Consider the following 144,179-nt stretch of genomic DNA (forward strand, 5'->3'; position numbering starts at 1 on the left):
CTTTGGGCATTCACACTCAACATGGGTTCATTATAAGAGTCTAGTCATCAGCGTGTTCCCAAGAGCATGCGTAATAAGAGCAGAGTAGACCGCCTATTGTTCATTGGTTGTAGCACTCAGTCACACAGGCTGACATGCCTTATGGATTAGTGTTCATCACCAGTGTAAATACTTCATTATTTTGGTTAAGTCCTAATGATGTATATCCTCCTTTAGTAATGGAGGGCGATATAACCTTTCAATGTGGCACCAGGTCCCCAAATCAGCAGAATGATATTAAGAATGGAAACATTCTCAGCTGTTCCAGGCCACATTGTGTGTAAGGATTGTGGGTTGGTGGTATGCTGAAACAGTTTGCCACCTGTCAGTTCATGGTCCAATGAAACTAGATATTGTTACAAAATCTCACATTCTTCGGCTTGAAGATCCTGACCATGAAAACAAGGAAATTTCCATGAAGACAGATTTAAGTATCTGTGGATACTGGAGGCAGAAGAAAGTAAATTATCGGCTAGTTAGCCTGACTTCAGTGATTGGGAAGACGTTGGAGTCAATTGTTAAGGTTGAGTTTTCTGGCTACTTGGAGGCATATGACAAAATAGGCCAAAGTCAGCATGATTTCCTTTAGGGGAAATCTTGCCTGACAAACATGTTGGAATTCTTTGAGGAAATAACAGGCAGGATAGACAAAGGAGAGTCAGTGGATGTTATTTACCATAGATGTCGGATTATAAGCCGCTACTTTTTTCCCACATTTTGAACAGCTTTGAACACTGCGGCCTTTACTACGGTGCGGCTAATGCATGATTTTTTTTCATGCCGCCAAAAACATTTTGCCTCGTAACAGTAGACCAATAAAATTGATGAGTAGTTCACAGAGGTCCAATGAAATTGTACGATAAATCAAGCGCACTTTCACAATTAAATTATTGTAAATCAGTCATTTGTACTCACCCTCATCAACATGGAAAACACTCGAAGAAAAGCATTGTGCTGCCTTTATGGCAGTTATTTAGTTTATAATATTTTCGCTTAGTAATTCATTTGTTAGTATTTTCTAGTTGAATAAAGTATCTATCTATCTATTTGTTTTCTGTACATCCCGGGATACTATGACATCACATCCGGTTTCGCCGCGTCTTGTGGGAAATACCGGTTTGCGATAAACGGGAAGGTGGGGGGGAGCACATTACCCGAGCGAAAACGCTGCTTTTAAGTTAAAGGCGATCAATAACTTTTCCTGGTAGGCTGCAGTATATATATTTTTTACCAGTCGTTAGGAGATATTGGAATGTTGTTCAGTAAAAAAGTATACGCAACGTAATTTGTGTGTTACCGATACGTATGTATATTTAAAAGTAGCCGCGTTACAGGCACGGTTCGAAAAAAAGCATTTGCAATATGTATTTGTTTATGTTACCATATGGATTTAATTAAAAGTTAAAAAATCCTCACGTGTAATATCTTTCTGTGTAAATATCTCATATTACAACGTGGGACACCTGTGGCCGAAAATCCGGTGCGGCCTAAAATCCGGTGCGGCTTGTACAAGTACAAAATTGATTTTCTTTCTAAAATTAGAGCCAGCGGCTTTTAATCAGGTGCGCTCTGTAGTGCGAAATCTACGGTACTTGATTTTCAGAAGGTCTGTGACAAAGTGCTGCATATGAGGCTACGTACAAGATAAGAGCCTATGGTATCACAGCAAAGCTACTAGCGTGGACAGAAGATTGGCTGATTAGCACTAGGCAAAGAGTCAGAATAGAGGAGTGCAAATTCTAGTTGGCTGCCGGTAATGTGGTGTTCTGCAGGAGTTGGTATTGGGACTGTTTCTTTTCCTGTTATATACTAGTGATTTGGATGGCTTTGTAGCAAAGAGTTGAAGAAACAGGGAGTCTGCCAAAGGACTTGGACAGATTCGGAGAATGGGAAAAGTGGCAGGTGGAATATAATGTCGGGAAGTATTTGGTTATGCACTTTGGTAGAAGGAATAAAAGCTTAGACTATTTTTTAAACGGGAGAAAATTCAAAAATCAGAGGTACAAAGGGAGTCCTTGTGCAGGATTCTCTAAAGGTTAACTTGCAGGTTGAATCGGTGGAAAGGAAGGCAAATGCATTGTTAGTACCTATTTTGAGAGGACGAAAGGTCTCGGCCCGAAACAGCAACAGCGCTTCTCCCTATTGATGCTGCCTGACCTGCTGCGTTCTACCAGCATTTTGTGTGTGTTGCTTGTGAAAACAAGGATGTGATTCTGAGGATTTATAAGGCACTGGTCAGACCATACTTAGAGTATTGTGAGCAGCTTTGGGCCCTTTATCTAAGAAAAGATGTGCTGACATTGGAGAGGATCCAGAGGAGGTTCACGAGAATGATTCCAGGAATGAAAGGATTAACTTACGAGGGGTGATTCATAAGTTTGTGGCTTTAGGTAGAAGGAGTCAATTTTAGAAAACCTAGCATATTTATTTTTCAGCATAGTCCCCTCCTACATTTACACACTTAGTCCAGCAGTTGTGGAGCATACAGATCTTGGACCTCCAGAAAGTGTCCTCAGCAGGGGTGGTTGATAAGTTTGTGGCCTAAGGTAGAAGGAGATGAGTTATACAGCTCTCGTTACATGAACATGCAGATCAACTCTTTGAGTGATTATGCAGAAATTTTGAAGTTAATAACCCATTTCCTTCTACCTTAGGCCACAAACTTATCAATCACACCTTGTATAACTGTTTGACGGCTCCGGACCTGTACTCACCGGAATTTAGAAGAATGAGAGAGGGATCTCACCGAAACCTATCAAATATTGAAAGGCCCTGACAGAGTGGATGCAGGGAGGATGTTTCCTATAGTGGGCAAGTCTAGGACCAGAGGGCACAGCCTCAGAATAGAGGAACAGCCATTTAGATGACAAATGAAAAGGATTTTCTGTAGCTAGAGAATAGCGAATCTGAATAATACATTTCTACTGATGGCTGTGGAGGCCTAGTCATTGAGTATATTCAAAGCAGAGGTTGATAGGTTCTTCGGTAGTCAGGGCATCAAAGGCTACTGGAAGAAGGCAGAAGAATGAGGTTGAGAGGAATAATACATCAGCCATGATGGAATGGCCGAGCACACGTGATGGGCAGAGTAGCCTAAATTTTCTCTTGTGTCTTAAAGTCTTATGGAGAACAAAATCACCTTCAGTCTTTTGTTGAAGGCCTCCACCTGTTGAATCATTGGTTAATATCGTTCAAAGTCACTCGTTAATCGATAGCATAGATTAATAAATGGTGGGTTTTCAAATAATTTTGTTTACTCTGAGCCCTGGTTTTCTGAATGGAACATTAATTTGAAAATTCCGCATGTTTTCAGCAGGAGAGCCAATGGGCTAGCAGCGCCCATGGTGATCATTGAAATTCAGCCAGACATTTCTGGCAATTCCCATCTCACCATGCATCCCTCACAAGCTGAGCTTGCCAGCCGATTCCTCAGTGATTTCATGGTGCTTAACAGATTTTCAGTAAGATTTGGCCCAAAATATTATAATAAGGTTATTAATTTAAGAAATTGTATGAAATAATTTCTCCTATTTATTAACATTTTATACAACAAATCAGAGTTCTGGATCTCTGTTAATCAGAGGGTATTTTTGAACTTAAATGTTTTTAATGTTTAGACCATGTGTGCATATAGCAAGGACAGATGGTTCATATATTTGTCTGCAATAATTCGGGGATTGAACAATGCTGCAGTCCACTCCAAAGTCAAACATTTATTAAAGCCTCAGTATGTGCAGAAAACAAAGTGTTGAAGTAAGAAATAACACATGCAAACGTTCTTATCCCCAAAAGCACTACTTGTTATGACCTCACTAAGTTTTAAGCAGCCAGTTAAGCTTTAACCCGTGAGGAAGATAACAGTTTAAAGTGACACCAGTCATCGCCTCATACGTGTATGCAGTGCTCCTTTCCTGTTGCCTAACGCACAGCACAGATAGGATCTTTTAACCACTGAGGCCAAACTCAAGCAGAACAAACAGGAGCACTCCAAGCAAAAAGAAATATATCAGTTCCAACCGTGAGGGGAAGTAATGCAGCCAGCTTATTGATGGTCAGGGCTGGGAGCTCACTGTATTCATTTCAATGCACCATTCTAAAAGGGTTTAAATGTCCACTCCAACTTACAAGTCATGGGGAAATTCTGTGCTGTGTAAGACTCTACCTCAGTTTCAAAACCATGGATAATATTGAGCCCAAGATATCAGACTTCTGTTGCTATGAGCTGGATTATCCGGCTCATTGATTCCACATTTTAGTAGTTCACTAGCACTTCCGTTGCCCGGATCTTTGTCCACCTTCTCAGCTGCTTTTGGGCTCTTTGCCTTCCTTTACAGAACATCCTATTCCAGAACTTTGGAGACCGAGAATCACACATCATGGACGCAGAGCGGAACCTCCAGCTCACTGGGTCTCTGCCAATCAAACAGCCATTTATGCTAATCACAGTCTTTTATTCTCCACTCATTCCCATCAACTTCCTTCAGATTCTATCTCTCATTTACACACCAGGGGCAATTTACCTGCCAAAATGCAAATCATTAGGATGTCATAGGAAACCAGAGCATCTAGAGGAAATTCACACTGTCACAGGGAACTCCACGCAGACAACACTGGAGGTCACGATTTAAACCTTGCATTCTGTGCTGTAAGTATTTATGTTTGCAATTGAGACACTGCTTTCTTGACATGTATGCTTGCTTTAATGAAGGTGCTGCTGTTCCAATAAAAGCTAAGACACAAGTTCCCTTTGAGAGGACATGGACTCTTACCATCCGTTTCTTTAACATTTTCAAACTCTTAATATTCTACCAACATAACCAGCAGCTCCTCCTATCATAACAGATCAATTCTGAATCTAAGTTATCATCAGTTTTCAGAAGTACAGGTCACAAGTAAGGGGAAAGATGGTTGAGTTAAAAAGAAATCTAGTTTGGCCCAACTATCCTGAAGATGGAAGACAATAATTCCACAACCCAAGAGATCAAAAACAATGTGATCACTTTTGTGTGTGTGTGTGTGTGTGTGTGTGTGTGTGTGTGTGTGTGTGTGTGTGTGTGTGTGTGTGTGTGTGTGTGTGTGTGTGTGTGTGTGTGTGTGTGTGTGTGTGTGTGTGCGTGCGCGCGCGCGCATGTGTGTACAAAGCTAAATGACGCAGCTCAACGGGACCAGCAACTCTGTGAGGAAGGAAAACTAACATGATCAGAATTTCTTCATGCAGTGCTGTTCAACCCTGTTAAGCATTTTCCTTAATGTCTCTGTAGTGTTGATATCTGGAAACTTGTCTAAAATCTGGCATGCTCTAACTGAGAGATTCATGCACTTCCACTGCTAAATATCCGTGAGCTTTCTGCTAAACTCTTTAAGTGAATAATATTAAAACCCAGTGTGCAGTCTGGGGAAAGAGGTCAGAAAGGACAAGAGACAGACAAAACACACGCAGTAGAAAGGAAAGACTTGGCTTTATGAAGCACTTCCATGATCGCAAGGTATTTGTGTAGGCTAGTAATTATTTTAGTGTGGATGCAGCAGAAATGTAGGACCATTTAGCATTCAACAACATCCCAGAAGCATCAATATGGTGGGTTGTCAGTCTTAGTCAGAAGTTTAATGATCAATATTCTCTTTTTCATTATAAAGCTACTGGATCTTACAAACCTAACTGAACATACATTTCATTCAGAACAAGGTACCTGTGGCTTAAAACATAACAAGTTAGCTGCTGTATAAACCAGCCCTATAGTACTGGTCTACCTCAACTCAAACTCTGTCTACAACTTCCTCTTTTAGGGACTTGGGTGTCAGTACCTACGTAAGAGGATGGATATAAACTTGTAGAATTTGTTAAGGTTATAGAACATAGAATAGTACAGCACATTACAGGCCCTTCGGCCCACAATGTTGTGCCGACCCTCAAACCCTGCCTCCCATATAACCCCCCACCTTAAATTCCTCCGTATACCTGTCTAGTAGTCTCTTAAACTTCACTAGTGTATCTGCCTCCACCACTGACTCAGGCAGTGCATGCCACGCACCAACCACTCTCTGAGTGAAAAACCTTCCTCTAATATCCCCCTTGAAATTCCCTCCCCTTACCTTAAAGCCATGTCCTCTTGTACTGAGCAGTGGTGCCCCGGGGAAGAGGCACTGGCTGTCCACTCTGTCTATTCCTCTTAACATCTTGTACACCTCTATCATGTCTCCTCTCATCCTCCTTCTCTCCAAAGAGTAAAGCCCTAGCTCCCTTAATCTCTGATCATAATCCATACTCTCTAAACCAGGCAGCATCCTGGTAAATCTCCTCTGTACCCTTTCCAATGCTTCCACGTCCTTCCTATAGTGAGACGACCAGAACTGGACACAGTACTCCAAGTGTGGCCTAACTAGAGTGTTTTGGAGCTGCATCATTACATTGCGTCTCTTAAACTCTATCACTCGACTTATGAAAGCTAACACCCCATAAACTTTCTTAACTACCCTATCTACCTGTGAGGCAACTTTCAGGGATCTGTGGACATGTTCCCCCAGATCCCTTTGCTCCTCCACACTACCAAGTTATTGGGAGATGTCAGCCATCAAATTCTGCGGTCCTTATACACACCATGATGGTCTTAGGCCAATGAAAGTTCCTTGCAAAACAATATACACTGGTCACAAACAAGAGAAAATCTGCAGATGCTGGAAATCTGGGCAACACACACAAAATGCTGGAGGAACTCAGCAGGCCAGGCAGCATGTATGGAAGAAAAGTCGACGTTTTGGGCCGAAACCCTTTGATAGGACAGTTGAATACACACTGGTACTTTTATCCCTTCACTGTTTCATTGTTTGAGTAGAGCCAGCCCTTGATTGGTAGAGTTTCGAAGGACAGCAGGTGACCTCATTGAGACATACAAATACTCATAGGGTTTAATAGGGCAAATGGAGGAAGGATATTTCCCCAGGTTAAGAAACTAGCATTAGGAGACACAGCTTCAAAATAAGGAGTAGCCATCAAGGACTGACATGAAGAGAAATTGCTTCACTCAGAAGGTGATGGATCTTTGAGATTCTCTACCCAGTGGCTGCCGAGGCTTGATCACGTATTCTGTTCCAAACAGAGATGGGTATGTTTCTGGAAATTAGAAAAATGGGGTTTGACCATAAAAAAACTGGTTGAGGTAGATCAGTCATGATCTTGTTGAATGGCAAAGCAGACGTGAAGACTCAAATGATCCGCTTCTCCTATTTCATATGTTCTTTTACTAGGATTTATTCTAGTCTCTCACTATGAAAATTACAATCCCTGTCAAAGTTTAACCTGGTCTGAAAACTCCAAAGCACAGGAATGCAAGAGTAAACTGGGAGTAGTAGACTTAGCCAATTCCATCACAGTATAGCTCTCTCCAATTTTGACCACCTCTACAAGAGGCAATGTCTCAGGAAGGCAATAAATTTCATCAAGGAGCCTTACCATCTGGGCCATGCCCTCTTTCTGATGCTGCCATCAGGCAGGAGGTACAGGAGCCTGAAGATCCACACCTCAACAGCTTCTTCTCCACTGCCATCAAGTTCTTGAACTGACCTGATACACCTTGACACTACGATGGACTGTGTTTCCATTTCTCTTTCTCAATTTACACTTTATTAGTTATGTATAATCCACATTAATTTAAGTTTATGTTAATCATGCTATGTTTATCATGTTTGTGCTGCTATTGCAAGAAGATAATTTTCATGCCCTTCATATCCTGGGTATGTATGCCTATAACCATAAACTTGAACCTGAAAATAAACACTAAAATAATATTACATGCAGAGCCCTCTGGCCCCAGATTACATTGTACCCATGTAACATTCAAAAGCCAGCTGGAAGTGGTTCTAATACAACTAAAACGGTAATGGCTTCGCTGTAAGCAGGAAGACCAAACTGAATCAAGCATTTGAAATTTTGCACAAGAAGATAATTAGACTGCAGGACAACTGGGGACCCTTCACTGCTGCAGGCTCCCTCCACTTTCACTGCCATTGTCATGTGTCATTATCTTCTGCCAGCTCCACTGTTGAGGTCATAGTTGGATGGCTCTTTGCCTGATACTTCCTCCTTGAACTTACCTCCATAGGTGACCCTACCAGGAACCTAGTTCAGGATGGCATCACTCTCAGGGCCACAGGAACTCACAAGCCCCTCCACCATGACACGGTGATAATCCTCGGAAGGACAATGTTACTAGTGTAGTATCAGAGATCCAGGGATAAATTTCCAACTCCCACTACAGGGGAATTTAAACTTCAAGCCATTAAATAAAAGATAAATTAAAAGCTAGTAGCAGTATGGTGACCACAAAACCACCAGGTTGTTGTAAAATGCAATGCCTGATTCAGGTTGTTGACTCTTTTTGCCATCAAAAGAATCATTACCACTTCAGTAATTCCAAGACCCTCTGACAGGCAACCTTTTGAGCGTTAAATGGGTACACTACAATCTAGGACATTGGAAGATTCTCCACTCTCAATCCTGATGTAGGGTCTCAACCTGAAAGGTCGACATTTCCTTTTCCCCCACAGATGCTACTGAAACTGCTAAGTTCCACCAGCCGATTCTTTATTGTAAAACCCATGGCTTTCATTATCAGGTCCTTAGGGGACACAACTGACTAAGAGTGCTTGAATTTCCTTCTCTCCATTTTACCTCAACTTTTCTGAGACATATGTGAATGTCCTCTGTAATACAAGTGTTAGCCTTATGAAGCTTTCGAAAGCCACGTTGGGGAATGCACTATGCAATCTGGCAAATTACCATACCAATCAGCATGTTCAATGTATAGACCTGAAGACCTAATGTGAGACAGAGAGATTGGGAAACACAAATTAAACATATTCGGTGACCTGATCTGGCCCTTATGTGACTCCAGACTGAAGCTACACCTCATGCAGTACAATTCCCAACTGTAGTTGACTCTAAATACCCTCCTCAGTTTGAGGGGAAAGTATGATGTTGTCCTTGTTAGAACTGCCCACATATTGTACTTCAATGACTAAAGAGAGACCTAATTCTGTAGAACGTATTACCCTTCACACACACATATACATGTATATATATATGTATATATATATATATATATATATATATATATATATATATATATATAAATATATATATTCCTTTTTGTTTCTACATGACAATCTGTAATTTTCTACCAGAGCTTTAACTGGCTGATTTATGGGTCTTTGGTCAGAACACTACTCCAGACACATCCAAGCAGTGCAGAATTTTTTACAGAGAATTTCACTTTGGAAGCTGCCAAAGTCAGTTTCCAGCTGAAGTCTCAATTACTGGGATAGAAACTGTCTGGGATGTGACTTTGAGTCCATAAAACATTTAGAGTGCTTGGAGAACTTTACAAACCAAGAGTGCTTGAACTTTCCTAGTCTTTATTTCATCTGAATAAATGCAAGAGATATGAACTTAAACTATGTTTTGTAACAAGAAGTGCTTTTTTTTTTGCTTATCCTTTTTTTGTTGCTAGTTTGGGCAACTTTGAATAGGCAGCTTGCAGATAAGGATCAGAATCAGAATCAGGTTTATTATCACCGGCATGTGACGTGAAATTTGTTAACTTAGCAGCAGCAGTTCAATGCAATAATACCTAATCTAGCAGAGAGAGAAAAAAATAAATAAAATAAAGCATAATAATAAATAAACAAATAAATCAATTATGTATATTGAATAGATTTTAAAGAAACATGCAAAAACAGAAATACTGTATATTTTTTTAAAAAGTGAGATAGTATCAAAAGCTTCAATTGTCCATTTAGGAATCACTGAACTGAACTGGAATATGCCTTTTGATTTTGTGTTTTACATTCTGTGATTTTTGGTCATGTTTTTTATTGCCAGTTTTTTTTTGTTGCGCCTGATCACGGGGGGTGGCAGGGTTGATTTTTTTTTGAAAGGCTCCATGTTTCGTCTTGCTTCCTGGCTGTCTATGGGAAGACAAATCTCAGGGTTGTATGCTGCCTACAGACTTTGATAATAAATGGACTTTGAATCCTTGAATCATTGAATACTTAAAAGACCCTCTACCAATGAGTTTGGAATTGTACTGCGTGAGGTGGCAACTTGCTCTACATATCAGAGCTCCTCATTCATAGACCAGGAGACAAAACACAATGTACAGACCTGGCGAAACAATGTAGAAAATTAGGTGAGAAAATCAAACAGAGAGACAGAGATCTGGAAACCTGAGGTGCATTACCAGTTAGAATTAAAACTTAATCTCTCCTAAATCCAAGCCGAGGCAAACTGATGACAAAAAAAGTTAAAGATCGAACTAATCACACAGAGCCTTGTATGCAGGATATTTGCATGTATACCTATGCAGAATTTTCTAATCATTACTTGAGACAGTTGTCCATATTTCTAATGCAAGATCTCAGGAGGAAGGACACCTTGACCAGGTGGGCTCAGGAATACACCACAGGTTCTCCCCAGGTTACAGACTCCTCCATTGTGTACAGCCCTTACGTACTAACAAGCGCTTGGGAAATGAGTGGGTTGAATTTGTCAGCTGCTGCAGGCTACAGGCATCATCCGCCACCAAGGAACTCAGTTCATAGCTCTGGTGCAAAGATCAGATCACAGTACCTGTGCTGGTTTTATATGGCATAAATGAAACAATCCATTTCTTGATGCCATACAGAACACACCAGAGTTTTCCTGCAATGACACCACCATTACATGTTGCAGAGAAACCTGAGTGTTTGAGTTAAGTGCTGTGGTTTAACTCCATGTTGCCCTTAGTTGTCCTACTTTTTCAGTTAAGTATATTTTCTAGTGGCTGCAGTTCTAGCTTATCAACTCTTCAAGTTACAACGAGTTCTCAGGAAGAGAACTCCATCACAACCATGGTAGAATCTATACCTGTTGTACTGAAAAAGTCAGGTTCCATTGTTACACACAAATTGCAGGTTTGCCTGCTTCCATGGAAATGAATAAACTGTTGATGTTTTGGGCCGAGACACTTCTTCGGTTCCACTGTGGCATTCAGGAGGGAACTGGATAAATAGGGGGCAAGGAAAACTTGCAAGGTGGTCGAGAAGGGTTTGGGAGTTTAGAGCTGGTGGGTTGGTACAGAGACAATAGGCTGAATGTCCTCCTCCTCTCTGATAACAATTTTATGATTTCAGGACATGCACAGGATAGTCAAGCAAGGGTCTTCTCCCCATACTAATCACTCAAAAAACATGTAATGTGAGGTTATAAATGCAAGCGCACTCAAGTACACTCAAGGGCACATGTGGTTACCGCCCACCCATGTCTCCAGCTGTGAGAATGACCACCACCCAGGGTTCTAGCTGGGAGAGTAACTGCTCACACAGCTCTGCCATCCTCTGGGGCTTCAGCCCACCAGGAGATGAATGAACAGTGGCTTAAGCCCAGGAATAATATTCTGTGTGGGAACAGGACCTGGGGAATGGCACTCGCTGGGAAAGACAAACCTGACAAACCACTCTCCGATAATTAGCAGTTTAGCGTAGATCGAATCAACACCCTGTCTGGTCTAGCTCCTATGAACTTCCTGACAAACAGCTTGGGTGTTGCCATTGAGAAGAACACAGAGCAAGTAGTTGCCCTGTAATACTAAAGATAGGAGTGTCTCTACAGTCAGGGTCCACTTGTCCAGATTTGAGGCTGTTGTAATGATCAACCAGAAACATTGACTCTGGTTCTCTTCCCACAGATGCTACCTGATCTGCTGAGTATTGCCAGCATTTTCCATTTTTATTCTGAACTCAACAGCCTGGATTTCAAACAGATTTCATGGAAACTTTACAAATGATTTGCTGATCTTGAAAATCTGAACATTAAAACTCAACTTAATCCATTAGCACTCATGTCAAACAATATTAAAGCATTTATTTATACTTAAGAGCATTGAGGTTTTCAATACGTTTTTATGTAGCAAAGTAAATACTGGAATTGGTGTCATGCTCTTTTGCCTGTGAAGCAGAAAAAAAATCTTCTGGAAAGTGAATCAAACAAGGAAGGAAATTGTAAGGCAATAGCTTATTTGTTTTTAGAGCTTGAAGTCTTGCATATTGTTAACAAATGGCAGTGTAGACAAGATGTCAGCAGTGTTATTTATTTTTACTTTTATTAACATTTTGTTTCTTCCTTAGCAATTATTTATTCATTTCCTTCCCCACTGTGATAGCCCATTATTGCCTCTGTGGGAAATGGGTCTATATTCACAAGCTGCCACTGATTGATGCCATGTTTAAAATATAAACATTCCAGCCACACCACACCAACCTCCATTACAGCATCTTATTTTACCAGTAAACTACAGTATTCTTTATTCCACATATGCTAGGCAACTATAATTTATTTCAATGATGTACCCTGCATTCCAATGAATTACTTTTAAATTATTCATTGACATTACATGTCTCATTCTGTAACTTCTGTTCTATTAGTTAGAAAAAGTAGACGGGTTTCCATCATTCATTAAGAGTTAATCTTTTCAGCAGGCATAAAGGAAGAAGGATTCCATGCCCAGCCATTAAAATGTTTATTGCTAACATCACACAGTGCAATGTAATAGCTGTGGGAGACAGGTAGCAGTAATGGTGCAGCCTGCAACATGTCAGTCTTCTCACATGAGCCATTGTGAGCTGGATACAGGGAGAAACCATGGTCAGTGTACAGTCACGCTCATCGTCAGCAAGACTAAGGATCTGATTGTGGACTTCAGGAAGGAGAAGTCAAGAGACCAGTCCTCATTAAGTGGTCAGTGGTGGAAGGGGTGAGCAGCTTCAAGTTCCTGGGTGTCAATATCTTGAAAAGTCTATCCTGAGCCTAACACATCGATACAATGAAGGAAAAGGCACACTGGCATTTATGCTTCAGTAGGAATTTGGAGAGGTTGGGTATGCCATCAAAGACTCTTGCAAACTCCTACAGATGCACAGCAGAGAACTTTCTGACTAGTTACACCACAGCCTAACATGTATGGAATCACAACACGCTGCAGAAAGTTATAGACTTGGCCAGTTTCATCAGGGACAAAAACCTTCCTGCATTGACAAGATCTTGAAAAGGCAGTGCCTCAAGAAGGTAACATCCATCATTAAAGATCCTCACCATCAGAGCATGGTGTTATTGCCAACATTGATAGTGTGTTACTGCCATCAATGTTCAGGAGCATCAAGACTCGGGCAGTGTTTCAAAAGCATCTTCTTCTGCTCCACCACCAGATTCCTGAATGGTCCATGAACCCATGAACACTGCATTATTCACATTTTGCACTAATTATTTCTGCAACTTATTGTAAATTCTAGGTTTTGCGCTGCGCTCTTGCACTGTACAACAGATTTTACGACACGAGGCTCTCCATTGGTCAGGGTCAAACATGGATGTTGCATCCAGGCTGTCTACGTTAACAGTATGCCGGGCAGCATGAGATGGAGAGCAAGCTGATGCCCTTGCAGCAGGCTCCTCCTCTCCATGCAGCGGCTGAATTCAAAGGAACGGCAGAGACCGGTACGGTTTGGCACCAGTAGAGTGGCACTCAGTGTAGGGCTGCCTTAGGGACTGCAGCTCTGGATTTTTCCTCGGGGTTTACTCCTGAAGCTTCCCCATGAGTGAGTATAGCCACAAGGCAGCGAAGGTTTGTGATCAGTTTTCCTTCCCCTAGATGAGCGGCCGGCCACGGCTGATGGGCCCCATCTGCCCAGACACTTGTCAGTGATAATTAACCTGATTCTGATTCGGAGATTACTGTTGCATGTTCCATACCGTGGTCTGCAGCATCATACACAGTACAATTCAAACCACATGCGCATCATCACAGGCTAAAGCAACTTGAAGAATTGCTTGTGGAAGTGGAATTTTAAGCTTTTTATGGATGCCTCCAGATACATGCAAACCATTACAGTCTTATTTGTGAAATAGAAATATCTGTAATGAAGGAACAAATTTTGGAAGATTGCATTTCAAACTGTTAAGATAGTCAAAAAGTGCTGAGAAGAATCTATATGTAAATCCCACCACAATGATGTCAGCTTGCTGCAAATCAGAGCGGTTGGGTTTTCTATCTTGCAATTTGCAGAGTACAACATATATCCCAGTTGTCAGGGAGCTCATAGATTAAATGCCTCGTCTTTTTTATACATTTTCCAGTAATTCATTCCTTCTTCCAAAGATAAGTATCTGTTCAGGATGATTAATAAATTTGGCAAGTCTTTGTCACTAATCTTTGAAGTGTATCTAATACATTATTAGCTAAATTCAATTATGTGATAAATTTAAGGGCAAAAATTAATGCTACCAAATAAAAGATATTAGTAATGTATCAGATGTATTAGTAAAGTGTAGATATAAAAGACTGCACATGCTGAAATCTGGAGCAAAAAAGAACAAACTGCTGGAGGAACTCAGCAGGTAGCACTACTCTTGGGTCTTTAATATTTCAATAGTATACGTATATTTTTTCATTAAGTATCATTTAAATAATTAATTTTGGGTTACATGTAAAAATACATTCATTGCATACGTCATCACACTACAATGCAATAGGTGTGCGCCTTGCTCAATGTAAAGATGAAGTTACACCTGCCTTCCTGGACTCCTGTGACTTTCTTTGAATTACTTTAATGTGGGGCCTTGAAACAAATGTTCAACAATTTCTTTCTTTGCAGAGATGCTGGAGAGTTCTTCCAACAGTTTGTTTATCACTACTGATGAGTACCTGTTCTCAGCCAAGTAAAAACATTATGTGAAAAAGCAAAGTATTACAGATATTGTAAATGTGAAATGAAAGCATAAAAAGCATGATGGTGTTGAAAATACTCAGTGAGTCAGGCGGCATATATAGAAAGAGAAAAAGTTTTCGGTCAATGACCTGCAGGAATTGGAAAAAGTTAGGTACAAAAGCACTGCGGTAGAAAGAGTAAGGAGGGGAGGATAGAGGATGACATGAGAATTTAAATGACAAATGGGTGATGGCACAAGCAAAGCGGATGGTAATGAAACATGGAAAAAACTAAAACATGGGCTTTGGAAAGGGTGTAAAGGAGGTAAATAAAAGTTATGAACCTGTTTTTGAGTCTGACACACAGAAATCTGCTCAAGCTGATGTGCTGAACTTAGAATTGACATGGGAACAGTGCCAGGGGACTAAATTTGTAGAGATGAGAATGGAAATGCAGCAGATAATTAAAATACAGGTGGCCAGTAGTTCACGGTCTCACTTGCAGAATGAACAGGGGTAGTGTGCAAGCGGCTCATCAAATCTGCATTTGGTTCCGGTAGAGGAACAGCAAATGCAGGGCACTATTCTGCACTGAGAGGCTGTGGTTCGGATAATGGGAAAGGAGGATTGAGAGGAGCACTCCTCACCCACCTACTTTCCACCTCACCTGGTTTCACCTATCACCTGCCAGCTTGTACTTTCTCCTCTCCCACCCCCACCCCCCCAACCTTCTTATTCTGGCTTCTTCCCCCTTCCTTTCCAGTCCTGATGAAGGCTCCTGGACTGAAACATCAACTGTTTAATTCTCCCCGTTGATGCTGTCTGACCTGCTGGTATCTCCAGCACCTTGTGTACGTTACACTGAAAAGGACAGATATTTCGTCACCTGTTCTTGCATAAGCAATTATAGTTCATCCACATATCATCATTAATAACTTTACCTATTGCCAAGTTATTTACATAATGTAAATGATGATTAATGACTATTTAGTTTAATGCCTAACATTGTGAATACAATCAATTGTTCATGGAAATAAATAATTTAACAATATGCCCATAGATTAGGCTCATAATGTAAGGGATATGTCTCAGAGTAACTTTATGAAGTGGGTATAATAGGAAAATTAGGTGGGACAGGCCAAAGGTTTGGTCGAGTGAACATCTGCTCGTAATTCTAGTAGAACAATTGACAACTGTTTGTAATGTAAGAAAATGTTCCGGGCCATTTACAACCTTCAATTATGTCAGCCCACTCAAGATACATCCTTCGCTGTTCTGTTACCAATCAGCACATTTCCACAATTGAATTTTCTCCCTGACTTCACATTAGTGGTGACAGAGACAGTCCACTATCTAATTAATGAGGAATTGTGTGATACATTTCCTTAATGTTTGTTCAATACTGTGCCCCTTTTCAATTCTTCACATCCTGCACTGGTTCAGCTCTGCAGAAGGTGAAATACAGTAGCTGAAACCATAGATAACAAACAGGTTGCAACATAGAAACAGTGTGAAGATTGTCACATATTGAGAAGTGGCATTAATGAAACCTTTATTGGAAGTGAGTTCGAGGAAAGATGAAGTTTTATATGAGGTGGAGGATAGGTTTCATGGCTTAACCATTATGAGAACCAAGTGGGTGTAAAAGACTGTGTAAAGTAAGAAAGATAAAAAAATACAAGTTAAACTCAGCAAAAGATCATATGGGCCAGCTGATGTATGCTGGTCTAAAATTCAAACAGAAAATGTTGTAAATACAGGCAACCTTGTGTTGTGGTTGTTTGGGCAACAAAAATTCCCCTTACAGAATTCACAAATCATTACCCAAAATTTTGAGATAAAGAATAAAATTTGCCTTTATCGAACTGAAGTGGGAAACAGAAATAAACAAATAAACACAAATGTGAAAGAAACAATACATTATGTCAGGTTTATTCTCAATCCCTCAATACTGGAGACAATAATATTTGGATATAATGCACTGTGACTTGGTCACAGCCAAGTCCCTCCGTTATCACACCTTCTTCAGTCTGAGAACATGTGAATAGACATCTCAGAGTGCAGCACTGCCACTTCTTTCATCTGTGAGGCATTTTCTCTGATGTACTGCATTATGGGGGGCTGTTGTAACCATTGAACAGCTCCTTCGAGTAATCCCACAGCCTGTACCCCACTTCCACAAAGTCACTGCAATTTAACCCATTATTCCTTCCCCCAGCTCCCAAGCTGGTGTCCATGGACCCCTTGCTTAACGGTATTGGTCTATGGCATAAAAAAGGTTGGGAACCCCTGTTCTTTCTCCCATGAACCTCAATCATTGAATCCCATCCTCTTCTCTGATATCCCAACTTCCCGAACCCTTTACTAATCTATGAGACTTCTCCATCTCCCGAGTCAAATGTTGGCCCCAAATTTAAATAATGACAGTGGCTTATTTTATCAGCAATAAAATGGCATCATGTGAGGAAAGTGAATCCCGTAAGCATGCATCTCAATTTATAAAATAGGTATCAACGGGAAAAGGGGTCTCGCATCACAGAAAATCACAATATTGATGGTTTTTCAAGTTAGCAGCCTGAACAGCTCAGCATTCAACACCACCATCCCATCAGTAATAAAAAAGTAATAAGCTTGAAAACCTGGGTCTCTGGACTTGCTGTTTGCAAAGCAGGAATGACATCTCCTCACTGACAATCAGCATTGCGGCATTTGAAGGATGTGTGCTTAGCCCACTGCTCTACTCTCTCTATATTCAAGACTGCGTGGACAAATGCACAGCACCAGTGCAATCAATAACTTCATTAATGACGCAACTGTTGTCAGCAGAATCTCAGAAGGTGGTGTATAGGAGTGAGATCGATCGGCTGATTGAGTGGTGTCACAACAACAACCGCACACTCAACATCAGTAACACCAGGGAATTGATGATGAACTTTAGGAAGGGGAAGGCAGGGGAACACTCAGCAGTAATTATCAATGGGCCAGCAGTGGAAAGGGTGGGCAATTTCAAGCTCCTGGGTGTCAACATCTCTGAGGTATATCCTGGGCCCAATATTTTAATGCAATCATGAAGAGGGCATGACAGCCGCTATACTTCGTTAGGTGTTTGAGAAGGTTTTGTGTGTCACCAAAGATTTCTGGAGATGTGCCGTGGAGAGCATCACCATCGGGTATGGAAGGGCCATGCAAAGGACAGTAAAGATGGTTGTAGACTCGGCAAGTCCCATCACTGCCAGCACTGGCGCAAAAAGTGAGCCAAAGAATAGTGACGTGGTGTTTATGAGCACAAGCAAACTTGCAGATGCTGGAGATCCACAGCAATACACACAAAGATTCTGCAGATGTCAGGCAGCATGGTAACGTAGTGGTTAGTACAATGCTCTACAGTACAGCGATTTGGGTTCAATTCACGCTGCTGCCTGTATGGAGTTTGTGTGTTCTCCCTGTGACCGCGTGGGTTACCTTTGGGTGCTCCGGTTTCCTCCCACAGTCTATAGACATACCAGTTGGTAGGTTAATTTGTCATTCTAAGTTGTCCCGTGATTAGGCTAGGATTAAATTGGGGGATTGCTGGGCAGCACAGCTCGAAGGACCGGAAAAGCCTATTCCGCACCATATCTCAATAAGTAAATAAATACCTATCCAAATTTGATGCCCAACAGAAACTTTTCGCCATATTACATTTGCTTCATGGTTGCATGCAAACCACAATCCTCACCACATCAAAGATCACACCAATGTCAAACACGATGCACCATTGCACTGACACTTTTCTCAGTCTTTTTTCAGATTGAATTCCTCAGTTCTGAAGACTGAAGTCACCAAGGTGAGTGTGCAAGGCTGGAGGGTGTTTGGTGCCATTTACCAGCCTCTTGCTCTCTGCTGCCAGAGGAAGATGGCTGCCTGTGACAGTCTCTCTCTCTCTTGCTTTCTCTTGCTCACTGCTCTTGAAGGAAGGTCTGTGCATTCAAGTGGTCACTCTCTCTCTTTCTCTCTCTCTCTCTCCCTTGATGCCATTGGAAGACAGTGCTGGAGTTCTTGGGCAAGGTTTAATTGTCACAATTTGTGGATTGGACTCTGAAGTTTTTGGTTATAAAGTGTTTCTGATTTCTGGATGCTCCTTTTTTGGTTGCTATTTTGGGCAACTTGGACTCGGGTCAGCCTGAGGATAACAAACACTAAGCAAATATGCTCCTGGGCTCTTTCAATTTTGTGCTTTATTTTCTGAGTTTTTTGATCGTTTTGTTGTTGCCAGTTGCACGATTTGGTGTGGGGTGGGGAGAGGTTGATGATTTCCTTTGAATGGGTTCCATGGTTTCCTTTGTTTTTTTGGGTTCCTTTGTTTCATAGCTGTCTGTGAGGAAGGCAAATCTCAGGGTTGTATACTGCATATATATTTTGATAATAAATGTACTTTGAATCATTGAATCGTTGTATCTCACTTCCAACAATCTTTCTGCAAGGGTGGGGCTAAACTAATGAGAAACTACTTAACATCAAGTTAGTACAGTCCAAAACCAAAGGTCAATGTTAATGCAAGCACAGAGGTGAGCTCCAATGTGTTGATAACACTTATATTAGTGTGCTCTGGAGGCCAAGCTTAAAGCCATCATCTCGTTCACTGAATCATGTGTGAGGATGGACCTTAAACTCAACATCCTCAAGGCAAAGCACCTTCAGCAACTTGCTCCTGTTGTACTATGCCAGCATCCGACGATAAAGTTTCCTGGTGAGATCCTGGACCATTTCTTATATCCCAGAAGCCACCTCTCAGAGAAGACAGACATTGATGATGAAAGTCCACCATCAACTTCAATGCACCAGTACAGCCTTTGGTTGAAAGAAAAAAATGGTTGTTTGAATATATTATTGAAGACATAAAGCCTGGTACAAAACAGATGGTCTTTAGAGCTGTAATGATCTCTGCCCTCTTCAATGCTTCTGGGACATGGATTACCTACAACAAATACTTCAAGGCATTAGAAATATAATACCAACGTCATCCACAAAACTCTCCAAATCCTCTGGAAAGCTAAACGAACCAATGACTCCCAGTATTCAGCCCTGGCTACAACTAGATAGCTCCACTGTGATGTTTATGTTGTTTGTGTGCCTGATGTCAGGTTATTGAAATGTAACACTCTATTCAGGGCGCATCCCAGAGAGAGATTATGAGACATACAGAGGAAAAGATTTGATGATGCACTCAAATCATCTTTGAACAGTTCCTGATCCCTGGGAATCTCTGGCCTAAGATCAATCAATGTGGAGCATTTGGAATGGTTTTGAGAACCTCAAGTCTATCCATTGGGAATCTACAGAGGCACAATTCACATGGTGCAAATGGAAGGAGTTCACCACTTCAGAAGCTACCCACACTCCACAATCACACCCTGAGGAAGAGTCTATGATTCCTACATTGGTCTCCTCAGTTACCCCAAAGCCCAAAAAACCAGAGTGGAAACAAATCATTGAACCCAATGGAAAGCCTAGGAAGAAGAACTATAATAATGGAAATAGTCCCAACTTTTGAAGCACTAGATTATATCAGATATCTGTTGTAAAATATACAAAGTGGCATAAATGTAATAGCACAACTCACATTCAGTAGGTGTAGCTAAACATTATCCATTGAGGAAAGATGAGATGGCAAACATTAGCACCACATTTGCCTGTAATTATACTTTGTGATTGCACAACCATGCTTGCAATAACCTCTTTGTGCACATTCCTGAAGTAAAGTGAGCTGGCAGCCTTTAAACAGGACCTGTGCTTTATTTTAGGATAGCTCTGAAACATGAGCCGATGAGTGTTTTACACGTTTTGCTGACCACTTGAGATGCGGAAACCCATGCAGGCTGATTTTACTGCACTTGATCCAATAACCCAATAGCTATATATGTGTGCAATGGAGATGTTTGTTTTTAAGGTTGAGCACACATGTGGATTCAAAACCCTGCAGGCATACAAACCACAGGCATTGGGTTTTATAAAAAAATCTCATGGTACTGCAATAGTTCCACAAACCCCAGAGTGACCAAGGCCAAACTACATATGGCAAATACTATGATATGTCTCTTCACAGTTTGATTTATGTTGGAATGGAGGAGAAGAACTAATGACGAAAACTGATGGCCGGGGTCACTGCTTTTCAAATATTTCTCACAGTCACTTTATCTGTCAAAAGTATTGAAGTGTATTCTCACTAAACACAATGGATTGTGGTGTACAAGTAGCACCAAATGTAAGCCCATGGTGTACTTCTTATATAGTATTTATAGATATATATAGTAGTTATGTTTTTATAGTTATATTACAGTAGTTATATTCAAGATTGTTTAATGTCATTTCCAGTGCATTAGGGTAAAGGAGAAAGAAATAATTGTTACCCTGGAACCGATACAGCACAAAAAGAGACACAATAAGATAAGGAACCCAATAAAAAAACATAATAAATATAAATATTATAGCTTGCAGTATATACATAGTTTGATTGTATGTCCATAAAGTAATGCTAGGGACAGGAGCGTCTGTACGTAGGGTGACTGACAGGAAATGATCAAGCAGTGGTAGTGCAAGTTGTGGAGGGCACCGTTAGTGAATGACAGTGTTGATCAGTCTTACTGCTTGGGGAAAGTAACTATTTTGATTCTGGTGATCCTGGTGTGGATGCTACATAGCCTTCTCCCTGCTGGGAGTAAGACAAACAGTCCATGAGCAGGGGAGGTGGAATGCTTCATGATGTTACTGACCATTTGCTGGAACCTTTCTGTCACATATGTCCTTAATGGGGATATATTAATTTAGAAGGGTTTTTATATGTATATAGTGTTGGCACGTGGCCAAGTGGTTAAGGCGTTCGTCTAGTGATCTGAAGGTCGCTAGTTCGAGCCTTAGCTGAGGCTGCGTGTGTGTCCTTGAGCAAGGCACTTAACAACACATTGCTCTGCGATGACACCGGTCCCAAGCTGTATGGGTCCTAATGCCCTTCCTTTGGACAACATCAGTGGCGTGGAGAGGGGAGACTTGCAGCTTGGGTAACTGCCAGTCTTCCTTAAAAAAAAAACCCTGCCCAGGCTTGCGCCCTGGAAACTTTCCAAGGCGCAAATCCATGGTCTATCGAGACTAACGGAGGCCTACACTACACACATATGTATATTCAGTAGTAGATAACTGAAAAGATATTACCCTACAACAAATTAAATAAAGTAGGGATGTAGAATCAGGTGGTGTGTAACATCATGATGGGGGAGTTGGAGGACCCCATTGTGGTTCCTGGTGACCACATCTGCAGCAAGTGTTGGCTGCTCAAGGAACTCAGGCTCAAAGTTGATGACCTGGAATCTGAGCTTCAAACTCTGCAATGCATCAGGGGAGGTATGAGTTAACTGGACATTGATTTTCAGGAGGCAGTCACACCCATTAAGTATTTCAAATTCAGTCTGTGGCCAAGAGGGCGTGACTGTGAGTGGGGCGGGTAGGGGGAGGAGCCTCAGCTTGTCCAACGTGTCTGAAATTCTTCCTTCCGCTGAGGTTGAGAGTGCAGGCTGTAGGAAGGATAAGCAACAGAACCCTGATATTGTAGTTCAGGGAGCCTTTCAAGGGTCGGGAGAGAAGGGAAAGGTAATTGTAATTGAGGATAGTGTGGCCAGGTGAATAGACAGAATTCTCTGTCTCAACAATTGAGGGTCCCGAAGGCTGTGTTGCTTGCCTGCTGCCTGGTTTGGGGACACATCAACTGACTTGCAGAGGAATTGGAGTGGGAGGGGAAAGATCCAGCTATCATGGTCGATGTAGATACCAATGACATAGGAAGATCAAGGAGACGGGTTCTGCTGAGAGAATTTCAGCAGCTGGGGTCTAAATTAAAACACAGAATCAATAAGGTATTAATCACTGGATTGTTAGCTGAGTCACATGTAAATTGGCATGGAAAAGATCAGAGACCAATATGTGTGGCTCAAAGATTATTGTGTGGGTGAGGTAAGTTTGAATTTGTTGGATATTGGCATGGTATTGGGGAAGGAGGGAGCTGTTCCAATGGGATGGGCTCCACATGAACCATGCTGGGATCAGGGTCCTGGCATATCGCATAACTAGGGTTGTGGATAGGGCTTTAACCCTTACATACGGTTCATATTCTATACCTTCACAGTATGGTCCAGGTCAATTTTGACCCGGTCCAAGAATCCCCTCATAACAAGTGTCTATACCAAATTTTGAACAACAGATCTATTTTGAATGTATAAATAGCCCATCTGACATTAATAAATTGGTGATTAATCCTTAATTAATGTTTCAGAGATCTAAAATCCATTTCAATAGATACAGGTCAAATTTGACCGGGAAGAGTCTCAATGTACAAAAATTTGTAGCACCTGTACAAAAGTATAACATTTTAAAATATTTTCATTTTTGCACATTTTGGAAAAGTCATCAAATTTCGGCTAAAAGATGGCATTAAGAGTGTTTTTACTGCTGTCAAATATCTGGGTCAAATTTCACCCGAATGGTATGTAAGGGTTAAACTTAATATTGGGGGGGGGGGTGGGGACAACATCTTGGAAAAGTATGGAAAGGGAAGGGAAGGAGAGTGCAAGAGAGGTTATTGATGTCTCCAGAATAAAAAATAAGGTAAAAACTTTAGAAAGGGTTAAGAATTTAACTTCAGGAAACTGGAGACAAAATTGAACAGAAGGCTGTTAAATGTATTCTTGGAATTGTTACATTTGAATGCATGGGATATATAAAATAAAGTAAATGATCATATAGTGTGGTTAGAAATTGGCAGGTATGGCATTGTGAGTATCACTGAGTCACGGTTGAAAGAAGATCACAGGAATTGTCCAATACAGATCGCATCAAAAGGACAGGCAGGAAGGCAGATGGGATGGGGTGGTTCTGTCAGTAAAAAATGAAACCAAATCCTTAGAAAGTTAAGAAATTGCAGGGGTAACAAAAAGCTTGATGGGGTTTATGTAAAGGCCTCTGAACAGTAGCCAGAATGTGGGCTATGAAGTACAAAATGCATGTAGAAAGGGCAATGTTCCGATGGTCGTGGGAGATTTCAATATGCAGGTAGATTGAGAAAATTAGGTTGGTACTAGATCCCAACAGAAAGAATTCCTATGAGGTAGCTTTTCAGAGCAGCTGATGATCAAGCCCACCATGGAAAAGGCAGTTCTGGTTTAGGCATTATGTAATGAACCTGATTTGATTATGAAGCTTAAGGTAAAGGAACCCTTCAAAACCAGTGAATGTAATATGACCGAATTTACCCTGCATTTTGAGAAGAAGAATCTAAGATTGTAAGTATCTGTGAAGTAAAGGGAATTACAGAAGCAAGAGAGAGGAGCTGGCTGAAGTTGGCTGGAAGCGGGCACGAGCAGGGAAGAAGGTAAAGCAACTATACCTGGAGTTTCTCAGTAATTTGGAAGATGCAGGATCAGTTTATCCCAAAGAAGAAGAATTCTAGAGGGAGGATGAACCACTATGGCTGACAAGGGAAGTCAAAAACAGAATAAAGACAAAAGAGAGGGAATACAATATAGCATAAACTTAATGGGAAGCTAGAGGATAGGGAAACTTTGAAAAGCCAACAGAAGGCAACTGAGAAAGCAATAAGGAGAGAAAAGATTAAATATCATGGTAATCTAGCCAATAATATAAAAGATGATACTGAAAGATTATTCAGATATATAAAGAGTAAAAGAGAGTCAAGAATGGACAATGGACTGCTCAAAAATGATGCTGGAGAGTTGATAAGGGGAGACAAAAAATGCCAGATGAAATTAATAGCTATTTTGCGTCAGTCTTCACTGGAAAATACCAGCAGGATGTCAAAAATTCTTGAGTATCAGGAGGTAAAAGTGAGTGTAGTTGCTATTACTGAGCAGAAGGTGCTTCAGAAGCTGAAAGGTCTAAAAGTGGATAAGTCACCTGGACCAGATGGACTGCACCCCAGGATTCTGAAAGAGGTAGCTGAAGAAATTGTAGAGGTATTTGTAATTATCTTTCAAGAATCACTAGATTCTGGGATTTTTCCAGAGCACTAAAAAATTGCAGAAGTCATTCCACTCTATAAGAAGGGAGGGAGGGGAAAGTAGGCAAAAATCATAGTCCTGTGAGCCTGGCTGTAGAGGTTAGCAAGATGTTAGAATCCACTATTAAGGATAAGACTTTGCAGGTACTTGGAGGCAATTGATAAAACGGGCCAAAGACAGTGTGGTTTCCTTAAACTGTGGGAATTTTTGAGGAAATAACAGACAGGATAGACAAAGGAAAGTCAGTGGATATTTTTCACTTGGATTTTCAAAAGGCCTTTGACAAAGTGCTAAACTTGAAGCTGCTGAACAAGATAAGCGCCCAGGGTATTACAGGAAAGATACTAACATGGAACCAAGATTGACTGACTGGCAGAAGACAAAAAGTTGGAATAAAAGGGGTCATTTCTGGTTGGAGGCTGGTAACTAGTGGTGCTCCACAGGGGTCGGTATTGGATCTACTACTTTTCATGTTGTGTCAGTGATTTAAATGGCAGAATTAATGGTTCTGTGGCCGCATTTTTGGGCAATACAAAGATAGGAAGAAGAGCAGGTAGCTTGAAGTAAAGACTTGGATAAATTAGGAGAATGAACAAGGAAGTGGAAGATGGAAAATAGTGTAGGGAAGTGCACTTTGGTAAAAGGAATAATGGCATATACTTCTTTTTAAACAGGGAGCAAATTCAGAAATCGCTGGTGCAAAGGGCCTTGGGAGTCTCAGTGTAAGATTTCGTTAAGGTTAACTTGTAGGTTGAGTTGGTGGTAAGGAAGACAAATGCAATTGTAGCATTCATTTCGAGAGAAATAGATTACAAAAACAACAATGTAATATTAAGGCTTTATAATGCATTGGAAGACTGCATATGGAGTATTGTGAGCAATTTTGGGCCACATATCTAGAAAGGATGTGCTGGCATTGGAGAGGGCCCAGAGGACGTTCACAAAAATAATCCAAGGAATTAAAGCGTTAATGTACGCAAAGCATTTCATGGCTCTAGGCCTGTAGTTGTTGGAGTTTAGAAAAATGATAGGGGATTTCATTAAAACCTATCAAATATTAAAAGGCCTAGATGGAGTGGACGTGGAGATAATGTTTCCTATTATGGAGGAAGTCTAGGACCAGAGGACACAGCTTCAGAATAGAAGGAAATCCCTTTAGAACAGAGATGAGGAGGATTTTTTTTTGTCAGAGGATGGAGAATCTGTGGAATTCATTGCCACAAATGGCTGCGGAGGCCAAATAATTGGGTATAATTAAAGTGGAGATTGATGGATTCTTGTTTAATAAGGGTGTCAAAGATTACTGTGAGAAGGCAGGAGAATGGGTTGAGAGGAAATATAAATCAGCCATGATGGAATGGCAGAGCAGACTCTTGGGGCTGATGACCAAGTCCCTTTTTTATGCCTTATGGTATTTACTGTTGTGATTTCATTTGTACTTTCTGAGGATAATTAATCTCTCTGGACTGTGAATGACAGAGATAAAGTTTCTCATATATGAGTCTGACTTCCAGCCATAAATCAAATTAAGTCTGGAGAGTCAGTTCTAAAATTGTCTCTTCCTAACATGGATGAAACAACTTCTGAAACATCCACTGTCAAAAGTAACCTTCCAGCACAATGTATTGATCAACAATGTTTTATAAGCAACATTTCTCAGCATTCAAAATGATCACCTGAGGGTATGCAAAAGGGGTTTAAAAGAGAATTTAATACTTTGATGATTTGTGATGAAGCCTGGTGTAAATTCTCTGTGGTGCTTTAAATATCATGCCACTTATGACATCAATGAAAATTGAAAATTGTGAGTGATATACAGTACTGCCTTAATTGTAATATTTAATTTTCACTGATTGATTCACTACCATTCTCCTCTACTTCTCTCAATGAAAGGAGAGACTCAACCGATAACTGCCTTTGCAAAGTCACAAGGGAGACTGCAGAGGGGCTGCAGATGCTGAAAATCTGGAGGAACTCAATAGGTCAGGCAGCATCTATGAAGGAAAATGAACAGTCGGTGTTTCTGGCTGAGATCCTTCATCATGATTGGAAACAAAGAATACAGAAAACAGTAGAAATAAAACCCTACTCTTATTCTGGCTTCTGCCCTTCCCATCCAGTCATGAATGGACTCAGTCTAAAACATCAACTGTTTATTTTCCATTATAAATGCTCCGTGAACCATTGAATTTCTGCAGAATTTTGTGTGCATTGATAAAAGCCTTTATACCTTTATTTATTATTAAGATCCCTTCCTTCTTTTCTTTTTTCTCTATGTCTTCTAAAGTTATTTTTTATAATAATTAATTCCTACTTTGGTTATTTTGTAAACCCCATTTTAATAATGGCTAATCAGACTGTACTCATATTTTTTTGTATTTGTACATTAATTAATCTTGTTACAAACCCTTGTGTGCACTGAAATAAAGTGACTTTAATTTTGTATCTTTACTATTTTCCCCTATTCTAACTTTAATTGGAGATACACTCATAGCTTTGCACACTCTGTCCCATCCTGACATGTTATTATATATTATTATACAATTTACTACACTGCATAGCTGCCTTCTTTTTCCTCAAATTTCCTAAACTTCCCTCTCTCAGAACTCTCCCCTCTATTTAGTTTAAAGCATTGCTTACAGACCGAGTTACTCAATTAACGTCTTCAGCCTGGTTATTGAATGAAGTGTCTTACATGTCTGATTCATTCCCTGCTGAGACACCTGTTTCTCCTTCACAACCTGGTGTACAGGCTGGGATGGAGCTTACAGTACACAGGCTTGCAAGAGGCTGCAAAGGATTGTAGAGTCAGCCAGCTCAATCACCACCATCATCACCATCAAGGATATCTTCAAGAGGCGGTATCTCAGGAAGGCAGCATCCATCATTAAAGACCTTCACTATCTGGTACAAGCTTTCTTCTCATTACCACCAGCAGGGACGAGGGACAGGAGTTTCTGAATCCATATTCAATAACTTAGAAACAGTTTTTTTACCTTCCACCATCAGATAACTGAATGGTCCATGATAGTCAGCCTGTCATGGCTGATTCCTAATAGTCAGCCAGCCTTCCATCCAATTTTATGCATCCAAATCACTTTGAAAGTTATTGCTGCCCCATGTTTTCAGACAACAACTTTTTAAAAATACCCTCCTTATCTCCTTTCAAGTTCTTTTTCCAATTATTCTAAATCCTTTGACTATAGGAGATTCTCCTATACAAATTTCCTATGACTTTTCAAACCCTGATTTAAATCTCTCCTAAATTTTTTCTACAGATATGGTCAGAAGAACAAAGTCAAAGTTGTGTTGTCATCTGCACAAATATATATATACACACGCATAGGGTTCTAGCTTACTTGCAGCGCATCACAGGCACGAAGCATCATATAAGCAGCATTCACAAGAGAAACATACCCAATTTTTACAAGAAAGCACATTAGAACAGAAGAAAACAATGTCTATTTTAGTGCAAAATGGTCATAATGTTGCTAAACTGTAGCAATTAGGGTTTTGCCAGTTGGTTCAAGAACTAAATGGTTGAAGGGAAGTAACTGTTCTTAAATCTGGTGATGAGGGACTTTGAGCTTTTGTACCTCCTGCCAAATGGTAAGAGGAGAAAATACCTAGTGAGTTCAGTAAGAATTGTCTTGATCCAATCACTCAACCAATAGCTTAAACTTAAATGATTGGAGAATTATAAATGCTATATATCAGGTATGCTATCTTACTCTGACTCCCCATCTTTTGCCAGTCCTGATGAAGGGTCAACTGTGCTTTTTTGTCATAGACGCTGCCTGGCCTGCTGAGTTCCTCCAGAATTTTGTTTGTGTTGCTTTGAAAAAAAATTACGTTTTATTTGGACATACAGCATGGAAAAGGGCTCTTCAAGCACACTGAGCTGTACTGCACAGCAACCCACCTGTTTAGTACTAGCCTAATCACGGGACAAAACCAGAGCACTGGGAGGAAACTCACGCAGTTCATGAGGAGAACATACAGACTCCTCACAGGTGGCAACAGATTGAACACCAAACTCCAGAATGCACCAAGCTGTAATAGCGTTGAGTTAACCATAACACTACCATGGTGCCCAATTGCTGTGAGAGGTAGATTTGTGATGGAAGGTAGGTTGGTATTAAAATGGAACTTGCATTTTCAGCAAGGATGAGTCTCTTTAAGGCAATGGAAACACAAGTTGGTGGAGAAGACCTCTAAAATTCCAAAAGATGGCAAGATAATAGTGGTTCCTCCTAGATTTAGGTTTTCCTAATAAAAGCTGTTATACACCTTACCATTTAAAGATTAAAGAGATGGGCTTTTTTGTCACAGTTGTTAGAATCAACTGTTTTAAATACTTTTATAAGGTATTAGATGAATTAATATAAGACTAAAATCATAGTTTAATCATAATTTTAACTTCTTTAACAAATTTGTGTATTTTTCAGAGTATGTGATGGTTCATCCCCACTTATTGGCATAAAGTGGTATAGCAGTTACATAACAGTTGATCACATTTCTCATTTTTCATTGGCTAAGTGTTAGGATTTTACCCGTATGATGTAGTTGTGCAACCATTGATAGGTCTATTCTTATTTAAGAAATTTCTCTTAACTCGATTATAAAGGTGATGGATTTTTCCAGGGCACAATCTTTATTCTTTTCTTCGCCCTTTTCATATTTGCTTTTCACTGAATCTCTGCTTTGCTTCCCAATTCTTCACTTAGTTTGTTTAGTATTTGTATGTGTTTAAATTTTAAAATAAATTACCATTAAGATTTCAAACTCCTCGCCATTCCAGAAGAACCCTAAGTGTCAGAAAAATAACAGAGATCCAACATGGTACATTGAAATATCAAAACTTTGAGTGAAATGCATGCATTACCATAATTCCTGCAAAAAACCTAACTGTACATCTTTGGAATGCGGGAGAAAACCAGAGCACCCAGAGGAAGCTCACGCAGTCATGGGGAGAACGTACATACTCCTTACAGACAGGAACGGGAATCATACCTCGATTATTGATTGCTGGCACCGTGAAGCGATTGTGCTAACTGCTACATTACCATGCTGCTTTGTAGTCGCATTGGAATTAAAGGAGATTTTCTCACCATTAGAAGAAGAGGAAGGATCTCTTGTGTCTGGTGTTGATGGTGCATTTCTTCTGACTGTAGCTTCTTCATGAAAGCGCAATCGATGCCCTAAAGCACAGAGGGTAGGAAGACTGGCAAGTTGGCATCTGAGCAAAGGACATTAAATTTTTGTAATTTTATACCACCCTTTCACTGCATCCCTTCTACAAACACTATCAAACTAAGCAGTGAGGCAAATAAAGAGTACAGGATATTTTATTATATTAAGTCATTATTTAGAGATAATGGAAGGAGCAGGCCCTTCCAGCCCAATGAGCCCAACAACAACCCTAGCCTAATCACAGGAAAATTTACAATGACTATTTAACCTACTAACTGGTATATCTTTGGACAGTTGGAGGAAACCAGGACACCTGGAAGAAACCCAAGCACACACACGAAGGATGTACAAACTTTCTTACAAAGGACGCTGGAATTGAATTCCAAACTTCAATGCCAAGAGCTGTAATAACATTGCACTAACTGGTTACGCTACCATGTCCCCTGTGGTAATACCGTGCCATTGATGTTAGACTGTAATAAATTTGCTTGGGTTTGCTTGGGAGCTCTGATGAGAAGATTTAAGATATTTTAATGAGTTGTGAAGGGTTGTGCAAAGTATTTGGTGCAGTTGATACCTTTGTAACTAAGAGCAGAATGTTCAAGGGTTGGCACCATTTTTCCAATATAAGGTAAATATGGATAGCATAAGGAATAGAAACTTTGGATCCAAAAAAATATCCTGCAATGCCACCTAGGGAATACACAGAAATATCCTATCAGAGGTAGACGTAGTGCACATATGCAAACTAGAATCAGTGACTCACAAGCCTTTTGGTCTATCAAGTCCAGGCCAACCACGGTGTTCAACCAACTAGGCCCAATTTCATGTTTTGGACCCAAATCCAGCTAAACCTTACTTGTACTGATCCAAGTGCTTCTTAAACGATATCTTGCCTGCCTCAACCATTTCATCTGTAGCTCATTCCATATACTCACCACCCTCTGTGTATAGAAGTTGACCCTCAGCTCCCTGTTAAATCTCTCCCCTCTCACCCTGAATCTATGTACCACAAATTTAGACTCCCCTGCCCCGGGGAAAAGACTGTTACTGTATCTATGGTCCCATAATTGTAAATATTTCTATAAGTTCACCACTTATTTTCCTCCACACCCAGCAATAAACATATAGCCTGGCCAACCTCTTCCTCTAACTCAGGCCCTCTAGTTTTTGGAACATCCCTACAAATCCTTTCTGCACTCTTTCTAGTTTAACTATGTCTTTCCTATAACCTGGTGACCAAATCTGTGCACAGTTCTGTAATGCATCCTCTCCAATGACTATTACAACTACAACATAATGTCCCAATTTCTATAATCAAGGCCCTGACTGACGTATGTCAGAGTTCTGAATGCCTTTTTCACCATCATGTCTATCTGTGACACCACTTTCAATGCATTTACACTCCTATGTCCCTCTGTTCCATTGTACCCCGTAGCGCCCTCTACTGTTCATAGTGTAAGTCCTACACTGGCTTGGCTTTCCAAAGTGCATTGCCTCACACTTCCCTCTATTGAAATCCATTTGGTATTCCTTGGCTCACTTCCTTGTCTGATTGCGATATATTAGTAATCTACAATAACCTTCTTCACCATCAATGACAGCTTCTAGTTCAAGTCATCTGTAAATTTACCGATCAAATCTTGTGCACTTGCATCCAAATCATTTATATAAATAATTAATAACAAGGGCCTCACCTTCGGCCCCTGTGGCACCCTACCAGTCATTGGCCTCCATTCTAAGAAACAACCTTCAACTACCAGCCTGTGTCTCCTATCTCCAAGCCAATCTTGAATCCACCTAATTAGCTTTCCCTGCATGCCCTGGGCTCTAACCTTCCAGACCAGCCTACCATGTGGCACTTAGTCAAAGGCCTTGCTAAAGTCCACATAGACAATATCAGCTCCTCTGCTCTCATCTACCTTTTCGATTTAGTTTTCAAAAAACTCTAAATGTTTCGTCAAGCACCACTTCCGTTGCAGAAGCTGTGCTGACTTCTGCTAATCAGACTGTCTATCCAAATGCTGGCTGGTCCTATCTCTCAGAATTCCTCCCAGATATCCCCCCCCCCCCCCCCACTAATGATGTCAGGGATTTATTCATTCCAACCTCCTAAACCCAATCAATGTATGCTTGCTTTTTCTTGATGAGATCGCCGTATCTCTCAGCAGCCGAGGTTCTCTAAACCTGCTGGGTTTATCCTTCATCATAACAGGAACATACTGCTCCCAGAATCTTGCTATTTCAGTCTTAAAAGCCTCCCACTTGCTATTTATTCCTTTCTCTTCTAACAGGCTCGCCCAATCAGTCTCTGCTAGAACCAGCCTAATCCCCTCAAAGTTAACTACGCTGCAGTTCAGGATTCCGACCTGTGTACCTGTCCTTTCATTCTTCATCACTAGGTAGATAGATACTTCATTGATCCCAAAGAAAATTACAGTGTTGCAGTAGCATTACAAGCACACAGATATACAAATATTAGAAGCGTGTTGGGGAGGAAGCATTAAGAAGAGGGACGCCTCACGTCTTAATAAGCTGGTAAGGAAGGCGGGCTCTGTCGTGGGCAAAGTACTGGAGAGTTTAACATCGGTAGCTGAGCGAAGGGCGCTGAGTAGGCTACGGTCAATTATGGAAAACTCTGAACATCCTCTACATAGCACCATACAGAGACAGAGAAGCAGTTTCAGCGACAGGTTACTATCGATGCAATGCTCCTCAGACAGGATGAAGAGGTCAATACTCCCCAATGCCATTAGGCTTTACAATTCAACCGCCAGGACTTAAGAACTTTTTAAAAGCTATTATTAATGCTTTTTGAGATAGTGATTTAGATGCATATCATATTTTTTTACTGAGTTAAGTATTGTATGTAATTAGTTTTGCTACAACAAGTGTATGGGACATTGGAAAAAAAGTTGAATTTCCCCATGGGGATGAATAAAGTATCTATCTATCTATCTATCTAAAAGCTAATAAAATTATGACTTCAAGATCCATAATGCTCATTGAATGCCACTTCAGATACTTGTCCTATCTCATTCCCTAAGAGAAGGTTCAGTATTGCACATCCCAAGTAGGACATTCTGTATATTGACTCAGTGTGAGAGTTGCCTATATATGAGGGCCCCCATATGTGTTGTGATGACAGTGAACATTTCTGGTGACAGGTTTAATCGTGTATGTGCAGTGAGCTTCTTGTCTCCAATACTCAGGACGTTGCAAGCTTGCTGTTCTATGGTGGAGAGATTTTGGTGTACCAGAGGCAGACAATGGCATCAAGAGCCAATATTGTGGCCCACACACACACCAAATACTGAAGGAACAAAGCAGGTCAGGCAGCATCTACGTAGAGAAATAACCAGTCAAGGTTTCGGGCCAAGACCTTTCATCAGGACTGGAAAGCAAGTGAAGGACTTTGACCAGAAACACCCACAGTTTATTACCCTCCATAGATGCTGCCTGACCAGCTGAGTGCCTCCAGCACATTGTGTGCATTATTCAGATTTCCAACATTTTCAGAGTCTCTTGTGTCTCATTATATGGCCCATAGTGGAAGTGAATTTTTGTTAAGACGTCACTTCAGGTGTGAAGAAGACTATTTTGCTTTTAAGTCTGTGTCAACACTGTGGTCATTAAAAAGTTAATGGATGAAACATTAAAACCAGAGGAAGTTTGGAGCACAGATGCTAATCAGTTCCTTGAGTTGCTGATATGACAATAAGGGGAGCGTCAGAATCAGTTTTAATATCAGTAGCTATGTCTTGAAAGTTGTTGTTTTGCTTATTGTGTGTGTATATATATATATATAATTTGTTTATATATATATATATATATATATAAAATAGGTAGTATGAAAAGAGAGGGAAAAATCTGTATACATTGAGGTGGTGTTCATGAACACTAGAGAACTTGCAGATACTGGAAGAACTCAGGCATCATCTATGGAAATAAATAAACAGTCGATGTTTCTTACAGAGACCCTTCCTCAGGACTGGAAAGGAAGGGGGAGGAAGCCTCATTCCTTGAAGAAGGAGGTCATTTCTGATGTCCTGGAATGGCATTTTTACAGGAGAGACAGTGGGAAGAAGTTTAGGATCATTAGACCATAAGACATAGAAACAGAATTAGGCCATTCAGCCCATCGAGTCTGCTCTGCCATTCCATCATGACTGATCCTGGATCCCACTCAACCCCATACACCTGCCTTCTCCCCATATCCCTTGATGCCCTGACCGATCACGAAACGATCAATTTCCACCTTAAGTATATGCACGGACTTGGCCCCCATCACAGTCTGTGGTAGAGCATTCCACAGATTCGCTACTCTCTGGCTGAAAAATTCCTCATTACCTCTGTTCTAAAGGGTCGACACTCAATTTTGAGGCTGTGCCCTCTAGTTCTAGATACCAAAAGGAACATCCCCTCTAAATCCACCCTATCTAGTCTGTTCAACATTCAATAGGTTTCAATAAGATCCCCCCCCACATTCTTCTAAATTTTCGTGAGTACAAGCCCAAAGCTGCCAAATGCTCCTCACATGTTAACCCCTTCATTCCCAGAATCATCCTCATGAACCTCCTCCGGATTCTCTCCAATGATAACACATCCTTTCTGAGATATGGGGCCCAAAACTGGTAATCATATTCTAAGTGTAGCCTGACTAGTACCTTATAAAGCTTCACCATTATTCCTTGCTTTTATATTCTATTCCCCTTGAAATAAATGCCAACATTCCATTTCCCTTCCTTACCACAGACTCAACCTGTAAATAAACCTTCTGGGAGTCTTGAATTAGGACTTTTAAGTCCTTCTGCACTTCTGATGTTTGGACCTTCTCCCCGTTTATATAATAGTCCGCACTACTGTTCCTTTTACCAAAATGCATTATCATACATTTCCCAACACTATTCCATCTGACACTTTTTTGCCCATTCTTCCAATTTGTTTAACTCCTGCTGCAATCACATTGCTTCCTCAGCACCATCTATTCCTCCACCTATCTTTGTATCATCCGCAGACTTTACCACAAAGCTATCAATTCCATTATCTAAATCATTGACAAACAATGTGAGAAGCTTCGGTCCCAATACTGACTCCTGAAGAACACCACTAGTCACTGGCAGCCAACTAGAAAAAGCCCCTTTTATTCCTACTCACTGTCTCCATGCCAGTATCTTTCCTGTAATGCCATAGGAGTTTATCTTGTTAAGCACCCTTATGTGTGGCACCTTATCAAATGCCTTCTGACATCCACAACCTCTCCTTTGTCCACCCTGCTTGTTACTTCCTCAAAGGACTCTAGCAGATTTGTCAGGCAAGATTTCCCTTCACAGAAACCATGCTGACTTTCATTTTTTTATCATTAGTTTCCAAGTACCTCAAAACTTCATCCTTAATAATAGATTCCAACAATTTCCCAACCACTGAGTTTAGGTTAGCTGGCCTATAATTTCCTTTCTATTGCCTTCCTCCCTTCTTAAAGAGTGCAGTGACTTTTGCAATTTCCCGCCCTCTGGGACCATGCCAGAATCAAGTGATTCTTGAAAGATCATGATCAATGCATCCATTATCTCTTCAGCAACCTCTCTCAGGACTCTTAGATATAGTGCATCTGACCCAGGTGACTTATCCACCTTAAGACCTTTGAGTTTGCCTAGCACTTTTTCCCTTGTAGTAGCAATAGCACTCACTCCTGCTCCCTGACACTCACAGACCACTGGCACACTACTAGTGTCTTCCACAGTCAAGACAGATGCAAAGTACCCATTAAGTTCATCTGCCATTTCTTTGTCTCTCATTACTTCCTCAACAGCATCATTTTCCAGTGGTCCAATATCAACTCTCACCTCCCATTTGCTCATAATGTTACTGAAAAAACTTCTGGTATCCTGCTTTATATTATTGGCTGGTCTGTCCTCATATTTCATCTTTTCCCTGCTTATAGCTTTTTTAGTTGCCTTTTGTTGGATTTTAAAAGCTTCCTAATCATCCAACGTCACACTCACTTTTGCTACATTATATGCCCTTTCCTTGGCTATTATGCAGACCTTAACTTCCTTTGCCAGCCATGGTTGCCTAGCCCTGTCATTTGAGAACTTCTTTCTCTGTGGGACATATCTATCCTCCACCTTGTGAACTATTCCTAGAAACTTCAGCCATCTCTGCTCTGCCGTTATCCCTGCTAATCCACCTGGACAAGCTCCACTCTCATGCCTCTGTAATCCCCTTTATTCCATTGTGATACAGATAGCCAAGATAGCCATGAGAATTGGTGGGTTTATAAAAAATATCAGCGGACAATTGTCCCGAGCGATGGAGATAGAGAGATTGAGAAAGCAAAGAGAGGCGTCAGAAAGGATCAATTGTATTTAAAGGCAAGGTGGAAGTTGAAGGCAAAGTTGATGACATTGATGAGCTCAACATGGGTGTATGAAGCAGCACTCGTGTAGTCATCAATTTAAAACAAAAAAGAGTAAGGGAGTACTGCAAGTGAAGGCTTGGAGCATGAACAGTTCCACATCACAAATGAAAAGGCAGGCATAGCTGTGCCCCATGTCAGTGTCCGTGAGATTGGAGAAAGTGGGAGGAAGTGAAAGAGAAATTGTTGACAGTGAAGATCAGTTCCAGCATAGGGAGGTGGGTCGTGATGGTAGGGAACTTGTTGGTTCTATTGTGAAGGAAGAAGTGGAGAGCTTTACAGCCTTCTTGATCGGGTTAGAAGTGTATAGAAACTGGACATCCATGGTGAGAATGAAGCTATCAGGGCCAGAGCTTTGAAAGTCAGTGAGGAAGTCAGGAGCATGTGAAGTGTGGCGGTTATCGGTGTGAAGGGACTAAATGAAGGGGGATAAAATGAAGTCAAGTTGTGCGGATATGAATTCAGTGGGGCAAGAGCAGGTAGAAAGAAACGGCCTACCCGGGCAGTTAGGTTTATGCAACTTGTGTAGAAGTAGAAATGAGCAGTGTGGGGTAAGGGAACAATGAGGATGATGGATGTGGATGCGAGATTTTCAGAGCTGATTTTGTTGGTGATAGTGTCAGAGGCAATCTCCTGCTGGTCCTGAGTGGAGTCCTTCTCAAGGGGTAAGTAAGAGGAGGTGTCTGAGAGTTGCTGCCTGGTCTCAGCCAGGTAGGGGTTCAGTCCACCACACTGCAACAGCACCCCCTTTGTCTGCGGGTTTGAGGCAGAGGAGTTTGAGGTAGGTAATACTGCTGCCTCACAGCTCCTGTGAGCTGAACTTGATCCTGAACTCGGTTACCGCCTGTATGCGGTTTGCACGTTCTACTTGTGACCCCGTGTATTTCCCTCATTTGCTTCAATTTCTTCCTAGATATCAAATACCGATGGTTGAACTGCTTTCTGGATATTAACCCTGGCCTAGGTGAATGGCAAGAGGATCAGCAGGGAGTTAGCAGACACATGAGAGAAGGCTGGTTACAGGGAAATGACATTGATGGGATTTGCTCTGCGATTCAACATTCGCACCACTCTATAAAGCTCTGGAGTAGTGCACACAGTTCTGCTCGCTCCACTGTGGGAAGGGTGCTGAGGCCAGGGAGGGGGAGCAGAAGAGATTTACCAGGATGCTGCCTGGTCTAGAGGGCACGAGCTATCATGAGAGACTGGACAAATTTGGGTTGTTTTCACTGGAGCGTTTGGAGTCTGAGTGGAGATCCGACAGAAGTTTATAAGAGTTTGAGATGCACAGATAGAGTAGACAGGGAGTGTCTTTTTCCCAGGGTAGAAACAGAGGGCATGCATTGAAGGTGAAAAGGGATAGGTTCAAAGGGGATGTGAGGGGTAAGTTTTTTTACTCAAAGTAGTGGATGCCTGATATGGTGATAGAGGCAAATACATTATGGGCTGTTAAGAGACATTTAGATAGGCACATAAGTATGAGGAGGATGGAGGGATAAGGACGTTGTGTAGGTAGGAAAGATCAGTTTTTAGAGGGTTTTTGAATTACTTTTTAGCTGGTTTGGCACAATATTATGGGCCAAAGACCCCTTTCCTGCAATGTACTGTTCTATGCTGTTCTAACTCAGTTCACTGAATGGCCGCCTTCTGTGGTGCAAAGAAATACATGATTTTAGATCAAAGAATAATAGAGAGACGTAGTACAGAAGCACGCCTTGACCATCAAATACTCACTTACACTGATCTCATTGTATCTCCCCACAGATTCTACCATTCACCTATAAGCTGGAGTTAATTTACATTTGACCCACCAACCAGCACAGCTTAGGACTGTGAGAGGAAACGGTGGCATGTAGAGGAAACTCACGCCGTCACAGGGAGAATGAGCAAACTCCACTTAGACAGCCCCAGGTCACTGGCCTTGCACAACTGCATCTCTACTATTCCGCTCCTGGACATGAATTCCTTTTCGCTATGAGTCAGGAAAGGAGCTCCTGATTGTCACAGTCCACTAGTGGCTCGATCAATGACTCCACCCATGTTGAGGAGAATCTACAGCTAACTTTGTGAAGTGTAACATGAAAATAAACATCCCATTAGAAACAGAGCAAAGAACTTGGGGAGGTTGACCGTTATGAAATCATATTCAATACAATTTTAGACATCTGTAAAAGACCATAGGGAAATTTAACTCTAAAACAGAAAGGTATGACAACGTAAAACTCAAAGACGGAAAGAAGCCAGGAAAGAGGTACAAACCAAGTGTATTTTTGCTTTTTTTTGCCATAATTTTCCTTTATTTTAATCAGGGCAAAGTAATACATATTGTTCACCAGTTTAAAGCAATTTCGCACCAATTGTGTTTTTGACTCCTTGCAATAATTGTCCTTTATTTTAGTCAGGGTAAATCAGTGCCTACCTCTTCACCAGTTGAATGTAATTCCACAAAGTAAAACTTGTTTCAATTGAGAAATCTAAAGGATAGGAAGACTTTGTACTTGCATGAAAATCAATAGCAAAATCTTTCTGCGGAGATTTATTAGTTTGATGAGGCTTTCGCCGTGGTTTCCAAATGAAAGAGCTGCAAGGATTCAGTCCATTATTGTCCCTGGGAGGCAGAGCTTGGAGCCACCTACATCCCAGTAATTCATTACTGCAAACTTTACACACAAATTTGTTGAGCTCAGCCCCCAGATTTGCTGGCAATCCAAAGAGTGGAAACGTCACTAAGTGGTTTCCTGAGGGGGCCAGGTTGTATCATTTACATAACTACCATGCATTGTATTGGGGGGAAGGGGAGTATAGAATAAGATCAGCAAGAGAGGTTCCTTCCAGTGCAACAGTGTCACCACCAGAAACAGTGTGCACATGTTTGTGTGAGTGAAAGGAAGAGAGAGAGGGAGACAAAGAAAGAGAAGCTGAAGTCTGTCCAGCTGGAAGCACTTAAACTGTGCTTGCCCTGTGAAGTGTTTTATAGAAGAGAAAGATGTTACACAGCGTGTGGATAAGTCTGCTGGCACTTGTAGAGCTTGCTGTTAGCGGGAAAACCGAAATTTACCGGTAAGTATTTTGTTAACAGCAAATAAAGTTTAAAAAAAATTATTTTAAATTCAAAACATTGGATCCTTCATTCCAATCTGAAAGATTGCACCTAAATAGAAGTAAAATATTAAACCTGAATGTTGTTCTTTCACTGGATGGTTATAACTGGAGAAAGTTTGAAACTATATTAGCATCAGGATTGGCACAACTTTCTGGCTGAGTAGCTGTACAGTGCTGTGCTGTTCGACGTTCTGTAATCTATCTAAATGAGGAACTACAGTGAAATCCTGGCCAATATTGATGGGGTTTCATTCATCTCAATAAGTGATGATTTAATTGTCCAATAAAATAAAAGTTGCCTATCTTGTAAGGTAATGTGACATTAATACTAAATTATGTGTGTGTTTGCATTGAACAAATAGTCAAAATTGTAAACAGAGTGCAGATGAGATTCTACTTTAGGCATGGATCAGAAACTGCTCAGAAATGCATTTGAAATTACTTCAGTTCAGTTAAGCTTCTGGTTTCCAGTGAGATTAATTTCATAATCACCAACATTAAATCTTCCATAAACCAGTGCAATCAGACAGTGTGATAGAATATAATTATTTTCCACTTTTAATTTTTTTTAATGAAACTATTCCCTTTAATGCATTTTGGTTTGGTAAAGTCTGCGCAATTTTATTAATTCACTTGTTTGTCAGAGCCATACTTTGGTAAAAGTGCCCTGTGTTTTGCACAGTAAAGTTATGGAGTCATACAGCATAGCAATAGGCCATTTGGCCCACATTGTTCATACCAGCCACTGTGCATATCAGTGTGTTGCTATGCATTTGCAATGCAAGTGTTTGTCTAGATTAGTAGTTCCCAATTTTTCTGAGGTTACCACCCCTTTGGCTCCCAGACCAAACCCATTCACCCTTTCCAGTCATTACATAATAGCTATAAAGAATTTTGATTTATTATGCACAGTGAAAGAAAACAGGAACTGCAAATTCAAAGCAGCGACAAATAATTGCAAAAATTATTCAAGTCTATTTAAAGCTACAAAAAATTATTTCATTAATTACAATAAATATAATTTTCATCAACAATTTTAGAGTGTATATTAGATGTCCAACTAATTTTTGCTTCGTTGCTTTTTCACCTTTCAGTGAGATGATGGGATGGTGCAGTGATCATCATCTGGCTGAATGTCACTCAGAAACAGTGCCAGATCCCTACGTTCAGTAATTTGTTGTCTGTTTCATCACTTTGAAAGGATTGGGTGACAGCACTGAAGCTGCTCTCCACTAAATATGATGTCAGAAAGTCAGTAAACACCTTGACCTTTCTCCACAGCGCAGGATAGTGTTCAGAGATTTATTTCTGCAACTAAAAGTGTTGAAATTTCTTTTCAAACCTCAGTTTCAGCTCAAAGTCATTGTGTAGTGAGATCAGTTCTTCCTCCATCCCTCCAGTTAATTCCTCATTAGAAGTGTTCAGAACTGGATTTGTTACCCAATTTGGAAATTAGTTCGATAGAAGATCTTGTCACCTCTCTGACAGGTCTTTATGCATCTCACCCTTTTGACCTACACCTGAAGATTACCATTGAGTACTCTTTCTTTCTCTGGTGACTCAGGGAGGCTCGGAAAATGGAAATGGTCGTCATGGCCAATGTTGCACTTAAATAGGGCTAACATGGACAGAATTGACTTTGATAAGATTCACATCATGCCCTTGCAATTGAAGATTGATTTAATTGAACTTTCTGAGTAATTCTGACAAATTTGCACTGTCATACATAATATTCTTGAGTTGATTACTGAATTTGAGTCTTCAAAGAATTTTATTACAGTTTCAAAGATCACATGAAAGCTTCTCAAGTAATTTCCTTTGAGAGCCATCTGACTTCTGTGTGCAACAGCAAGCGTTCAAACTGTTCATCATTCTTAAAACAAAGCTCTTGAAATAGTCAAGAGCTGTGAGCATGGGACTTAATTTTATTTACTGCTGTGATAACAATATTTGATGATTTGTGCAGCCGATCATTTAGGTTTTTTTGTGACAAGATGTCATCTGTGAATTACACAGTGAACTGTAATTATGTTAAGTGCAGTTTTTTCAAGTAAGTGGTGGTGTTCTGTCATTGATGGTGCCCCATCTGTTGCACAACCAAGAATGTTGGTCAGCGGAATGTCCATCTCTGAAAAATTGTTCGACAACCCAAAATATTGACTCTTCCTTCATATCTTTTTCGAGACCCCTTGCAAATAACGATTTTTGAACCATGTGTTCATCTTTTATGAAGCAACCATAACCAAGAAGCAAAGATTCATTGCCTGGCAAAATTAACTCATCCAACTGCAGAGCAAATTCTATTCTCCTAAATATGTTGCACAATATGTCTTCCAAATTCTCAGACATTTCATCTATTGATCTTTGAACAAACTTGTCATTGACCAGAAAAAACATACTCATAACCTCCTTTACTGCTGACTGAATCAGTTCTTCTCCAATTATACAGGGCTTTCCAGATTTAGCAATGAGCTTCTGCTTCTGAAAGTTTTCATGAACTGACTGAAAAAAAGCCAAGTTCTTGTTTGCTTTATGAGAGTGTATTCTCTTCAATTGTTCAAGGAGTTTGGATGATTTCATTGACTCATTTGAAAAAGAACTTTTCCACACAACAGACACATTGTCTGCTGTTGGTCACTTGGTGCTAGTATAAATCCATATTTCTGATACTCCACACGATACCGTTTACATTTTGTTTTTGTTTCATCTGCTTCTGCCATTTTCATCATGGATTAACAACCCTGGTCAATCACCTGTTGTTGAAATCCAACCTCATGCATTGTGACCAATAAAGGGAAAGTTATGACATCATAGTAACTCTGGGAAAACCTAATTCTCTACCTGAAAGTAAAGTGGAGCAGCAATATCTCAGTTGTGCTGTGGGCTAGAGAAATGTGGTCAAGATCGTTCAAAATGGCAAATTCTGAATTTTACCACATTGAATGCCATCCCTAATTCACAGGAATAGCATCACTGCGTGGTTAGAGTATGAATATCTTACTAGATAACACTGTATTACAGCAGTGAACAGCAATAATGCATGGTCTAGGCCTGGAAATAACATGATTTCTTCAATCCAGAGTTCTCATGATATCCACGTGCAAAAGTGTCACATTGCTTTTCAACAATTATAACTCACTTTGAGCAAGGTCTAAAAAAAGGACTGAGATGATCACATGATCATTGTATTCAGTTATGAAGCAATGAGGATCAAATGCTTATAAGATGTATTTCATTTCTTAAGTTATACCTGTAATTCCACAACTGTACCACCTTGCTACCGAGAGCAACCTACCACTGCCCCCTTTATTTTTATCACCCCCTTAGAAACTCTCACCACCCCTGGGGGGTGATATCGCCACTTTGGGAGCCACTTGGTTTCTTCTCTAGTGCAATTGATATAAATTTGCCTCACTTACATTGAATTATTTACTAGTCTCATTCACATATTCTGGACAATTTTTTCATAAATTAGATCATTCTTCAATGAATAGGGTTCTGAAATGTTTCTACAGAGAGCACCAGTTGAATTGGGAGAGGCTACTTGAACCACTGCTGTTCTGTCCAAAATGCACCTGTCAGGACAAGCAATAATTCAGGCTAATAGATCTTGAACCAGAGTAAAGATAAAAATCACAGTAATCGTCATCTAAGTGAGTTTAGATATGACTACTGATATTCTGAGTTCCCTGATCTTTTGTACTCAATCCCCAAATAACTTTACTGAAATATGTCATGAGACTGTGTCTCATAAAGTCATGGTCCCTTCTGGCAATCCCCCACCTTGCTACTTACCTCAGGAATTGGGCCTCAATCCCCTCGTTTAGTTTCCAATCATTCCCAGGTTCCACTAACTATTCACACCTGCTTTCCATCAGAAAATGCAGGATAAAGACCCTGTGATCGCAACAAGGAGCTACCAGTTTGTTGGTTGACTCCGGTGTGAGTAACCTCATTTCATGGTTCTCAGGAATGCCAGTTTTAAGTCTAGCATCACTCCTGGATACTGATTCCATGCTCGCTATGTCAATAATGTCTCCCGACTCTGCCTCCACGCCTGTGTTCTGCATTTGGGTTCGTCCACTGCCACGCTCGTGTAACACATAAATTCTGGTTGAGAAGGTTGTGCTATCACAAGTGGCTAAAAAGATTGGATCCTTGCCATTTAAAAGAATGTGAGTTTATCTTGCTGATGCAAATATCCTAAGGCAAACATTACACCATAACTGATTCCACACGTGGGAAGTCTCAAATGAGGGGACATGGTTGAAAGTTAAGGGTGTGGTCCTTTAAAAATGAGATACAATGGAACTTCTTCTCACAAAGATTGATGTATCTGTAGAATGCTCTGTGCCAAAAGGTTTGTCAGGGCTAGATCACAGGGGGTATTTAAAGCAAAAAAAAAAGGAGGTAAATTTTTTGAAGAATTGTGGAATTGGCACAGAAGAGGAACTGTACCCAGCATAGATCAGCTATGGTCAGATTAAATAGCAGGTTAGGCTTGAATGGCCAGAAAAGCTAATTCTGGTATTACTACTTGTGTTCTTGTGTGAATTTGAGCACTGAATCATCAGACACTATTGGAAACTCTGCTTCAAAATATATTACCACTGACTTAAGTCAAGTTGGCTTTCTCTACCAGAAGATGAAGTATTAAAAAAGATTCCATGCAGCTCTGAATTCAAATATTTGAGAGGCGAACAAAATATGTGGATTATTTTGTGAAAGTCAGGATTTATCAGATAGTCTCTACCCTGTCTTCCTGACATGGAATGCAGCTGTGCCAACCGCCCTCTTGATAGGTTAGTGTCAATTTTCAATATTTTCATAGCATACAAACAGAGGTCCATAAAGGAAATGGTACCTTTCGGAAACAGTTGAAAGGGAAATTGTGGTGTACTTTCAATCAATGGAATGGAAAAACAAACAAGTTTCAGATAAGAATCACATAGGCTTTCCTGTTTTAAAAGAGCGAAATAGCATATTATTACAACTTAATCATGATAAGTCAGGAACAACTTGCTCAGTGAAAGTTATCTAGATATTTGAATTAAGCTATATAAATATAACAACGTTCTTAAACACAATTTGATAAAATGTAATCAGGCAAGCAGAGGCATAAGTTGTTTCGATTCAGGTGTGAAGAGAAGCCTTAAAAGTCAGAAGTTTTTAAAGGTGTGAAGAGGGCTCTCACGTTCAGAGTGCACATGGGCTTCATTAGCTATAGGGAGCCAGGAACAGCAAGGGGAAAGTCTTCTGCAAGGGCGTATTCAATCCAGCTGCCAAGACCAACTACTCAATGTTTCCTCACCTAGCACTTGACCAAATTAACAGGCAGAATGAAAGCCCCTCTGTCAAAGGAGGGGTTAGGACACAAGATTGTAGCAGGCAGAGCACACCAACCCTTGTGACAAAGAGCAACACTGTGATTCACAGAGGAGAGGCCATAGGGTTCTTAAATGGGTCATTGTCACCACATATGCCAGTGTTACTAAACTTGATTCTGGTAGCTTAACAAGTGCTTTTGGTGGAGTAATTGTGGAGGAAAGAGAGGAGGGGGATTTGCATTTTTGATGAAAGGGAATGTTACAGCAGTAGTTCGGGATAAAATTAGTGAAGGACTGTCTAGTGAGGCTTTATGGGTGTTTCTGAGAAATAAGAAGGATGACATAGCTGGACATATTTAAAGCCCTCTAACAGTCAATGAGAATTAGAGGAGCAAATACGCTGGGAGACTGTAGAGAGTTGCAAGAATAATGGGTTAGGGATTTTAACTTCCCTAACACAGACTGAAACTGTCATATTGTCAGGAGCCTTGATAGAGTGGAATTTGTTAAGTGTGTTCAGGAATGTTTCCTTGGGCAATATATAGAAGTCTGATTAGGCAGAGAGCAAAGCTCAACCTGCTCTTGGATAATTAGGTAGTACAAGTGACTGAGGCGGCAGTGGGAGAGCGCTTTGGGACCAGTGACTATAGCTCTATTAGTTTTACAATCATTGTAGAAAGAGACAGACCAGATCCACAGGTTGAAGTTCTAAAGTGGGACAAAGTGAGTTTTAACAGTATGAGACAGGAGCATGCAAGGTTGATTGAAATATGTTGTTTGTGGGCAAAGGGCCCATATATAAGTCAGAAGCTTTTAAAGGTGAGCTGGTGAGAGCTCAAAGTTTGCATGTTCCTGTTAGAGTGAAGGGCAAGGCTGGTAGGAGCAAGGAACTACAGATGACAAGGGATACTGAGGGCTTGACCAGGGAAAAGAAGGGAGCATGGATCAGGTACAGGAATTAAGTGAATCCCTAGAGAAGTATAGAGGATGCAGATTTGCACTCAAAAAGGAAATCAGGAAGGCAAAAATGAGGATGAGATAACTTTGGCAGAGAAGATTAAAAAAAAATCTAAACAGATGTGAAAGAAGCATCTCCAACATCTTATGACTGTGGCTAAATTCACCTTTAAACTGCTGTGGCCATGCAAGTTGCCAGAACAGATGAAATGCTAGGAGGTTACAACATAATTTGACCTCAGCAGGCATGTATATTTCAAGTTCAAAGTTTAGAGTAAATTTATTATCTAAGTACATATATGTCACCATAAATATCCTTGAGATTCATTTTCTTGTGGGTATACTCAATAAATCCATAATAGAGTTATAGAAAGACAGCACCAACAAGGCAGACAACCAGTGTGCAAAAGACAACAAATTGTGCAAATGCAAAAAGAAAGATTATAATAACAATAAAGCAATTAATAATAAGCAGTAAATATCAAGAACATGAGATAAAGAGTAGTGGAATGTGAGTCCATAGATTGTGGGAACTGTTCAGTTATGGAGCAAGTGAACTCAAGTGAAGTTATCTACTCTGCTTCAGGATGAGGGGTAATAACTGTTCCTGAACCTGGCGTTGTGTGTCCTGAGGTTCTCACACATTCATGATGGCAGCAGTGAGAAGAGAGCATGGCCTGGGTGGTGGGGTTCCTTGATGAGGGATGCAGCTTTCCTACAACAATGACTGTGTAGATGTGCTCAATGGTAGGGAGGACTTTACCTGTGATGGACTTGACCATATCCATTACTTTTTGTAGGATTTGCTGTTCAAGAGCATTGGTGTTTCCATACCAGGCTGTGATGCAGCCAGTCAATATGCTCTTCACCACACATCCATAGAAGTTTGTCAAAGTTTTAGATGTTATGCCGATCCCTTGCAAATTCCTAAGGAAGAAGAGGCACTGCCATGCTTTCTTCATAATTGCGCTTACATGCTGGGCCCAGGACAAATCCACTGAAATGATAACATGAATTTATCCATCTGATGCCAACTACCTTTTGGTGTTCTAGATAAATTACTAGCAGGAGATTCGCAGCTTGAAGGGGCCGAAGCCAGTTTCGCAATTTTAATCATTAACTTGCTTTGTCAACAACTTTTTCAGGAAGTCAGGTTATAACTGAGATCCTCAGTTATATCATAACCCCTGAGCTCCCTAACCCAAAGAACAAACTCTAATTCCTTCTTGAATATATTTAACTATTTGGCTAATTTAATGATTTTAGAAAATGAATAAAATAAAATTTAGGAATATTTGTCAGCTGATGCATGAAAATTTAAAACAATTAGAGGTTTATGGAAAGTTGCTTTTATTGGGTAGTATCATTATTTCTTCTGGTGAAATGACAGGAATTTCAGATAGTTCTATCAGATCAGAAAATGAGAAGATCTATTTCTGGGGGCGGGGGGGGGGGGGGCGGTTAGTAGAGCTGTTTGTTTTGAATCCTTATTGGGTCCTGAGAATAATGTCTTTTAAATTAATGGGTATAGGTGAGGGAGGTGGAATGAAATGCAGGAATGAGTCACAAGTCCTCTGTGAGACAAGCTTATGACGTTCATGTGAACTGAAGGTGGGGAATATACATTATATATTAAGATTATTATAATTTATAGTTTTTATATTATTATAGATTGCAATGTACTGCTGCCATAAAACAACAAATTTTGCAGCATGTGCCAGTGATATATATCACTGGCATGCGCCAATAATTAAATGTATCATAAATGTCATTAAATTAAATAAGTAGTGAAAAAGAGAGCAAAATGAAAAAAAAAGGCAAGGTAGTGTACATGGGCTCATTGTCCATTCAGGTATCTGATTGTGGAGGAAAAGAAGCTTCCCCTCCCTTAACCATATTTCTGTATTGGGTATAATATCCCAGTCCCACATAGTTACCCATGCCTTGAGAACATCTGCCTTACCTGCTAGATCTGCTGTATGTATCCTTGCTATTCAGTCACTTCTGGAAGTCCTTCATTTTTTGAGTTCATTTAGGAGTTAGAGAAATTGATTTTAAAGCCTGATTTTGTTGCCCGTTTCTAGGTGCCTTTGCGAAGGTTGTGTTGAGTCACCTGTGAACAAATACAGTGCCTTCAGTCACCATGTTCCAGGTTTCTGACCCACTGCTGATGAAGGAGCAGTGTTATATTTCCACGTCATAATGGCCTGTGATAGAGGGGAATTTAGCGGATCCCTTATCATTAGTTGCCAATGTACTTCTGGCTAATAGAGTTGGAGGCTTGGAGAACATTTGTTACATGACAGAAATGAACTGATGCTCTTTGTTAACACAATGATGACTCAGGCCAGTAATTATAAACAAACGAGTTGTGCAAGTTACAGTCACCAGGGTTTTATGCTGGTGGTATCACAAAAGATTATTTCTCAAACTGACCTCCAACTCCATATCCAACCTGCTCAAATCCCACTGAAGGTTAAAATATTGAACTTGAGTCCTGAAACAAATTTCAAATCCCAGTGACATATTCTTAACTTGGCTACTGACCAAAATACTGATTCCAGATGTGTTGGAATTCCACCCATTTCTAAGCTGGACTTTAATTGAAGGCAACTGCACTGGTTGTATTGTTCTTATGTCCCCAGATGATTAAACAGAAAAGGCCTGAGCTACTAGGACTGTGTAGTTATGAAATGAGTAATCCAGAATTATCCAAGGTTGGCTATAGTGCAGGCATCACTGTGGAAGAAAAGTGCTGGAAACTCCAATCACATCAAGTGGATGAGTTGAAGAGGATAGATGCATTTACAGTGTATCAGAGAGATAAGGGCAATCTGTGTCCATATGTACTGCATCAAAAGGCTCTTAAGTATTCCCCTTGTCAAGACAAGTGACATAGGTAATATAGGTAGAGCTATTAGCAGAATTTTCTTTATTAAAAGCAGTAACTCTCAAATCAAGATAGTGGTCTGCATAAAGAAGTATCAGAAGTCACAACACCTGGTGCATTCATATTTCCTAGGAACCCTATAAAAAACCATTATGCCCACCAAGTTAGTACCATCTCCTGAAGCAATTCCATCAATCCATTCCCCCCACTTGATTCCCCTACTCACCTGTCTGTTAGCATCCTTCCTCTGCCAGACCCTTCCACTCACTTCAGCCAATCCCAGAACACCCTGGGAAAACACAATTGGTCGTAGGATGCGCAAACTCCACACAGACTGCAAGTGAAGTCAGAATCAGCAGAGCTTAGAAGTTTCTTGTAAAAATTGGGTATAATTTATGTTTAATTTATGCTTTTCTTATGAATGCTGCTGATGTGAAGCTATGTACCTGTGATGCTGCTGCAAGTGAATTTTTCATTGTACATGATATAAACTTGACTTTGACTTTGACAGTACTATCTGCTGCCAACATTCAATTATCTCAAGATTTATTTACATATCTAAACACTACACTTTTCCCTGTAAACACCGTCCTTTTCTGCTTACCTCCTGTCCAGTTTGAAGTCACTAAGCCATTTCTTCTGATTATCCCTTGCTGAATCATCTCAAAGGCTGTCAAGTTCACCGTGGTATTTTACAATCTGGCTTGATGCGCTCGGGCTACACTGTATTTGCTTGTAACCGGGAAGTCCATGTCTGCTATGATCCCCTGCATTGGATCTTAGGAACTTGTGAGTTGGGTCCAATTTGCAAACCAGTCAACACATTCTGTGCCTGAATCAGACTATTCCCCTAGTTGGAGACACAGAGAGTGCAGATGATGGAACCTGTAGCAACAAACAAGATGCCGGATGAATTCAGTGGGTCAGGCAGCATCTCTGAGAGGATGGACGGTCAACATTTCAGTTCAAGACACTTGAGCCCGCATCCAGTAATTAAACAATTGAGAACAATTAAATAAGCCTTGTGTTTCTCCATTGGATTGTACCTGCCATCTTGCCATACTGCATCACCTGTCTAAGACTTTTCCTTGTCTTGTTTGTGGGCTCCTGTAGTGGCTCACTGATTGTCCTGAAGCTTTGGTGAATTACCTCTCATGCTGTTCAAACAGTTTCTTGATCATATCATCCAGAGGAAGCTTTCCGTTCAGCTGATGCACTGGAGCACCACTCCTTCAAGCTTACCGACTGCTTGCCTTCAGGATTTCTGCACATTTTCATTGTACAGAGATAGCAACGTCACCATCCAAGTATTGTCTCTAAATCACTCTGTTCACTATGTCTTCCATGGGCCCCAGCCACACCTCTTCCTCTGGTACATTCTTCTTCTCATCAATGTTCTGTACCCTCCTCTCAGAACCTCAACAAGACTATTCACTCTAAAAACATTTCAGCTTCTTCCATGCTTGAGTGGCTGAACACTGTCAATATGTTCACTGCGTCCAGAAGAAATAGAAGCAGGTGTCTGGTCATCTGATCTCTTGTGTTTGACCCACCATTCAGTGATATATAGCTTGATGCACCAACCCCTTTTCTCTTCATTCCCTTAAAATCTATCAATGTCCATCGTGAAGAGAAGTAGTGACTGAGTCTCCACAGGCCTGATGGTGGTGTATTCTCTGCACGAGGAAACTCCTTCTTACTGAAGTCCTGAATCACCAGCCCCTTAATCAGAGACTGGCAGGTGATCTCAATGAAACATATAAAATTCTAGCGGGATTCAATAGAATGCATTTGGGAATGATACTTCCCCTGGTGTCTGGAACCAAGGGCACAATTTATTTAATCCCGCTAGAATTTTGTATGTTTCAATGAGATCGCCAGCCTGCCTCATCAACTATAAACTATAAACATTTCTGTTGTCCATCCAATATACTTAATTCACACAGAGGTTGGTGGATATATGGAACGAGCTGTCAGAGGAAGTGGTAGAGGCAGGTACAATTGCAAAATTTAAAAGACATTCAGACTGGTCGATGGATAGGAAAGGTTTGGATGGATATGGGCCAAGTGCAGGCAAGCATCTAGGTCAGGTGGACACCTTTGTTACCATGGAGAAGTTGGACCAAAAGGGCCATTTCCATGCTGAATGACATTATGACTTGAATATCTATCACCAGACTCACCGAGAGGGAAGGTTAGAAGTACTATAGATTGGTTCAATAATTGTTTGAATATTAGACAAGGGCTCATGAATGAGGTTATTTATCTTACTGATGTTTGGAGGTTCAACTGCATGATGATGCTGGTTGGGGAAGTGTCAGGTGAATCTCTCTGCTGCTTCATTGTCATTATGGAGTAGACTTCAATATTTCATTCTGTCCTTAGTTTAGAAGACCTAATCCTTTTTCAACGCTCAAATTCTGGGAAATTCAACGAACCTGAAAATCCTTGCTGGTTTGGATTCCAAATCCATCTCGTCTTGTCCGCAGGAACATACCTAAACAGGAGCAGGAGTAGGCCACTCAGTCCCTCAAGCTGTCCTCACCACTCATCAAGCCTTATCATTTTTACTGTACCAGTTACCTGATCCTTCAAACACCTCAAATAATCCAATTCCAAAAGATTTATGACCCTGAGATAAGAAATTTCTACACACCTCAAGTTTAAATGACTATCCACTAACAATGTAGCAATTCTTAAGGAAATATTTCAACATCAATCCTGATTTGTCCCACATGTATCAGTCCGCACACCAGCCAAGGGTCTAGAGAATCTAATGATCTACTTGGATGTTTTTCGAAATTATTTTTAGCATCTGTACTTGCATGTCACCAACCCAGGTAGAAAGACGCTCCTCCTTCCCTTCCAGTCATTCCTCTGACTGAGCAGTGCCATTCTCCTGAACAGCCTGCAAAAATATAGATCATCATGATGATCCCCTGACTGCATACAAGCATAATATGAAGTCGAACATCACTCAGTCCCTGGTCAATAAAGCATGAAATATCCTTTCACCCATTCCATTGATAGGATCTTCACAACCTCAAGAACTTAATGAGGATCCAGCCGCACAGAGGAGAGGCTGGAGCTTGCAGGGCCCATGTGAAAATGGATATGCTCAAGAGCATGTCTAATCAGAGCAGCCAAGGCCTGCCTCATACAGGGATATCATCACAGGTAACAGACACAAGAGACTGACTCACCGCATCATCACGGGTAGGAGACACAAGAGATTGACTCACCGCATCATCACAGGTAACAGACACAAGAGACTGACTCACCGCATCATCATGGGTAGGAGACACAAGAGATTGACTCACCGCATCATCACGGGTAGCAGACACAAGAGACTGACTCACCGCATCATCATGGGTAGGAGACACAAGAGACTGAATCTGAAACAACACAGAAGACAATATGTCCAACAGCATCTATGGAAGAAAATGGGTAGTCAATGCTTTGGGTCAAGAGCTTCATCTGGACTGAAAGATCAAGGGGACATAAGCAGTATAAAAATATTGAAGGAAGGCATGGAACAAGAGGAAGTATGCAATAGGCAGTTCCAGATGAGGAGGTGATACAAATACCAAGGAAGGATATGTGGCTGTAGCAGCAAGACTGAGAGTGTGGTTGAAGATCAGGAGGGTAGTGAGAGAGGGTCTCACAGAACTCCTGACAAAGAGAATAGGGAAACATTTTCAATGTGAGAATGCTTGAACAGTCTTTGCGATGATTTAGCAAATATAGACATGAGAGGCTGCAGATGCTGGAACCTGGAGCAGGACACAAGGTGATTGAGGACCTCAGCAGGTCAAGCCACAATGGTTGCCTGGCTGACACCTTTGCACACTTTCTCAGCCACTGAGGTCATATCAACTTCACAGCTGGGTCAGGAGAGAGAAATTGAAGCAGCCATTGTTAGGGTGTCTCCATAACAAGAAATGAAATGAGAAATAGAAAGATCATACAGTTTAACACATGGCTAAGGAGTCGGTGCAAGAGGGAGGGCTTCAGATGTTTGGATCATTGCACTCTCTTCCATGGACGGTGATACCTGTACAAATGGGATGGTTTGCACCTGCACTGGACAGGAAATACTACCCTAGCAGATAGGTTTGCTAGTGTTGCACAGTGCGGTGTAAAGAAGAGTTGTAGGTAGACGGGAAGCAGAGCACTGGAACATACAGTGGAGTGGTTGTGGAGAAAGATGTTGTTAAAATACAAAGTCAGGAAGCGAAAGGTTGAGCATGTTAGGACTAATGATCAGAGCTGAGTATATTCCACTGCAAGGAATACTGCAGGAACAGCAGGCGAGCTCAGGGCATGGATCAGCATGGGGAATTATGACATTGTAGCCATTAGTGAGACTTGGTTGCAGGAAGGGCAGTACTGGCAGCTCATTGTTCCAGGGTTCCACTGTTCTAGACTTGATAGGGTGGGAGGAATTAAAGGTAAGAGTGGTGGCATTACTAGTCAGGGAAAATGTCACTACAGTGTTCAGTCAAGAAGGACCAGAGAGCTTGTCTAGTGAGTCTTTATGGATTGAACTGAAGAATAAGAATGGTATGGCCATGTTAATCAGATTATATTATAGGCCACCCAAAAGTCCACGGGATTTAAAAGACAAATTTGTAGCAGATTTTTCCAAGAAACATTAGATTGTGATAGTAGCTGATATTTCACTTTCCACATTTTGACTGGAACACCCATATTGTAAAAGGGCTGGATGGGAAAGAATTCGTCAGATGTGTTTTAGTTAAGGTTCCTTTATTAGTACAAAGAAGTCCCCAACTAGTGAGAGTGTGATTCTAGATCTCTTATTAGGGAGTGAGTCAAAGCAATTGACAGAACTTTGTGTAGGAGAACACTTTGAATCTAGTGATCATAATGCCATTAGTTTCAATATAATTATGGAGGATAGTTCTGGTCCTTGGATTGACATTCTAAATTGGAGAAAAGCAAATGTTTATGGTACCTGAAGGATCCAGCAAGTGTGGATTGGGACAATTTGTTTTCTGGCAAAGGTGTACGTGGTAAATGGGTGGCCTTCAGAAGTGAAATTTTGAGATACAAAGTTTTATATGTTCCTGACAGAATAAAAGGCAAGCATAACAGCTTTATGAAACATTAGCTTCTGAGATATATTGACTCCCTAGCTAAGAAGAAGAAGAAAGAGGTGCATAGCAGGTATGAGCAGCAAGGAACACATGAGGTACTTGAGGAGTATAAGAAAACACTTAAAAAGGAAATTAAGAGGGCTAAAATAAGACATGACATTGCTCTGGCAGACAAGGTGAAGGAGAACCCAAAGGGCTTCTAAAAAGGTCAAAATTCAAAAGTTCAAATTAGATTGATTATCGAAGTACTGTACATAAATATCACTATCTACAACCCGGAGATTAATTTTCTTGTGGGCATACTCAATAAATCCAAAGAATAATAACCATAACAGAATCAATGAAAGACAGCACCAAAATTGAACATTCAACCAGTGTGCAAAAGACACCAATCTGTGCAAATGCAAAAAATAATTAAAATATTAAATAAATAAGCAATAAATATTGAGAACATGTGATGAAGAGCCTTTGAAAGTGAGTCCATTGGTTGTATGAACACTTCAATGATGGGTGAAGTTGACTGAAGGTATTCCCTTTGGTTCAAGAACCTGATGTTGGAGGGGTAATAGCTGTTCCTGAGCCTGGTGATGTGAGCCCTGAGGCTCCTATACTTTCTTCCTGATAGCAGTTGCGAGACGGGAGTATGTCCTGGGTGGTGAGAGTCCCTGATGATGGATGCTGCTTTCCTGCAACAGGGTTCTGTGTAGACATGCTCATTCGTGGAGAGCGCTTTACCCGTGATGGTCTAGGTTGTATCCACTACTTGTTGAGGGATTTTCTGTTCAAGGCATTGGTGTTTCCATACTAGGCCATGATGTAACCAGTCAATATCCTCTCCATGACACATCTATAGAAGTTTGTCAAAGTTTTAGATGTCATGCTGAACATGAATCTCTGCAAATTCCTAAGGAAGTAGAGGTGCTGTGGTGCTAGCCCTCTTCATCCTGAGGACTTTCGTTTTCCATCTCCTGAAGTCAGTAATCAGCTCCTTGGTCTGGCTGATGTTGATGAGAGGATGTTGTTATGGCGTCACTCAGACAGATTTTCAATCTCCCCCCTACATGCTGATTTGTCACCACCTCTGGTTCGGCCTGCGACAGCGGTGTCATCAGCAAACAAATATGGCATTGGAGCTGTGCTTAGCCACACAGTCATAAATGTAAAGCAAGTAGAGCCGGGAGCTAAGCACACAGATAGATTAAGAGCAAGAGGATAGCAAGGGACAAAATCAGTCCTCTGAAAGATCAAAGTGGTAATCCATGCATGGAGCTGAAAGAGAAGAGGGAGACCTTAAATGGATTCTTTGCATCTGTATTCACTCAGAAGGCAGGCAGCATCGATAGATCCAAGACAATATAGGAGCGAGGTTATGGACCCTATACATATTACAGAGGAGGAGGTGTTCATTGTAGTAGCATAAATTGGAGTGGATAAATCCCCAGGGCCTGAGAATGTGTTCCCTCAGACATTGTGGGAGGCGTGCAGAAATTGCAGAGGCCCTAGTAAAGATATTTAAAGCATCCTTAGCCACGGCTGAGATCCCAGAGGATTGGAGGATAGCTGATGCTGTTCTGTTGCTTAAGAAAGCCCCTAAGAGTAAGCCAGGAACTCACAGATTAGTGAGCTTATGTAGAAAGGAAGGTGTTGGAAGATATTCTAAGGGATCGACATATTAGTATTTGGATAGACAGGGACCAGTTAGGGATAGTTAACATGAGTTTGTACACAGTAAGTCATGTCTAACCAGTCTTACAGGGTTTTTCGAGGAGCTTAGCAGGCAAGTTGATGAAGGCAAGGCAGAGGACGTTGTCTACATTGACTTCAGCAGGGGTCAGTCGCCTTGCATTCAAGATGAGGTAGTAAATTGGATTGACATTTGCTTCGCAGAAGAAGCTAGAGAGTGGTAGTAGATAGAAATGTAGAAACATAGAAAACCTACAGCACAATACAGGCCCTTCGGCCCACAATGCTGCACTGAACATGTACTTACTTTAGAAACTACCTCAGGTTACCCATAGCCCTCTATTTTTCAAAGCTCTATGTACCCATCCAGGAGTCTCTTAAAAGACCCTATCGTATCTGCCTCCACCACCATTGCTGGCTGCCCATTCCATGCACTCACCACTCTCTGCATAAAATCTTACCCCTGACATCTCCTCTGTACCTACTTCCAAGCACCTTAAAACTGTGCCCTCTCTTGCTAGCCATTTCAGCCCTGGGTAAAAGCCTCTGACTATCCACATGATCAATGTCTCTCATCATCTTATACACCTCCATCAGGTCACCTCTCATCCTCTGTCACTCCAAGGAGAAAAGACCAAGTTCACTCAACCTATTCTCATAAGGTATGCTCCCCAATCCAGGCAACATCCTTGTAAATCTCCTCTGCACCCTTTCTATAGTTTCTACATCCATCCTGTAGTGAGGTGACCAGAACTGAGCACAGTACTCCAAGCGGGGTCTGACCAGGGTCCTATACAGCTGCAACATTACCTCTTGGCTCTTAAACTCAATCCCACCATTGATGAAGGCCAATGCACTATATATCTTCTTAACCACACAGTCAACCTGCGCAGCAGCTTTGAGTGTCCTATGGACTCATACCCCAAGATCCCTCTGATCCTCCACACTGCCAAGAGTCTTACCATTAATACTATATTCTGCCATAATTTTTGACTACCAAAATGAACCACCACAAACTTATCTGGGTTGAACGCCATCTGCCATTTTTCAGCCCAGTTTTGCATCCCATTGATGTCCTGCTGTAACCTCTGACAGCACTCCACACTATCCACAACACCTCCAACCTTTGTGTCATCAGCAAATTTACTAACCAATCCCTCCACTTCCTCATTCAGTTTATTTATAAAAATCACGAAGAGAAGGGGTCCCAGAACAGATCAGATAGTTGCCTCTCTGACTGGAGGCCTTTGACTAGTGGAGTGCCTCAGGGATTGATGCTGGATGCATTGTTATTTCTTATCTATATCAACAATCTGGATGATAATGTGGTAAATTGACTCAGCAAATTTGTGGATGACGCCAAGTCGAGGGTGTAGTGGACAATGAGGGAGAATATCAAAGCTTGCAGTGAGTGAAATAGGCTGAATAATGGAAGATAGAATTTAATGCAGACAAGTGTGAAATGTTGCAATCTGGGGAGACCAACCAGGCTAGGTCTTGCTCTGTGATCAGTAGGGCACTGAGGAGTGTGGTAGAACAGAGTGATCTGGGAATACAGATACATAATTCCTTGAAAGTGGCATCACAGGTGGATAGGGTCAAGAAGAAAGCTTTTGGCATATATGTCTTCATAAATCAACGTATTGAGTATAGGAGATGGGATGTTATGTTGAAATTGCATAAGATGCTGGTGAGGCCTAATTTGGAGTATTGTGTGAAGTTTTGGTCACCTAGCTCTAGGAAAGATGGCAATAAGATTGAAAGAGTACAGAGAAAATTTACAGAGAACCTGGGAGTTGAGGACCTGAGTTATAGGGAAAGGTTAAATAGGTTAGAAATTGATTTTGTAGTGCATACAGTAGAAGATTGATATAGGTATGCATAATTATGAGGGGTATAGATAGCATAAATGTAAGCAGGTTTTTTCCACTGCGGTTGAGGGAGAGTACAAGTAGGGTTCAGGGGTTAAGAATAAAAGGTGAAATATTTAACAGGAATATCATTAATATCCTCAGTCATCATGACATAATCAAATAGTCAAGTCATACCCGATACGCAGGAGAGTCATATGTACTTCAAGTGTAATAACCAATAATACTCTTCTTACTTTGGTTGGTAGAGTGGGGAGTTCCCACTTTAAAAATTTGAGGACTAAAGTCCAGGTTAATTCTCAACTGCAATTTAGCAGGAACACTACACAGCTGGAGAATCCATGTTTCTACCCTGACAAATACTGTAGCCATCACAGTATTCTGTGAACAGCAATGTTGACCTTATCTGACAGTCAGGTAGGTAAGAATAATCATTTCAAAGTAAGTAATTTAATAGTGCTGCTTCGAAGAATCTCAAGGGTGTTATCCCTGGTGTCTTGACCAACATTATGACTCAGTCACTGTAACTAGAAGTACTTTTGGTCACAGTCATTTTGCCAGTTGAGGACATTTTGAGGACATGAGTTGAGAGTTAAGGGGCAAACGTTTAGGGGTAACACGAGGGGGAACTTTTTTATTCAGAGAGTGATAGCTGTGTGGGACGATCTTCCAGTAGAAGTGGTAGAGGCAGGTTCGATTTTGTCATTTAAAAAAAATTAGATAGGTATATGGACAGGAAAGGATTGGAGGGTTATGGGCTGAGTGCAGGTAGGTGGGACTAGGTGAGAGTAAGCGTTCAGCACGGACTAGAAGGGCCGAGATGGCCTGTTTCCGTGCTGTAATTGTTATATGGTTATAGTTGTTTGATTTTGGTGGACAGATTGTCGACCACATTGGAGACACAAGAGATTCTGCAGATGATGGAAACCCAAAGCAACACACACAAAATGTTGAAGGAACTCATACAGTCAGGCAGCATCTATGGAGGGAAATGAAGAATCCATGTTTCTGGCCAAGACCCTACGTCAGGATTAGAAAGAGGGCAGCAGCCAGAATATAGAGGTAAAAGGAGGGGGAGGAGCACAAGCTGGCAGATAATTGGTGAATCCAGATGAGAGGGGGAAAGAGTGCAAGTTAGGGAAGGAAGATGAAAGGAAATCAAGTGAGAAACTAAGGGATGATAGATGGAGGAGACAAAGTGGTTGAGAAAGAAGGAGTCTGATAGCAGAAGATAATGGGATGTGGAATAACGGTAAGGATTTGAGGAAGCAGAGGGAGATGATGGGCAGATTGTGAGGGGAATAGAAGGGGTGAGAAGACCACAGGGATGAGGGTAAACAAAGGGAGGCTGGAAGGAAGGAAAAGAGAGGGAAGCAGTTACCAGAAATTAGAGAAATTGATGTTGATGCTGTCAGGATGGACTTTACCAAGACAGAATATGAGGTGTTGCTCATAGTCCTCCTCCATGATGTGGTCTCTTCCACCTCTGGCTCCAACACCCCATAGAAAGCCATTTCAATTACCCCACCATCATATCCCTCCACGGCCTCCTCTGCTATCATGATGAGACCAGATGCAGCTCGGAGGAGCATCACCTCATATTCCATCCTGTTAGCTTCCAATGATGCATCAACATCAATTTCTCTAACTTCCAATAACCATTCCCCTCTGTTTTTTCCCATTGTTCCCTCATACCTTCTTATCCCATCCCCCACCCTCATAACCAGCTCATCACCTCCTTCTGCTTTTTCATTTCTTTCCCTTTGTTCCATGGTCCAATGTCCTCCCCTTGTCAGATTCCTTCTTCCTCAACCCTCTACCTCTTCCACCTCACAGCTTCTCACAACATTCCCTTTCATTCCCCTTCCCCGTCCTACCATCCTCCTCACACCTGGACCACTTATCACCTGCCAGTTTGTGATCCTCCCCTCCCCACTACCTTCTTACTCTGTTTCTGAACCTTTCCTTTTCTGTCTTGATGAATGGTCTTGGCCAGAAATGTCAACTGCTCATTTCCCTCTATAGACGCTGCCTGACCCATTGAGTTCCTTAACCATTTGGTGTGTGCTTACCACATTGCCTACATTGTTGTATTCCTGCATATCAAAGATAAAGTACATGGCGATCAATCACTTGGGGACATTTTAAAAGGGATACAAAAAGCACTAAGTGAATGCAAGCCCTTTTTTCTACTGCTGGTACCATTGACTTGAAAGTCTGTCACCTTTAATGCACAAGTTTTTAGCGAAAGACCAGGAATGGCTGTAACTAAACATTGACACCTCCATGTTTTCCTCCCTCAGGTTTCGAGACCGAAGACATTCTGGACTTCAGCCTGGAGTTTGTCGCTATGGGTCCCGACTTGAATGTTGCTATGGTTGGAGAAAGAATTACAGGGGCCACTGTGAAGGTGCAGAAGTAGAAGTATCCTTCTCCTGGCTTTCCAATATAGTGAACTGCATCCTAATCCCTCCCTGAGGTTCCAGTAACTTGGCCTCCAAACCCCTGTCCTCTAGGACTGAAAAGATCAAGGGCAGCAGACACTCAGACCATCTCCGTTTACATATTCGCTCCAAGTTGCACACCTGTCTAACTTGGAAGTACATTACTTCTCCACTACCACCAGGTCTAAGTCCTGGAACTCCCTGCTCACAAGCACAGTGGGAGTACTTCTCAGGTAGAACTGTAGGGCTTCCAAAAATGGCTCACCACCACCTTCTCAAGGGCAGTAGGGATGAGAAATAAGTGTCAGCAATATTCATATCTTGTAAATAAATACTAAAAGAAATCTTGTGACTTCAGAATCAAGACAGGAAAATAATATTTTTAAATACAATCATCCATAATCCGGGAGCTGTTGCAAAGTAATTTCCATGCTATGAAATGTTGAAATGCAATTTCTGGTATTATTTTGACAGAATTTGTGCACAGTAAAGACCCCTAAACATTTAATAGAATTTATATTGGCCCATGAAAATAAAACAAATGCTTCAAAGGTTTAGAGGAAATGACTACCAAACTAGCAAAGATGCAGTTAGGAAGGATGATCAGAGATGATTACAGGGACAGAGTCTGAAAAGAGTAGATGAGGGTGGCACAGTGGAATGATTTAAGAAGGGACTTCTAGAGAAGTGGATCTAAAAGACACAACTAACAGCATGGAAGAGTATCAGATACCAGTCATGATCACCCCCACACTGACAGGCTTGCACATGCAAACTCCTCCCAGTCTTCATCACGCCAATAGGAGTCACCTGACATTCACTTCTAACTCATCACCTGCAGCCTAGTTAAACCCAGCTCTCATCCACAATCCTTGTTCGCTCATATGAACAAGCCAGACTCAACCAGTGGCTCCTAACCTTCAGTTAACTTATTGTGTCAAGTATCTGTCCTCTCTTTTTTTGTGGCCTCTTTTGGTTTGTTATTTTGCAGTTTATAAATAAAGTTATTGCTCACTGCTAAATTGTCTGCACTGTCCTCGTTTGGATCAGACATCCTCTGCAGTCGCTGATAGGATGAGTGATTGGCCCAGCAGAGCTTGTTTACCTAAAGGAGCACACAATCCCGAAGCAGCTGGAAACTATTGACCATCTGCTCACCACTCTCAGGCAACTTTCCATCTCAATACTGCGGCCCCACGCCAGTCAGCTTCTTTTTGCAGAGCCTCGATCCCAGTGCCCAAACACTCCAATAGATCCCCAACCCAATGCCGCAACTTCCTATCCCCCTGTATCTTACAGGTCAAGCTCCAGCCATTTCTCTAGGTTACAGAACAAGCCAAGATTGCCTTCATCGTCTTTCTCTTGATTGCTCGAGCTCTGGCCTGAGCTGCTGCTAACTGGACCAATAAAACCCATGTTTGCAACCAATATGAAGATTTTACTGCTGAGGTGCACTGGGTTTTCTACTATCCAGGGACCGTGAAAGGGAGGCAGTAGACTGGATAACTCATCTGCATCAAGGCTCTGCTCTGTGCTGGATTACATCATGGAATTCAGGACCCTCGCAGCGGAATGTGGAAGTGCTGCTTGTCCGTTACTAGCAGTCTCTCAGAGCTACCTGGGCAATGGCCATCAATCTCAAAAGATTCATCGCTCTCTCCCTCCATATTGATTGGCATCTTATGGAATGACCTCCAGATCATTAGTCAGAACCATTTCAGGCTGCACAAACCTTATCATCCAGAACCCATGCAGGTAGGGTTAACTCTATTAACCCCCTCCCCCTCCCCCCCCGAGTCTGAGCATCGGTGAAGAATCAGTACATGTGCTTACTGTGCAACAGCCAATCACTCATGCATCAAATGCCAACTGCATCCAGAAAGATACCTCCAGGAAGAGACAAGGGGCCTCCTACCTGGCAAGCTCACCCTGGCCCCTCGTTCCAACACCATAGTCCAACTCACTCTCTCTGTCCTCCTCCGCACCTTGACCGCTCCATGCATACATAAGGCTCTGGGATTCGGGCATAGCAGGCAACTTTCTGCATCGGACTCTGTATAGTTTGGACTTCCCACCAAGTCTGCCCCTGACCTGTTTTGCATCACGGCCATTGACGGACATCTCTTGGGGTCTGGGATGGTCAGAGCACACACCCCCTGTGCACATGAACACTGGAGAGCACTGTAAGTCCATCCTATTCCTCCTGATTGACTCATCCAATACTTCTCTCATTTTGGTTTACGCCTGGCTCTCCACTCGCGACCCTCACTTCGATCGATCATCCGGTTGATTGCTGAGTTGGGGCCCTACATACCAGACCAACCTCACAGCGTGAATCCACGGAGTCGGAGGAAACCCTCAACCTCACCAAACTACCACTGGAATACCACAACTTCGTGGTAGAGGTGGAAGCATCTGATTGGGCACCCAATGCCATCCTCTCACAGCAAGGACCTAATGGAAAGACATATCCTTGTGCCTTCTTGTGCAAATTCAACTCTACACCATGCCATTGTGAGTAGGAGACAGGAGCTACTCGCCATCAAATGGGACATGGAGGAATGGAGATATTGGCTGATGGGAAACACCAAGCCATTCTTAATCTGGACTGACCACCTCTTATCTATTCAATAGACCCACCAACTCAACCCAGGCAGGCTTACTGGGTGCTCTTCTTCAAGCAATTCAACTTCAATCTCTTCTACCAGCCTGGTTCCAAGAACACTGTGGCGGACGCCCTGTCACGACAGTTCAACCCAGCCAGAACTGAGATTGAGCCTCAGCCAGTCATTCCATCCTTGAGAACCAGCTCTGCCAGGTCCTATAGCATGAGCCTTCTCCTGCTGACAGATCTGTGCATGCTCCAGTGGGTCCACTTCTCACCCCTCTCCAGTCATCCAGACACACTCCAGACTTTCTGCAGTTCTGGTAGTTCGCCATGATCACAGATGTACTTCAGTTCATTGCTGTCTGCCCTCAATGTGCCCAGTCCAATTATTCCAAACGGCGGTACTCTTGGATCTCAGAGCTTCTACCGGTCCCACATCACTGTGGGCTTCATCAGAGGTTTACCACCTTCTGATGGGGCCATGTTGATCATGACAGTAGTGGACCAGATCTCCAAGGTGGCCCACTTAATTTCTCTCCCCAAACTTCCATCAGTCACTAAGGTGGCAGACCTGGTTCTCCAACATGTGGTATTCCTCACAAACAAGAGAAAATCTGCAGATGCTGGAAATCCAAGCAACACACACAAAATGCTGGAGGAACTCAGCAGACCTTGAAGCATCTATTGAAAAAATTAAACAATCAACACTTCAGGCTGAAACCCTTCATCAGTCATAAGAGCCAATCAGTTTCTGTGATGCTTCGCCACTTTTAACCCTTCCAAGTGGAAGAAGCATCTGCTTCGGGCTGAACTGTCCCACAATCTACACACTTCCTCTGCCATGACTATGTCACCCTTTGAAGTGCTTCATAGCTACAAGCTCCTGTTGTTCCCTGCAGATGAGCCAACGATGGAGGTCCCATCCGCCAGGTTTGCCGATGCTGTAATTCTTGGAAGAGGGAACAGAGGGCCATCCTTGCTGCCAACCATGCCCACTGATACCAAGCTAACCACTGTTGGTGTCGAGATCTCTGGGGAATCTAGCCTGGTCCCAACATATCGATGCAGTTATAAAGATGGTGGGACAGCAGCTATGCTTCATTAGGAGTTCAGGAGATTTGGTATGTCAACAAATATACTCAAAGACTTCTATGGATGTGCCATGGAGAGCATTCTGGCGGGTTGCATCACTGTCTGGTATGAGGGGGCTACTGCACAGGACCGAAAAAAAGCTGCAGAGGGTTGTAAATTTAGTCCGCTCCATCTTGGGTATTAGCCTGCAGAGGGCCCAGGCCATCTTCGGGAAGCAGTGTCTCAGAAAGGCAGCGTCCATTATTAAGGACCTCCAGCACCCAGGGCATGCCCTTTTCTCACTGTTACCATCAGGTAGGAGGTACAGAAGCCAGAAGGCACACACTCAGCGATTCAGGAACAGCTTCTTCCCCTCTGCCATCAGATTCCTGAGTGGACGTTGAGCCCTTGGGCTCTACCTCACTTTTTTAATGTACGTTATTTCTGTTTTTTGCATGATTTTGGTCTGTTCAATACACATATGCTGTACTGATTTACTTGTTTATTTATTATTATTTTATTTTGTTTTTCTCTTCTGTATTGTGCATTGCATTGAACTGCTGCTGCTAAGTTAGCAAATTTCACGACACATGCTGGTGATAATAAACCTGATTCTGACTAACTACTCTGGCCTGGGGACCGCACCTGGCTGTCCACTTGAGATCTGCCCCTGTGTGCCAACTCCCACAAGCTCTTGCCCCAGTTCTTTGGTCTCTTCAAGATTACCCATTGCATCAAACCAGTTATTTACCCAGCTGCAGCTACCCCTGTCCCTCAGGATTACATCTACCTTGCAGCAGTCCTGCCTCAAACCTGTTGTCCATAGACCATTCAACCCACCCTGGGAACGGTACCACCTGGAGGAGAGGTCTTGAGTGCAATCCGTTTATATCTTGGATCCATTGCTCATCGATTAATTCAACCAGACTAATCTAGATCGTCCTGGGCTGGCAGGGGATGGCCATGGATGGGGTGAGGTTTCTGTCAGGCCAATACTTGCAGGCACCTCCCAGTCTCCATGCAGAGGAGCTACCTGCCTCTTGTTTCTAACTCATCACCTGCAGCCTATTTAAACCCAGCTCGCATCCACAGCCCTCGTTCACTTGTAGGAACCAGACAGCCTCAACCAGTTGCTCCTATCCTTCCGTTATCTTGCTGCTTTTATTGTGTTAAATATCTATTCTTTCTTGTTTTGAGACCTTCATGGCTTGTTATTAAAGATATCGTTCACCATTAAATCGTCTCCACTGCTCTGTGTCGAGCCTCTTCTACATTTCCTGACACATTCTGTTTCATTAACTTGGAACCAAATGTGCGCAAATTCAACCATGTTTTTGCACGTTTAGCAACTATCCAGACTAATTTCTACTCCAAAGACACAGTACAACATAATATTTCAAGGTGATATTCCCATCCTCAAAAGCACAAATTGTGGGAGTATTTTCAAGTCAAAATATCATTTCCAAATATGAACCTTTATCTATTGCTGTTGGCCTCCTGTGTGGTACCTCAGGTATTGAAGCCAAATACCAGATAGAAAGATGGGCTATTACAGTAATTGGAAATCTTTGTGGAGCTTTTTCCCTTTGAAGTCTGATTAGTATTCATGGATCACTATTTTAACAAGGTCTTGTGAGAACCAGCCTGTGCAAACAGACTGCAGGAAGTGCACACACCTGTTATTGCTGATGGCCTGAAGTAAATGTGAAACGTATCTGATGAAAGCTTTTGCACAAGTCATAATTTTGTTTGCAGAACTATTTTCCCACCAACTGCATCTTAGCTGTTATAGAATAAATGTTTGGCTCCGATCTCTGAGAAATAAGTATGTCCTAGAAAAGGAAAACCCTGTCTGGCTCATGCTGTCTGAATAGTTTACCTCATGTCAAGCCATAACTTAGATGACTATTCCAGAGATGCCAGTATCAATTGTGTTGATCTACCTGGTACATTTTGCCTGAGTTGCTATATTATGTAGCATTAATTCTTGGTTAATGTAATATTTTTTTCTCTCTGTTGACAACCTTAAATGACATAATGAGATGATCTGGTACATTAGAGAATGTATAAAACTCAGAGCAGACTTGTGGCCAAAATTTCTTCTAACATATGGAATTTGTATTTAGAATGTACGCCATGTTTTGAGAATGTGCAGAAAATATGGCTGTCTGCAAAAATGCTTAATCTTGAACCCTAGAGAGGGTGAACTGATTGTGAGCCTATAGCTCTTGCCAGTGCCTTAGGAGTCAGCTCATTCCAAATTTTAACCACCCCTTGAGAGTTCCCCTGAAGCCCACATCAGACCAATTGGTGATTGACTGACCTATATGACTATGTATTCATCTGCTCCACAGAAAAAATCATTTCCTTCGATCCCTTTTTATTAATTTGATGGCTGCTTCTATCTGTTTCATTTTCCCAGTAGCTGTAATTTCTGAGTTACAACATTTGTGCCCCTATGCATTTAAAATTACTTTAAGTGTGGTCCAAACATGTTTCTGGAGATCAAAAATAATTTGTCTTAAACGAACCCCAAAATTTATTTAATTATTACACTTAAACTGTCATTATTGCTTTTCCTGATTTGTGTGATGATTCCTGTTTCAACTTTTAAAGGCAGAGTTTCATTCCTGTCAAACACACTTTTTATGTTGTAATTCCCCAATTATGTGCAATTGGAACCACAACTGGTACATCAAAGTGAGCAACTTGTACAACCACAAAATTCTGTGCATGAAATTGCTACACTGACACACTGGTCAGTGACCATCCACCGAACACGTTGTGTGCCTCATGCTTGCTATATTGCTATTTAAAGGGATCATTCATTTTTGGAAGGTCATTGTATCCATGAAGTTGTGCCTTGCCAGCATCACAAAAGTTTTCCGCACAATGAAATAAAGGTTGCTCTATTTTGGATAAAGTATAGCTGTTTCGATCGTGATTTGCTGGACTATTGGGAGCAAGGAAAGAGGACATGAAGGCAACACCAGTAGGCCCAAAGGAGAAGCGGAGAAAGTATTTGCCCAGGAGGGCCTATCCCCCAAGTGTCTTCTAAGAGCAGAACATAACAAAGGTGTGATACTGCTGGAGAGAGGGCAGATAACTTCACCAGGATGTTGCCTGGATGGGAATGTTTCAGTAATGAGGAGAGAATAGAGTAGCTAGGTCTGTTTAGCTTGGAGGTAAAGGGTTAAGAGGTCAAGATTTTCACCACTCCCCACCTTTTTATTCTGGTGTCATCCCACTTTCTTTCCAGTCCTAATGAAGGGTTTCAGTCCAAAACATTCACTGCTTATTCCTCACCATAGATGTTTCCTGGCCTGCTGAGTTCCTCCAGCATTTTGTGTGCATTGCTCTGGATTTTCAGCACCTGCAGACTCTCTTGTGCTGAAGAGAGGACATGATAGAGGCATACAAAATTATGAGAGGTATAGATAGGGTAGACGGCAGGAAAATTTTTCCCATATCGGAGGAAGGTAAATTGAGAGGACACAAGTTAAGGGTAAGAGTTAAGAGATGTAGGGTGTATCCGAGGGCCTCTCTCACGATAGAGGGGTGATTACCAAAATACACTGCCTGAAAGAGTGGTGGAAGCAGAGTCACAGGCAGCATTTAACTAGAGACTGTACTTGAATTGACTAGGCATGTGTGAAGTGCTGACAGATGGGATTGTCACAGATGGGTGCCCACTAGTTGGTGTGGATGTAGTGGCCAAGTGGCTAAGGCTTTGGTCTAGTGATCTGAAGGGTGCTAGTTACTCTGCGATGGCACCGGTGCCAAGCTATATCAGCCTAGTGCCCTCCCCATGGACAACATCGGTGGCGTGAAGATGGGAGACTTGCAGCTTGGGCAACTGCCGGTCTTCCATACAACCTTGCCCAGGCCTCAGTCAACATCGAAATCGATGGACAGCCGAAGAAGAAGTGGATGTAATGGTTTTCCATGCTGTATGACACTATAACTCTGCACATTTACATGCAACATGGTATCCTGAGGCTAAAGCTTTCACTGTCAAGAGTCACTGGAAATATCGGCAAGCCAGGTTCCAGCCAAGGAGCAGTGCCTGAATCTCTGTGCAGCAGGAGCTGAAGGTCATGACGTTGCTGAACTTCTTAGTCTCAAGATCATTCAACACACTGCTCACTGTCTGCGGTCAGACAGAGGTTCTCCACACAAGGAGAGGGAGGCTTACTTCCATCTCCTTAGGCAGCAGTTAGCAAGTCCAAATAGGCATGGGAACTTGACCGACTGCAAGAAGGACAGACGACACCCTTGAGGTGTGACAGACCCTACATGGACCAAACTTGTTCAAGAACAAGAAAAGCTATGAACTTGTGAAGGATTTGCTAACAAAAAAAAACTGCCATACGATCCTGAGAGCCAATCTCTGCATTAGAGAAACTCAAGCATCAGGTGTAGATTTGGCATGATCAGGTCAGATGGATTATGGCTGTCATCAGTTCAACTTCAACTGGCCATGGTTGGGTCAGGGTCCATTTATCATGGACGCTGCTGCAAGGACATCTTCATTGTACCTGTGTATACATGTGCTTGTGCTTTTGACAATAAACTCAACTTTGACTTTGGTCCAAGTGGGGTGAAATCCTGTGTAGACAGGTTTCAGTCAGTTTGGCACTAGTCAGGGAGATTGGCTATAGTTGGATTAGTGTCAGTTTTTTACGGTGGGGTCAGCATCAGTTTGGCCATGGGTCTATCTGGCTATGGTCTGGTCAGGATGAGAAAGAACATGAACACCAAAGGACAGGAGGAGCTGGAAATCTGAAATAAAAAGAAAGGATGTTGGGAGCACTCAACAAGTCAGGTGGCATGTGTGGAAAAAGAAATGGAGTTAACATTTCAGGTCCCACACTTCTGATGATATCTGGGAATATTTTTGACCAGCTGAATGCTTCTAGTGTTTCTGTTTTTATTTGAGATTGGCAGTGTCAGGTTGAGTTTTCATCTCATGCCCAACCAGTTGAGGTTTCTCGCACCTGATGAGTAAATTCTGCCTCAAGCTATCCCCTGCTGTCAGCAGAAACCGATTTCTGAGCAGGTGATGGACATACAGGAGCAGGCTGTAATCAGCATCAAGTATTTTCACCTCTTAAATTTGCTGAGACCTATTTTGTCCGATATATGACCCTGTGTGGGCTTAACCAGGCTTTCAGTGAATTTTCATCTCAGCAGAATGCAGATCTAAGCTATTGGTAATTGGACTATTATTGTTACATGTACTGAGGTACAGTGTAAAACTTAGTTGAGAAACTATGCCCTCACATTTCATCACATCATTACATCCAGTAGTACAAAGGAAAAACTATAATAGAATGCAAAATATACTGTTACCATTACAGAGAAAGTGCAAAGCAGATGTACAGTATGGTGCAGGGCATTGACAAGGTGCAGTGGGAGATCGAGATTCCATCCTATTGTACAAAAGGTCTGTAGATAGTCTTACAACAATGGGGTGGAAGCAGTCCTTGTGCATGATGGTTACAGGCTTCCATGTCTTCTGCCTGATGAGAAGGGGGTGAAGAGATTATGTCCGGGGTGTCTGAGATCTTTGATTATTCTGGCAGCTTTCCCAAGGCAGTGAGAAGTGTAGACAAAGTGCATAGTTTTCATGATATGATCTGTGTCCATCCAGAATGTGATCCCACTGTCTACCCAGGCCCTGAGCTGGACATAAGCAATTTGTACATAATGCCCGTAATGTGTTTGACAGGGTGGATTGGGGCATAACACCACTGGTTTCCACTAGTCCACTCACGCCTGCTTCTTCCTCCTCCCACCTTCCTTCTGACTTTCAGCAAGAGTGAGACTCCGTGTCACAGTCAAACTAAACCAAAACAACAGCTGCTGCTGGCAACCCTACAGTTTCGTTATACCTGCATGGCGTGCCCTCTGCTCCGACAAATGATTGCGTCCAAAAGTCAAATTCTTTATTCGATCCTTTATTAGAATTAGCAAATATACAATTTGGAAGTGATGAAACTTAAGCATACCCAATGTAAGCTAGTGTAATTAAGCATCATTGAGAGGTCAATAAAAGACATGACCTCTGTCAGCCCCTGCAACCAAATGCCCAGAACAAAGCATGAATGTGTTACTTATTCCCTTCACTTTTAACATGCCCCACTCATGTGACTAGTTACCATAATAAATGGAACACAGAATACAGCACAGATAGAGATGGCTCCTACACTCCATTTTGTCCTGTGATTGGAAACTGATTTGGCAATATGGTATTTAAATATTGGATATCCATATACAGTCCATTTACCTCGAAGGAGGCAGATAACATAAATTAGGGCTTGGGTAGTATTTTTGAGTAAATACACTTTCATGGTATTTTACTGATTTACGCTACACAGATTGAGAAGAAAGTTGCAGCTCCTTCTTCTATTAATTGAGAAATTAGTTCTTCTTTAAGACTTTGTTAATTACATTGGTCAGTATTTATTTCCGTAATATTCATTGAAGTCTTCTGGCCCTAGAAGGTGAAACAAAAGAAGATTTCCAGTCAATCACATTCTAAATCTGTTTTCATTCCCTTCATTTGGTTTTGTTCCAGCTGTGTGTGAACATGGATGTAAACATGGTGAATGTATCGGGGCAAATAAATGCCAGTGTTACCCTGGATTTACTGGTAAAACATGCAACCAAGGTAAGTGCCAAAACTTTTGGACGGACTGTAACTTCTGAATCCAGTGAAACCATGGCAGCAGTATAGGCAGAAAGGTACAACAGAGACCAGGCAGGTTTGTGTACACAAAGGTCCTACTGGACTTCACAAAAACCAGCAGCAAGTGGCTGAAACTGGGACAACTGGAAACAGTCTCTTAACAACCAGAAAAGAGGAGCTAAGATCCATAAGCACAGCAGTATATGGCCAGTGACGGAAATCCAAACTATCACCGGGGTCCATGCATTGGGAGGCTGTAACAGGTGGATGAAGAAAAGGGTGGAAGAGAACCGTAGACTGGGATTTGGTGAAGGGGATGGAGAATCATCAACTGTTCTCCTCAAGAGTGTGGTTAAGAAGTATTTACCCTCCATACCAGTATGTCTCATTGCTTTGCTTCTTAAAATCCAGTTAGGACTGGTTAAATTCCTTTTACCCCATGGATGCTGCTTGACCTGGTGAGTTCCTCAAGCATGCTTCTTCACACCCCTATGAATACTGCATAATGTACCATTGCCATGTTAATGTCTTCAAAGACTTTGCACCATGTGTTATCCAGGAATGTTATAAATCGGCTGGTAAAAGCAATGAATGCAGTCCTTTCAGCTACTCATGTATTGATCCAATGTTTTTTGGCTGCTGCAGATTTTAACGAATGTGGACTGAAGCCAAGGCCCTGTGAGCACCGATGTATGAACACACATGGGAGCTACAAGTGCTACTGTCTGAATGGCTACATGCTGATGCCTGATAGCACGTGTGCTAGTGAGTAACTGAAATGATACTGAGATATATCACATCATGCACTGGGACACAGCATCAGTGATGTAACCTGGGGTCATCGGGCGTTTTGGGTCTTTCAAAATCAGGCACTCTTGCCCAGGCAACCCAGCCAGGGTTGATCAGACCCTGGCTTGTATCCCATAAGCATTGGTTCACGGGTCACAGCTCTAAATCTATAGCCATCTAGAGGCTCACTCAGCAGCTGCTGTGATGGTCTTCATGCCTCTTCTTTGCAGCCCTGCAATGCCAAGGAGAGAGTAGGTTCTCCACAACGAGCAGGCAGAAAAACCTCCACATCCACCTCTATAGGTTCACATTGTGCCCTCCATCCCTAACACTGCTCTACAATAGTTGGTATTTGGTTTTCTTACGTTCAAATGCCTCATCAATCCGATCTTCCCAAGGGACAGTCAGTTCTACCATGAGCTCCTGCTTTGAGGTCTCTGCCGGAATGACCACGACTGGCCTCAGGGATGCTGATGTGATGAAGACATGGAACTTGAATTGCTTGCTCAGGTTGACTTTCAGTTGCCAGTCAGAGGCTGTGGCAAGTAGGCCTGCTGGTGATCTGACCTGAAGCTGTGGTTGGTCTCCAGCTTTGACAAAGGCTATGGGCTTTCTGGGTTGGCAGAGGTGCCTACTGTTGTTAATGGTCTAAGAGATACTTTCTGCAACTGCCTTCTGTGGCTGGTCATGGTGTCAGTGGTAGTGACCTTCTCCAAGGGCATTTAGGCTGTTGAGGACGTGTTGCAGGGTCCAATAGTGTGGTAAAATACTTATGCTGCATGCATTATCTGAAAAGTTTATTATGGTTTATCCCAGGCAGTTTTTATATTAGACTGATTAGTATAAATATGGTATTCTTGAGGTCAGAGCTCAGTACCAATGCTTATTTTATATTTTAAAATAGATTAAAATGATGATTCATAAGTTGCTACCAAAGTTGTTGAGAAGTGAATTGTACTTGTTTGACTAATCCATTAATGATACAGCAAATTCAGGCAAGGGACAGGCATGTAAATATCTGGCCATTACTGCCAGAGACACTGCCGTGCACTAGCTGGAAAAAAATTAATCTTGATATCTGCCGAAACTGATGAATGCATTAAATCTAATCTAGTCACTGCATTTGGGTGACAGCTATGAACAAAACACACTGCAAAATATATTAGTGCAGACAATTACAAGCAAAAGAAAACATCGTATCAATGTTCTAATTGTTAGATACTGCCCAAGATGAGAATCTCATTCCTCCAACTTTGAATATTTTAGGGAGATTTTAAAATTTTTATGTCATTTGTTGTTTTCTGCCATTTATTATCTCCTTTAGTCCATCTATCTCTCATCTTATCTCATGTTTTGTATTTAATTAGATTAGAACATCATTCTGCTTTCCATCCTTTGTGATTTTACACTCCAGTTGTTAAAACTCTTTGGTTAAGGAAATGTTCTGCTAACAGGTTCCAGATACCACATTCCCTTGCTGCAACTCACACTTTCAGCAGCCTTACGGGCATGGGAGGAACAGGGCTAACTAATTCCAAATGCGCTGTCACGAGAATGGTTTCAATGAAATACTTAATTCTTGACAGAATATTGTGCAGTTAGAAGTGAAGATTTCTCTAAAGGGAAATACAAATATGCACAGTTTTAATTTTTGCCACTGAAACAAAAACTGACGAGATTGGGTTCATTAATGGCTCGAGGTCCAATTGAGGTCAATAGAAAATGATATTGGGTGTGGTGTAAGATTGGTAGTCAAGCCAACCCCATGGGTATCCTGCTGACTGAGTTAGACCAGCACCACCACCTTCACCTCTATACCTTAGTTAAATAGCCCCCTCCACCATTTGGAAGCAACAAGGGGGAGTTCTTTTCTCCCTTTAAATTTCTCTGTATTCTCATTAAGGATGTATCTGCTTCCATTCAGAATACACCAATAGTAAAATTGGACATGTCTCTATCTGTCTCTGGTACAAAAACTGGAAGCACAAGAGCACTATGTCAGTAAAGCAATATAATGCCAACAGGACACCCACATCCATTGTGGTTAACAAATGCCATATTTTTAGGACAAATGGTTGAACAAAATTGATGTTCTGGGAGGCTTGGTGAACTCTGATTGATCCTGCCCCTGGGTGCTATTTGTGTGAATCTTGCATGCTTTCCTAGTGACTGCATTGGTTTTCTCTGGATATGCTAATTTCAGGGAATTATAGAATGTAAAAAGGATAAAAAGGGAAGTTGATAGGCATGTATGCAGGTTGAGTGTGGGAGAAAAGGTGGAATCTCAGTGGCAAGTTTCCTGATGGTGGACAATAGGTAAATACATAATTTCAAGAAAGTGACAGAAATCTAACTTATCTTAATCCTCTCAAAGCCTTACTTTCATTCTAGAGCAAACTGTTGGGGCTAATATTTATTCACAGTAGCCTTAATTATGATTATGAATTATGATCGATCTGTTATAACTGAATCTCGAGAATAACAGATGAAATAAGGAATGTGCGTTCCAGCTGTCACCTTCCTTTGGGAATAATGAACAATAAAATATTATTTTACCCACCCTCCTTCCCACAGCACCAAGCTTATTCATCTGCATTGGCAAAATTTGAATTCTGGTCACCCATGAAATGGAGGGAACAAAACAGACCGAACCATCTGAACTTGTTGCAGCGTTACACGTGTGCTGAGTGTTTGTGGCTCCCTGTGAACTCTCAGATTTGGTGTCTTTTAGATTCCAGGACATGCGCCATGGCAAATTGTCAATATGGCTGTGAGAACGTAAAGGGAGAGATACACTGCCTTTGTCCATCCTCTGGACTGCAGCTCGGACCAGACGGGAGAACTTGTGTAGGTCTGTGCATGATTCATCTGTTAGAGCCCAGTTTGCCCGTTAAAAAAAGACAGAAGGAAATGCTTTTATTTCATAATGTAACCCAAATATATTATTTTCAATTATGGACCATTGTCTGGTCAAAATACAGTGAATTACACTGCTGTCTAGTGTTGTTGACCACCATTTATCATTATTCTTTTGCTCTTTGACCTTTGCTATTACACCATTACCCTTTGACTTTAGCTATTCCAACACCATTCTTGTTTGCTGACTGCTTTTCCTCTCTCTGGGCAATTGTGTTGCTTGCACAGATAGAAAACACATTGCACTGACAAGAGCTTTGAGTGTTCCCTGACACTTGATTTAACAAGGAGGAAATGAAGAAACATTTAATAAGGAGGAAATGAGCTTCTGCAATTGTCAGGCAAAAGCCAGGATGATTTGCCTCCAGCAATCTTCAGCCTGGCAATTCCCATCAATACTTAAACATACATCTACCCAACAGTGGCTAGGAAATGTTTATTACACAGGTGTACTTCAATTTATAAGAGAAATATATGGATTACAAATAGGCAATAAAGTGACAATCATTACTAAATTATATATATACCTTGTGAGTGGAAAGCCTTCCACTGTATTAATTCATTTGCTGCAGATTGCAAATTAGATAATTGAATGTTTTCAACTATGTACAACACACTGCTCACTGATCAACCCTTTGATCATTCTTATAGCTGGACATACACAGCTGCCAATATTGGTTGGAAGTATTCTGAGATACATGGCCTTTAGCAAGGACTTTGACAAGGTCCCACATGGGAGGTTGGTCAATGAGGTTCTGACACTTGGCTTTCAGGATGAGGTAATAAATTAGATTCAACACTGGCTTTGTGGCAGAAGCCAGAGAGTGGTAGTAGATGGTTGCCTCTCTGACCATGGCTAGTGGTGCACCACATGGACTGGTGCTGGGTCTGATCTTGCGTTTCATCTGTGTCACCAATCTGGATGATAACATGGTAAACTGGGTCAGCAAATTTGCAGATGACACCAAGACTGGGGACGCAGCAGACAGTGAGGAAGGCTATATAAGCTTGCAGAGGCATCTGGACCAACTGGAAAAAAATGGGCTAAAAAGTGGCAAATGGAATTTATTGCAGAGAAATAGGAGGTGTTGCACTTTTGAAATATAAACAAGGATAGGGCTTACACAGCAAATGTTAGGACCCTAAGGAGTGCAGTATTACAGAGGGACCTGGGAATACAGATAGATAATTCCTTGAGAGTAGTGTTACAGCTAGATAGGGTCATAAAGAGAGCTTTTGGAAAGTTGGCCTTCATAAATCAAAGTATTGAGTGCAAGAGTTGGAATGTTACATTGAAGATGTATGAGACACTGGGGAGGCCTAATGTGGAGTACTATGTGCAGCTCTGGTCACCTACCTATAGGGAAGATATCAATATGATTGAAAAAGCGCAGAGAAAATTTACAAGGATTTTGCTGGGACTTGAGGTCCTGAGTTATAGATAGGGGAAGTTTGAATAAGAGCATAGGAGAATGAGAGAAGATTTGATAGAGATATACAAAATTATGAGAGATATAGACAGTGTAAACGCAAGCAAGCTTTTTTTCATTGCATTTGGGTGAGACTAGAACTAGAGGTCATGGGTTAAGTGTGAAATATGAAATAGTTAAGGAGAACATGGAGGGACTTCTTCACTCAGAGAATGGTGATAGTGTGGAATAAATAGGCAGATTAAAAGTTTGGCATGGACTAGATGTGCCAAAGGGCTTGTTTCTATGTGGTGGTGCTCTATGATTCAATGAGAGGGTTTATCGTGCGATTCTCAGTAGCATCATAAAACATAACATGAGCCTCATCATGGAAGTAGAAGAGGCCATGCACCAACATGTCAGAATGAGAATGGGAAGTTGTTTGCCCACCAGGAAATCATGTCTTTTGCAGCGGTTGGAGTGAAGGTGCTCGATGAAGTGGACTCCCAATCTACATCAATTAGGTGAGGCAGCACTGGGAGCACCGGATACCGTAGATGGCCCTGACAGACTTGCAGGTGAAGCATTGAGGCCATGAATGGTGCGAGGCAGGAGGTGCAGCAGCAAACGTAGCACTTAACCCGCTTGCAGGGATGTGCCAGTGGGGAGGGACGAGTCGACAAGGGGGGCCACGTAGAATGCAATTCCTATAGAAAGTGCAGAGAGGGGGATAGTGAAAAATGTGCTTACTGGTAGGATCCCATTGTAGATGGCAAAAGTTACAGAGAATGATGTGCTGTAGAGAAATCCGTGTTGATGCCATCAGGTTGGAGGCTACCCAGATGGAATATGTTGCTCTTCCAACCTGAGTGTGGCCTCATCATAGAGGTAGAGGAGACCATGGACTGACATGTTGGAAAGAAATGTGAAGTCAAACTAAATGAAGGAAAGATTTAGTGTGTATTGCTCAAATTTGCAACATCTGCAGAATCTCTTGTGTTTATGAAAGCACACAACAATGATATTTTTAAGACCAGCTGAACTACCGTCTCACAGAAAGTAAGGAACTAATATAAAGTAGTTTAGGAAATTAATCATTAACTCATAAAAGCTTTATAACAATCTAGGAGAATAAATAAGCCATCAAAACATTGGTGTTCCAAAGGCACATGGTGGACCCCTAATTAAATCATTATTTTATATGTTTCCTCCAGAAGGTTTTAAGATCTCTTGAGGATAAACTTAATCTTGGACAATTAAATACAAGAAGAGATAATCCTTTCTAGCCCATTTTACTCTCTGCTTGACCACACGTTATGCATCACCCCCAGTTCATCTTTCCCACCAAATGCTAGCCTGTGAAGCAGAAGTATTGAATTAATGTAGGGTTATTTGCTATTGGTAAACAATAAAGTACGAGTTTCCTCACCTTCAAATATTCAATTAAATGAATACATGCACTAAATAGTAAATCTGCAATTAAGTTTACTTCCTAAAGAGAACATGCACATCTGTCTCATTTACTCTTTCCTCTTCTAGATATTGATGAATGTGCATCTTCCAGACCTCTGTGCCCTCCTCTGAGGAGATGTGTCAACACATTTGGCAGTTATTTCTGCAAATGCCAAAATGGCTACGAACTTAAATACATCGATGGCAAATACAAGTGTTTAGGTACGGATAATGTTGAAGTTTTTTTTTCCAGTTGCACAACAAGCTTACAGTTGTATATTGACAATCAGGAGACAAACTCTGATCATTTTGAGTTCCCTGCTCACTTTTCAGGGGCTTATCTTTGGATATAGCCCCTTTATTATTCCACTCAATGTTAAATTTGTAGTTGTAAAACTGAAGTAGCAAGCTATAAAGTAGTTGAAGTTCCCAACTACTGATACAGGTTGGTTAGTAATCAGAAGGAAGAACTCAAGCCAATTTCTGTTTCCCCTCCCCCCCCCCCCCCCCCCCCCCCCAAGGCTTTGTTGTTCTTAGTCAGAATTTCAGGATTAGATTAATTCTGGAATGTCAGGCTATATGACTAAATGACATCATGGTTTTACCAACAGAGTACCTCACTTCTTTTGAAGTGGTTTGATGACAGATGTGTTTCTTTTGACAGATATCGATGAGTGTGCTGCCAGTACACACTCATGTAGTCCACATGCAAACTGCCACAACACTCAAGGCTCCTTTAAGTGTAAATGTAAGCAGGGATTCAGAGGCAATGGCTTTCAGTGTTCCGGTAAGCATTAGTAGTTATTATAATGGTGCATCCACATAAGGAGCTTCGTGTGCTGGGAAGACAGATAATGAAATCACAGGTTCACTCTTAATGGAAATTTTCTTAATAAATTGCACAGTACAATGGCACAGCTGATGAGACTGCTGCCTCACAGCGCCAAAGAACTAGGTCAATCATTGGATGCTGTCTGCATGGATTTCTCTGTTTCACTGTTTCTATTTCCACCCACTCCCAAAGATATGCAGGTTAGTAGGTTAGTTGTCCACTACAAATTGTCCTTAGTGACTAAATCTGGGGAGAGCCGTTGAGAATATGGGGTCAATAAAATGGGATTAATGTGGAAGTAATATAATGGTTGGTGGATTGTCAGCATGTACTTAGTGGGCTGAATGGCCTGTTTCAGTGCTATATCTCTCTGTGGCTATATGACTATAAATGCAGTTAACATAATTATTTAAAGGTATCATATTATGGGTAAAATTATAGACGATTCAGATACATGGAAACAGTTACAGAGATATATACACTTTGTAATTATATCAATTAATATAGGAAGCATCTGTTCAACCAAAAGTTATAGGAATATCTTATACCAAAATACACTTTATGCATTTTATTCAGTTTTATTGATTAAGAAATGTTGTCTTCCAGGAGTTCATCTGTTTTACAGGTCAAGGAATAACTGAATATGTAGTTGGGTGATAACCTAAACTAAATTTCTCTAACAGCTTTAACATAGTAAAATTGCTAAAGGCATTTTAAAGGAGTGTTAGTAAACAAACATTAGCATAGGCTATCTGAAAAAAAGGCATCAAAACAAATGCCCAAAAGCTTAACCTACGCTCTTGAAGAGTGTGTAGAAATTGAACGGGGAGCAACAGAGACAGACTGTTTAAGGAGGGAATTCTGGAGCATAGAGCTCTGTCCTGATGTTCCAGGAATTGAGCAGCACTGATAGTTTGAAGCCTTACAGTGTTAGTGAAGATTTTGTACGTGACAAGGGTTAATTACATAGAGAGGGTCTAAAGAGAGGGTCAGTTTTTTTTAATGAAGAGGTGTCACAGTGGGTGACAGGAGTGAATAGGTCTCAATGTGCTCAGAATCAGAATCATGTCTATGATTACTGGCATATGTTATGAGATCTGTTGTACAATGCAGTAATAAACAAACACTACTGACGAAGAATAATGAGGTAGTATTCTTGGGTTCACGGACCATTCAGAAATCTAATGGCGGAGGGAAAGTAGCTGTTCCTAAATTGTTGAGTGTGGGTCATCAGGCTTCTGTACCTCCTCCCCAATGGAAGTAAACTGAAGGGGGCATGTCCCAGATAGCGAGGGTCTTTAATAATGGCTGCTGCCTTCTCGAGGCTCCACCTCTTGAAGATGCTGACAACGGCTAGGAGGATTATGTCTGTGATAAGCAACCTTCTGCAGCCTCTTATAATCCTGTGCCCCAGAGGCTCCATACTAGACTATGATGCAAACACTCAGGTTACAGTGCACTCTTTGTCTTTGAAAAGAAAAGGAAGGACTTCAGATTAAACAATTTTTTGAGTGGGACGATCAGAAGAGATTTGAAGGCAAAGAGGACAGTACTATTCTTGGGATCAGGAGTGGTCAGCAAGCTAGTGGGCATTCAGTTGTCAGACCAAGTGATAACTTTCATGAACAAGCATGAGAGGAATAAGAAAGAAAATAGCAATGTGTGTGTAGTGCTGGGGGTGACATTAGTAGTTTGAGCCTGTCACACAGTGATGAGAGAGTGTTTGTTTAAATCCCTTCATTGTACCATCTTTCCCAACACTCTGCTGGCCCTTCAACACCTGCCCATTGAACCTTCCACACTTGCAACACTGACCTAATCTTATCTTGTACAGTTATTAATGCCCAAGCCTTCAACCTCTCCACCTCCTCCCCCTCTTCATTTAAAGCCAATATCAAGAACCATTTCTTTGACAGACAGTTTGGTTGTCCCTTCCAACTTAACTCTTTAGTCTTAGTAACCTGTTTCATTGGATGTTTTCTCTTTCAACACTTTCTAGAGGACAGGTACTATATAAATGCAGTTTTCTGTTTCATATTAATAAATACCCTTACTAAATGCCAGTGGTAAGTTTAATAATCATAGTTTATGTATAAAGTTTTTAAATGTCTAGGCTTAGAATTAAACTTGCTTGAACAACTCAATATTATGCCAATTATCTATTCACATGATTATGCTGATCATGATACTTTGTAGTCCGAAAGTCTCTTGATAAATCCCTTTATACTTGAAATGCTCTTGGTAAGTTATTGACATATTTGTCCCAGTTAAGAACCAATAAAAATCCCTAGGTTAAAAGAATTTTTCTGCATTAGAAAAGGTTAGTGCTTATAATTCACTTTGCACGTATCACACAAGTGGAGTATTAATTATTGTATTCTAATAAATTAAAAAAAATAAAATCAGGCACATTGTAGCTCTCTTAATGTCTCTCAACCAAGTGGATTAAAATTTTGTCCAGCGATTGTACTGAAAAGAGAATCAAAGGCAGAACAATCAATCCAGTGAAAACTGGATTCATCTGCTGGTGCAATGATCTGCTGGAGGAACTCAGCAGGTCGAGCAGCATCTGTGGAAACTGGTGACGTTTTGGTCAATATCCTGTTTCAGGGCTGGGAGTGGAGAGGTCAGATGGCCAGCATAGACAGGAGCAGGGGGTTGGGGGGTGACAAGAAAGGATTCTGACTTATGAATTCCTTGTTTAATTGCCTGTTTTTGAATCAAACTATACATACAAGAGATAATTTTTTAAATTTTTCCTTTTAGAATTAAAGTTTCTATTTCACTAGGTTTCAGCAATAACATTGTTTGACCCAATTTATCTCTTAAATAAGCCCTTAAATGGAAATAACAAAAAACAGTGTTATTTGATATTTTGTATTTATTCTTTAATTGATCAAATGATATTAAAATACCTCCTTCAAAACAATCTCCTATATATCTAATCCCTTTTTGAAACCAGTTGTATAAAAGTTGATTGTCCTTTGTAAAAGGAATAAGTTTATTTTGAATTAAAGATCCCTTTGCTAATAAAGATTTCCTCATCTCAACGTCAATATTTACTTTGTTCCATAGATCAATCAAATGTTTTAATATAGGAGATTCTTTCTTTTCCCGTATCCATTTAGATTCCCATTTATATATAAAATCTTCTGGTGTATTTTCTCCTATTTTATCTAGTTCTATTCTTATCAGTGCCGGCTTATCTTTATCAAAAAAAGATGCAATAAATCTAAATTGATTTCCTTTATAATAATTCTTAAAATTTGGAAGTTGTAATCCTCCTAGATCAAATTTCCATGTCAATTTTTCCAACGATATTCTTGACATCTTACCTTTCCAAAGGAACTTCCTCACACATTTATTTAACTCTTGAAAAAATTTCTGGGGTAGTTGTAATGGTAGTGTTTGGAATAAGTATTATAATCTAGGGAATATATTCATTTTTACAGCATTTACTCTGCCTACTAATGTTATCGGTAATGTCATCCATTTATCAAGATCTTCTTGAATTTTTTTCAATAATGGTAAATAATTTAATTTATATAAGTTCTTTATATCGTTCTCAGTCTTATACCTAAATACTTTATACCATTTATCGGCCATCTAAATTGAGTTATTAATCGACATTGACTATAATCTCCTTTAGTAAGAGGTAGAATTTCACTTTTATCCCAATATATTTTGTAGCCCGATATTTTCCCATATTCTTCCAATCTAGGAGATAATTTACGCAGCGAATTCAATGGGTTTGTTAAATAAATCAGAACATCGTCAGCAAATAAATTAATCTTGTATTCTTCCTGGTTAACTCTAAAACCCTTAATATCTGGGTCCGTTCTAATTAATTCAGCTAATGGTTCTATCGCTAAGACAAATAAAGCAGGTGATAATGGACAATCTTGCCTAGTTGACCTTGTTAACTGAAATGATGTTGAAATTTGACCATTTGTCACTACCTTAGCTTTGGGATTAGTATTTAAGGTTTTAATCCATTTTATGAAAGATGCTCCTAATCCATATTTTTCCAATACCTTAAATAAGAAATCCCATTCCAATCTATCAAATGCTTTTTCTGCATCTAAAGCAACTGCCACACTCAGTTCCTCCTTCTTTTGTGCCAAATGAATTATGCTAAGTAACCAGGTTACATTATCTGCCAGTTGTCTATTTTATATAAAATTATTAATATTATTATTAATATTATATTATAATTATTAATATTAAAATGGAAGAAACAAGTTGGTCAAGACTATGTCTTGACAATATGACAAATACAACAAATGTCCAGTTAAGATTAGTGCAATATAACTTTTTACATCAATTATATATTACACCACAAAAAATAAATAAATTAAACCCAAATTTATCTGATCAATGTTTTCAATGTGATCAAGATATTGGTACTTTTTTACATTCTACTTGGTCTTGTTCCAAAATTCAACCTTATTGGACAAATTTAAGAGTTTTACTGGAACAAATTATTGGAACACAACTTCCACATAAACCAATACTATTTTTATTAGGTGATATTGAAGGGGTAAAACCGAAACCCAAACTGAATAAATATCAGAAAGAATTCATAAAAATTTCATTGGCAGTAGCCAAAAAGGCTATTGCAGTTACTTGGAAATCGGATTCATACTTAAGTATAGACCGTTGGAAGAACGAAATCTTCAGCTGTATTCCACTTGAAAAAATTACTTATAATTTAAGAGATAAATATGAAACATTTCTGAAAATTTGGTTAAAATTATTGGTTATTTGGGGAAATAAATAAATATATATACTAAAGTTATTATGAACGCCATGGAGCATGTGGGGATCTATCGATATCCAGGCATTCTTTTTTTCTTTCTTTCTTCTTCTCTTTCTTTTTCCTTCTTTCTATAGGGATATTTTAGGGGGGAGGGGTTAAGGGGAGGGGCGAAGGGTTGATAACTTTTTTTTCTTCTTCTGTAATTATTGAAAACTCAATAAAAAAATTTTTTTTAAAAAAGAAAGGATTCTGAGGTAATTGGTTGACTGAGGAGGGGTGCAAGATGACAGGCAGGCAGTGCTAGGTAGGGGAGGTGAGTGAGTTGGTGTTGAACGACTGCGGTAGGTGAATAACAGAGAAAGGCAGACAAAGAGTGGGGGGGAAAAACAACTGATGGAGCAAGATGCGAAGAAGGGAGCAACACATTATATTCTACATGGGTAGTCCACAGCCCCATGGTATGTATATTGAGTATTCCAGTTATAAGTAACCCCTCTTTTTTAACCCTTTCTGCTCCATCCTTTCTCCATGCCCCCCCCCCCTTTCTGATCCTTAAGTCCTCCCATCTTTGTTCCCCCTTCCCACCTTACCCCCAGGCCCCCTCCACCAACTTTTGTCCACTTCATCCCCTCGGGTCCATCCACCCACTTCACACATAGATCCCCCACATCCCACCTGCCACCCGATACCTGCTTCCATTTATCCTTTCTGTTCTAATGGCTTATATGAATCCAACTCTGGAAGACCTCTATGTTTCTGTTTATCTCCCTCCAGCAGCTCACTCCCATTTTCACACTCTATCTCCAACTTGCTCCATTTCCAATTCTTTTTCTTCTCTCTTTATCTGCCCCCACCCCCATCTATCATTCACTTAGCACAGTCTTCCAACTGTTCCCACTCACCTCCACTACCTGGCATCTTACATCCCTACTCAGTTCACCAATCACCTCAGAATCCTTTCTCACCTTTCCACTCTCAGTCCCAGTGCAAGGTTCAGACCCAACAAACGTCAACAACTCCTTTCCTCCCACAGATGCTGCTCAACCCGTTGAGTTCTTCTAGCAGATTACTTATTCCTCCTGATTACAGCATCTGCAGTCTCTGGTGTCTTCATTGATCTGCTGTGTATTGATTGTGTTTCTACAACACTCAGTCTGGTCTGTATAGCACATTCTTCATCCATGTTTGGAGGGTGAGGATTGTGGGACTTCGAGTGATATTCATTATGGGCTTCAGTCAGTGACTCATATGAACAAAACTGATCGTAACTACAGTAAAATGCAGATCTCATCAGAGATTGCACATTTATGAAACAGATAATGCAAAACTCAGGTCCCACTGAAATGAGCCATTTTGAGTATTCATAAGACAATCTAGGAGACATATACAACAAATTTTAAGATCATTTTTTCAGCATACAAATGTCATGGCCAAGACCAGCATTATTATCTACTCCCAAATGGCCTTGGCAAACCACCTTCTTCAACTGAAGGTTTTGCTCATAATTTTCAGACAAATGCAGGTTGCCTATGGTGCATCTTTAGTGGTTCAGCTTCTTGGAAGATTTGCTGCATTAATCCAACCAACTAGAAATTTACTATTCCTTCATCCTTGCTCTGAATCTGTTTCTGGGGTATATAAACTAAATACTGCAGTAAGTTAACAAGCATATCTTTTTTTTTTATATAGTCAAACCTTTCCTGCAAGGAAACTTGGAAGGAGAACAGGGCAGCACGGACGAAATCCTCAATGGTGAGATACTAATTCACATACTGCAGTCATTTAAATTCCTCCACATATGCCACAACTATTTACAGTCATTGCCTCAGCCAAATGGCTATGGTTTTACTACTGCTTTGAACTATACCTCAAATCTTAATTATATTTCATGCATAAAGTCGCACAGGTCACATTAATCTACTCCAAGAGAATGCTTGTGGTTCAGTCTTCACTCTTGCACTTTGATTGTACAGATTTTAAAGTGTTTAAGTGAATTCAGGAGCAATTATCTGTGGAAGAATGGGCAATATCTTTTCATATATCATGTTTCAGATGCATTTCCCATATTAGAGTCAAAGAGTTCTACAACACAGAAACAGACCCTTCAGCCCATCTAGACCATGCCAAACTTTTATTCTGCCTAGTCCCATTGACCTGCCCTTGGACGATAGCTCTCTGTACCCATCCAATCCATGTACTGATCCAACCTTCTCTTAAATGTTGCACTTGAACTCATATGCTATATTCATGGGTATTCTTGTATGGTTGAATGATAATTAAACTTGATATCCACCACTTTCTCTTACAGTTCTTTCCACATTTGTACCACCACGGAGTGGTTCTTGTACAGCACACAGCTCGCTGAGTCTGAGGCAAACATCAGTCACCTACTTACGTAAAAGCTAACAGTAACCCCAGATTATTTTATCCCCATTTCCATCAACCACAGTCTCATGACACCACTTCCCTCCCCCACACAACCTCACCCTTCCCCGGATGCCATCTACACTCCAGGGCTAATTGACATACCAATACTTAATGAATCCTCTCTTTGAGACAGGAGTTGGATTCAGATCCCATCAGGACAAATGGTGCTGGAGCCACACATTAAAAGTAGAACTAGGTCAATTTTACACAAAGTGGAAATTTAGGCCTCTGCTGGTGATTCTGTGTAGTAGACCCCAGCACAAGAAATGTCATAAAGCTAAATCATTATTCATTCTGTACCATTATTCTTAATTTTGCAATCAAGATAAAAAAACATTTTTGTAGTTCAACCAAAAATGTACTTTGTACAATAGAACAAACCAATGTATGTTCTGTCCTTTGCCCACAGTTTTAAATCCAGAAGTAAACTCTCAATGGACAGCAATAACCCAAACTACTTAAGTGCTGGCAGCAGGATTTAGTTTTAACTTTCAAAAGGTCTTTCATAACTGTGGTCCTTAATTTGCAGAGATGTTTTATTAATGTACCAGGAAGTATGGATAGGCCATAATTTCTGTGAGAGAATTACCTGTCCTCTTTTGGTGAGAATATTACAGTGCACATGTTAATATTTATTAAACCAACCAAGATGTATGAACCCTGGGCTTCTATAGTGCCTCTGTTAGTATTCAGGACACCTGATCCTGCTGTGTGCATGGCTTGCTGCCAACGCCACAGAGGCAGCCACACCAGCTGTGTTGCTGAGAACCATTTAGCCGCTGTCCAAATTTGGTATGAGTAGATGCAGAGGCATGTTCCCAATATTTCCCATAGAGTCATAGAGCACTACAGCACAGAAACAGGCCCTTTGGGCATCCAGACCATGTTTTCTGTCTGGTCTCATCTACCCATAACCCTCCATACCTCTGTCAGTCACGTACATATCCAAACTTCCTTAAATGTTCCAATTGATCCCTTATCCACCACATTCACTGGCAGCCCGTTCCATACTCGCACAGTCCTCTAAGTGAAGAAGTTCTCTCTTAAGTTTCCTTTAAATATCTCATCTTTCATCCTAAACCCCAACTCTAGCTCTAGTCTCCCCAACCTGAGAGGGTACAGCCCAGTCCATCACAGATAAATCCCTGCTCACCATTGAGCACATCTACACGGAGTGCTGTTGCAAGAAAGCAGCATCCATCATCAAGGGCCCCATCATCAAGACAATGCTCTCTTCTCACTGCTGCCATCAGGCAGAAGTACAGGAGCCGCGGGACTCATACCAGCAAGTTCAGGAACTATCATTATCCCTCAGCCATCAAGCTCTTGAACCACAAGGGATAACTTCACTCAACTTCACTTGCCCCATCATTGTTCCCATAATCTATGAACCCACTTTCAAGGACTCTTCATCTCATGTCCTCAATAGTTATTGCTTATTATTTTCCTTTTTGTACTTGCACAGTGTTGTCTTTTGCTCATTGGTTGTTTAGCTGTCCACTTAGGGTGTGATCTTTTAGTGATTCTATTTAGTTTCTTGGAATGCCCACAAGAAAATGAATCTCAGGGTTGTAAGTGATGACATATATGTTCTTTGATAATAAATTTACTTTGAACTTTGAGAAGTCTGCATGTACCCTATCCATACCCCTCATAATTTTGTATACTTCTATAAGATCTCCCCTTATTCTCCTATGCTCCAGGAATATAGCCCGAACCTATTCAAACATTCCATAAAACTCGGGCCCAAAAGTCTTGACAAAATCCTTGTAGATTTTCTCTGCATTCTTTCAAGCTTATTGATATCTTCCCCAAAGGTAGGTGACCAAAACTGTGCACAATACTCTAAATCAGCCTCACCAATGTCTTCAAAGAATTTTATCATAGTTTCAAACAGTGTATAAAGCCATCTCAGACAGTTTCTTTTTGAGAGCCATCTGACTTCTATGTGCAACAGCAAGCGTTCAAACTGTTCATCATTCTCAATACAGAGCTCTCAAAATATCTGAGAATTGAGAGCATGAGATTTGATTTTATTTGCTGCTGTGACAACAGTATTTAATGATTTGTGCAGCTGATCATGTGAGTTTTTTGCAACAAGATGTCTGTGAATTACACAGTGAATGGTAAATATGTTAGGTGCAGCTTTATTCAAGAAAGCAAGAACCCCACAGTGGCATTCTGTCATTGATGGTGCCCCATCTGTTGCACAAACAAGAACATTGGTGAGCAGAAGGTCCTTCTCTTTGAAAAATTGCTCAACAACCCCTTCATATCTGTTTCTAGTGCCTTTGCAAATAACAACTTTTGAACCATGTGTTCATCTTTTATGAAACAAGCAAAACCAAGAAGCAAAGATTCATTGCCTGGCAAAGTTGATTCATCCAAATGCAGAGCAAATTCTAAATATGTTACACAATGTGTCTTCCACATTCTCAGACATTTCATCTATTTGCCTTTGAAGAGAGTTGTCGCTGAGTGGAGTTGTTTTAATTATTTTGTCTGGTTACTTATGCAAAAGCATACTCAGAACTTCCCTTACTGCTGGCAGAATCAGTTCTTCTCCAACTTCCTGGGGGCTGCTGTACCTAATAAAATGGCCATTGCCTGTATGTTCATGCTTTTGTGCTGCTGCAGCCCATCCACTTCACAGTTCAATGTGCTGTGCATTCAGAGATGCTCTTCTGCGCACCACCGTTGCAACATGTGGCCATTTGAGTTACAGTTGTCTTCCTGTCAGCTGGCCATTCTCCTGTTGTCTCTTTCATTAACAAGGGATTTTTGCCCACAGATATGCTACTCACTGGATTTTCATTTTGTTTTTCACGCCATTCTCTGTAAATTCTAGAGACTATTGTGTGTGAAAATCCCAGATCGGCAGTTTCTGAGATACTCAAACCACCCTGTCTGGTAACAACAGTCGATCCACGGTCAAGGTCACTTAGATCACATTTCTTCCCCATTCTGATGTTTGGTCTGAACAACAACTGAATCACTTGCCCACACTTGCTTGCTTTTGTGCATTGAGTTGCTTCCACTTGATTGGCTGATTAGGTATTTCCATTAACGAGCAAGTGTATAGTGTACCTTATGAAGGTGGCTATTGAGTGATTATTTGGAAAGCACATTTTCCAGAACCACAAAGAATATTTTTATTGAGTTCCAAGGGAGATCCTTACAATTTTATTTTCCCTATTACCACTTCCATCTGTGAATGTAGCAAATACTATGTCAAAAAACTATCTTTCTGCTTTTGATTTATGGGCAGATGAAGACATGCAGAGGAAGGTTCAGTAGATGTCACTGAGCTGGAAGTGTGTGGTCATGTATGAGACAGATTTGTAGTCAGAAGCTTATTCTAGGTTCAGATATTACTCCAACTGTGCAAATAATTCATCACAGTTTCAGAAATTTGTCAGGAAGAGGAATAGAGGCAATGGCTAAGGAAGCACCTTTGTTGCTGGGTCCAACTACAACTGCTTTCCCATAATGTAACTGAAGAACATAACTATTTAGCTTTTCCTGGATGCTTGACAAGCATTCTGGCTTCTAATGAGAGGTAATGAGGTAAAGATAGGTTTTGTCCAAGTATATGTGGCAACTAAAGCTACATGCTCAACTGATGCTGTTGAGTAGCAAGGAAATTAGAATTAAAGAGGAGGCCAATGTCCTTGAAGATACCAGACTTGATGGTGCAGAAGTGGGAGAAAGAACTGTTACTGGTGATTTGCCTTGACTACATTGATAGCTATGGAACCACAAGAATACAGTTGTATTCTGCTGAAATACAATGGATGAAATGGCCAACCATGTTAAAAGCTGAGAGGCTGAGATTGGACAGATTACCATGATGCAAGGTATCAATGCTGACTTCATTCACAGCTCTTTTAGTGCTCTGGCAGGGAAGAAACTCCTGACTAAAGAGCCTCAGACAAGCAGTCTTTGGTAGGCTACAGAACACCAAAAGACTCCGAAGAGCAATGGTGATGAGGTGCAATAGTACTTAGCAAGAATGAGAGAGTCAGTGGATTTTGGTTTACCCAAGGTAAGAGGAAGGGTAGAACTAGAAGTACAGGACCAATATTACCAGGGTCAGGAAGGGAAGTCGGAAGTTTACTCCACATGGGAGCAAGTGAGCAGGAGGTGGACTTGGTGAGCTCACAGAAAACATGAGAGGGGAAAACAACTTATGAAAGATGTAAGCTCATGGCCAGACCTAGCATCCAATAAAAGTTACCACCTTATGGAAGGAAAAAAGAGAAAGAAAAATCAGATCTTTGTTGACAGTGTTGATGAAAATAAGAGTGTTGTTCTTAATTACAGGGGACTAAAGAGGGATGAATTAAGCACAAAACACAGAAAATGCTTTCAACATTTAGCAGGTCCAGCAGTATTCAAAGAATGGTCTTTGATTTGAAAGGTCAATATTGTTTCCCTTGCCATGGGTGCTACCAGATCTGCTGGGTGTTCCCAGAATTTTATAGAATCATAAAGTCATAGAACACTACAGCACAGAAACAGGCCCTTCAGCCCATCTAGTCTGTGTCAAACTATTAATCTGTGTAATCCTATTGACCTGCGCTTGGACCATAGTCCTCCATACCTCTTCCATCCATGTATCTATCCAAATTTCTCTTAAATATTGAAACACTCTCGCCACACTCTGAATGAAGAAGTTCCCCCTCATGTTCCCCTGAAACATTTCACCTTTCAACCTGCATCCATGACATCTAGTTATAGTCTCACCTAAACTCAATGGGGGAAAGCCTGCTTTCATTTACCCTATCTATACACCCCATCATTTTGTATATCTCTATCAAATCTCCCTTCATTCACCTACGGTCCGGGGAATAATTACAAACCTATTCAACCTACCCTTATAACTCAGTTCCTCAAGTCCTGGTAACATCTTTGTAAATTATCTCTGCACTCTTACAATCTTACGATATCCTTCCTGTAGATAGGTGACCAGAAATACACACAATACTCCAAATTACAAGTCACCAACATCTTATACAACTTCAACATATCATCCCAGCTCCTGTACTCAATACTTTGATTTATAAAGACCAATGTTTCAAAACCTCGCTTTATGACTTTATCTATGTACCTGCGATGCCACTTTCAAGGAACTATGGATCTGTATTCCCAGGTCCCTGTTCTATCGCACTCCTCAGTACCCTACTACTCACCATGTAAATCCTATCCTGATTTGCCCTCCCAAAGTGCAACACCACCCATTTGTCTGCATTCAATTCCATCTGCCATTTTTCAGCTCATTTTTCCAGCTGGTTCAGATCCCACTGAAGGTTTGATAGCCTTCCTTGCTGTCTACTGCACCCCCAATCTTGGTGTCATCCGCAGATTTGCTGATCCAGTTTACCACATAATCATCCAGATCGTTGATATAGATGACAGACAACAAAGGACCCACACCAGCCCCTGCTGCAGTCCACTATTCACAGCCTGCAATCCGAGACTTACTTACTGCCTGTTACATCATTGGCTTTTAGGGCAACAGTGAAGGTCCTCCGTCTCTGTTTGTCCATACTATCGCACACAGAAAAAGAAGGATTCTTCATTGCTGATTCCGTAACAATTTTGTTTTGACCAGTCAGGGTTGAGGCCCTGAGCTGAACCCCTGAACCTGGAGGATTGGTGGAACATTCTTAGCCTGACTTCTACCCTTTGACCTGTTTGGCATGAATGACCCAACCAAGAGTCAAATCACAAGGCTCTGGCTCTAGTCAATATAGTTCTCCAAGTCATTGAGGCATGCAAGCCTCCAAACCCTATGTCAAGGCCAAGGTCCTCTTGGAGGACCAGCCCAAGAGGCAACCACTCTCTAGTTTCTCCTGTGGAGCCAATGTCTAATCTAATTTATTACCTCATCTTGAATGTCAAGCAGCTGAATCTTTTTGACCAACTTCCCATGCAGGAATATTTTTTTTCCAACATCCACAGCTTTTTGTATTTCCATCAACAGATGCAAGGGTGATTTGCACCAAGTGTAGATAATATGTCATATTGCTCTCTCTCTCTCTTTCTCTATGTCAGCTGTTCCTGAAATCCCTTACAAAGAAACACCTGTGATTCTGGGAGGAAGCAGGATTAATGGAAGGAAGAGTGAAGTGATAAAGAATGCCATCCCTCAGCCTGTATCTACTCCTCCATCTCTGGATCGTCTCCAACCTTTTGACTATGAGGATGGTGTTTACATTGGGAGATATGATGAAAAAGAGCTTGATGGGGGCTATAATGGCAATGAAGATAAAGTTGAGAATTACATTGACTCAGAGGAGCTAACTCCCAGAGGGGACGTGTTTGGTAAGTGAAGCTTCTTTCACGTGGCATCTAAGGTATGTGAAGTGAAAAGGTAAATGTAAAACAAGTACTTTTGAAGTATGTTTCGTGGCTATCTGGAGAAGATGAATTTCAGAGTTGTATATGAATACATGCTTTCATAATAAATGAACCTTTGAACATATGAACTTTTTGTTTTACAATGATGTGAGTGCCAAGTATAATGGAATATTAAAGATCTTCTGTGACAGCATTTGATAACAGAGTTTTACCCATCTTGGCATTTCACTCTGCAGTAACCAAGCAGGTTTTTACCATAATGATTCTACTACATATTAGCAAATGGAAACTTATGTTAGGTAACTTTAACCATAGGGAAAACTTAAGTAGTTAATCCACAGTGGCACTGCAGATACTGCAGCTCTAGTGACTTAGGTTCTATCCTGACGTCTTGTGTTGTCTGTGTAGGTTTGCATGTTCCCCGGCTAACCTTGTAGTTTTCTCTGGTGTACTCAATCTTCCTCCCACATCCCAGACATACTGGTTGTTAGGTGAATTGAATGCAGTAGATTACCCCTGGTTTCCATAGCTGGTGGGCAAATCAGGGGTGTGTTGGTCGGCATTCATGAGAAAATAAGTTACAGGGAAATGAGTCAGAGAATGAGATGGAAAGGATAGCACTGAGAACCAGAATAGAGTGGTGAGTCTCCTACTAACTCGAAAGGGAACAGGAGAAATATGGAAAAATAAATGGGCAAGATAACACACTGGAAAGACCTAAACAGTATTATCAAGTCAAGTCAAGTCACTCCAAGAGGACCATAACCTTGTTATAGGGTTTGGAGGCCTGCATGCCTCAATGTGATCCAGAGAGCTATGTTGGCTGGAATCAGGGCTTTATGCTTTGGATCTTGGTAGGGTCACCCATGCCAAGCAGGTAAAAGGGTAGAGGCCAGACTAAGAGTGGTCCACTGGTCCTCCAGGTTCGGGAATTCAACTCAGGGCTAACAACCTTACTGGTAAAACAGAACTGTTACAAAAGGAGAAATGAAGAATCCTTCTACATCTGAATGCGATCAGAACCTGCATGTTCTGACAGTACCGCGCAGACTCAATGGGAGCATTGCCGTGCAGGTCCGACAAAGAGCTTGAAAAAGCAGCGTTTTTCGACTGGAGTCATTGATTGGAGCACTCGAGAAAAGGAGATCTTAGATTGAGTTTTGTGTAATACTCCAGATCTTATTAGGGAGCTTAACGTCAAGGAACCCTTGGAGGCAGTGATCATAATATGATTGAATTCATATTGCAATTTGAGAGGGAGAAGCATAAGTCACATGTATCAGTATTGCAATGGAATAAAGGGAATTACAGAGGCATGAGAGGCGAGTTTTCCCAGGTGGATTGGAGGAGGACACTGGCAAGGATGACAGCAGAGTGAGATGGGTGACATTTTGGGGAGTAGTTCACAAGGTGTAGGATAGGTATGTCCCACAGAAGAAGTTGTTCTTAAATGGCAGGGGTAAACAACTGTGGCTGACAAGGAAAGTTAAGGATTGCATAAGAGCCAAGGAAAGGTCATATAAGGTAGCAAAAGTGAGTGGGAAGTGGGATGATTGGAAGCTTTTAAAATCCAAGAAAAGGCAACTGAGAAAGCTATAAGAAAGGGAAATTTGAGGGCAGATTAACCAATAATATAAAGCAGGATACCAAATTATTTTTCAGTTATATAAAAAGTAAAAGGGAGCTGAGAGTTGATATTGGACCACTGGAAAATGATGCTGGTGAGGTAGTAATGAGGGCAAAGAAAAGACAGATGAACTTAATGGGTACTTGCATCTGTCTTCACTATGGAAGACACTAGCAGTGTGCCAGAGGTCTGTGAGTGTCAAGGAGCAGGAAAGTGCCATTGTTATTACAAAGGAAAAGGTGCTAGGTCTTAAGTCTCCTGGGTCAGTTGGACTACATCCCAGAGTCCTGAGCAGGTTGCTGAAGAGATAACAGGTACATTGGTCACGATCTTTCAAGACTCACTTGATTCTGGCATGGTTCTGGAGGACTGGAAGATTGCAAATGTCACTCCACTCTTTAAGGGAGGAAGGCAAAAGAACAGAAGTTATAGGCCAGGTAGCCTAACCTCAGTGATTGGGAAAGTGTTGGAGTCTAATATTAAGGATAAGATTTGGGGGTACTTGGAGACTAATGACGAAATAATTCAATGTCATCATAGTTTCTGTGAAGGGAAATCTTGCCTGACAAATCTGTTAGAGTTCTTCAAGGAAGTAACAAGCAAGGTGGACAAAGGAGAGGCAGTGGATGTCATTTACTTGGATTTTCAGAAGGCGTTTTATAAGGTGCCTCACGTGAAGCTGCTTAACAAGATAAAATCCTATGGTGTTGCAGGAAAGGTACTGGCAGGGATAGAGGAATGGCTGTCAGGCAGGAGGCAGTGAGTGGGAATAAAGGGGGCCCTTTCTGGATGGCATTCTGAGGAATGACTAATGGAATTCCTCTACTTTTACATTGTTTGTCAATGATTTGGATAGTGGAATTAATGGCTTTGTGGCAAAGTTTGCAGATGATACAAAGATAGATGGAAGGGTAGGTAGTGGCTGAGGAAGCAATGCGATTGAAGCAGGAATTAGGCAAATTGGAAGAATGGGCAAAAAAGTGACAGATGGAATACAGTGCTGGGAAACACATGATAATGCATTTTGGTAAAAGGAACAATAGTGCAGACTATTATCTAAATGGGGAGAAGGTTGAAACATCCGAGGTGCAGAGAGAATTGGGAGTCCTCGTGCAAGGCTCAAGAAGGTTAATTTACAGGTTGAGTCTATAGCAAAGAAGGCAAATGCAACGTTGGCATTTATTTCAAGGAGAATAGAATATAAAAGCAAGGAGATAATGCTAAGCTTTTATAAGATGCTAGTCAGGTCACTCTTGGAGTATTGTCAACAGTTTTGGGCCGCATATCTCAGAAAGGATGTTTTGTCATTGTAAAGAGTCCAGAGGTGGTTCACATGGATGATTCTGGGACTGAAGGGGTTAACATATGAGGGGCGTTTGTCAGCTTTGGGCCTGTACTCACTGGAATTCAGAAGACTGTGGGGGGGGGGGGGGGGATCTCATTGAAATCCACCGAATGTTGTGAGGATTAGATAGGGTGAATGTGGAGAAGATGTTTCCTATGGTGGGGTATCCAGAACAACTAGGGGGCACAGCCTCAAAATTGAGGGTTGACCCTTTAGAATAGAGATAAGGAGGTATATTTTTGGTAGAGAGTAGTAAATCTGTGGAATGCTCTGCCGCAGACTGCGGAGGAGGCCAAGTCTGTGGGTATATTTAAGGAGGAAGCTGATGGTTTCCTGATTGGTCAGGGCATCAAAGGATATGGAGAGAAGAAGGAGTATGGGAGTGAGTGGGATCCAGGATCAGCCATGATGGAATGGTGGAGCAGACTCGATGGGCTGAATGACCTAATTTTGCTCCTATGTCTTATGGTCTTATGGAAAGTAGTGAAAACTGAGATACGGACATGATAAAGGAAGCCCTGAACACCAGGTAGAGAACCTCCATTGCTGCCCTAGATGCCAGTGGTATAACAGGCAGTAGAGTAGAGAGTATTATGAACCATAATAAAGTAATGAAAGTATTCATGGACATTATTGCAAACCCAAAGGATCTGTTACAGAGATAAATATAGCCAGGCATCTATTCTTGTTCCTGATTCCCTACATAATTAGCTGTTAATAATCTTTTTATTTCATGCAAATACAAACATATTTGCAGTTCCTAGTTCTCAGAGGAAATTTTAAGAAGAATATTTGATAGCTACAGGTTTTACTGCTACCAAGCTACCTGTCTGAGACAGTTTTAAATCAGGGTTGGCCAGCAACACGGATGAATCTAACTAGGTGATAATGTTCAGATCAAACATATTCCCCCAGTGCTTTGCTTATGGAGGTTGGAAAACAGACAAACCTTTCTCTCTTTGTTGGGTCATGGCAAACATTGGATCATAAGATAGCGAATATATTGAGCAGGTCTTCCCAAATCCATGCAGATATATCTCATTCAGAACTCCCTCCTTCTTGGGTTCAAATTTCTATGTGAATCAGTGCTGTAGATGCTCACCAACATCAATAACATAAAAAGTTTACAGCAGAGAGCCTAGGATTGATTGATAATATGATTTTTGATGTAATGCAACAGCCTGAGAGAAACACAAGAAAATAGCTTTTGACTTTAAAAGTAACATACGTAGAAACTCAATGATGTGCTCAAAGCCTTTTATGCACACTTTGAAAGGGAGAATAAAACTACATCTATGTGAATCCTGCAGCATCCGATGAGCTTGTGATCTTTGTCTTTGAGGCTGATGTCAGAACACCTTGCAGGCTGTCATGTCCTGATGGTAGGGTTCTGGAAACCTCATTCAACCATTTGTCTCGAGTGTTCAGAGACATCTTCAATCTCTCATTGCTGCACTCGGAGGTTCCCACTTGCTTCAGGAGAATCACAATCATACCATTGCCCAAGAAGAGCTGCCTCAATAACTATCTCCCAGTGGCACTCACATCTACTGTGATGAAGTGCTTTGAGCGGTTGATTAAGGCTATAAACAACTTTTGCCTAAGCAGGGACCTGGACCCACTGCAATTTGCCTATAGACACAATAGATCTACAGCAGATGCAATCTCACTGACTGTCCACTAGACCTTGGATCACCTGTACAAAAGCAACACTTACGTCAGGCTGTTACATATTGAATACAGCTCAGTCAACGTTCAACACCATCATAACCTCAGTTCCAATCAAAAAGTTCTGAAACCTGGGCCTCTGTACCTCCCTCTACAACTGGATCCTTGACTTCCTCGCTGGGAAACCACAGTCTGTGTGGATTGGAAATAACATCTCCTCCTTGCTGACTATCAACACTGGCGCACCTCAAGAATGTGTGCTTAGCCCACTGTTTTACTCTCCCTACACCCATTGCTCAAACACCATCTATAAAGTTGCTGACTACACAACTAGCGTTGGCAGAATTTCAGATGTTGTCAAGGAGGCATACAGGAGTGAGATAGACCAGCTGGTTGGGTGGTGGCGCAGCAACAACCTTGCACTCAATGTCAGTAAGACCAAGGAATTGATTGTAGACTTTAGGAAGAGGAAATTGAGGGAACACACACCATGTCCTCATTGAGAGATCAGAAGTGGAAAGGATGAGCAGTTTCATGTTGCTGGGTGTCAACATCTCTGGGGATTATCCTGGGCCCAATATATTGATGCAAAGAAGGCATGACAGTGGTTATATTTCATTAGGAATTTGAGAAGGATTGGTATTATGTCACCAAAGGCACTCACAAATTTCTACATATGTACTGTGGAGAGCATTCTAATTGGTTGCATCACTGGCTGATAAGGAGGGGCCACAGCACAGGATGGGAAAAAGCTGCAGAAAGTTGTAAACCCAGCTCATGGGCACTCACCTCCCTAGCATCCAGGAAATCTTCAGAAGGTGATTCTTCAAAAGGATGGCATCCATCATTATGGACCCCCTTACCCAAGACGTGCCTTCTCATTGCTACCATCAAGAAGGAGGTTCAAGAGCCTGAAGAGACACACTCAACATTTCAGGAACAGCTTCTTCCCCTCTGCCATCAGATTTCTGAATGGGCAATGAGCACATGAACACTTCCTCAGCAATTTTCCCTCTCTTTTTTCACTACTTACTTTTTTATATATAGTTATTGTAATTTATAGCTTTTATTACTATTTATTGCAATGAATTGTAAGATACAGCTGAGAAATATAACTGTCTGTACAGTTAATACAGATGTCTTAATGCAATTGAACAATCTATTGCTGTTTAAAACCGACAGAAACAATGCCAATTGTGGCCGTAATTCTTGAGGAACTCCTCAGAGGAAATGTGACTGCTGGTCAGGGATACGGGTGTGTTTAAGAAAATGGAGTTTTTGCCTCCCAATACCAACTATCTTGCTGGAAAGTGCACAGTCTCTAGTAAATAAAATTGACAATCTCAGAGCTAGGGTGCGTATCAGAGGGACGTTAGGACTGCTTGCATCCTTTGTTTCACAGAATCCTGGTTAACCCCTTCCGTACTGGATACAGTGACTCAAATTGGCAGGTTCACTATACACCATCCGTTTAGGACTTTCAAGTCTCTCAAAAGGAAAGGTGAAAGTGTATGCCTCATGATCAACTCCTCTTGGTACACAAATGCATCAATGTTGTCCCAATTCTGCTCACCAGACCTGCAAATATCTCACAATTAAGTTCCGTCCATTTTATCAGGAGATTTCAGTGATCATTTTGGTAGCAATGTACATTCCACCTCAGGCCAATGTCAAACAGGCTCTAGATCGGGGTTTCTCAGCTGGGGTTCTGCGGAACCCTAGGTTTCCGTGAGAGGTTGCTAGGGATTCTGCGAGAGGTCGTGATAAAAATATACATGGTATTTTGAACTTTGTGTTCTGTGTCTATTTAGTTGAGTCCATTCTCAGGTTTTATTGCAAAATGGGGGAGGCCATTGATAATTGGTGAGCGCTGTATTGTACAGAAGGGAGGACGGTAGGCTGTTGAGGAGCGTGAAGTGTGTTTTCCAAACATTGAATGGTCACGTCCAACTGGGGCTGTGACATCAGCCTCTGCCTCCCAAATTACATCTCCCAACTTCCCCTAACACACCACCGACTGACTTATGGGAGCAAACAAGCAACTGGTGTAGTAAAAATTTGGAGGGAAAATTTCATTCTAAAGACGGTTTCAGTACGGCGATTTTTGAAGAGGAGGATTCTAGGCCTATGGACAATTCTGATAAGGTTAATGATGAAGAATTACAATCTTCCGAGTAAGTTCACTGTACTGGTACAACAATGGACACAAAAAATGTCCATGTTTACAATGAAAGTTTCTTCTCAATGTGTTTTGCATGGACTGGTGACCCAAGCTGTCCTGTTCCATTGTGCCCAGTCTGTGGCAAAAAACCTACAAATGTAGCAATGGCTCCAGCAAAGCTGAAAAGAAACTTAACTACAAATCACAGCCATATGACACGTAGAAGTACTAATTATTTTAATTGACTATTGGAATCGCAAAAACAAACTGATTAAGGCTTTTGAAAATAAAGTCACAGTCAGCAAAAGGATTCAGGAAGTTACTTAGTAGCTTTAAGACCAGTTACTCAATATTTAAAAACCACGTGAAAATCTGGACAAAGAGCACACCAATCTGCTGCTACAGACATAAATCTAGTGGCTTAGCAGAGGAAAAGTTCTCAATGGGGTGTTTAAGCTGAACGGTGAATTTCAGGAGTACTTTCAAGACAACAGTAGGTCAGATTTTGCTGAGTACTTTGAAGATGAAGAAGGGCTGCAAAAACTAGCCTACTTAACAAATATTTTTCATCATATAAACCAGTTGAAAATGTCTCTGCAAGGCCCTGGAGAAACTTTTGACTTCAAGTGACAAGATTATTCAATTTAAAAGGAAACTGAATCTTTGCAAAAATCATGTTTCAAAAGGAAATTTTAAAATGTTTCCACTGCTGCTTGGGCTTAAGGGTGAGGAAGGTTATCAGAGAGTCTCAAGTCTTATTGAAGACCACTTGGAAGAACTGCAGAACAAAATTGAACAGTATTTTCATCTCTTTCAAAACAAGTATAGGACTGGGTGAGGGAATCTTTCTTTGAACCTTCTGCTCAGCCTGAGAACTTGACTTTGAGAGAAGAGGAAAAACTTTGTGAGCTGCAGTCTGATCATGCTCTCAAGATGAGATTTACTGACCTGCCCCTGAACAAGTTCTGGATTTCTGTGAAAGAAGAGTATCTTGCCATTCATAATTAACATTTAGCTGCTGTTTTCAACTTCTTACAAGTGTGAGAAAGCTTATTCGTGTTTAACAAGCATCAAGAACAAGGATAGAACTTGTCTCATTTCAGTTGAAGGTGAATTCTGTGTGTGACTACCTCAAGATCGACCCAGAATTCAGAAAATTAATATGTTTGTCTCATGAGTTTTTAAAATTTATTAAAGAGAAAGAAAGAGATTAATTTAAAGAAAAGTAAGCTAAAAAATCATTCTCTACTCAAAAGTGCATTGGCAATTATTTTTGGATTATTATATCTACAATTTACTGATCATGCTAACCTACTGTGAGCTGTAGATATAATAATTTTTATGCAGGGGTTGCCTGGGAGCTGAAAATTATTTCAATGGTTCCTCCAGGCAAAAAAGGTTGAGAAAAGCTGCTGTAGATGATCTGAGCAATGGGATCAACATGGACGAAACAGCACACCATGACGCCATCACAATCATCTTGGAGAACTTTAACCAGGCCAGCTTGAACAAGTCACTAAATAATTGCCATCAACAAATCACTTGTAGTACCAGAGGAACCTTCACACTGGACCACTGTTACACCACCATCAAGAGTGCCTACCATACTATTCCATGCCCTCGCTTCAGTAAGTCTGATCACTTGTCTATATATCTACTCCCTGAGTACAGGCAGAGACTGAAGTCTGCAGCCCCAGTGGTGAGGACCAAGAAGGTATGGACAACAGGAGCACAGGAGCACATACAGGACTGCTCTGAAGCAATGGACTAGACTGTATTCAGGGATTTATCTTCGAATCTGGATGGGTATGCCGCAGTTATTACTGACTTCATTAAAATCTGCGTGGATGAGTGTGTGCCTATGAAAACTTGCTGTGCATTCCCAAGTCAAAAGCTGTGGATGAACCAGGAGCAACACACACAAAATGCTGGAGGAACTCAGCAGGCCAGGCAGCATCTATGGAAAAGAGTACAATCATCCCTCCCCACTGATCTCCCTCCTGGCACTTGCCCTTGCAAGCAGAACAAGTGCTACACCTGCCCATAAACTTCCTCCCTCACTACCAACCAGGGCCCCAAACAGTCCTTCCAGATGGGGTGACACTTCACCTGTGAGTCTGTTGGAGTCATATACTGTGACTGGAGCTCTCGGCGAGGTATTGGTGAGACCCAACGTAGATTGGGAGACCGCTTTGCCAAGTACCTACGCTCTGTCTGTCGAAAAAGCAGGATCTCACAGTGCCCGCCCATTTTAATTTCACTTCCCATTCCCTTTCCGATATGTCCATCCATGGCCTCCTCCACTGTTGTGATGAGGCCACACTTAGGTTGAAGGAACGACACCTTATATTCTGTCTAGGTAGCCTCCAACCTGATGACATGAACATTGATTTCTCGACATCCGGTAATGCAGCCCCCTTTGCTAGTTCTTCATCCCCTTTTCCCTCTTTCACCTTATCTCCTTGCCCACCCATCGCCTCCCTCTGTTGCTATCCCCCCCTTTTCTTTCTTCCATGGCCTTCTGTCTTCTATCAGACTCCCCCTTCCCCCTTTCACCAATCCACTTCGCAGCTCTTGAATTCATTCTTCCCCCTTCACCTATCACCTTGTGTTTCTCTCTCCCTTCCCCCCCACCTTTTAAATCTACTCAGCATTTTTTCTCCAATCCTGCTGAAGTGTCTCGGCCCAAAACATCAACTGTACCCTTTTCCATAGATGCTGCCTGGCATGCCGAGTTCCTCTAGCATTGTGTGTGTGTTGCTTGGATTTTTAGTAACTGCCAATTTTCTCTTGTTTGTGGATGAACCAGGAGGTTCATCCTCCACTGAGGGCTAGATCTGTAGCTTTAAGTCTGGTGACCCAGGTCTGTACCAGAAACCAGGTATGTCTTGCAGAGAGAGAGCTATTTCAAGAGCAAAGAAAGAATTCTGAGCAAGGTTGGAGGTGACATTGGAAGCACGTCAACTCTGGCAGGGTTTGCAGGACATTACTACCTTTAAAGCAAAACCCAAAGGCATGAATGGCAGGGATGTTTCACTACCAGATGAGCTCAATGCCTTCTATGCCTGCTTTGAAAGGGAGAATATAACTACAACTGTGAAGATCCCCCGCTACACCCAGCGACCCTGTGATCTCTGTCTTGGAGGATGATGTTGGGCTGTCTTTAAGGAGGGTAAACCTTTGCAAGGCAACAGGCCCTCTTAGAGTACTTGGTAAGGCTCTGAAAACTTGTGCCAACCAACCGGCAGGAGTAGTCAAGGACATTTTCAACCTCTCACTGCTATGATTGGAAGTTCCCACCTGCTTCAAAAAGGCAACAATTATACCAGTGCCACTGAAGAGCAGTGTGAGCTGCCTTAATGACTATCGTCCAGTACCACTCACATCTACAGTGATAAAACGCTTTGAGAGGTCGGTCATAACTAGAATTAACTCCTACCCAAGCAAGGTCCTGGACCCACTGCAATTTGCCTATTGCCACAACAGGTCTACAGGAGACGCAATCTCCATGGTTCTTCACACGACATTAGATCACCTAGACAATACAAACACCTATGTCCGGATGCTGTCCATTGACTATAGCTCAAAAATTAACACCATCATTCCCACAGTCCTGATCAATGAGCTACAGAATCAGGTCCTCTGTAACTCCCTCTGAGAAACCAGAGCCCACTGCTCTACTCCCTCTACACCCATGACTCTGTGGCTAGGCATAGCTCAAATGCCATCTACAAATTAGCTGATGATACAGACATTGTTTGTAGAATCTCAGATGGAGAAGAGAAGGCGCACAGACACAAAATATGCCAGCTAGTTGAGTGATGTCACAGCAACCTTGCACTCAATGTCAGTAAGATGAAAGAGCTGATTGTGGATTTCAAGAAGGATAAGACGATGGAACAAGAACCAATCTTCACAGAGGGAACAGAAGTGAAGAGAGTGAGCTACATGCTATCTTACATGCTATCTTAGATCTGGTCCTGTGCAATGAGGCAGGTAAAATTAGTGATCTTGTAGTTAGTGATCCTCTTGGAAAGAGTGATCACAGTATGATTGAATTTCTCATAAAATGCAGGGTGCAATAGTTCAATCTAAAACCAGTGTACTATGCCTAAACAAGGGAGACAACAATGAGATGAGGGAAGATTTGGCCAGTGTAGACTAGGAACACAGGCTATATGGTGGGGATGGTTGAGGAACAGTGGAAGACTTTCAAAAAGATTCTTCACTGTGCTCAACAAAAGTACATTCCAGTTAAAAACGAGGCCAATAAGGATGGGGAGAGCCAGCCTTGGATAACTAAGGAAATAAAAGAAGGCATCAAGCTAAAAGCTCATGCATGCAAAGTCGCCGAGAGTAATGGGAAACTGGAAGATTGGGAAAACTTTAAAAAACAACAAAGTACCACTAAGCGAAAAAATAAGGAAAGAGAAGCTAGATTATGAAAATAAACTAGCACAAAATATAAAAATGGATAGTAAAAGTGTTTATAATTATATAAAGCAAAAAAGGGCGGCTAAAGTGAATGTAGGTCCCTTGGAGAACAAGAAGGGGGAATTGATATTGGGTAATGATGAAATGGCCAAGGCTTTGAATGACTATTTTGTGTCAGTCTTCATGGTGGAGTACATATCTAACATGCCAAAGAGAGATGATATGGGTGCGATGAGAGGAAAGGACCTATATACAATAGCTATCACTAAAGAGGTAGTGCTGATCAAACTTGTGGGCTGAAGATAGTTAAGTCCACTGCTCCTGATGGAATGCATCCCAGGGCACTGAAAGAAATGGCAGACGTTATAGTAGAGGCTTTGCTGATGATTTACCAAAATTCTCTGGACTCTGGGCAGGTCCCAGCGGAAGGGGGCAAATGTCACGCCACTGTTCAAAAAAGTGTGTAGGCAAAATATAGGTAACTATAGGCCAGTGAAGTTAACATCTGTAGATGGGAAAATGCTTGAAGCTATTATTAAAGAAGAAATAGTGAGGCATCTGTAAAGAAATGGATCCATCAGGCAGATGCAGCATGGATTCAGCAAAGGCAGGTCCTGTTTAACAAACTTACTGGAGTTCTTTGAGGATATAACAAGCACAGTGGATAAAGGGAAACTGATGGACATTATTTACTTGGATTTCCAGAAAGCACTCAATAAGTATGACATAAAAGACTTATCCATAAGATAAGGATGCGTAGAGTTAGGGGTGATGTATTAACATGGATAGAGGATTGTTTAACTAATAGAAAGCAGAGAGTTGGGATACATGGGTGTTTTTCTGGTTGTCAGTCAGTGGTGAGCGGTGTGCCACAGGGGTCGGTGCTGGGTCCGCAACTGTTCACAATATACATTAACGATCTGGAAGAGGGGGCTGAGTGTAGTGTATCTAAGTTTGCTGATGATACTAAATTGAGTGGGAAAGCAAATTATGCAGTGGATATGGAGAGTCTGCAGAGAGATATAGATAGGTTATGTGAGTGGGCAAGGGAGTACAATGTTGGTAGATGTGGGGTCATCCACTCTGGAAGGAAAAATGAAAGAGCAGATTATTATTTAAATGGTAAAAATTTGCAGCATGCTGCTGTGCAGAGGGACTTGGGAGTGCTTGTGCATGAATCATAAAAGGTTGGTTTGCAGGTGCAGCAGGCTATCGAGAAGGCAAATGGAATGTTGGCCTTCATTGCCAGAGGGATTGAACTTAAGAGAAGGGAGGTTATTCTGCAACTGTACAGGGCACTGGTGAGGCCACATCTGGAATACTGTGTGCAGTTCTGGTCTCCATACTTGAGGAAGGATATACTGGCTTTGGAGGCAGTGCAGAGGAGGTTCACCAGGTTGATCCCAGAGATGAGGAGGTTAGACTATGAGGAGAGATTGAGTCCCCTGGAACTGTACTCACTGGAATTCAGCAGAATGAAAGGAGATCTTATAGAAACATATAAAATTATGAAAGGGATAGATACGATAGAGGCAGGAAAGTTGTTTCCACTGGTAGGGAGACTAGAACTAGGGGACATAGCCTCAAGATTCGAGAGAGTAGATTTAGGATGGAGATGAGGAGGAACTGCTTTTCCAGAGAGTGGTGAACCCGTGGAATTCTCTGCCCAATAAGGCAGTGGAGGCTACCTCAGTAAATACATTTAAGACAAGTTTGAATAGATTTTAGCATTGTAGGGGAATTAAGGATTATGAGGAAAAGGCAGAGAGGTGGAGATAGGTCCATAGTCAGATCAGCCATGGTATTATTGAATGGTGGAACAGGCTCAACAGGCCAGATGGCCTTCATCTGCTCCTAGTTCTTATGTTTTTATTGTTCTTACCGCCAGGAAGGAGGTACAGAAGCCTGAAGACACACACTCAGCAATTCAGGAACAGCTTCCTCCCCCCTATCATATAATTCCTAAATGGACATTGAACCTATGAACACTACCTCACTTATTTTTATATATATTGTTTCTGTTTTACACTATTTTAAATCTACCTACACACATGCACACTTACTGTAATTGATATACTTTTTTTCTTTCTATATTATCATGTATTCCATTGAACTGCTGTTGCTAAGTTAACAAATTTCACAACACATGCCAGTGATAATAAACCTGATTCTGATTCTGATGTTCTGCTGCCACAAATCAACAAATTACTCAACATACACATGCCCACGATAGTAAACCTGATTCTAGTTCTGCACTTTGGTCTATTACATAAAGGCATCTCCATTGAAAATGTTAGTGGGTTTTTTCCAACTGCAGGATATGTGTGCTTCCAACATCTCCTGCTTTTATTTTTACATGAGGCTGGTTCAGCTTTAGTCTATTTGCATGATACCAGTCAGTTCTCCAAATTCAGACTGAAAAGATGCTCTTGTTTCCTACGCCAAATACAATTCAGGTGCATAGGAGAGTCAGAGGAAGTCACAAGCATGTGAGTGTCAGCATTGGCTGAAGATTTAAGAATTCTCTTTTATTTCTTTAAATCAGACTGCTTCACAAATGATATATTGTTACTGAACATTCGGCAATGAATAAAAATGTTCAAGTTCTGCTGCTGTAAGCAGATAGTTGCTGCAGGGAGAGGTACAGCAAAACAATTTGAGACTGCACCCGGGCCACTGGAGAAATTAGATCAAGTTATTTAACCAATCTAATGATGACCATAACAATTCCAGACTGTTGAAAAAAACCTATCTTGTTCATTAATATCCTTTGGGGTAGTAAATCTGCCATCCTTATCCAATCTGGCCTGATTATGATTACAGACACAACAATGTTGTTGATTGCCCTTTGAAGTCGCCTGGCCAGCTAACTGATTCAAGGTCAACAAATTCTGACTAAGCTACTGATGTCCTCATCCCATGAAAATATAAATCAAAGAAATATATATTGGTAAAGCCGTTGATGATCACTACAATTATGTCAAATTACAAAACTAATCAAGAGAGTATTAATGTGAATAAATAAAATCAAGTTTTAATTATTGTAGTAAAATATTATTTTTTTAAAGAGGGACACGAAACTATTGATTTCTTCAATGCATTGGTTCATTAAGTAAGAGATGAATATATTATTGGAAACAATTAAAGTATTCAATGCAAATATTGCATAGTATAGTTCAACGCCAGAGAATTCCATTTCGTATTCTTCCAATGATTAGTCTCCTAGTTCAGCCACATACAACATACAGGAAGTGAACACTGATTACAAACACTGTTATTATAAATCATTTTTTTATTTCTCAGCAAAGAACATTATTCTACAATATTCAAACAGTGAAATTTGTCTTACTGTGCTTTCTGTTTTCTATTCTGTATGAATTTTTATCTTAATAATTAAGCCATTAATTTTAAAAAGGAGGTATGATTTTTTTTTAGATCCAATTTATTGTTTTCGAAGTCGTCACAGAAAAGGAGCGCCCCGTTATTTCCTTTCAGTTTGCTTTTCATTCAGTTGAACCCTTATCTGTGTGTTAGCACTGCCTAGAAAAGTTTTATGATAAATATTCCCTGTGTACAACATTCAACTGCAAGTTAACTTCACTGTTTACTGGATATGATCATCACCAGTCAAAAGCAGCAGTGATTAGGTGATGGATTTCCAAATGTGTGATCAAAGGAGTCCTGATGAAGGGTCTCGGCCCGAAACGTCGACAGTGCTTCTCCCTATAGATGCTGCCTGGCCTGCTGCGTTCCACCAGCATTTTGTGTGTGTTGATCAAAAGAGGATTTTAATTTTGCTTGAAGGAAGAAACCACTTAGGTCAAGAAACTGTGTTTTAACTGTTATTAGTGTGCTAAGCTATCAATGCATTCAGAAAGAATACTCTTTTGGTCCTCCTAAAAGTTGTGATGTAGTGGCATCAGCACTGGACTTCGCGGTAGATGGTCCTGAGTTCGAATCCAGCCGGGTCCCAACCTGGGCAGCAGCAGTGTCTGCGTGGAAGAAAGGCTTGGCAATCTACTTCTGTCTCTTGCCACAAAAACTTTGTGGACAACTACACTACCCATAGGGTCGCCCTGAGTTAATGACAACTTGATGGCACTCAATAACAGCCTCAAAAGTTGTGAAACTGGCCAAAGAAAACATTAAGGTAGTGGTTGATATCGTGAAAGTTATATAAAATGGGACTTGTGCAGCTCTGCTGAACATAACTTCAATTTACATTCAACACACAGAAAATGCTGGTGGATCGCAGCAGGCCAGGTAGTATCTATAGGAAGAAGCACTGTCAACGTTTCGGGCTGAGACCCTTCCAAATTTATATTCTTTAAACTGTAAAGGGTGTCAGCACTTAAAAGTCACACTCCCAGCAGCAATGAGACAGCAATTGCCCATCCTTTCGTGTCATGTGGAAGAGGCCGCAGTTGAGAATGAGAGAGCCCCTGAATTTACTGAAAAAGACCTGGATGTCTTCCTCTGTGAGTTAAGTACCAGGGATGATAGTCTGTCTGATAGTAGACCCTCCTGGAGTAGTGTAAGAAGCTCTTGGCAGGGGTGGCTACTATTGTCTCCAGTGGGAGTAAGAATCCTCAGTCAACAAAGCAATACACTGATATATTTCATATTCTTATGAGATTTTCAGACACAGTTGTACTGACCCATTTCAGTAACTATTTAACATTTACTTATTTAGAGATACAATGTGGAATAGGCCTTCCCAGCCCTTCGATCCATGCTGCCAGCAACCCTCAATTTTAACTCTAGTCTAACGCTAATCACAGGACAACTTACAATGACCAATTAACCTACAAAGCAGTATGTCCTTAGACTGTGGGAGAAAACTGGAGCACCTAGAGAAAAGCCACACATTCCATGATTTTGATATCGATTAAAATGTGTCATGAAGGATAAATTATTAACCCAGCTTCCAAAAAGTAAATATCATCAGCTCAGTGGCAATTTTGAAACCTGTGTCAATAAAGTGTTTGTAAATCTGATTTATTGCAATAAATTAAACATTGGAACATAAGTAATTTGGAGTCTGGAATTCATCTTTAACATAAGATTAATAGTTCTTGTTGGCAGCTGTTTAGTAGCCACAGGACATTTTCAGACTAAAGGTTAACCAGCAGATTATACAAAAGGAAATTTTTGTCTAAGGACCACTGGTGATGGTGCTGTTTGAAGTTAAGAAGCAGTAACACAAATGAATGCCCAACAGCAAGATTGTTATCTGAAAAATTTACTGCAAGGCCTGAAGATTACATTCTCCCAAAACAGGAGGTTACAGGCCTGGGGATTCCATCATTAAATCACCTGAGCTCCTAGTAAAGAGCCAGGGGAGGGGGGAGGTGATTAGCTCCATAAGAGATTTCTCAGAGGTAACATAAAATGCTCAAGGAACTCAGCAGACCAGGCAGTATCTATGGAAAAGAGTGAACAGTCGATATTTCAGGCTGAGACCCTTCATCAGGGCTCAGAGGTAAAAACTACCCTGCGTTAAGCAATTTAAAATAGGTTGAAAGGCCAATGGTCTTTGAAAACAGGACAGTGCCAAAACAGTAGAAACATAGCAATATCTCTGTCATTCACACTGCGCAAAGGCAAGAAACGCATTTATCAACTGTGAGTACGATATATTACTTTTTCTTCCCATTTCATCAGAATATGCAATTTCTGTAAAAGAAAATTTATCATACTATTGTCTTTGATTCAGATTAGTTTATTGTCATGTATAATAAGAGGAATGAAATTGTAAACAGTATAAAAAGAATAAACAGTAGACATGGTAATAATTAATTCAACAATAGTGATGAGTGCAAAAACAACAGAATGGTGCAAAGTACAGTAATGCAAAATGCAAACTGAGGGAATGCAAAAGTAGCAATAAGACAAGAACACTAGAGTTGTAAAGTAATTTTGAGGCAAAACTACTCAATGTAACCATGGACCAATATCATTAAGCAAGGGGTCCATGGACCAAGGTTGGGAACTGCTGCTCTAGACAATATCTTCAATAAATTACTAAAACAGTCATAAAAAAATTAGATAATTACTAAGAGGTTTTGCCTGTTGACTGAGATGAATGGAAGCTTAGCATGTAGAGTTGCCAAGGTAACTAACTCCCATCATACAGGTTTGTATAATACTCAATATTAATTTAGTAAAAATGTGCAAGATTCCGATAGCTGTAATGAAAACATGCAGTCATATCTAACGGTATTGATTGTTTCAGTTCCCAGGAGGAATGAAGCCACAGTATTCAGTCCAGTGCTGGGCAAGAAAGAAATCGCAATGCAAGAATCATTAAATGATGGTATGAAACAAATAAGCTGCTGAAAGTCTGAAAATAGGTGACCATAAATATTCCAGCATTTTGTCAATGCAGTGTTAGTGTTGCTCTAAACTTGCCAAAATAGTCCAATGCATCAGGTGTGCAAGATGGGAAACAGTGGTGGTGGCTATGCTGACAGTTAGGTGACTGCCTGACAGAGGATACTTAATATGAAGCCCAGGCTTTATTTAAATGGTATAGACACCAAAGAATGTCCTGATACAGCTTTCTGATTTCAGGCTGATCTAAACTGAGCTATTGGCTTTGGTACTATTTTTATAGAGAAACTGAGAAGTATCAAGTTTTATAATGCAGGATATCACCGACTTTTAATAGAAAACTTTGGGTAAGTTAAGAGTTAGCAAATAATTGCAGCAGGTGTATACAAAATGGGCAGTGACAAGCTGGATGTTCCTCATACCCTCCCCAATTTTCCTTCACACATTGAAATTGAATTCCAAACCCTTGGATTTTAGAGGCTTGAAAATAATGAACTCCGGAAGGAACAAACTAAAAAACGAACCTACATAATAAATCTTCATGACATTGTGGAGAGGTGGGAAAGTCTAAAGCATGGCCTTAAGGAAAACATAAATGTTCAGAAGAATCTTCATGTTCAGACTCATCAAAGAAATGGCAAAATGGAGATCAAGACAAAGTATCTCGGTTGGTAGCATTCTTGCCCCTAAATCTTGAAGGCTGTGAACTCAAGTCTGACTCAAGCATAAATTTTTAGGCTGATATTCCAGTCTAGGACTGAAGAAGTTCTGTTAAATCTGCTGGCACTTGTATGAGACCTTATCAGCTGTCTCAGATTGATGTAAAAGACTCTGTTACTCTATTTCCTGGAGGAGCAGGTCCAGGGTAACCTGGCCGAACTGTATCCATCCTTTAGTGAGTGAGATTGTTTGCTTATTATAACATTGGTGTTTAGGGGGAGTTATGGTACAGACTGGCTACTGAATTTTCTATCTTACAGCAGAACCTCTGCATCAGTGAGACCCAGCGTAAATTGGGGGACTGCTTTGTCGAGCACCTTTGCTCCATCAACAAACAGGATTTCCCATTGGCCAACCATTTTAATTCCGATCCCCATTCCCATTCCAATACGTCAGTCCATGGCCTCTTCAACTGCCATGATGAGGCCACAATCAGGTTGGAGAAGCAACATCTTATATTCCGTCTGGGTAGCCTCCAACCTGATGCCATGAACTTCGATTTCTTGTATGTCCAGTAATTTTACCTCTCCACCTTCCCTCTTATTCCATCTCCCACTCTAGCTTCCCTCTTACCTCTTCCCTCACCTGCCTATCACCTCCTCCTACTGCCCCTCCCCTTTCCCTTTCTTACATGGTCCATTCGTCTCTCCTATTAGATTCCTTATTCAGCCCTTTAGCTTTTCCACCTATCACCTCCTATCTTCTTACTTCATCCCCTCTTTCCCACCTACCTGGCTTCACCTACTACCTTCTAGCTTGTACTCCTCCCCTCCCCCACCTGCTTATTCTGACTTCTTCCTCCTCCGTTTCCGGTCCTGATGAATGGCCACAGTCTGAAACATCGACTGCTTATTCCTTTCCATAGATGCAGCCTGACCTGCTAAGTTTCTCCAGCATTTTGCATGTGTTTCTTTGGTTTAATATGTTTTGAAACATCCCGAGGGTCCTAGATACCAGAAATGTTACATGAGCCTTATTCTCCAATGCTGGAGATTTCTGTCCAATGTTTCGAAGGTGAAAATTGTGCAGATTTTTATTACGTTATGTGCCTGTAAGTATGACACCTACTTTCAAAAAGATTCCTATTAAAAAGCCTTTCTCCTCTCAAAGTAGAATTATCAAAAATATATACATTTAACAGTTGGAATTTGCTGATAAGAAAGTCTCTGTGATTCTCTTTAGATTTTTCAGTGGACTGCAATTTTAATCAAGGAGTTTGTGAATGGATACAGGACACAGAGGACGACTTTGACTGGAAAGTCACTGACCTGCCTAACGGTGCTTTTTAAATTAATTTATAACTGAAAGTAATTAATTTAATGAATAAAAACACTCCAATTTGACGTGCATTAATTTCAACAGAGACACGGGATAGTTAAAGCACAAAGTCTGTACTTGTTCTGCACAACAGCAATCCAGCTAGTCCCATTCCCCTGACATCTCCTCACAACACCGCAAATTCTTTCCTCTCAAAGGTTAATCCAACACCTTGTTCAGCACTACAAATGAATTTGCCACTACCATTCCAGTAGTGCTTTCTAGATCCCAACAAACCACTACACTAAAAATAAACTTTTCCTGATGTTCTTTGTTCTTTTTTCAGTCACCTTGAAGCAGTTCGCTGTTGACACTTCTGCAAGTGAAAACTGTTTCTTTCAGCCTGTTCTTCATGACTTTAAATAACACTCTCAGATATCAGCCTCAAAGTTCAAAGTGCATTTCTTAATCAAAGTATGTATGTATACAGTATACAATCTTGAAATTTGTCTTCTTGCAGGCAGCCACTAAGCAAAGAAACACCATAGAACCCTTTTAAAAAAACACACACACACAGCAAGACCATAAAATGTATGAAAAACACCTGTCCATTCATGTCCTCCCTCACCTCCATTCAGGGCCCAATACAATCCTCCCAGCTCTGGCATCATTTCACCTGTGAATCTGTTGGGATTGTCTTCTTTCCACACCAAACAACTGCAACTTCATCATTTTATCTACTGCACATATGCAAAGTCCCTCATTGCGGAATCATTTCAGTAAATCTCTTCTGAACCCTCTCCAAAACCTTCACATCTATTCTTAAGTATAATACCCAAAACTGAACAAAATACTCAAATTGTGGCCAAGCATTTGTATTTATTTATTTTAAACAACTGAGTCACAAACATAAATCTAGAACTTAATGCTTTCATTGCCTGAACATTCCATTAATTTCCATTGACCAATTTATTTGGCCACAGGAAAAGGCATAACTTAATACATTCAATTGGTGCCAGTTAGTAGCTCACAACAATGATCTTGATCACACACAATGAGTTGTCTTGATCTGGGAAATAACACAGGAACAGAAACAGAGCAGGATTAATTGAGATAGTTTTGAAACATTAAGCTGAACTGTCTCCTCATGCACAAGTTCCTCTGATTTCTTTCCAACAAGTATTTGGTATTGCTATGTGATTACCATACCTCTTTTTGCACACTCAGTGTTCCATTTACCATCTTTTGGTCACTTTGCCTTCCCTTTATCCCTAATTTCTGCCACCACCACATCACTACTAACAAACTCTTATGCTACTAAAGAGGACACATCAGGAATGTCCTCCTTCTTCAAACATCTGAGATGTCCTCTTTCTTCAAAGAATGAGATTTCCCTTCCTCCATCATTGATGCTGATCTCACCCGCATCTCCTCCATTTCCCGGACCTACACCCTCACCCCGTCTTCCCACTGCCTTAACATTGGCCTCACCCATCACCCCATGAGCTTCCACACTCAGCACACCATTCTCTGCAATCTCACCCATCTTCCAAGGATCCTACCACCTAACACTTCTTTAATTCCACCCTCACTCACTGCTTTCCACTGGGATCGTTCCCTCCATGATTCCCTTGTCCATTTGTCTTTCCCCAATAATCTCCCTCCTGGTACTTCCCCTGCAGGTGGAAGAAGTGCTACACCTGCCCATTCACCACCTCCCTCACCTCCATTCACGGCCCCAAACTGTCCTTCCGGGTCAAGGAACGCTTTGACTGTAAATCTATTATGGTTGTCTACTGTGTCCAGTTCTTCTGATCTAGCCTCCTCTACACTGGCGAGACCCAGTGTAGATCGGGAGACCACTTTGTTGTGCCACTGCTCGATCACAAAAAGCGGGATTTCCTGGTGGCCAGCCATTGCAGTTCCAACCCCATTCCCAGTCCAACTTGTCGGCCCATGGCCTCTTCTACAGCCACTCTCAATTTGGAGGAGCAATACCTCATATTCCATCTAGCCTCCAACCTGATGGCAGGAATGGAAATTTGTCTAACTTCCAATAAATTTCCCTCCTTCCATTTCGCTCTTCTTCAATTCCCCACTCTGGCTTCCCTTTTCTTCTCACCAGCCTATCACTTCCCCCTGGTGCCCCTCCTCCTTCCTTGTCTCCCATGGTTGACTCCTCTCCTGTTAGATTCCTCTTCTCAACCTCTTTACCATTTCTACTTATCACCTCCCAACTTCTTACTTATCACCCTCCCCCACCCCCCTGGCTTCACCTATCACCTTCTGGGTTGTACTCCTTCCCCTCCCGCCATGTCCCCATACTGGCTCCTCCCCCCTTCCTTTCCAGTCCTGATGAGGGGTTTTAGCCCATAATGTGACATTTTATGCATTCCCATAGATGCTACCTGACCTGCTTTGTGTGTTGCTCTGGATTTCCAGCACCTGCAGAATCTCTTATGCTTCTGCTATTCTTGTCTTTGCTGTTTCAATGCAGAAGAGTTTAACACCAAATTCATCACTGCTTGTATTAACTCACTGTTTCACATCTGCTTTCAATCCTGAAGACAGCATAAATCATGAGCCTCAGCCTTCAGGTAGCTTTCAGAAGGTAAATGGAATTTTGGAAGACATCCCAGATTAACACATGCTATTTCCCATTTACAAGGCAACGGGTACTACATGGCAGTCCCTGCATTTGTCGGGCTTAAGAATGAAGTTGGCCATTTGAAGCTTCTTGTTGGTGATCTGGTTCCGAAGAAGGATTTCTGTTTGACCTTTAAGTATCGGCTTGTGGGAGAGAGGATTGGAAGTCTCCGGGTACTTTTCAATACCGGGAATCCTTCATTCTGGGAGAGGACCAGAGACAAAAAGGAAGACTGGAAGGTTGGAAGCATTACAATAACTGCTAGAAACAGTTCTGAAACCCAGAAAAATGTAAGTCAACAAGCTACTCACTACACTAATAAAGCAAACAGTGCAAGCTTTTGATTGATGGATTTAATAAGGAAGGGAAATAAGATTCCCGTGGTTTAGATAAATACAGACACACTGCATAAAATGTCTTGGTCTGATTACAGCCTGTAATCTCAACAATAAAATGATCTTGAAAATTGATGGGAATAAACTAAACACACATGCAACTGAAGTAAATTATTTAAACATTCAACAGAACGATTTAAGCCTTTGACATTTGATTCTCCCTTTGTGAACTGTGAAGCCCATCCACTGCGCATGTATCTCACACAGCTGTGTTCCCAAATTTTCTCTCCAATAATTTGCCATATTTTGGAAATGAAATTGAGGAGGATTTTTTCCTTTTAATTTTGATCTTGTTTCCGCTTTGAAGTTCAATAATTAACATAAGAAAACTTTTAAGTAATAAGCCTAGAAAAGTTGGAGGATATCAATTGCTTTCACCACTATCCATGGTTTTATTGAAGGAATCAGACAGAAGGGTGAAATTCACATTAATTTTAGACAACATGGACACTTTTATTATCAAGCAGCTGATTGTGTGCTTTTGCAACTTAGATTTCTAAGCTGCTGATTCTTGTAGTGCAACTCTCAAAATAGAGAAAACCATCATACTTGTTGTAAGGCTCTTCAACTCCCACTTTGTATGGTTAAAAATAACAACAAAGAATGCTGTAAGTACTCAGCAGCTCAGTCAGCATATATGGAGGGAGAAACACAACTAGTGTTTCATCAGAATAGGAAAGTAAATAGGTGTAAAACAAGATCTGAGATGCAAGGAGAGGGGGAGAACAAAAGGGAAAACATTTCCCCCTATTTCTTTCTTTACATCTTTAAACTTGCATTATCCTTAAACTTCGACATTTCTATTGAAAGGTCACAGGCCTAAAATATTAACTCTGTTTCTCTGTCCATGGATACTGCCTGATTAGCTATTTCAAACATTTTCTGGTCTCATTTCAGATCTTCAACATCTACATTTTTTGTATATGATTACCAGATTATAATCAAACCATGTTTCAAAATCCATTATAAAGATTGTTTTTTAAAAGACTTCTACATGCTCAGATAACTTATTATTTCTTTATGAAGCAAATTTGATTTTATGGTTTGAGTATTCCAAAGATGATTAAAATGCAAGAAGCAATTTGTTTTACATCAAGATACTTGGCATAAAATAAATGAAGTAACTGGATATTAGTCATTCTGTTCAGAGTGCTTAAAACACATGCTTCAGATTCCAGTAGAATAAATGGATATTCTGTTAAAAATAGTTTCCAAGAACTGAGTCTCAGTATGGGGAGGTGGAGGGAAGAAGGGGAAGTTTTTTCTAGGTTGTCCAACACAGAAATCTGTTAAGCAACATTGTTTCATTTGAATGCCCAGACAAGGGCAGGGTCAAGTCTTGTGACATTGAATAGACTTTTGCCTTTGAGAAATAAAATGTTGCAGGCGCTGTAGACCTGAAATAAGAATGGAGCATGCTGGAAATATTGATGACTGAGGCAGCATCTGTAGAGAGACAAGAGTTAATGTCTCAGATTGATGATGTTTTAGGTTGCAGAAAAGCAGTAGTGGAGATGGCTGTGACATGAAGGCCAAGAGAACATGAACGGGCACCCACTGAGGGAAGCTGAGGATTTTTGTTTTTGTCATCTGACCTGTAATCCGGTGGTGATGGATCACTGAACCACAACAGAAGCTGCTGTGTTTTACAGCAATGAGATCAATGGAGAGGGAATCAGAGAGTCGCGGTAATATGTGAATGACAGATTTCAGTTACAATGGGAAAAAATGATCATTGGCTCTCAGTGGAAATACAGGGTTTATGGAGGTGAACAATGTGGAGGAGAGTATTCTAGATGTGACTGAGGAATAGGTGTTGAGCCTGGGACGAGTAAATCTCACTCAAAGGCTCTGATTGAGAGGCCTGGAAAAACGCATGTTATTAATAGAAGGGATCTGACACCTCCAAGAGGACCACAACCTTGTCGTGGTTTGGAAGTTTGCATCACTCAGTGACCTGGAGTGCAACGTTGGCTGGAGTCTGGGCTTTATGTTTTAGCTCTTGGTAGAGTCACCCATGCCAAACAGGTCAAAGGGCAGAAGCCAGATTAAGAGTGGTCCACTGGTCCTCCAGGTTCGGGGTTCAGTTGAGGGGTAATAACCCTGACTGGTAAAACAAAATTTTTACGGAAACAACTATGAAGAACCCTTCTACATCTGAGTGGCCAAGGACAGACAGCGATGGAGGACTTTCACTGCTACACTAAACACCAGCAGGCGTAACGGGCAGTAGGTAAGGAGTCTAGCAGAGTTGACCTGATTGGGAATTTGTCACAGCGTAGGGCCTGCTGGCTTAGGCCTTCGTATCAACAGAACCCAATCTGCATTTAAAGAAGGACGAGAATCCTTCTTGCACCTTTGTAGTGTGGAGGTTAAGATCAGGAATTGAGTGATGCACACAGCAACGTGAATAAGGATCTTATTCTACTGCTTCTGCCCAGTCTCTCTTGGTACTGTGAGTTAAGTAGCAGATATTAAGTCTTTTGCATGGTCCATTATGTCTGCATTGTCTCTTCAGAATGCTTTCCAATTAGTCCCATCCTCTAATTGTTTCTTTACACAGAGTCACAGAGTCATACAACACGAAAATGACCCTTCAACTGAAGTGGTTCACACCAGCAAAGAATCCCGTTTCTCTGTATTTGGCACATATCCCTCTAAACCTGTCAAGGTTTTACATGGTGTTAATGTACCTGTCTCAACCATTTCCTCTGGCAGTTCATTCCATATGCAGACCACCCTCTGGGTAAAAATGAGGTTGAAGGTTTCAGTAGGGTATTGGTAGATTTTCTGTGCTAGTGATGGATAAAACTTTTAACAGTTCCGGCTGGTCTGAATAATATTCAAAACCTCCTGTATATGTGCAATGATTGAGATATTGAATTAAATTTACATGTGGTCCATTAGACTATGTGGAATGCGCCTAAATAGTCACAAAGACCGAAAATCTTACATTAAATTTGCAAAACAACCCTAGGGATACTCATGAACAATCAAACTACTATATTTACATGATTGCCGGGGCTCCACTTCCTGAGGCAAGCAGTACTTTGACTGCAAATCAAATAAAATGTATCGCCAGCTGTATCTGATATTTTCTGCAGGAACAAGGGTCTTATTTTATTTTTGTTAAGAGGTATCATGACGTGCAGAGCATATTTTCCAATGACCCATTATGATAGGTTTGTACTGGTTAAGAAACTGGAACAAATTTATACTTCCTGCTGAAATGCTCTCCCAACACTGCATCCTGCATATGAAATTTGTTTCTTAATTATGCTGCCAAATGTAGTAAGCATATTTGACTCCGATATTTGTAGCAGCCTACTTTAGCAGAAGCTTCAGCGATGGACTGATTTATCTTTGAGTACTAAAGTGATGTAATTGTGATTGGGTTGAAACAGGATTGCCTAACCCAGATCTCCCACGAGAGTGAAAATCAAGGTGGTGGGGTGAATTAAGATCACAGTCTTTGATACTGGAGATCATGTCGTCTAAAAATTTGGGTCATAGATGAGTAAATGATGTGCAAATCCTGAGAATTTTCATACAGCCATTCTGGACCTTAGCAACACTAGTTATAAAGGAAGTTTTATATGATGAATGGGTTGGTGCTGAGGGAAAGCTCGGAACTTTCCTCATGGGTTTAGAAAGCAGATCATATTGCTGGTCAGCCAGAGTTATTTGCTCAATACCTCAAAGCAACTTCAGCCAAAAGCTGAGGCAGGTTATTTTAAACAATTTTTTGGACGCTGCTTTTGCTGACTAGACCAAAATTCATTGTCCCATTGGTCGAGGTTGAGCATGGATGTTGCACCCGAGCTATCTACGTATTACTCCACACAGGGCAGTGCGACATGAGAGCAAGCTGTTGCCCATGCAGCAGACTCCCCTAATCCAGAGAACAGCAAAGACCGATACAGTTTGGCACCAGTGGCGTCGCAGGAGTCACCAGTCAGTGTTGAACTCACTTTAGGACGGCCTTAGGGACTCCAGCTCCATATGCTTCTTTGGGGTTAGTCCCAAAGCCTTCAGCACAAGGCAGAGGAGGTTTGAGATCAGAGTTTTCCTTCTCCTTGATGAGCTGCCAGCCACACCTGATGAGCCCCATCTGCCCGAAGCAAATGGTGCCAATAACCAGCCTTTGCCCCTTTTCCTGTCAGTAGGAACAACTCTGCTGGGCTTAGTAGCTAAGCTACATGTGAAGGCCAGGAGCTGGACTTGGTTGTCAGAGGCTATTTGACGTGTATGCTATTGGGAGCATTTAATAGGAGCTTATCTCCATTACCCCCCCCCCCCCCCCCACCCATTGGCTATAAGAAACCTATTCTAATTCCTCCAGAAACATGGTCTTGGTTTGATATTTGAACTGCTACAGCCTGTATTGGTTATAGTTTGTTACATCTGTTCAAAGGCATTAGTAAGCTAGTTTTTTTTCTTAAATATCAGTCAGTTTATTGTCACTCATTTAGGTACAAGCTTTTGCTTTATTTTCAATATTTTTAAAAGTCTATATGTAAGTTCTGAAAGGGTTTAATGGGATTTGAACTCATGCTGCCTGGATCAGAAATCCTGACTAGAACTCCTATGTTTACATTATAAATTTAATCAGGTGGCCTAGGCAAGTTTTGAGAATGGAAACTGCTGGAACAATTTTTATGGGGCTACACAAAGAGAGAGAGAGCGAGAGAGTTAGAGAGATGGAGAGAGAGAGAGGAGGAGAGGGAGGGAGAGAGAGTGCAAGAGAGAAAGAGAGCGAGAGAGAGAGAGAGGGAGAGAGAGAGCAAGAGAGAGAGAGGGAGAGAGAGAGAATGGAAAGGAAAAAAAAAGAAAACTAACACCTCCTAACTAGCTCAAGACCAAGAGTAGCAACAATGAAGTGAAATCATTCTCTATCTCTGCTGACCAGACTGATAGGAATTTAGCAGCAGCATTAGTTAGAGGGACTCTTTTAATTATCAGTTACGTTATGATTTTCATTTTTTTCCGATTACTTTGCAGATTATCTTTGAAGCAAAGCGAGGAAAAGGCAGCACTGGTGAAATAGGATTGGACAGTGTTATTCTAATCTCTGGGCCTTGCAGAGAAGATCTCAGAGAATGACGACTGAGAGACATAAATTTCAATTTCAGCTTCCTAAATTCTTCAGTCTGCAAACACACGATAGCACCTCAAATGACTTGATTGTTCACCAGCATATAAAACCAAGTCATTTTTCAATGTAGTACGTACTGTCATTCTGATGCCAGCTTTTATATGGCAGTGTAGGATTCCTACACACAAGATTGTGGTATTAACAATAATCAGCATCATGTTTCCTAACTTTATAATTGTAATGTTGTACTGGTGCTATTTATGTCAGGTCTGCACTCCTTCAGTGATCTTTAACCTATTTCTCACCTGCCAGGGCTTTCATTCAGCAAGTATTCAGGTCTTTGAGAGAGTTGTTGTCATGAGACAACTGTATTTTGTCCAATGCAGTATTAGTACTACCTAAGCAATTTGTTGAAGCACAAGGTTCATACAAATGTACTCAATGTAAAAGCATTAACAATATGATATTTAAACATGTCAGGGATCTTCAGTGATTTCTGTTGGCTTGCAAAGAATGAATGACCCCCTACTTCTCTTTACTTCCATGCCAAGTTTCTGGATGCACAGAGCAGGAAAGGGAACTTGATCCTCTTGCCCCAAATTCAGTGTGCTCCTGAGATTTATTAGGTTTTGAGAAGACCTTAGCCAATGCCTGCAGTAAGAGCAGACCTGAGTATCCCAAGTATGTCTTAAGTAGCTGAGATTTTCCAGATGGTCTGGCAGTTAAGTGTAAAGAGTCCTCAAACCTCCCTTTTACTGTTCTTCAGTGGCAATCTTCAGAGTACCAACTGGCAGATGGGAAGGAGGTGGGGGGCTGGATAGACAGAGAAAATTCAAGGATAATGTGTACAATGTTGAGAAGATTCAAGTTATTAATATCAATGTGAATCCATCACATTAATATCATGGCTTAACCTCGATCAATATAACTAATGCGTTCTGCAAAGGTTTTACATTTTGAATTCAATATTTTGTATTATTTCCTGTGTATTTGTACAACATTTTTGCAATAAATTTTGCTCTTTATAGATAACCCTTTCTCTCAATTTTCTTTTTCAGTAGTACTTTCACTGACTAAAGCTTCAAATTGCTATGATAATGATAGGCGAGAGACATTCCCAGCTCTTACAGTCACTTGAGTTGGGAGGGCATTCATAGATTATCCGTTCAGCCAAGTGATCTATCTTCAGAAGGAAGCAGTTGCTGTAGTTCAGTTCTGCTGAATAGAACAACCAGGACAATTGATAGATGATGGAAAGTGCTAAATGGCCTATGACTGTGTTCCTGTGCTCACTTGACTTGTCAAAAGATGACACCATAGCTTGAGAGCTTGAATTATAAACTGATATTCATCAGTTAAAGTAATGAGAAAAACTGTATTACTTAACTTCAATAAAGCCAGATATGAAGCCTTCCACTTTGGATCCAAAATGATAAATTTGTATACTTTCTAAAAGATGAAAAGCAGGAAGTGATGAGGAAGGGGGTTCAAAGAGACATTCATAATCCAGAAAGTCATTCCTACACCACATGCACAAGGTCAAGCCCACCCCAAGTACTGCCTATTGTTGTCTTTCAGTTGTATTCACTGGTACTACTCAACTGTGTTCAATCCGTAATGGTATTGAGTTTGCTGACCACAAAGTTCTCAACTCTAACAAAGACCTTAAGCTCTCTATTACACAGGGCTTAAAGTCTTTGTTTGAGTTTAGAAATTTGTGGTATAACTTCCTGCTTTCTACCACTTAGAAAGTATTCAAATAGCCACGAGTACACTCACTAAAGGAATGTTATACTGTAGGGGTCGCCAACCCGTCAATCGCGATCGACTGGTCGATCTTTGTAACTTTCCCAGTAGATCCCGGAAAAAAAAAAAAAAAAAAATATACAAATACTGTTGAGAGATTGTTTCCGGGTTGCGGGGTTTTAATTCTGTTCTTTCTGCCCAGTGCACATGCGTATAGCTACCCCGCCACGCACTACAGTGTACTTCAGTGGTCCCCAACGACATGAGTCAGCTGCACGTTTCCTCATTCCCTGTCATGCCCACTGTTGAACTTGAACGCACGCGAGGTCATCAGTTGCCTAAACGCAGTGACACACTCGCGCCAGGGATCACTGGTTGACCTTAGGTAACCAACCACCTCACGCGGCCAGTGGGAAGTGTCGTTGATACCAGCCTGGAGCGCGGACAGATGGGCACCACCTCTAAACCTGCTTAGTAGACCGAATGTCCGTGGGGAAGCCGGTGCTAAAATATTCGCAGACTATCTAATTCGGGCTCAGGGTTTCTTAAGTAGCAGAGCAGCTACCTCGCTGCGATCTACTGAAAGTCATCCCTCGAGCCAAACTTTTGTCTGCTGATAGATCCTAAAAGGGGGGCAGGTGCGCGCCCTGTCGCACTCCTCGCTCGCTCGCTCGGTCGCTCTCTCCAGACTGTGACCGCCGCGGCCCCGGCATGGAGACCTCCGGCCCTTACCTTGTCCTCTCACCCCATCCACAACCAGCTGCACCTGGCCAAGGCGTCTGGTGGCGGGCAGGTGGGAGGTTGTCTAATGAGGCAATGAAGCCCTCAAAACTGCTTCAGTACCCTGAGTCCAAGCACCTTGCACTTAAAGACAAACCCGTTGAGTGTTTTCAGCAGAAAAAAATGTGAGCAAGCAGGACAGCGGCTAAGTCCTGAGAGCCATGAAAAATAAATTGCAGAATAGACTGGACAATAGGAACCTGCTTTGAGTATCGCTGTATTCCAGTCGTGCTTAACAGCACCCCCCTCCCCCGTTGGCTGGTCTGCAAGAATATTAACAATATTAAACCGGTCCACGGTGCAAAAAAGGGTGATGACCCCTGGTGTTCATGCATTATTTCTACTTCCAGGTTGCACGGGTTTTACTTCCGGTATTTTCTGCCCCAGTGCGCATGCGTGTAACTAATCGATTTGGAGTCGATCTTGCCTTTCACTAAGGCCGAGGTAGGGGATCTTGGGCTTAAAAAGGTTGGTGACCATTATTATACTGTAACCACCCAATCTTCAAAGACTAGCTCACTTCACTGTTTATTCTCCAAGGTAAGTTTGCTACCAATACCTACCACTCCCAACAAGAGAAGATACTTCCAACTAACAAAGTAGTTTAACACATTGTTCATTTGTTTACAGTAATACATATTTAAATCCACACAACACTGTTCAAAAACTGTGGCGACCCACTTTCTGCGCAGGCGAACCGGCTCACAAATAGCCAGCGCGCAGGGAGAGACTTTGGTAATGCACCTCTGATGTCATTTCCGCCCGGAGAGGGCGGGCGCTAGGGATTAAATGCCAGCACTGCGAAGTTTGAATAAACTAGTCTCGAAACGACTTACCGACTGTGTGTCGTTATTTCAGCGCTGTGTGTAGCACATCGCTACATTGGTAACCCCGACGGTCCAAATGGGATTTGGACCAAAGATGACTGACCCTTCACCTGTTCACGCAGTTTCGCTAATACTGCCGACTTTCTGGACGCTGCGAACACGCATGTGCTTTAGCCAAGCAGAAGCCCAGTTCCAGATTTGGCAGATATCTTCTGATTCCACACATTACTACCATGTGGTGAGCGCCCTTGACCAGGAGACAGCCGCCCAGGTTGCGGATTTCATACAGTCACCCCCGGAAGAAGGCAAATATGAAGCATTCAAAGCACTGCTCATTGAGACCTTTGGCCTCTCACAGCGTGAGCGGGGTGCCCGCCTGCTTCACCTGGACGGTTTGGGAGACAGACTGCCGTCAGCATTGATGAACGAGATGCTGGCCCTGGCTGACGGACACAAGCCCTGCCTCATGTTCGAGCAAGCATTCCTAAAGCAACTGCCCGAGGACATACATCTGCTGCTGGCCAACGCAGACTTCAGTGACCCCCGGAAGGTGGCGGCCCGGGCAGACGTGCTGTGGAAAGCCAAGAGGGAGAGCATGGCATCCGTCGGTCAGGTTATCAGGCCACGCGCCCAACAGCGGACCAGACCAGGCCCAGCAGGGGGGCGCACACAACACAGAGGCAGGAGTGAGGAGGCCAGTGAACAGTGGTGTTTCTACCACCAGCGGTGGGGCACAAAAGCCCGCTGTTGTCGCCCACCCTGCAAGGGCCAGGGCCAGCTGCAGCTAATGACTATGGTGGCTGGCCACCAGGACAGCCTCTTGTACGTCTGGGACAAACAGTCGGGACGCCGTTTCTTGGTCGACACCGGAGCGGAAATCTGCGTCTTGCCCCTGACGGGGTACAGTACCTGCAACAGGCAGCCAGGACCCACCCTGAGGGCTGCAAACAGCAGCACGATACGGACCTACGGCACCCACACAGAGCAACTACAGTTCGGCGCCAGCCGGTTCACATCGCGGTGGCCCAACCACTCCTGGGGGCGGACTTCTTGCGAGCTCACAGTCTGCTGGTCAACTTGCAAGGGAAAAGACTGGTACATGCCAAGACTTTCCAGACGTTCTCCCTAGGTGAACCCAAGTTGCCGGCCCCACACCTGGACTCCATCACGCTGTCGGACAACGAATTCACCAGAATCCTGGTGGACTTTCCATCAATTCTGGCGCCGCAGTTCACGGCAGCCGTGCCCAGACACAGGGTTCAGCACCACATCCCGACCAAGGGACCACCCCTCCACGCCCGCGCACGAAGGCTGCCCCCGGAAAGCTCCGCCTGGCGAAGGAGGAGTTCAAGAGGATGGAGAAATTGGGGATCGTACAGAGGTCCGACAGCCCATGGGCCTCCCCCCTGCACATGGTGCCCAAAGCAGCCGGGGGTTGGAGACCATGCGGCGACTACCGCAGACTGAATGAGGCTACAACTCCAGACCACTACCCCGTGCCGCACATACAGGACTTTGCAGCAAACCTGCACGGGGCAAGAATATTTTCCAAAGTAGACCTCGTCCGGGGTTACCATCAAATCCTGGTGCACCCTGAAGACATCCCCAAAACAGCACTCATCACCCCGTTCGGCCTGTTCGAGTTCCTCCGAATGCCCTTCAGCCTGAAGAGTGCCACACAGACGTTCCAGTGGCTAATGGACGTGATGGGACGTGACCTGGACTTTGCGTTCATCTATTTGGACGACATCCTTATAGCCAGCAGTTGTCGCCAGGAGCATCTGTCCCACCTCCGCCAGCTCTACTCCCGCCTGAGTGATTTCGGCCTCATGATCAACCCGGCCAAATGCCAGTTCGGTCTCGATACCATCGACTTCCTGGGCCACAGGATTACCAAAGATGGGGCAACACCTCTGCCCGCCAAGGTAGACGTGATCCACCACTTTGCCCGACCCAACACGGTCAAAGGCCTACAGGAGTTCGTTGGTATGGTGAATTTCTACCACCGTTTCCTCCCCTCAGCAGCCCGCATCATGCGCCCTTTGTACACCTTGATTTCGGGTAAAGGCAAGGACATTACTTGGGACGAGGAGGCTGTGGCCGCTTTCGTCAAAGCCAAGGAAGCCTTGGCAGATGCCGCGATGCTGGTGCACCCTAGAACGGACGTTCCAACCGCACTCACAATGGACACATCCGACACAGCAGTCGGTGGGGTGCTGGAGCAGCTCATCGAGGGGCGCTGGCAACCCCTGGCGTTCTTCAGCAAGCACCTACGGCCACCCGAACTCAAGTACAGTGCTTTCGACCGGGAGCTGTTGGCACTGTATCTGGCAATCCAGCATTTCAGGTACTTCTTAGAAGGCAGGCCGTTCACCGCGTTCACGGACCACAAACCGTTGACCTTCGCGTTCACGAAGGTGTCTGATCCCTGGTGGGCTCGCCAGCAGCGACATCTGTCCTACATCTCCGAGTACACGACGGACATCCAGCATGTCTGGGGAAAGGACAACATCGTGGCGGACGCACTCTCCAGACCAGCTGTCCAGGCCCTGTCCCTGGGGGTGGACTATGCAGCACTGGCGGAGGCGCAGCAGGCAGACGACGAGATGCCCAACTACAGGACTGCAGTCTCGGGTTTGCAGCTGCAGGACTTTCTCGTAGGCCCAGGTGAGAGGACCCTCCTGTGTGATGTGGCTACCGGCCAACCTCGCCCCATCGTCCCGGCAGCCTGGAGGCGGCGAGTTTTCAACTCCATACACGGTTTGGCGCACCCATCTATCAGAACAACTGTCCAACTGGTCTCCAGCAAGTTCGCGTGGCACGGACTTCGCAAGCAGGTCAGTGAATGGGCCAGAATCTGCGCGCAGTGCCAAACAGCCAAGGTGCAGCGGTACACTAAAGCCCCGCCGCAGCAGTTCGAACCCACTCACTGGAGGTTCGACCACATTCATGTGGATATCGTGGACCCCCTACCAGTGCCCCGAGGAGCGCTGTACCTCCTAACTATGGTAGACCGGTTCACGAGGTGGCCAGAGGCGGTCCCGCTCACCGACACATCTGCCGATTCCTGCGCTCGAGCACTGATTGCAACCTGGGTAGCACGCTTCGGGGTACCGGCCCACATTACCTCCGACAGAGGCTCCCAGTTCACCTCCAGCCTCTGGTCGGCTGTGGCCAGCCTGTTGGGAACGCAGCTACACCACACTACTGCCTACCACCCACAGTCGAACGGACTAGGGGAACGCTTCCACCGTCACTTGAAGTCGGCTCTCATGGCCCGCCTGAGAGGACCTAACTGGGTGGACGAGCTTCCCTGGGTCCTGCTTGGAATTCCCACAGCGCCTAAAGAGGATCTGCACGCCTCGTCGGCTGAGTTGGTGTACGGCGCAACCCTGGCCATCCCAGGAGAGTTCATACCAGCCCCAAGGGGGCAAGAGGAAGAACCCACAGCAGTCCTGGACAGACTATGCGAAAGGCTTGGCAACCTGGCCCCCGTACCAACTTCACAGCACGGACGGACCCCGACCCATGTACCCAAAGACCTGCAGAACTGTAAGTTTGTGTTTGTACGAAGGGGCGGACACCGGGCACCGCTACAGCGGCCGTACGAGGGGCCGTTCAAGGTAATCAACAACACCGGGTCCACGTATGTTCTGAACATTGGGGGGAAAGAGGAGGTTTTCACAGTGGACCGACTCAAACCAGCCCATGTGGGCTTGGCGTAGCCGGTCGAGGTTCAGGCACCGCGGCGCAGAGACAGACCTCCCAAACAGAGGCTGATCCAGACTGTGGACATTGGGGGGTATCACCAGTTCTGGGGGGGGGTGGGTTATTTGGCGACCCACTTTCTGCGCAGGCGAACTGGCTCACAAATAGCTCGCGCGCGGGGAGAGACTTTGGTAATGCACCTCTGACGTCATTTCCACCTGGAGAGGGCGGGCGCTAGGGATTAAATGCCAGCGCCGCGAAGTTTGAATAAACTAGTCTCCAAACGACTTACTGACTGCGTGTCGTTATTTCAGCGCTGTGTGTAGCACATCGCTACAACACATCTAAAATTCAGAGGGGATTTCTATCTTAAACATTTCCCAAATACAAACCATTTCTAAAACACAAATTTTTTCCAAAGCACAAATCACAAAGCATTTCTCAAACAAAAAGGATTAAGGATTTCCAAAACACAGGTACAATTCCTAAAAACTAAAAGTACATACCAAAGATACAAACAAAGAAGTTGTCCATTACAGAAACCGAAGCTGGAGGAATGGCTTCTGGTTCTTCATTTTTCTTCATGTTTCTTACCCCACTCCTAATAAGCCTGACCTACTCTCCACATTTATACCCTTTCCAGCCACCTGGGTGACTTCACAGGCATGTGATAGTTCCTCAGATATCCTTTTAACACCAAGCATATATAAAAAAAATTTGGGGACATAGATCCTACTATTAATATTGTAATGCTAACTTCTGAGTACATGAACGTCTAGGCTATAAACGCATTAGTTATTGATATGCTAAATTATATTCTCTATCTGTTCTGCAAGCGTATCTTGAACTAAGCACCGTGTCTGTTTGAAAGAACCCAAATTAAATAGTCCATTGTTTTATACTCTACTCTTGAGCAATAATAAAGCAGGTACAGTGACTATTTACAGACATAGCATATTTAAAATACAGAACCTATTTACAATGCTGTGTTTTTTTAACCTCAAGGTGCACTTTAAGAATGGAAGACTGACTTCCATTTATGACCGTAAGTTCAACAAAGCAATATATTTCAAAATTTAATTATAACTGGCTGTGACCTTTCAAATGGCATCTGCTATTTCAAAAGCAAGCTTGGCAAACATGAGATAGAAGTGAATATCTATCACAAACCAAAGACTGAAACTCACATTTATTTATTTATTTATTTATTGACTGATTGAGTGAGCTATAGTGTGGAGTTGGCCCTTCCAGCCCTTTGAGCTGTGCTGCCCAATTTAATCATAGCCTAATCATGGGACAATTTACAATGACCAATTAATCTACCAACTGGTTCATGTTGAGCCGTGGGAGGAAACTGGAGCACCCGGAGGAAACCCACACGGTCATGGGGAGAATGTACAAACTCCTTACAGACAGGGCAGGAATTGAACCCTGGTCTCTGGAACTGTAAAGCATTGTGCTAACCACTACACTACTGTGCCACACCTTCTGTTGGTTCTCCTTGGTCAAGCACAAGCTGGCTAGCCATGATAGGTAACTCAGTCTAAGAACAAATTGCTGCGGACCAAGATATTCACTCAACACGGGATCATCAAACTTTATGGCCAAGTAACTATCCTTTTAATATTGAGAAGTTCTTGTATGAGAAGTGTGACCAAATAAGAGATTAATTCCACCTCCTGAGGGTTGTTTGAAAAAATTTGCAATAAGGAGTCAATTGAAGGACATTCAAATTACCTGTAATATCAGGTATTTGGGCATATTCTGCAATTGCCATGGTAATTGCTCTTTAAAATGGCATGAATATGTTTGTACTGGGAGCAAGATAACGTGATACCAAGCTAAACTGCCTTGTGCAGGAAGGCACAGAGTCGACTGTACTTCCTAAGAAGGTTGGCGTCTTTCAATGTCTGTAGTGAGATGCTGAAGATGTTCTATAGGTCAGTTGTGGAGAGCGCCCTCTTCTTTGTGGTGGCGTGTTGGGGAGGAAGCATTAAGAAGAGGGACGCCTCACGTCTTAATAAGCTGGTAAGGAAGGCGGGCTTTGTTGTGGCAAAGTACTGGAGAGTTTAACATCGGTAGCTGAGCGAAGGGCGCTGAGTAGGCTACGGTCAATTATGGATAACTCTGAACATCCTATACATAGCACCATCCAGAGACAGAGAAGCAGTTTCAGCGACAGGTTACTATCGATGCAATGCTCCTCAGACAGGATGAAGAGGTCAATACTCCCCAATGCCATTAGGCTTTACAATTCTACCGCCAGGACTTAAGAACTTTTTAAAAGCTATTATTAATGGTTTTTGAGATAGTGATTTAGATGCATATCATATTTTTTACTGAGTTAAGTATTGTATGTAATTAGTTTTGCTACAACAAGTGTATGGGACATTGGAAAAAAAGTTGAATTTCCCCATGGGGATGAATAAAGTATCTATCTATCTATCTATCTATCTAAACTGGTTTACAGGGAGTTGTTACATTCATGAATGGTGGGTGGAGACTATTGGAGTTTGTATTCCTCATGGTCCAAGTGGTGGAGACAATGAAACAGCTTGTATTGAACATTCCTCCATCAGCAGGTTACAGACTGATACAGTGAAAGTTGCAGCTGCAGATCAAACATCACACATCCTTTGGAAGATGAAGGTGGTGGAGCTGGGTACTGATTCAGCTTTCCACAGATGTAGACACATATGTACCTCCCTCCCAATCAGCCCAGAAGACAATGAGCTAGGTCAGGAGGCCTGTGAGATCAGTTCCTAACGTGCTGCCAGAACTGTCTGGTATAACATATACCCCTTCCAGGTTTCCTCTTTGACTTCTCAAGCATAAACCTTTTGACATTCCTACTGTAGCATTGAACAGGAGCATCATGTGTCAATTTCAAAGTTCAAAGTAATTTTTATTATCAAAGTACCGTAGATTTCGGACTACAGAGCGCACCTGATTAAAAGCCGCTGGCTCTAATTTTAGAAATAAAATCAATTTTTTACTTGTAAAGGCCGCACCGGATTTTCGGCCGCACCGGATTTTCGGCCGCAGGTGTCCCACGTTGTAATATGAGATATTTACACAGAAAGATATTACACGTGAGGATTTTTTAACTTTTAATTAAATCCATATCGTAACAAAAACAAATACATATTGCAAATGCTTTTTTTCGAACCGTGCCCGTAACGCGGCTACTTTTAAATATACGTTGCGTATACTTCTTTACTGAACAACATTCCAATATCTCCTAACGACTGGTAAAAAATATATATACTGCAGCCTACCAGGAAAAGTTATTGATCGCCTTTAACTTAAAAGCAGCGTTTTCGCTCCGCCGCTCCCCCCCGCCATCCCGTTTTATCGCAAACGGCATTTAAAAGCAGCGTTTCACTCGGGTCTAATGCCCCCTCCTTCCCGTTTATCGCAAACTGGTATCCCACAAGATGCGGCGAAACCGGGTGTGACGTCATAGCATCCCGCGATGTAGTACAGAAAACAAATATAGTTAAAACTCTTCTAACTTTAACTAGAAAATGAATTACTAAGCGAAAATATTATAAACTAAATAACTGCCATAAAGGCAGCACAATGCTTTTCTTCGAGTGTTTTCCATGTTGATGAGGGTGAGTACAAATGACTGATTTACAATAATTTAATTGTGAAAGTGCGCTTGATTTATCGTACAATTTCATTGGACCTCTGTGAACTACTCATCAATTTTATTGGTCTACTGTTACGAGGCAAAATGTTTTCGGCGGCATGAAAAAAAATCATGTATTAGCCGCTCCGTTTTAAAGGCCGCAAAGTTCAAAGCTGTTCAAAATGTGGGAAAAAAGTAGCGGCTTAAAATCCGGAATCTACGGTACATATGTGTCACCATATACTACCCTAAGATTCTTTTTTTTGTGGGCATACTCAACAAATCTATAATATAGTAACTATAACAGAATCAATGAAAGACAGCCCAACTATGCCATTCAACCAGCGGGCAGAAGACGACAAACTGTGAAAATGCAAATATAAATAAATAGCAAGAACATGACATGAGGAATCTTTGAAAATGAGTCTATTGGTTGTGAGAACATATTTCAGTGATGGGGCAAGAGAATTTGAGTGAAGTTACCCTTTTGACTCCAGAGCCTGATGTCTGAGAAACTGTTCCTGAACCTGGTGGTGTGAGTCCTGAGGCTCTTGTATCTTCTTCCTGACGGCAGCAACAAGAAGAGAGCATGTCTAGGGTGGTGGGGTCCCTGATGATTGTGCTGCTTTCCTGCGCCAGTGTTGCACATTGATGTGTTGAAATGGTTGGGAGGGCTTTACCCGTGATGGACATTCTCTTCTACCATAACATGAAGACTGTTTAGCAATAGCAAAAAAGATCTCCATTAATCCACCATGCTTCGGACTTTGCTGGTGCTGTACTGGCAGATTAGACACACTGTTAATAACCCACTCTTTGAATTCACATTTAAAAATTTTTTTTTGAATTTCCACCAAGTTACAAGGGATTGTGGGAAGTGAGACTCTGGTGGGTTTTAAACGTGTGGGAATTAGAGGTTGGTGAATTTAAAGGGAATGAAAGACTGTATGCACAGTAAATTCAAAAAGAGCATGGGAACTGGTGGATACACTGCTGAACTAATGAATGTGAGAACTGGCACCATGGTTGAGGAAGACCAAGTACAGGTACACTAGTATGTTAGGAAGTACAAAGGAACCCTGATGTGTTAAAGGGAGCCTGGGAACCAGCACCCACTGAGCCAGATGACAAAACTTCAGCATTCCTGAACAACATGGGAATGTGAGCATTGTCACCTATTTACCCCGTATGAAGAATGAGTGGAGGTGCTCCATTGAAGTCCGTGGAGAGGACACAGAACAGAGACACACGGGTCACAATCAAAAAGAGGAAAGTGTGGCTCAGGACATATAAGAAGGTGACAAATTTATTAAGGTGATCTGCATGCAAGATCACTTTAGAGGATAGCAGAATACAGCACAGCCACCAACTGGGACCTTCAGCGCACAATGCTGTGCTGAACAAATTAATCTAACAATTAAGTAACTTCATTAGAGTTACAACTTTGGCACCTGTTGCCAAAGGAAATGAGGGGTGAAACCAAAGGTACTGGCAAAAAGGTATTATATTTAGTTAAGAGCTTGAGGAAATTTGGTATGTCACCAAAAACACTCGCAAATTTCTATAGATGAACCGTAGAGAGCATTCTAACTAGCTGCATCACCATCTGGTTTGGAGATGGGTTACTGTACAAGATCAAAATAAGCTGCAGAGAGTTGTAAACTTAGTCAGCTCCATCATGGGCATAAGCCTCTGTAGTATCCAGGACATCTTCAAGAAGCAATGTCTCAAAAAGCTGGTGTCCATCATTAAGGACCACATCACCCAGGTCATGATGTGTTCTCATTGCCACCATCAGGAAGGAGGTACAGAAGCCTGAAGGCTCACACTCAATGATTCAGTAACTGCTTCTTCCTCTCTGCCATTCTATTTCTGAATGGGCATTGATCCCATGAACACTACCTCATGACTTTTTAATTTTTATTTTGTGCACTACTTATTTCACTGTTATTTTGTGATTCACAGTTTTTTCTCTTGTTATGTAATGCAGCATACTGCTCCACAAAGACAAACAAATTTCATGACAAATGCCGGTGATATTAAACTCGATTATGATTATGATTCTAATACAAACTTCCTTAGGTTGAGTGCTGCAGGTGCACTTGGTCCTGCAAACAGAATTCAGAACCAGAATCAGAATCAGGTTTAATATCACTGACATACGTCATAGAACCATAGAACACTACAGCACAGTACAGGCCCCTCAGCCCTCCATGTTGTGCCGACCCGTATAATCCTAAAAAAAAACACCCTACACCATAACCCTTCATTTTTCTTTCATCCATGTGCTCTCCAAGAGGCTCTTAAATACCCCTAATGTTTTAGCCTCCACCACCATCCCTGGCAAGTCTTTCCAGGCACTCACAACCCCTCTGTGTAAAAAACTTACCCCTAATGTCTCCCCTAAACTTCCCTCCCTTAATTTTGTACATATGCCCTCTGGTGTTTGCTATTGGTGCCCTGGGAAACAGATACTGACTATCCACCCTATCAATGCCTCTCATAATCTTGTAGACCTCAATCAAGTCCCCTCCCATCCTTCTACTCTCCAAAGAGAAAAGTCCCAGTTCTGCTAACCTTGCTTCATATGACTTGTTCTCCAAACCAGGCCACATCCTGGTAAATCTCCTCTGCACCCTTTCCATAGCTTCCACATCTTTCCTATAATGAGGTGACCAGAATTGAACACAATACTCTAAGTGCGGTCTCACCAGAGATTTGTAGAGTTGCAACATGACCTCTCTACTCTTGAACTCAATCCCCTGTTAATGAAGCCTAGCATCCCATAGGCCTTCTTAACTATCCTATCAACCTGTGTAGTGACCTTCAGGGATGTATGGATTTGAAACCCAATGTCATGAAATTTGTTGTTTTGTGGCAGCAATACAATGCAAGATACAAAATTACTATAAGTTACTGAACTGAATAAACAGTGCAAAAGATGAAAAATGAAGTTCTGTTCATGGAGCATTCAGAAGTCTGGTGGCAGAAGCTGTTCTTAAAAGTTAGGTGCTGGACCTAACGTGCAGAGAACCTCCTGGAACACTCATCCGTATGGAGGTGGCAGTGAAATATTATAAAATAGTTTCACTGATTCAGCACAATTCTATAGTGAACAGGGAGCACCTCACTGAAATTGTGATGGTGGCATTACTATATACAAGTTATTATCATTCATTTACATTTTCTATTATTACTGCCAGTAACATGTATGTTGTTCAAGCTTCACTTAATAACAGTGGACAACTGTGACTTTTTTTTCTGTGAGAAACCATTTCCATGCAGAGAGTATTGCTAAATTTTGTTTATCTTAATAAAAACATCTCTATGCATTCTATACAATAACTGAAGGGCTCTCAAACTTTTATCAGTTGGATTAGAGTTACTATTCCATTAAACCTCAGTCAAACTTGTTCAGCAGCAATTGTTTCAGGAGGATAGCAGAACTACAAGATGGTAACACATTTCTTACCTTCACTGTAAAATATTAATGCCTATTTCCCTTGGCTCCTGCGCCTGGATTTGCAATTGTCTACCATCCCCCAGGGTGCTAACAGTCATTTTGCAATATCTCCATCACTTCATCAAAGGATGCCTTTCTTCGCACCTGATGCCATGAGGTCTGCCAAACAAGGCTGAGTCTCTGTCTGTCGTAAAAATGCTTTCTTTGTTCTAGTACAGCTTCATTTTGAGCAGGCATCTCCATCCAATAAAGCAAACGCAAGTCATCCTCAATCCTGAGGGACTAACCAGGAAGGAAATGCAGAATATGAGAAGTAACATATGAGAGAAGAGGTGTCTATTTAGAACGTACACATGAATACATACCTGATCGAACCTGTCATAGAAGTGACACACATATTTACATGTAATACAGGTGTGAGGATCTAAAAAGTCTCATTTGATAGCAGCCCTTCACTGATACTGTTGATCTTTCTTTGCTAATTATACTGCTGGAGAAGTATTGAATGTAAATACATCAGTAATTAAGGATGTCCAGCTTAATTATTTAGCAATTTCCCCTCGAAGAAGTAATTGAACACATTGGCTGCAGCCACCATAGCAACAATAGCTTTCTACAAAGACAACCAAAGTTAGGCTTATCACTGTATGGAGGAAAATATAGCGAGTTAAAGATTTTGATGGACAAAGGGTTAATATTGGGTTTTTGATTCTGGAAACCAGTTCGCGCATTAGTTTGTTATTGATATGACCTTGGCTTTCAGCAGAGACGACTCTTAGAATAAATACTTGCAGTTGCTTATCTTGTAAGAATTAGACTCAAGGATATGAGACAAACTGTTTGTTAATACAAAGTTGTACAAAGGATTGAACTTTTTAATTTTTGACTGTTGCTATGGGTATAGTTTATCACAAGAGAACTGCATGTGAACCTAGCTTTCCTTTTCTAATTCACAGGGTTAATCAAACAGCCTTTGCTTTTGCAATTGATTTGTACATGCATAAAATGAGCTGTGCCCTCTGTGTTATTGGGAGTTCAAACCCACTGTTAGAGGTTCCACTCCCCATGATATCATGAATAAAACTCTCTTTACTTCAAAGTCTGTGGCTAATTTACTTGCACTCAGCTTTAATTGAATTTCCTTAGCAAATTATTTTCCCTAACACCTTGGAACATGATTTATCACCAGTAATTGAGCCATTTCCTCTAAAGAGTAAGTTGGCAGTCTATATTATGCATCACGGTGGAATACCTCTCCAAAAGTTCATGCTTCATATCACTCCAGAGGGACAGACACTACAGGAAGCACAAGAGAGTGGACATTTTTTTTACCAAGTTTACACACTACCATTCATATCACTATGTTGAAACAGGTATACCCATTGTTTTCAAGCTCACATATTCTTCTTGAAGCCCTTTTAATTAAGTTGTTTGTCAATCATTTATGGCATGTGCTCTGCTGAAATTTAATTTATAAATCTTTCTGGTCATATTCATACCTAATGTCCAGAGGCACGTGTTTTCCAGTAGACACCACTGTTGGAATGATTTCCTCTCCATTGGAAAAGTCAGTGTACTATAACATTTGCAATTTCTTGTTGTTGAAATCAAATAACTGAACACAGATCTTGTGTGGTAAGGTTTTCATTTAGTTTTGCGGTCTGTGTGAAGGATATCCGGTATGTTTGACTTTTTTATTGGATCAATGGAATGTTCCTCCTCTCTCCGAGTAGGAAGCATGGCAACAATTTTGGATGAGTTAAGCCATTTTACTTCATTTATCCCAACCATATTACCACACTGGTTAGTAACCAATGACCAATTAACAAACACTTGCCCTCACCCAGCAGTTTACCACCAAAAATGTTCCAAGCACTTTGTGAAAAGCCAGTAACAAAAAGGTATGCCAAACCAACAAAGGGGTTACTAGGAGAGAAAAAAGTTAAAAGTCAAAAAATTGGCAGATGCTGGAAATCTGAACTAAAAACAGAAAAACCAGATGGTTTTTCCATCCCGACCAAGGGGAAACATCCCTCAGATGGTTCACAAAACTACTTCTTTCACTTCATTTACTTCATCTTTACCTTTCAGTTGTGGTTCTGCTACTGTTGGAGCCTGTGATCTACATTTTAGTGGTGTGTTCTCGGGTCGATTGAGTAATTTGGCACTTTGCTGTCTTCGAGGGAGTTTGGCGAGGTTTTGGGCGAAACATGCGCCTGGAGATCTTGCTTGACTCTATTTCTCGCTGGTCCTGCTGATTAAGGCATTGAGGACAATTGAAATCAATGAGGATGAGAGCGGAAGTTGAGCAGATGTTCAGTCCCATCTACCCGCATATTCACGGTCTCTCTCCCTCTCACTCACTGCTCCTTAAGGAAGCTGCCTATGTTCAAACAGTCTTTCACTCACCCTTGCTCGATGCTGCGGGAGAATGGGGCCAGAGCCATGAGTGTTGCGCAAGCTTTAACTGATGGAGTTAGTAGTTTGGACTCTGCTGTTCATGTTATGATGTGTTTCTAGTTTCTGTTCGCTCCTTTTTCTTGTTGCTGTTTTGTCAATTGTGATTGGGGTGGACTTGCACTCTGACCTGCGGATAGCTGGATTGAACTGAACTGAATATGCCTGGATTCTTTTGACGTCTTTGTGATTTGGCATTTTGTATTCAGTGTTGTTGTGCAATTAGTTCTATTTTTTGCATGTTAAGGGTTTAATGTTTTTTTTCAAATGGGTTCCATGTTTTGTGGCTGGCTGTGGGGAAGACAAATCCTAGTATTGTAAACTGTATACATACTTCGATAATAAATTTATTTTGAATCTTTGATCTGTGAAAAGAGAAACATAGTTAATGTTTCAACTCAAAGAACTTTTATAAAGGATGTATAGGCAACTCTGTTCAAGAGTCTACAACCTGAAACATTATCTCAGTTTCTCCATCAACATGTGCTCTGTGACCTGCTATGTGTTTCCAGCATTTTCTGTTGTTATTAATGAATAGAAAGGAGATTAGCTTTAATGCCTTCATAATCGTTCAGCTGATGAGGCTTGCCATACGTTTGCTTTTTTGTCTGAACCATGGCTTCCCCTCTGCCATTATGAACAAAAGCTCTTGACCACATCTCATCCACTTCCCCACCCCTGCTCCCATCTCATTAGCCTTTGCATTCAGCAGATCATTCCCCATAATTACCAGCACTTCCAAAGAGATTCAATTATAAGACACATTCTCCCTACTATACCTATTAACATTCATTTCATGTCTCCCTGGCCCCTCTTCAGTTCTCACCAAGCAACTCCTCTTCTTGCAGCACCTTTTCTGATAACTGCAGGCAATGCAACACTTGTCCCTTGACCCATTCCTTTCCAGATGAGCCTGTGATTCACTAGCACCTCTTCCAATCTAATGCACTGCATTCGGTTGTTCACAAAGTGGTCTCCTCTACAAATGCAGGTTGGATGACAACTTTGTAGAGTACCCGATTTCAGTTCGCAGGGTCGTGGCTCACTTTAATTGTTCATCCCACGTCCCGTCTGATCTATCTGTTGATGAAAAGGTCTAGACTTTATAGAAAACTCTTACGAGTTCACTTTTAGTCTTTGAAATCAGTATTTTAGCATCATTGCCAAACTCCAGATTTTCATTTTCAGAAAATACAAGGCAAAGGCACATACATACCATATAAGACCAGCTAAACACGGGTTTGTCAGTCAAGCTTTTGTTGACAATGTTATATTTGCCTTTCTGAAGAAACCCCTTTTTAATGCTTCATTTTTACACATCATAATTACAACCCTCAGGAAACTTATCAGAATGCTTGAGATTATTTTAGCTGCTACAGCTGTTTCACACTCTAGACAATTGCAGTACAGGTCACAGGATTATAGTGGAAGTAAATTTGATCCATGTCCTCTGAGCACTTAAGCAATTACAGCTGTTAGAATTAGAGTAAATCACAAATGGTTTTGTGGGGCCCCAACTGGATGTTTCATATGTTTAGAACTGAGAATCATAAAGCACAGCAACAGGACCTTAACACCATCAAGTCTGCGCTGACAGCAAACTCCATTTGGCCTGAAGTCTACACTGACCTCTCTTCTCCCCTCAACTCCCCACAGATTCTACTGCTCTTCTATACACTGGGGGCAATATCTTGTTGTTCATTCGTTTAGTCGAGTTTGACTCTTCGTGACCTCATGGTGACCTCCACAGGATTTTCATGGCAATGATACGGAAGTAGATTGCCAGGTCTTTCTTCTGCACAGGTTGGGACCCGGCTGGGTTTGAACTCAGGACCATCTGCCTTGAAGTCCAATGCTGATACCACTACACCACCAGCCGGCTCAGGGAGCAATATACAGTGGCCAATTAATCACAAATCAACGCATCTTTAGGATGTGGGAGGAAGCTGAATCATCGTGTAGAAACCCACCAAGGAGAGCATCCCTTTGGCTGTCCCCCTCAACAATGAGTACTCCATTTTGACTTTTGTTAGTGGGGACAACTAACGGTAGAAGCAACAGTGAACCTAGCCCTGTGGCTCAGAAGGGTAGGAAACTGAAGAGGGTGGCAGCAGTAAGTGCTAGGGTCCACGATGTTTCTGAACACATCCATAGTATCCTGAAAAGGGAGGATGTACAGCCAGAAGTCATGGTACATATTGGTACCACACATGGGTAGAAAAAAGGAGGAGGTTCTGAAAACAGAATACAGGGAGTTAGGAAGGAGACTGAGAAGCAGGACCTCATGGGTAGTAATCTCGGGAATGCTGCCTGTGCCATGCAACGGTTAGGATAGGAATAGAATGACATGACAGATAAAGGTGTGGCTGAAGAATTGGAGGAGGGGCAGGGATTCAGATTTCTGGATCATTGGGACCTCTTCTGGGACAGGTGGGACCTGTACAAAAGGGACGGTTTGCACTTGAATCCGAGGGGGACCAATATTCTTGAGAGGGCAGGTTTACAAGAGCTGTTGGGAGTGGTTTAAACTAGTATGGCAGGGGGATGGGAACCAGTATGATAGAGCTGAGGATGAGCCACCAGCAGATTTACAAGAATATGATGTCTGTAATATGAATATAAATAAGGACAAACCAATGATTGGGTACAAATGCGGACAGTGCAAAGAGTTAAGTTGCACCAGAGAGGCAAAATTCAAAAGGATGAAGAATGCAGGACTGAAGGTGCTGTATTTAAATACACATAGCATTTGGAATAAGGTGGATGAACACATGGCGCAGATAGAGATTAGTCGGTATAACATTGTGGGCATCACCAGGTCATGGCTGAAGGAAGGCCATAGTTGGGAACTTAACATCAAAGGATATAGTTTGTATCGAAAGGACAGGCAGGAAGACATAGGCGGTGGTGTGGCTCTGTTGATTAGAGATGGAATTACATCTTTAGAAAGAGGTGACACAGGGTTGAGAATGTTGAAACTTTGTGGATGGAGTTAAGAAACTGCAAAGGTTAAAAAATAACATTATGGGAATCATATATAGGCCTCCAAATGTAACCAAGATGTGCGAGTTGAGATTGCAAAGGGAGCTGAAAAAGGCATGTAATAAGGGTAATGTCATATTTGTAATGGGGGACTTCAATACGCAAGGGAATTGGGAAAATCAGGCAGGTGTCTGATCACAAGAGATGGAACTTGTTGAATGCCTACAAAATGGCTTTTTAGAGCAGCTTGTGCTTGAGCCTACTCGGGGAAAGGCCATCTTGGATTGGGTGTTTTGTAATATTCCAAATCATATTAGGGAGCTTAACGTAAAGAAACCCTTAGGAGGCAGTGATCATAATATGATTGAATCTATATTGCAATTTGAGACAGCGACACATAAGTTATATGTATCAGTATCGCAATGGAATAAAGAGAATAAAGGCTTGAGAGAGGAGCTTGCCCAGGGGGATTAGAGAAAAATACAGCGGAGCAGGGAGGGCTGAAGTTTCTGGAAGTAGTTCACAAAGTGCAGGATAGATATGTCCCACAGAAGAAGTTGTTCTCAAATGGCAGGTGTAGGCAAACGTGGCTGACAATGGAAGTTAAGGACTGCGTAAAAGCCAAGGGAAGGGTGAAGAAGGTAACAAAAGGGAGGTGAAAGTTGATATTGGACCACTAGAAAATGATGCTGGTGAGGTAGTAATGGGGACAAAGAAATGGCAAATGAACTAAATGGGTACTTTGCATCAGTCTTCACTGTGGAAGACACTAGCAGTGAGACAGAGGTCCATGAGTGCCATCGCTATTACAAAGGAAAAAGTGCTAGGCAAACTCAGAAGCCTTAAGGTGGATAGTCACCTGGGCCAGATGGACTACATCCCAGAGTCCTGAGAGAGGTTGCTGAAGAGATAATGGATGCATCGGTCATTATCTTTCTTGAATCACTTGATTCTGGACTGGTCCCAGAGGACTGGAAGATTGCAAATGTCACTTCTCTCTTTAAGAAGCGAGGAAGGCAAAAGAAAGGAAATTACAGGCCAGTTAGCCTAACCTCAGTGGTTGGGAAAGTGTTGGAGTCCATTATTAAGGATGAGATTTCGGGGTATTTGGAGGCTAATGATAAAATATGTCAAAGTCAGCATGGTTTCTGTGAAGGGAAATCTTGCCTGACAAATCTGTTAGAGTTCGTCAAGGAAGTAACAAGCAGGGTGGACAAAGGAGAGGTAGTGGATGTCATTTACCTGGATTTTCAGAAGGCATTTGATAAGGTGCCGCACATGAGGCTGCTTAACAAGATACAGTCCAATAGCATTACAGGATAGATACTGGCATGGATAGAGGAACGGCTGACAGACAGGAGGCAGCGATTGGGAATAAAGGGGGTCTTTTCTGGTGGGCTGCCAGCGACTAGTGGCGTTCTTCAGGGGTCAGAATTGCGACAGTTACTTTTCATTTTGTTTGTCAATGATTTGGATAATGGAATTGATGGCTTTGTGGCAAGGTTTGTGGATGATATGAAGATAGGTGGAGGGGCAGGTAGTGCTGAGGACGCAATGTGATTGCAAATGGACAGACAAATTGGAAGAATGGGCAAAATCTCAGGAATTTGCAATCTCAGGATTGCTACCTGTGCCACGTGCGAATGAGGCAAGGAACAGAAGGATTATACAGATTAATATGTGGCTGAGAGGATGGTGCAGGAGGGAGGGCTTCAGGTTTTTAGATAATTGGGCTTTGTTCCAGGGAAGGTGGGATCTGTTCCGACGGGACGGTTTACACCTGAACTGGAGCGGTACTAACATTCTTGCAGGGAAGTTTGCTAGTGCTTCTCAGGGGGGGGGGCTTAAACTAAATTTACAGGGGACAGGGATCCAGAATGTGAGAGAGGATAGCGAGATGAAGAATAAAGGACAGGTGGGGACTACACGGTTCTGGAATATTAAGTGTGTAGTAGAGAAAGGTGAGGCGGAACAAGTGATAAGGAGGACACATGTACAGAGGGATGGTCTGACGGAACATGGAGTTAAATGTGCAGAAAGAATAAGTAAATTTAGGAAGGACAACAAAATTCAAGGGGCGTATAGCCCGATGGGAGTTTGGGAAGCTGGGTTAAGCACAATAGGCAGCGATTTAAACAGAGAGAGGAGAAATGGGCTAAAAATTCTATATCTGAATGCATGAAGTGTCAGAAATAAGGCGGATAAGCTTGAAGCTCAGGTGCGAATGGGTAACTATGATGTTGTTAGGATAACGGAGATATGGCTGCAGGGAGATCAGACCTGGGAAATGAATGTACAAGGGTATACGTGCTATCATAGGGACAGAAATGTGGGCAGAGGGGGTGGGGTGGCCCTGTTGGTGAGGAATGAGATTCAGTCCTTTGCAAGGGGAGACATAGGATCAGAAGTAGAGTCTGTGTGGATAGAACTGAGGAACAGTAAGGGCAAAAAGACCCTAATGGGTGTTGTCTACAGGCCACCAAACAGTAGCATGGATATTGGGTGCAAGTTGAATAGAGAGTTAACATTGGCATGTGGCAAAGGAAATGTCACAGTAGTTATGGGGGATTTCAACATGCAGGTGAACTGGGAGAATCAGGTTGGTGCTGGACCACAGGATAGGGAGTTTGTAGAGTGCCTACGGGATGCATTCTTGGAACAGCTTGTACGAGAGCCGACCAGGGACAAGGCTATTCTGGATTTAGTGTTGTGTAATGAACAGGATTTGATAAGCGATCTTGAAGTAAAGGAGCCATTAGGAGGTAGTGACCATAATATGATAAGTTTTTATCTGAAATTTGAGAAGGATAAGGGCAGATCGGAGGTGTCAGTGTTGCAGTTGAACAAAGGAGACTATGGAGCCATGAGGGAGGAGCTGGCCAAAGTTAACTGGACAGATATTCTAGCAGAAAAGACAGTGGAACAGCAATGGCAGCTATTCTTGGGAATAATGCACAAGGTGCAAAATCAGTTCATCCCCCGGAGTAGGAAGGATTCAAAGGGGGGAAAGGGGCCACAGTGGTTGACAAAGGAAGTCAGAGATTGCATAGCATTAAAAAAAAAGGAAGTATGACAGAACTAAGGTGAGTGGGAGGACAGATGATTGGGAAATTTTTAAGGAACAACAGAACTTAACTAAAAAGGCAATACAGGGAGAAAAAATGAGGTACGAACGCAAGCTAGCCAGGAATATAAAGGAGGATAGCAAAAGCTTTTTTAGGTATGTGAAGAGAAAGAAGATAGTTAAGAACAATGTTGGGCCCTTGAAGAATGAATTGGGTGAAATTGTTATGGGAAACAGAGAAATGGCAGAAGAATTTAATGAGTACTTTAGATCTGTTTTCACTAAGAAAGACACAAGCAATCTTCCAGATGTATGGATGGGCCAAGGACATAGGGTAACAGAGGAAATGAAACAGATTGACATTAGGAAGGAAACAGTGATGAGTAGACTGATGGGACTGAAGGCTGACAAATCCCCAGGTCCAGATGGTCTGCATCCTAGGGTACTAAAGGAGGTGGCTCTGGAAATTGCGGATGCATTGGTAATCATTTTCCAATGTTCTTTAGATTCAGGATCAGTTCCTGAGGATTGGAGAATGGCTAATGTTATCCCACTTTTTAAGAAAGGAGGGAGGGAGAAAACAGAGAACTATCGACCTGTCAGCCTGACATCGGTGGTGGGAAAGATGCTAGAGTCCATTATTAAGGATGAAATAGTGGCATATCTAGATAGCAGTGATAGGATTGGGCCGAGCCAGCATGGATTTACCAAGGGTAAATCATGCTTGACTAATCTGTTGGAGTTTTTCGAGGATGTAACCAGGAAGTTAGATGGGGGAGATCCAGTGGATGTAGCGTACCTCGATTTTCAGAAGGCATTTGATAAGGTCCCACATAGAAGATTGGTGGGTAAAATCAAAGCTCAGGGCATCGGGGGGAAGGCATTGACATGGATAGAAAACTGGTTGGCAGATAGAAAGCAAAGGGTAGCGGTGAATGGGTGTTTCTCGGAATGGCAGGTGGTGACTAGTGGGGTGCCACAGGGCTCGGTATTGGGACCACAGCTGTTTACGATTTACATCAACGATTTAGATGAAGGCATTGAGAATAACATCAGCAAGTTTGCTGATGATACTAAGCTGGGTGGCAGTGTGGCATGTGATGAGGATGTTAGGAGAATTCAGGGTGACTTGGATAGGCTGAGTGAGTGGGCAGATACTTGGCAGATGACGTTTAATGTGAGTAAGTGTGAGGTTATCCACTTTGGGAGTAAGAACAGGAAGGCAGATTATTATCTGAATGGTGTAGAGTTAGGTAAGGGAGAAATACAAAGAGATCTAGGAGTTCTTGTTCATCAGTCACTGAAGGTGAATGAGCAAGTGCAGCAGGCAGTGAAGAAGGCTAATGGAATGTTGGCCTTTATTACAAAGGGAATTGAGTACAAGAGCAAGGAAATCCTTTTGCATTTGTACAGGGCCCTGGTGAGACCACACCTGGAGTATTGTGTACAGTTTTGGTCTCCAGGGTTAAGGAAGGACATCCTGGCTGTAGAGGAAGTGCAGCGTAGATTCACAAGGTTAATTCCTGGGATGTCCGAACTGTCTTACGCTGAGAGGTTAGAGAGACTGGGCTTGTACACGCTGGAATTAAGGAGATTGAGAGGGGATCTGATTGCAACATATAAGATTATTAAGGGATTGGACAAGATAGAGGCAGGAAATATGTTCCAGATGCTGGGAGAGTCCAGTACCAGAGGGCATGGTTTGAGAATAAGGGGTAGATCATTTAGGACAGAGTTAAGGAAAAACTTCTTCTCCCAGAGAGTTGTGGGGGTCTGGAATGCCCTGCCTCGGAAGGCAGTGGAGGCCAATTCTCTGGATGCTTTCAAGAAGGAGCTAGATGGGTATCTTATGGATAGGGGAATCAAGGGATATGGGGGCAAGGCAGGCACCAGGTATTAATAGTAGATGATCAGCCATGATCTCAGAATGGTGGTGCAGGCTCGAAGGGCTGAATGGTCTACTTCTGCACCTATTGTCTATTGTCTAAAAAGTGACAGATGGAATACAGTATTGGGAAATGTATGATGATGCATTTTGGTAAAAGGAACAATAGTACAGACGATTATCAAAATGGGGAGAGATTCAAACAACAGAGGTGCAGAGGGACTTAGGAGTCCTCGTGCAAGACTCCCAGAAGGTTAATTTACAGGTTGAGTCTGTGGTAAAGAAGGCAAATGCAATGTTTCATTTATTTCAAGGGGAATAGAATATTAAAACAAGGAGATAATGCTGAGCTTTTATAAGACACTAGTCAGGTTGCACTTGGAGTATTGTCAACAGTTTTGTGCCCCGTATCTCAGAAAGGATGTGTTGTTCTTGGAGGGGGTCCTGAGGAAGTTCATAAGGATGATTCCAGGAATGAAGGCGTTAACATATGAGGACCATTTGGCAGTTTTGAGCCTGTGGTCACTGGAATTCAGAAGAATGCAAGACGATCTCATTGAAACCTACTGAATGTTGAAAGGACTAGATAGAGTGGATGTGGAAAGGCCTCAAAATTGAGGGGCGACCTTTTAGAACGGAGGTAAGGAGGATTTTTTTAAATCCAGAGAGTGGTGAATCTGTGGAATGCTCTGCAATAAACTACAGTGGAGACTAAGTTCATGGGTATATTTAAGGCAGAAGGGGACAGTATACTGATCAGTCAGGACATCAAAGGATATGGCAAAAAGGCAGGTGTATTAGGTTGAGTGGGATCCAGG

The 144,179-nt window shown here is 41.8% G+C and overlaps 1 protein-coding gene across 3 annotated transcripts; it reads left to right on the top strand.

Annotated features, from left to right (window-relative positions):
- The first annotated feature begins 39,236 nt into the window (after positions 1-39,236).
- egfl6 (EGF-like-domain, multiple 6) lies at positions 39,237-119,847 on the top strand. Of its 3 annotated transcripts, XM_073045808.1 has the most exons (13): positions 39,238-39,485; positions 59,676-59,782; positions 70,076-70,168; positions 70,832-70,951; positions 73,707-73,826; positions 76,840-76,974; positions 77,417-77,539; positions 84,033-84,095; positions 90,828-91,097; positions 108,604-108,684; positions 110,604-110,699; positions 113,347-113,615; positions 118,722-119,847. In XM_073045808.1, exons 1-13 carry the CDS (start codon positions 39,412-39,414, stop codon positions 118,821-118,823), a joined length of 1,653 nt encoding a protein of 550 aa, XP_072901909.1. In that variant the 5' UTR covers positions 39,238-39,411; the 3' UTR covers positions 118,824-119,847. The 3 variants fall into 3 exon arrangements, with proteins under 3 accessions (XP_072901910.1, XP_072901909.1, XP_072901911.1); XM_073045809.1 differs by lacking the exon at positions 108,604-108,684 and having other exon boundaries at positions 39,237-39,485; XM_073045810.1 differs by lacking the exon at positions 76,840-76,974.
- The last annotated feature ends 24,332 nt before the right edge of the window (positions 119,848-144,179 follow it).

Source organism: Hemitrygon akajei, chromosome 5, assembly GCF_048418815.1.
Source record: "Hemitrygon akajei chromosome 5, sHemAka1.3, whole genome shotgun sequence".
Classification (NCBI taxonomy): domain Eukaryota; kingdom Metazoa; phylum Chordata; class Chondrichthyes; order Myliobatiformes; family Dasyatidae; genus Hemitrygon; species Hemitrygon akajei.

Excerpts from the sequence above, each read along its gene's own strand:
- egfl6 (XM_073045808.1), top strand. The coding sequence starts at position 39,412 with ATGTTACACAGCGTGTGGATAAGTCTGCTGGCACTTGTAGAGCTTGCT. Across the intron at positions 59,783-70,075 it reads TTACAGGGGCCACTGTGAAG|CTGTGTGTGAACATGGATGT; the intron begins GTGCAGAAGTAG and ends GTTTTGTTCCAG. Across the intron at positions 70,169-70,831 it reads TGGTAAAACATGCAACCAAG|ATTTTAACGAATGTGGACTG; the intron begins GTAAGTGCCAAA and ends TGGCTGCTGCAG.